Genomic DNA, 144,179 nt, shown 5'->3' with positions numbered 1-144,179 from the left:
ACCCCTCTCGATGGTCCCCGGCACCCCTCCCGGCACTCCCGGTACACTACCGATGAGCCCGAAACTTTTCCGGTAATGCACGGAAACCTTCCGGTAACCAAATGAGGTCATCCTATATATCAATCTTCGTTTCCGGACCATTCCGGAAACCCTCGTGACGTCCGTGATCTCATCCGGGACTCCGAACAACATTCGGTAACCAACCATATAACTCAAATACGCATAAAACAACGTCGAACCTTAAGTGTGCAGACCCTGCGGGTTCGAGAACTATGTAGACATGACCCGAGAGACTCCTCGGTCAATATCCAATAGCGGGACCTGGATGCCCATATTGGATCCTACATATTCTACGAAGATCTTATCGTTTGAACCTCAGTGCCAAGGATTCATATAATCCCGTATGTCATTCCCTTTGTCCTTCGGTATGTTACTTGCCCGAGATTCGATCGTTAGTATCCGCATACCTATTTCAATCTCGTTTACCGGCAAGTCTCTTTACTCGTTCCGTAATACAAGATCCCGTAACTTACACTAAGTTACATTGCTTGCAAGGCTTGTGTGTGATGTTGTATTACCGAGTGGGCCCCGAGATACCTCTCCGTCACACGGAGTGACAAATCCCAGTCTTGATCCATACTAACTCAACTAACACCTTCGGAGATACCTGTAGAGCATCTTTATAGTCACCCAGTTACGTTGCGACATTTGATACACACAAAGCATTCCTCCGGTGTTAGTGAGTTATATGATCTCATGGTCATAGGAATAAATACTTGGCACGCAGAAAACAGTAGCAACAAAATGACACGATCAACATGCTACGTCTATTAGTTTGGGTCTAGTCCATCACATGATTCTCCTAATGATGTGATCCCGTTATCAAGTGACAACACTTGCCTATGGCCAGGAAACCTTGACCATCTTTGATCAACGAGCTAGTCAACTAGAGGCTTACTAGGGACAGTGTTTTGTCTATGTATCCACACAAGTATTGTGTTTCCAATCAATACAATTATAGCATGGATAATAAACGATTATCATGAACAAAGAAATATAATAATAACTAATTTATTATTGCCTCTAGGGCATATTTCCAACAATTTTTTGTTTCCCATGCGACGTTCCCCAACAGGGGGCGCCCAAGCCCAAGCCCGAGTCTTGATCCGTTCCAGGAATCCCGTCGTCAGGAATCCCCGTCGCCAGGAATCCCGTCGCCGGTAGGTTACTCCACCCGTTCCTCCCAGGTTGTTTGGTGCTTATGTGGGTTGTCTAGGTGCTTGATTTGCGTTCTTGACAGCTTGTCACGGCGGGCAGGGACCGGAGCATGGATCAAATAATGAGGAAAGTAGGCGGGTACTGGTTCTCTTTTGCACCAAGTTTAAGTGGAATACATTTTTGTGTATATAGTCCAGTTGTTTATCTTTTGATATCGAATCTGAAGCCTGTTAGGATGCTTCTTTTCTTTTGAACCAAGAGCTTTTACTATGTGTTAAAAAAACTTGCTGAATTAATTTGCTTTATCTAGCGAGGAGGAGCTTCCTGGACAAGAAGATCTGTGTATTCTTCTCGACGGGGCAAAGTTGAGGTGTTCTCAAATCTCCATGACCTATTTGATTTTACTATTGACTCTTGAACATTCTCTTTTTTCTGATTAGTTTTATCTAGCAAGGATTTACTTACTTCTCTTGCATTTTTCTCAGACCCAATGCAAGAATGTAGCAATTAGTGTGGAACCAAAAGTGTCTTTTTTTATGTTGTATTTAGAAATAGAGTTTAAGATATTCCTCATATATGTAAACATAGAATTCTCACTCTTACTAATTGTAGTTATTCTAGAACCTGAGGCGACAAAGGATGACATTCTTACAACATATGTCTTAATATTAATGGTTCAGATATGCTGAAGGAGAAGGAGGTACCGAAAGGGGATGGGAGCAACAAGTTTGGTTCGAAAGAGGTATACCCATCTGTCTGCAGACTGCTCTTAATACATTCTTCCCTTGGCCATGATGTAATGTTTACGTCTTTCCACTTATCAAATTTTAGTTCCATGTGAAGTGATGCATATTGGAATACATTTTCCAGTCCTTCGAGTTGTTGCATGAATAAATGACAACGCATTAGCATCACAACCGAAGAATAACATAAATCGTCTTATCAAAAGATGGTGCAGTGGAACTAATAACTAACCATAGCGATGAGGTCTTTGCGGTTCATTCGTGGGCCTAGGGAGTCGAGCACCTGGATACGTCGCACCCCGGTATTTATAACTGCTAGGTACCAATGAAAGTCTTTAATGTTTAGTGGAACATATATCTGAAAATAGAGTTTTTGTTAGTTTAGGTCCCATCTGTACAAACATTCATCCATGATTGAATTCATAGTAATATGTAAGGAACTGAGACTCACCATATCATGTTCCAAATAAGTTATAGCTCTGTCTAACACCCATCTTGGTACGTCATCACGTATAAACTTAAATTCCTTTATCAACTTAGAGATGCATGCATTCTCTAAGAACACACTTCCACCTGTCCTCATCTTTAGATGCTCTTTAGAACTTATGCAATGTATGTATGCATCTATGATCTGCAATATGAAGTGCACACCTTGGTTATAGGACATAATAGAAACTCATGTTCAAATAGCATCGTCTCGTCATAAAGCTACATATACTTATTTCGTCGCCAAGAAATTCTACGGGGATTAAAAGACGTTCCAAGTGTCTTCTTTGGAGATTTGAGTCGTCAATGCTCACTAAATTTCTTTTATCATTTGGTTCAGACATGATATTTTCAATCACGGACCAATCATCGTCGGTGCAGGCATAATCTATCATGATGCAAGTAATAACATTTATTAATAACGAAGAAAACAAATGTAGCAAAACCAGGGAATAGAAATATTAGTCCGTGCCTTCTGGAGCCACCATGTAGTCTTGTGCCTTCTTAGGCTTGTTATGCAGTCGGATAGGCTTCCCTGTCTGCGCAGGCATTGCCAGCTTGTCCCCTATAATTTCTGCCCCTTCCCTGCCGGACGTTTGTTCTAATTCTTCATCCCCGCCTGCCTCTGTCACTTCGGAGACTTCGCAATCAGTGGATTGCGTGCTCGTCATGTTCTCCACTTCATCGTTCTCATATATTCCATTTGATTCTGCCAGCTTGTCCCATATAGTTTCTGCCCCTTCGGTGACGAATGTTTGTGCTAATTCCTCGTTCTGAGCTGGCTGCATCTCTTCACTTGTACCAGCAAAGTTTAATTCCTGAGAGCAACATTACAAAGAATAATTCGTATGCAGGACCTAAAATAATTAGAAATAAAACAATTTGGGACATAGTTGGAAAAGAAAAGATGTGTCTGTCACCTCGGAATCAGTGGACTGCATGTTATTTTTTTTCTCCACTTCATCTGTGTCGGCTATTCCATTAGATTCCGCCAGCCTGTCCCCTATAGTTTTTGTCCCTTTGGTGTCATCATCTTGAGCTAATTCATCATCTTGAGCTGGCTGCAGTTGTTCACTTGTTTCCTGGAAGGCTAATTCCTCGTTCCGAGTTGGCTGCATCTCTTCACTTGTTTCGTTGAAGTTTAATTCCTGAGAGCAACATTACAAAGAATAATTTGTATGTAGGATATAATATAATTGGAATTAAAACAATTTAGGACTTAGTTGGAAAAGAAAAGATGCGTCTGTCACCTCGGAATCAGTGGACTGCATGCTATTTGTTTTCTCCACTTCATCTGTGTCGGCTATTCCATTAGATTCTGCCAGCCTGTCCCCTATAGTTTTTGTCCCTTTGGTGTCATCATCTTGAGCTAATTCATCATCTTGAGCTGGCTGCAGTTGTTCACTTGTTTCATGGAAGGCTAATTCCTCGTTCCGAGTTGGTTGCATCTCTTCACTTGTTTCGTTAAAGTTTAATTCCTGAAAGCAACATTACAAAGAATAATTTGTATGCAGGATATAATATAATTAGAATTAAAACAATTTAGGACTTAGTTGGAAAAGAAAAGATGCGTCTGTCACCTCGGAATTTGTGGGTTGTGTTCTCTCTTTTTTATCCACTTCATCTTTGTCGGCTATTCCATTAGATTCTGCGTCCTTGGCTCCCTTGCCGATGCTTTCCTGAAAACCCAAGCTTATCTTCTTATGTTCGTCCTTGCCTTGTAGATCTGGAATCGTGAATAGGATGTAACTACAGAGAGACATCATTACCACGATGATAGCAGATTGAACCGCAGAGGCCACCGAGGATTGTGCCTGATACATGTAGGACGATGGTTCACCATAGACAGATGTATACAGCAAGATGGAAGCCGGTGCGGTGGAGGGGTGTGAGGATGTGGCGGCAAGATCGGGAGAGAGGATGAAGGAGAGGTGGAAGAAAACCCTAGGGTGGAAAAACTGTTGGTTATTGGGCTCTTGATCGAGAGATCGTTAGTTATAGGTATTGTCCCTCCCGGAAATCATGGGAAGGACTTCCATAACGTGAGGATGAAAGGGAATCATGATCTTTATCTCAGGCCCCACGCTTTTATTTTTATTTATCTCAGACCCCATCCTTTTTTTATACCCCACGCACCCAAAATTAATGGAGTTATTTTCGTAATACATTTTATACAGTAATACTGGGTTATGCACATCTTGGACAAGCAGATCTGATGGTGCTTTTTGCACAGCTTGGCTTTTAGTTGTTGTTGCGCCTTTCGTTCACTGTGTAGAACTGTGTCGATATGCTTGGTATTAACAAATTTACTGTTTAGATTGGGCTGGATATTTTGTTCTCCTTTTCTTTTAACCTGAGAAGTTCTACCAGCTTGGCAAGTTAGCCTTCATTCTCACTATGGAAGTAATTGCTGGCTAACCCAGTATCTTTTTGCAACTGTTTAAAATAGGTCCCGACGTCTGCGGAGAAATCATAACCGGGCGTAACGATTTATTGATCCCAGTCTCCTACTCTTTCAACCATTTCATGGTATTTACTTGTCCTTTCTTTGTGCCTTCCTTTTTATGGGTTCTGGGATACACCACATTTCCTTTACAGGGAAATGGAAATATGTTCTTTTACAACCACACCGTCACTATATTATGTTCTAACAACAAAGCGTATATAAACCCCTTTGCCCATGCTATATCAGGAAACTTATGTAAAAGATAATAGCAGAGATGTGCAGAAACTTGCAAAAATTTGCACAGGGGATCTCAGTTGCTTCTTCAAACCCCTTGCCCATGCTATGTCAGGAAAAAGCTAGTGCGTGTAAAAAGAATATCACTTATGCTAGTGTTGCTGGTATTGCCCCCGGAATAATAATTTAGGCTAGTTCATAAAAATTAGATATGATAAAACCATATTATACCTATGTGCCACCATAACGTGTGTCATTGCATCGAACTACCTAAGTATTTACGCTTTTAGTATATTCAATGATTATTGATCTAAGTACTCAGTTCACAGCGGGAGCTGTGGATTCTTCTCATCTTGTGTTGATGTTCTGTTTTGGCAGGTGGATGGACTACCCACCCTAGCCGAGACCTGGGAACATGTGCAATGTAGAGGCCGTAAGAAGATAGCAGTTTTAATACAGGAAGGTTGTACAGTTACAGAACAACCAACAATTCTCGAAGATTCAGTCGCAGCATCTTTCGTGGTTGTTCTCAAACAATTCTCCAGATTCAGCGATGTAACCTCGTTGATTCATATATTTATTGGCTTAATTTACTGTTGACTGAAGATGAGCATTCTATGCTTAGCATCCACCATTTACATCAGAGGTGTTTCTTCTGTTTATTTCTACTGTGGGTTTTGTTTAGCTATTTTTCTTACTGTCAACACTGGTGGTCGATTGGTCATGACTGATTTTCAATTCTATTACTAATGTATTATCCTACGAACAAGCATAGATGATTCTTTGAGATATTAAACAGATGATATTTGTAAATTGGTCCAGTTACTCAAACAATAAAATTAGCCAAGTATTAAAAACAATGGTATTTGTGGATGTGCTCTCTGTCCGCTCTTGGTTTAGTGGTCCCTGTGCTAGTTCTGCTTGCATACAAGGCATGTCCCTGTGCTAGACTTTAGTAATGAATGGATGGTGCTTTCTTCGGCTCTGCATGCATATGCATGTTTTTGCACATAAAACTTGTTTGGAGTAAGACTGGCTGATAGTGCACACAAGTCATTTAATTGTTCTGGTCCTCTAATATGTACATGTTCATTTATTTATTTTTTGCACTGTTTTTCAGCTGATGGAGGTTATCTTCTCGCTGCTGAAGCATCTCTCTGTCACATTTCATTCTAATGTTTCTTTGATTTTGTGTCTATTAAAATCAAGGTGAGTTTCATACTCCTGTTTCTTATATTCCTGGTCATGTGTTAAATAAAAAGTTGCATTGAGAAGTAACCATAACATATGTCCCAAATTTGTGTCTACTAAAATCAAGGTAATTCCAACCATCTTAAATCTGCAATATATTTCATTATTTGTCACAGTGATCCCACCCAGCTTAAATTTTGCTGGTATAGGGATCTTCAGGTCTGGAATTGACCAAATAAATGGAAATTTGTATGTTCCCCAAATGATGATACAAGTAATCATAACATAAGGTGAGATGTGAACGCCTTTTCATTTTAGGACAGTTCATATGTGAACGCCTTTTTATTTTAGGACAGTTCCCCACCTGCACGGTGAGGCCCTCCAGTATTGACCAACCGAGAAACTAAAAATGTCCAAAAAATGCACTGCATGTTGTGTGAAAGAAAACCAGATCAGAATAGTTATAGGTACAAAAGCAAAGGTGCAAAGAAAACACGAAAGATTGCACATACATCACCCCTCTAAAATATCTTTGTAGACAATGTTTTTGGTGCTTGTCCCAGCTTTATCAATCTCCTTGTTAGGCTTGGCTAAAATCCGCGTCGTCTTTCTTGACACACCCCTTGACAATGCAACATATAGTTGGCCGTGTGAGAAAACAGGTTCTGGAAGGTAAATACCGACATTTGGAATGGTTTGACCCTATGCCTTGTTAATGGTCATCGCAAAACTCAGGCGGATGGGGAACTGTTTTCTCTTAAGCTTGAAGGGAAGTGAGGTGTCCTCCGAGGGCGACATAGGGATCCTAGGTATGAACACCCTCTTTCCAGCATGCTCGCCACCAATAATCTCTGCATCGATTGCATTATCCTGGAAGGCCCTGATCATAAGCCGTGTTCCATTACATAGCCCATTATGAGGGTCGAGGTTCCGTAGCAAGATGACCGGGCAGTTGATTTTTACCTTCAAGACATGCGGGGGCAACCCATTTGGTGTGATCGAGTTCAGAAAGTCAATCGTGTAATTGTTCTGGAAATCATCCTCGATAGAGTCAAAGCTATGGTAAACCTTTTCTTCCCCCGGAAACCTCGAGATCATCTTGTCATTCAGGTCATCCACATGCTCGTTTTTTGTTGAGAGAATTGCACGTGTGCTCATGTACTCTCTCGACGTAGCATTGGTGTGCAGGGATGGGAAGACATCTTCAATAAGCTTGTTAACTTGTTTTTCATCCTCGGTATAAGTTATCACAATGTCTTCAGGGAGACACACATAGTCGTCACCAATTGTTTTTTCCGTTCCATTGCCTATCCTTAGGAGGTATTCAGAGGACCAAGGGTCTGTCTGTGCCCACATATTGCGCGTGAGGCGTATCTTGCAGATCTTCTCCCACAGATAGGATCTCAACAATGTAGCATCAGTGATCTGTGCTCTTGTCCCTCGGGTCACAACGGGGAGGACCTGCCTGAAATCCCCACTAAAGACGACAACCTTCCTCCAAACGGTAAAGCACATTCCATTATATCCTGTAGTGATCTATCGAGTGTCTCTACTGCTTGACGCTTTGTCATAGAAACTTCATCCCAAATTAGCAAGGAGGCCTGTTTAAGCAACTCTGTCGTACCACTCTGCTTTGTGAAACTACACATGCTGTTGTGAGTGAGCTTGATTGGAATTTTGAATCCAGAGTGTGCAGTCCGGCCTCCAGGCATTATCGACGTTGCGATACCTGATGTAGCAGTTGCGATCGCTATTAGACCCATTGAACGGACCTTTGAAAGCAATGCCTTGTATAGGTAGGTCTTCCCAGTGCCTCATGGACCATCAACAAAGAATATCTGGCTTTTTTGGTTCGTCACATGATCCATTATGTCATTGAAACCAGCTAGTTGCTCAGTGTTCAAACGGCTGAATATGTCTAGATGTTCTTGGTCCACTTTGACTTGTCTCTCCTCTGTTACCTCTTTATACTCAACGTCAGAATCACCATATATGTCAACCAGAACCGGAAGTCCATAGCTTTTAATATCCTTTCCCATGGATTGCAACAGATCCCTGATATCCCTAAGGACCATCTGCTCAAGTGCTACCTCATTCGACTGAGTACGGCGATAATCTTCACACATTGATGCTAGATGTTTGTCCCACAACTGACGGATTTGTGTTGCCTCACAGAATACCAGTATAGTCGCAAACAAACGTCTAAGAGCACAAGGCATTTGAAATGTTGCTGCCTCCGTCATGCAATCATCAAGTGTCCTATCGTGCTCAATGAGGCCTAAGTGCTCACACGCCTCTCTGAAGGAACCACATAGCTTGCCATTTACTGTTTTCAAATCATCAAATGAAGTGGCACCTCTGAGATGACTTAGGAGCACACGCAAGTAGTACCTCTCTCCTTCAGCAGGGTGTGCATGCACCAGCCTTCCAATCTTTGATTTCTTATTTTTTCTCGTCTGCCACTTCTTACCACCGGCTATCCACCTATAATGTTCTGGGAACTCTCTATACAACAATTTCCGTGCGTGCGGATATTTCTGGTTCATCTCAAAGTACTCGGTAAGCATGGATTTGGAAGAAGATGGCCGAGCAACAACATCTTCTAGATTATCATGTGCCTTAAATGCGACTGTATGCATGCTTGGCAAATGAAGCTGGAGCTGCAATACAGATGGACTGACACCAAACATTTTGAAGCCGAAAATCCTGTAAATAGCTTCGGGAGGAGATATATATCGTGCATCCCTATATTGCCGAATTTCATTGATGATTCCCACATCATTGATAATATCCTGCTCAAACGCAAAAGACGCCTTATCATGCCCTTTGTAGATGTACTTGAACAAGTACTTGACTGCCTTGATGCTCGAGCATGCTTCGACATTAATGTGACAATTGTATGTCATCAGCAGAAAGGGGTTGTAAGGGACCACCCATCTATTGTCCAATTCTGCTCCTCTGATCCTAACTCGCACCCCATCATCCCTCCTTCTATAGATGGGATATGAGTCTTTCCCTTGTAATGTAGCATCACAGAAATCTCGCGGGTAATGAAACCGACATTGTCCATCTATCATGCAGGGGCAACTTTTCTTGAGTGCACCACATGGTCCGTGCAACATGTGTTTGACTACCAGATCATGGAGAACAGGATATTTCTTTTTGTCGGGTATCTCTGCAGATATCACCCCATCATAATCATCCGGGGTCCTTATCTTGCTTTTTGCTTTCATGATCAAAAGTATATGCTCATGAGGGAGACCTCTTTTCTGAAACTCAGTGACATGTACATAAGCCGGGACTTCTCCAAAATGCTTACCCTTAGTCAGTAAGTCCATCATACTTCGTTGTTTAGCTCTGTATACTCTTGCGACAAGGTCTGGACGGTCTTGTGGCAGCTGTCCAGGCAACAATTCCTGAGTTATCTCCTCCCAGTAGGGATTGCATGTCATCGTGATAAAATAATCCGGTTTACCCCATCACTGAACTATTGCCATCGCATCTAGGAACCTGCGCTGCATGTCACGATCACCACTAGGAAATGTACGTGGAAGCACGATTCGCTTTCCAATCCGGTCACCGCGTGACTCGCCAGCGATGACGGTGTCAACAAGACCCTATAATAAATTAATATTTGGCGCCAATTAGTATACATGGTCCAAGCAAAGAGTGTGGCATCTATAATGTAATTTTTAGGTATAAACACAAGTACATTACCTGGTAGAGGTCAGCGCGTATAACCTTTTGATTCACTGGCTTTGAGTACCAGTCAAGCCTCATTGTCTCAATCTTGATGTACATGTCAACAACCCACTGTTGGAAAAGGCTCCCCCAAACAAGATGATATTAAGAAGCTTCTTACAGACCTGCAGCTTGAAGCAATAATACTCCCTCGCGCTAACAAATTTCCTTGAGTTTGTGGCATTCATCTCAGTGTCACCAAAATCCTCATCCGGGTTATCCTCGTTGTCATCTAATTTTTTTTTAACATCATTAAATTTGGTATAACAGAATCATAAGAATATAAAAACAACAATCTGGTCACATACCTGCAGGTAAATCAGTGGCCTGGTCATCCTGGTGTGCGGTATGACCAACTTGTTCTGTTATATTGTCATTATCGTCTGAAATCTGGATTAGTGAGTAAGGCTGACTTTTACTAAAATGGAAAAACCAATAATGAACATTATACCTGAAGGAAAAACACAGACTTGGTTCTCTTGACGTGTAGAATAATCCACTGAATCCTGGTTTGTGTCAGCGGCCGGCCCAATATACGGCATCTCACGATTCCAACCAATCTCCCCATGTGGGAAGAATAGTGGATATGACAATGGGTCGTAGCACCCATAGTATGCTCTAATATACAGGGGCGGTCTCCTTTGGCATACACGATAACACTTCTATCAAAAGTTTTTTGTGGGTCGCTCCCTTCAACCCAGATTGCTGCTACCTGAGAGGTAGTTGGCGCATCGTACCTTCTTTGATCAAGGTTGATATCTGTATTTAATGAGATTCGGTATTCATCTAGATTCGGAACAGTACCAAGGCTTTTTAAAACTTGAGCATAAGGGTTGTGCTTTAGTATTTTCAAAATCTTTTGGATGAGATCTAACCTAAGATTCGAAGACCTCTTAACCCTGTGAAACAAGTTTTCATCTGTATCATAAATATATAGCTGCAAATGTCGAGGGCCATTACCAGAAGACAATAGATCGTCAAGAGCGTGGTACAACCCCCCACATGCACGAAATGTATATACACCGGTTCCTGCTGCGGTGCTGACTCGATGATCAAGTGTGACTCCAAGACTTGTGAAAGAGAAATGAGAGTTGAAATACCGTATATTTTCTCTCAAATATTTAGCATCCTCATCATCCTGACTTGTAAACAACCTTTTCAACTCTTCAAGAACATCTGGAGTAAATATATCCACTTTCCCCTTTCTGCAACAAAACGCAGGCCCCTCGTATTGAATCCTCAAAGCTCCACAGTGGCGGCAATCACTAACTTTCCTAAGCACATGGTGCTTTTTGGGCAGGTTCATGTAAACCCTGTCATAAATATCAGTACTGGGAGTCGCATGACCATCCTGTTGATCCACTCGGTAGGATTCAAAAGCAACTTCTGGATAAGATTAGACACTTGCATTAATCAAACTCCATGTAGAAACCATAGTATCATATGTTATAGTTTACTGATAACTCATGATAGCAACAATATACCTCGTTCCGCGAAGATCCTAGCTTCTTCATCATGGTTAACGTCTGTAGTTTCTATCTGGTTCCTATCTCCATCGCTTTCTAGTACCGAAGATATGAATAATTCATTAAGGGTTAGAAATCATGTTAAGTTCATGTTCAACAACAATGAGGAGATGAAACACAAAAGGACATAATGCACACCATCAATGTTGACGGTGTGGACATCGGGCTCCAGTATTCCGTATGCATGTTCTTCATGGTCGTTGCCTGAAAACATTTTGTGTCCCAATGAGTAAGTACCTTTGGTTGTAACCCTTTGTCATGTACCCGTTTTAGAAAAAAACACACAACACCTTGATTATGAGTGGTTTGCCCTGCAGCTGGTGTAGGCTGCATCACTGGACCATTATCATCAGAATGCGCTATACCTGAAACTATAGGAGAGGGCCAAAATAAAGAAGAAAGTCAAACCTGATAATTTAGCACCATTAATAAGTCACAGAAGTAACCTCTTTTTTTAAAAGAATCTTCTTGGATACGTAGGTTGAGTTGTGGGTTCTCTACCACTTCCATTTGTGTGACTCTTACTTGTCCAGACTTTCGTTGAATCTGGTATGCATCATTTCTGTGCAACCAATCGGATTCGTCGCCGCCATAAATATTCTCGTTTTCGTCTAGAAGCTCTCTGGAATTTGGTACTGCACCACCCGCACATGTTATGTTAGCCAGTTGTGTGACTGCTGATTGTCCGGTAGCCATGACTTGTGTTACAAGGTTACTGCCATCAAGGACGACAACATTATGCTTTTTCTGGTCACGGGCCTATCGCTGTCGCTTTAATATTTCCTCTCTATTCTGTGCATACCGCTCACGTTCAATGCGGTTCTTAATATCACTACGGTCTGAATAGACAAAGAATAGATCGTTAAATAACAATACGTATGGGCCTTATATCATTTAGTTGATGGTCATTACCTTGTGATATAGTCAGCTGTGCGTTTGCCCCACTGATCTCGGGAGCGGCAATCTTCTTCTGTTTATAGGCCTCACGCCGTCTCTTAGTAATCTCATCCCTATTTTGTGCATACCGCTCTCTATCCCTCTGCCTTTTTACTTCTTTAGGGTCTGTAATAAATGAGACAATTTAGCAGTCGAGCAACAAAACAAAAATTTACTGATTAGGTACTGATCATCACCTAACGATTGGGAGTTGCTTATATCCTGGAACGGGGTGCGCGTCCCGTTGGGAGTGGTTGGTGTCATGTGAAAAATGTCATCATACCATTATACATGAAGGTATAGAGTTTCATGTTCAACTACATCCTACCATTTACCATCATAGTTTTCTTGTTCTGCGTATGGAACCATTTGAATTCAGTGTGCATTAATTTTTTAGAACAATGGATCATGATGTAGTTGTTATGATAATTTGCAGAAAGACAGATCAAGCAAAGCAATCGATGGATCAGAACGCAGAGAGAAGGCAACACCTTATACGGCGTATAGCTTATCGTCGCGACCGGGGGACGGCGTATAGCTTGTCGTCGCTGCAGCTCTATTGGTGAAGACCTCGTCGTCGCGGCCGTTGGTGGATGCGTCGACGGCTGCGTAGGGCAACGACGACGCACGAACTGCTGGACGTCTGGACGACAACGTTGAACGGGGGCAGATTGATATGATTTCCCTTATTTGTTGTTTGTTTCCGTATAAGGTGCTGGACGTGAACGGGGAAGATTGATATGACTTCCCCTAATTTAGCACATCTGGTTTTTGTTTTTTTTGTTATTTTGTTTAGCACTTCCCCTAATTTTTCCAAAGAAGGTGTTTTTTTTGTTTGCACGTGAACTGGCAGAGTTTTCGTCCGTGCAACTAATATGCTAAACATACTGTTAAGGTGGGCCTGGCACAATCTTGATGGTTAGATGTAATTAGAAGATCTGATCGTAAGGTTATAATTCCTGTGCGGGAAATTGTGTAGCTTTGGTTGGGGTGACGTAGCGATGAATACGTTGGACTGTTTATTAGTAATATAGATAAACCATCCCAAGAGCCAGACGCTCTGCAACCGTAGAACCGAGCAACTCCTACCACATGCCCCCACACAACACCTCCCATGGCAGCATTGCTCGCTGGAGCTTCAACGACCCAGCGATGCCTCACGGCAGCTCCGGCAACGCTTCATTGCAACCCTCGTCGGAGTTTCAACGGCCCCGGCGATGCTCCACTGTAGCTCCGGCGATGTTTCACTGCAACCCTTGTTGAAGCTTCATTGATCCCGACGATGCTTGAACGCAGCTCCGGTGACACCTCACGGCAACTTCGGCGACGCTTCACTGCAACCCTCGCCGAAGCTTCAACGACCCTGACGGCGCGCACTACGAATCCAGGGACACCGCACTGCAACGCCTGAACTCCGGCGACGCTTCACTACAGCTTCGCGGGCGCTTCATTGCGACCTTGACAGCACCCCGACGGTCGTCGACGAAACTTCGTTGTAGCGCCATCATTGTGCAGCGATGCTCCATAGCAGCATCTGCCCCGTCGAAGCTCCACCTGACCACCCGATGGCCGCCGACAAAGCTTCACTACAGCCCAACACAGTCGCGAGGAGGTGTTGCGACGAAACATGCGGCGACGATCCGTGGATCCTACGACGCAACACGACGACGACGAATATGCTGCGCGCTGGTGGCGACAGGTGGATCTTGCAGCAGCAAGACAAGCCCCCGAGCTTGTATGCAATGGCTAGGATTAATGGTCCGCGATTTGTCTTCCAACAACCATGAGGTCGGGCTTGCAGCGTCGTCCCATAGCGGCGGTAGCCCGTCGGTGATGATGGATGGAAAATGAGAAAGGGGAATCCAAGGAAGAGGATAACGCAGAGCGAAAGGATAAGGAAGAAGAACCCGGATGGTGCGGTGGGTGGGTCCCATGTTAGATGTGTGTCACGCGAGGTATACGCGAACGAGCGCCGCACGATTCCAGGTGGATCGGATGCCTTGCAGGGCGGTTGATGCCATCTAAAATCAGCCGGCTTAAAATAAACCTTTTTCTATAAAAAAGGCTTGGAATTTGAAAATTGCGTTCGAGTTATTCCGACCATGTTTCCTTAAAAAAAATAGATTTGAAATCTCCAGAAAAAATATCATTTACAAAAAACCATACTGCGGGTAATTGTTCCGGCGCTGCAGCAGTATGTGTACGTGGCTTCAATGGGGGCGGCCAGGATACCACTGTGCGGTTCGCTACTGTTTGGACGCAGCAGGCGTCATATAGGAGGTCCAGCTCAATTGCCAACACACGTAGAATCAGCAAATATTATTTCAAAATTATTAACATTTTTCTGAATTCGTGAACATGTTTAAAATTATATAAAATTGGCCAACATTTCTCTAAATTCACGAACATTTTTGGTATTTATAAATATTATTTTGAATTCATGAACATTTTCTGAATTCAATAATATTTGTTAATTTCTATAAAGCCCGCAGAAAATTCTCTAAATTCACGAATATTTTTTGGTATTTACAAACACTTTTAAATTCATGAACATTTTTGTGAATTCAAGAACATTTTTAATTTTTTCTAAAGGCCGCAAAAATTTCTCTAAATTCAGAAATATTTTTGGTATTTACAAACAATTTTTCAAATTCATGAAACATTTTTCTGTATTCATGAATATTTGTAAATACTTCTAAAGTCCGAAACAATTCTCTAAATTCACGAATATTTTTGGAATTTACAAACTCTTTTTATAATTCATGAACAAATTTCTGAATTCAACAACATTTTTAAATTTTGTAAAATTCTCATTGTTTATATTGATTCACAAATAGTTTTAGTATTTTCAAACATCTTTTCAAATACGAATTTTTGGTCAAATTAGTAGGATGAATATGAATAAACCTACTCTAAACAAGCGGAAATTTCACCATCCTGTTTTCTTCCTCTTCTTCTCCTTTCCATCCTTATGCCACCTCTCTTAGCCCACATCGCCTCTGCTCATTCCAACCTTTATTCTTCCAAGCTTCATCATCATGTGCCTCCACACGATGGTCAGACTCAACATCATCGGCCATTGCATTATTCTCCTTCGGCATAGTCAAGAGCCATCCTTTTTCCCCAACTCCTGTCCAAAAGTGTATAAGAAAATGTTCTCTTGAACCTCCTTGCATTCCAAGCCCTTGATCGGGCACCATATCTTGTCCAAGGCATCAGTCGTTGCTTCTGAAAACACCGGCTTCTGTGAAAGTAACTTGGCGAGGGCTTATGGCTCTACCATACTCACCTTCCGAGATCCTGTCGAGACAATCTTGATGCCCTTCTTCTCCTTGTCCGGCGGCTTCAACTTTTGCACCAGACCCTCTCCGCCTCCACAGACGCATGCAACGGAACGAGGTCACGTTGTAGGGTTGGTGGTGGTGTACGATCACGATCCCTAGCACCCGCGAAAGGCCTATGGTGGATGGTCTAAACACGAAGGGGAAGTGGAGTCCAACTGTTCAGGTCGGAGAGGGGTCTCAGGTGGGCGAACGACGGCAGGGATCTGGGACGAGACGGATGAATGGGGGTAGTGAACGAGGAAACCCTAGATCGCCTTGAGCGTTGCGACACGAAAACAAACCGTCACTCTAGGGATGGAGCAAGAAACGAGCAGCGTGGTTTGTTTCTTAGAAGGTTTTTGAGAAGCTTAATGCTTCAGTTCGAGTTAATAAAATCCACGCTTTTGTCAAAAAGGCTTTTTTTAGAATCAAATAAATACTATATACTCCCTCCGTTCCTTAATATAATAAGACCTTTTAAATATTTCATTATGGACTATATACAGATTTATGTAGTCATATTTTAGAGTATAAATTCATTTATTTTATTGCGTATCTAAGCTATAGTGATTTATTTAAAAAAGTTTTATATTTAGGAATAGAGGGAGCAGTATAAAAATATAGGCCGCGGGGCACACCGAGTCCGGTTGGGCCTGGGCTGTATTACATATATGTCGGCTCCCCGCCCATTGAAATCTAGCTTCTGTCCTGACCCAACTCTCCGTCCCTGTTACACCTCAAATCTAGCTTCTGTCCCGACTGCCGACACGCCGGCGCCACCGCTGCCGCTGCCGCTTGCGATGGCGTCAACGGAGAAGCGATTCTGCCGTGGATCGGGGGAAACAGTGGGTTCGTTTCACGCCGCCAACTCCCACATCTCTTGCACGGAGGAGGACCATGATCTGCTGTGTTAGAATAAATCCGAGGCACACCGTCTATCATCCGAGGATCAAGCAATCACACGAGCACGACACCGAGATTTGTTAACGAGGTTCACCGATATGGCTACATCCCCGGGGCATGACTACGGGCGCTCCTCCCCGTGACACCGTCACAATACCGCACCTTGGCCGCCCTGGACGCCGGCACACGCCGCCGGCTCCCCCTGCACGCCTGAGCTACTATGTTGGCATATGTTACATTGTGTGTCTACTGCCGCTATATATGTGAGGCCTAGGATACAAGTGTCCTATCAGGACACGACCCCATATCCTGTCCGTGTACACAATATTCGACACAACTGTACATCAGCCCGCGATCATGGTCAATGGTTCGTATGCTCCTTCAATTCTCTCCATCGGGAAAGGTTTCGGTTGGATTTGGTTTCACTTGTTCAATTACTGTCTTGTGTTGTATGCAACTGCACATATTCAGATCCTGGTCAGATTGCCTGGCGCGCCTTGGACCTCAAGTTCCCACGGGAGGAGACCGAATCAGACTGGAGCGACGGCGATGCCCAAGTGCTTCACGTGGAGGACAAAGATTCTTCAGTTGTTGATGGCGGTGATGATGACGAGGAGTGCAATGGCCAAATGGTTGACGAGGACAAGAATACAAACACCAAGATAATCTCTGCCCAGGTATCTAATTCTCTATTCAGTTTAAAAACAAAAGAAACTCGTAATTATCCACCCAGAGTATGTAGGAATAATCCAAACCGAGTCATGTCCAGCTAGGACTAACTTAGGTCGTGTCCCGGTATAGTAGTATGTAGTAGTGCTAGTTCAGGCTAGTCCATGTACGACTAGTTTTAGTATCGTAGTCAGATCAGTTTTGGTAATTGTGATCAAGTCAAGCTGCCGGCTGATTAGATTAGGAAAGGTTGGACAGATCTTTGTATTTGAGTTGGTTTAGTTTACGAGTCAGCTTTTGGGTTGGGAGTCATTGCTGAATCTATATAAGCAGCGGTAGACGTGAGTTTTGTAACACCAGAAAAACGAGAAAAGCAATAAAGAGATTATTACGAGGCACGACACGTGCCTCTGGCCATCTTCGTGTTGCTGCGTTCGTGTGCGTGTGTTCTGGTCCCGGTGTTTGCGTAAGCGCCGGTGAGATATCGAGTGCTACAACTAGTTCGTATACGTTGAGCTGAGTTGCACGTACACGACTAGTCGAGCTGCAGGGTGATCGTGTGTTCGATCATGAGGACGAAAAGCCAACAGAGTAGACATCAACTGCCGATCCATGATACATTACATTACATACAACGATTCTCCCTCCACTCCAGGAAAGCTCTATCCCGCGAGCAAATCAAAGGAAATCGACCGGGAATGGATTCATAGGCACGCCGATCAGCTGGGACAATACTGGGACATGTGTGATGACATTCTGGACCGGGAGGACGACGATGATACCCCCTTACCTCCTCTTCCTCTGAAATTGTTCCCTCCCACAACAGCTCTATGCGCCCTCGATGCAAAATGCTACCACCGCGTTTACAAGACCCACGACACTTCTACCAGTAAGTGCACGCCGCTCCATTGTCCCCAGCAAATCCATTCTTGTGCCATATGTTCAATTAACAACTCACTTTGTTTTTTGTTCCTAATGTTTATATATTTGCAGCTCCATCAATTCTGGGATATCGCGAGCCACTAGAGATGCTACAGTTCTTTTCTATGAGGTTATCAAGCTCTGCGCTCTCCTATCCTCTTAGTGTGTATGGAATATTTGCCGTTCGGGATGACTTGGACCAGCGACGCAACTATGTCTTTAACTGTCCTAGAGATGCTGCTGTAGAGATTCTGAAGCAGGTAAATAAGCCATTTGTTTACAAAATGGCTGGCTGCTGACCAATGATGTGATATTTATGTTTACTTTAAATCACTGTCAGCCATCTAACTTGGTTTGTTTTGAATCAGTCTATTATTTGCTTGGGTCCATTAAAAGATCTGTGAAATCAGCTGCATTTAGTTTTTCATTTTCAAGGGCGTGTGTTGTTAAAAGCAATTTTGTTGATTCCATCAACTGATTATACCTTAGGTATTTATATGATTGCGCTTCTACATGTACATACAAATTGTGATCTGCTTAACATACTTTCAATTATAGCATTTTACCTATTTCCTTTCACAAGGCTTTCAACTGCAGCTTGGCTGACAGGCTTAAGTTGTCCTCTGTTGTTCTAGTCTTGGTTGTACTTGGGAGCATTGTATATTATTGTTAATGTGAAGTTTAACCGCTGTAAACCTGAACATGCTCTTTGCATGCATAATCTCTGCTTGCTTGCTATTTCATGGATCAACTTCTGGAGACTTACTTTTGGCATGTTAGTCTTAACAACATGTTTTCACAACTTGTTTTGTCAGAGTGCAGTTTATTATGCCGAGCTCAATTTAGCTTGTCAGAAACAGTGTACATTTCTAGCTTTCGTTTGCGAGGAGCCGGTGGAACTTCTTCAGTCTCCACACATTGGTCAAATGCCATCAGATAACTCCGCGCATGAATTTAAATCACTATGATCGCAAATTTGAATCATAGTGGCTTCCCTCTGATGGTACTCCCTCCGTCCGAAAATACTTGTCCTAAAAATAAATAAAATGGATGTACTTCTCTCCCTTATTTTTTTAATAATAATAAAGCAAATTCGGTTTCTGGTCATCTGTTTTGGAAATTACCCCTAACGTTTGCATAAATTACCCACCATGCCACCGGTAAATAATAGAAAACGTTTCACAAATCGAAAAAATCTTGGACTGGGCCGGCCCATGTAAAAACCTCCTATATTACGCTCTGCATGCTGAGAGAATATCCAGCACACCGTATGGACCGGCCCATGCACAGGCGACTGCTATTATTTCCGTTTATTTATTTATTTTCAATTCCGTTTTATTTTTTATTTTAACTAATTTACAACTTCAAATAATCTTTAAAATTTTAATAAACTGAAAATTATAAATCAACATATTAAAAAACTAAAATGTCTGTGACTTGAAAAACTGCTCGCATATACAATAAAATGTTTGCAATTTTCGAAAAATGTCTGTACAATAAGAAAAGTCCATGATCTCAAATACAATTCCATGTATTAAAAATTACTAAAAGCATTTAACAAAATGCTTTATAATTCAAAATATGTTAATGCATTTAAAAAATGTCCTAAAATTTTAAAAATAGCTAATGCCTGTTTTGATATTTTCTTTTTTTATTTCAAATTTTCCGTTCCATTTTTGTTTATTTACTATTTAAATAATTTAGAATTACAAAATTTTTTGCAAATAAAAAAATAGGAATTTTGACTTAAAATGCTGACGAATTTTTATTTGGAATTAAAAATAGGATTCTAAAAAGCGCCGGATTTTTTTTTTCGCAAATTCCAAAACAATGTCCATGAATTTAATAAATATATTACTGATTTATAAAAATGTTTGTTTATTCAGAAAAACTTCATGCGTTTCAAAAAATGTTTGTGAATTTAAAATAACATCCTCCAACATAAAAAATGTAAAGATTGTTTCAGCTTGTGAATAAATTTAAAAGAATAAACATTTTCTTGCATTTGTGCACAAAATTTCTAAATCAAACGATGATATGTGAACATAATATGGTCATCATCATTGAAGATTATGTTTTTTTTCCGTGGCAACCCACGGGCCATTTTGCTAGTATAACTAAAATAAGTTGAGATACATCAATTTTTAGGACAAATATTTTTAGACGGAGAGAGTATAAATTTGGGATTAGTGCCAAAGCCCGTCGGATTTTCTGGACAAGACCACATGAGATGAAGCTGAAGTTCAACTTTTCTTCTTATAAATAGGACAATGCGGGCATTAAGATGATCTAGTACAAGCTTCGGCAGCGATAATAATAATAATAATAATAATAATATTAATAATGATGATGATGATGATGATGATGGTGATGATGATGATGATGACGATGATATACAAAATAGGACAACACACACATTTGAAGCTCGATAGTGCCCTAATCCGGTGGAGGTTCCTTGGCTCATCTTCTTTCCCAAAGTTCAGCACGGTGGTGGACAGTGAGGGGAGAAGAAGTGGGTAGAAGGAAATCGTGAATAGGGTTGAAGCTCATAAACAATGCTCTAGGCGGAGCTATATCGCCCATGGCAGCGGTCGAATGCCGGTCTCCCCGAGATGTATCTGGTGCACCGGGTCGAGTGGTGCTACCGGTACATCGGTTTCCTCTTACACATTTAAAAATATTCGAAAAAGACTTGAAAAAATATAGAGCATTGTTATAATATCAATGTATGTTTTCATAAAAAAATCAAATCAAAATTCAAAACATTGCTCGAAATACAAAAATGACACTAGATCAATGTATGTTTTCATTAAGTGGGCCATGTCCCGTGTCCATCTGTCATTTTCTTAGAATAAAATAAAACTTCCAGCGTCTGACCTCGTGCGACGCGACATAGTGATAGGAGGCGTGCGTCGCCCGTCGGCTCACTGGCCCGCACAACCAGTTTTTTCCTGATTATTTACAGCTTTGTTTTATTTTGGTTGGTTTTGTTCAAAATTTATAAATGTCCCTGAAATGAAATTTTGTTTGTGAATTCAAAAAAAAATTCAATCAAAAAAATGTTGACATATTCAAAAAATGATGATGAGTTCAAAAACATGTTCGCAAAATCGAAACAATTCAAAATTTTCAAAAACTCTTGTCCAATTCAAATAAAAAGTCACAAATCCAAAGAAATGTTAAAAATTCAAGAATATATTGCAAATTAATAAAATAATCAGTGGATTAACAAAAATGTTCATGAATCCAAAATATGTTTGTGAACGGATGTGTAATATTCTGAACATATTTTCAAACACAAAAATATTTTAAAGTTGAAAATAAGCTTAAAAAAAAAAAATTGAGGCACAATTTTTGGAAGTTTGCAATATGCGTACTAAACCTGCAAACAGAAACATTTTTTGAAAATCCTAACAAAATTTGGAATTCGAAGTTGTTTTGAAAAAAACTAATGTTTTTGAAAATTCTGATTTTCTAAAAATTCCATAAATTTTCTTAAAACTAAAATATTCAAGTAGTTTTAAAACGGAAAAACATTTTTTGAGGCACAATTTTAGAAAGTTTGAGATATGTGTACTAAACCTGAAAACAGAAACGTTTTTTGGAAATCCTAAGAAAATTTGGAATTTCGTTTTATTTTTTGAAAAACACTATTTTTTTGAAAATTCCCATTGTTTTGAAATTTCATAAATTTTCTTAAAACTAAAATATTCAAGTATTTTTAACAAATTTTAAAATTTATGGCTTTTTGGAAAAAACACAAGAATCAGGAAAACAAAAATGAAAACTCTGTTCATGAATTTTCTGGAAGGTTCCCCAAACCGGTAAAAATTGTCTGAGAACCTTATAGGAAACTTCCAGGGTTGAGAAGCCTCACAGGAACCCGTCACGCAAAACTTTATTTGGCCGGCCCAAAGTCATGGCCCGCTGCGATTACTGCATGAAAAGAGCGACTCATATCATTTGTGTGGTACTGGCAAGACATAGTTCTAGCGGCACACCCTGACAAGTCCCCTCAGTAGCCTGCCTCATCAAAGTAGGGGCCAAAATTTCGAGAAGTGCAAATGGAGGTAAATTTTTATGTTTTGACCTTTTGGACAAAGAAAACCCAGATTTGACCTCTGTTTGATTTTTTTATTCCAGATCTAACCTTTTTTACGTGACGCCACGGACCCTGGCGTCTTCGTTGCACGGGAGACGCCAGGGTCCATGGCGTCTGTGTGTGTGGTCAGAAGGGCCAGACGCCATGGTCCCTGGTGTCTCCCATGCAACCTAGACGTCAGGGACATTGGTGTCACATAAAGAGGTTAGATCTGAATTTTTTTCAAACATAAATCAAATCTGGATTTTATTTCGAGTTTAGGTCAAAACACAAAAATTTCTCACAAATGGAGCCCGGGCACCAGGGTGGACTTAAAAAAAACATATTTCCACATCACAAAAAAAGTCAAAAAAAATTATACATATGCAAATACATGTATAACATGTTGAACAAAAAGTCCGTAACAATATAATTTCATACGTGGCGTATACATACAGACAAAAACACAAATGAAAATGGGCCCTTTTTTGTTGTTCTTGGGCCAGAATTTTGTTATTTTTGTGCAGTTTGTAAAAAATATTTTTTTTGAATTAAATTTTACAGATCCACTGCAAATATGTATAGGTCTTCACATATTTATTTTCAATTTTTTTTGAAACATAGAAATATCAGTTTTGATTCTTTTGAAATAAAGTTCTCCAATGCCCCCGTTCACCAAACTTGACACTCCCAAATTTTGGAGTACTAACTTTACAAGTTACAATGCTAACAGGCTACCTTTTTTTTGAGACAATCTCGTAAAGCTTTTATTCAACCGTCACAAGGTTTACAGGGACGAAAGAAAGATCTCCGGGGTGGCCTAACCAAACATAGCGGCCAACTCCCAAATTTAAAGCATGCTTTGCTAGATTGTGAGCCTCGATATTGGAGCTCCTAAATTCATGAATGAAATTACATCTATTAAAACAACTACCATACTCTATAATTGCAAGGGACCGGTGCAATCCATCCTGCTAGGGTTGGATTCGATCCCAAAAAAATGCAGAACGGCTTGAAAGAAAAAATAGATGTTTTTTTTTCTTCATTCACAAATAAACGATAGGTGGTTTTTACGAGTCGAACGCGCACCTTACTTATTCCGCTTGTGTTGCCTTGTGATAGCTGGGCCGCACCAAGAGCCGGCCCAGTCTAAATTGTGGCCCGTTTGGACCATCGATTCGACACGCATCTCTCGTTGCATTGCTTCTCTTCATCAGTTAGAAAAAAGAAACCTGCCTGAAAAACAAAAGAAGTAAAAGCAGCCACAAGAACGCACATGAGATGAGATTTCTCAAAAATCAATAACTCTATATATACACTGGACCTGGACGAGAATTAATAGACTGTAGAAGAATAATTTACCTGAACATTGACTGATTCCAGTTTAACTTGCAAGGAGTCGCTACTGTTAGCTACTCCAGCTGCTGCCTCTGCCTCCGCCAGCTCGTGGGATGGTGAGAGTCTTCGGGATCGTGGCACCGGAGTAGGATCTACTAGGCCATCTCTTTTTTTTTTGACAACTTCCTCCCAATTTATTCTGAAACTAGAGTAATCATATCATTTACAATAGCTGGGATAACCTCAGGTGGAGTTGAGTCCATCCAGCAGTTAGGGGGGGGGGAAACTTTACTAACTTAGCTAGTTCATGCACCACTTGATTACTTTCTCTAACACATTGTTCAAATAAAACATGATTAAATTCCGAGCCCAAGAAGAAGCAGTCATCGATGATTGCCAAAGCTGCCGAGGAAGAGTATCCCTTCTTTAGATCCTCCACTATCTCCAAATTATCAGAGTTGACCACGATTTTGCTGCACCCGATATTTTTGCAAGATTCAGTCCAAATCTTACCGCCAAAGCTTCTGCCGTGTTCGGATCATAACATATATCAATCCTATCATTTGCCGCCGCAATGAGCTGACCCTTTTGATCCCTGATGATTGCTCCAACCGATCCTTGGAGAAGATCCTGATCAAATCCTGCATCAACATTTAGTTTAACATATCCCTGCGGCGGCTTGTTCCATCCCCCAGTTCGGACTCTTGCTGTATGAGCACATGCAATACTAAAATTAGCCGACAGTCCATGTATAGCTAGGGCTATTTGAGACGCTATTTGGATTTCATCCCCATGATAGACCTTCCGGTGCTAAAACCACAAGTACCAAGCATCAGTAGCGACTACCTCTCGCAGCTTAGGGCACCCCAATATAATGATTTCTGAAGCGTCCATATGCAATAGCTCAAAGATCACCTCCTCACCTGAACTGTATTTTGTGCATTTTCTTTTAACAATATCATATAGACCTAACTGTTTCCAAACTTCTGATGATCTTGGGCATTCAAACAGGAAATGGCGGATGCTATCCGGCCCCTTCTTGCACTCTGGGCATTGGACTTTAACCTTCATATGCTTATATGCTAGGACTGCCCGACAAGGGATAGCTGATTGTAGAACTTGCCATATGAAAATTCTGATTTTAGCTGGGCATTCCAAGCTCCATACCAGTTTCCATTTGTCAATAGGTGATTAAGAACCTGTACTGACCTGTATTAGGGCGCCAAACCTGGAATTCCATTCTGTTTGGTATGCTGATCGAACTGAGAAGACGCCATTCTTCAACGGGCTCCAAGCAATAAAATCATTCATATCGTAAACCGGCAGGGGGATCGCTAGGATACGATGAGCATCCACCGGCCAGAACGTTTGGTTCACAAGCTGGGTATCCCAGTCCCTCGTCACGGGATCAATCAAATCAGAATTTTTAGATATGAAGTTGCTCCCTCTGATCGTTATCACTTTTTTGTTCGGTGATTGTGGAATCCATGAGTCCTCCTAGATGTTAACGTTTTGCCCATCATCAATCCTCCAGATGTATCCCTTTTTGAGTGTTTCTATCCCTGTCAGAATACTTTGCCATGTATACGATGATCCTAGTTTGTGAGTCGCGGCCAACAGATCATCATTGGGGTAGTATTTCACCTTGAGGATGGTCGCGCATAGCGATTCTGGCGCATCAATAAGATGCCATGCCTGTTTAGCTAGGAGAGCAAGATTGAAAAGTGGATATCCCTAAAACCCATACCTCCAAACTTCTTTGGGATACACATCTTTCTCCATGAGAACCAATGCATCTTTCTGTTCGTTGCATCATCGCCCCACCAAAATCTAGATATCGCGTCGGTAATTCCTTTGCAGATTTTTTTAGGAATTTTAAAGACTGACATCGCATAAGTTGGTATGGCCTGTGCAACTGATTTCAAAAGCACCTCTTTCCCCCGAGTAGATAGGCATCTCTCTTTCCACCCCATCAACTTTTGAACCAATCAATCAATAAGGTATTGAAAATCATCGCTTTTATCGACCCCCAGATTAGATGGGAGGCCCAAGTATCTGTCGTTCAATGCTTCTGTCATGATCTCCAGGATTGTGCAAACATCAAATTTAACATTGGCATCCGTACTCGGACTGAAAAATATGCTCGCTTTCTGAACACTTACTAGTTGCCCTGATGCCGAACAGTAGCGATCCAGTACTGCTTTTAAACAGGAGGCGTTAGTTGCATTTGCCATCATTAGAATCAATGAATCATCCGCGAATAGCAGGTTTGTTACTGCCGGTGCATCCCGACATACTTTAACTCCCACAAGTTCACCTTCGGCCTCCGCTTGTGCCAATAGCGCCGTGAGCCCTTCAGTACAGAGGAGAAAAAGATACGGCGATAACAGATCCCCCTGTCGAAGGCCTCTAGTTGGTTTAAAGGAGTCTGTTTCCGTTGTGTTGTATCTCACCCTGTACTCAACCGAAGAAATGCACACCATGATCATCTTCACCCAATCTTCATGGAAACCGAGCTTCAAAAGGATCGCCTCCAAGAACACCCACTCTACTCGGTCGTATGCTTTCTGCATATCCAGTTTGACCGCACACCATCTATCCTTGCCTGTTTTCTTTTGCTTGATAGTGTGCAAGCTTTCATAAGCAATAAGCATGTTGTCAGTGATCAATCTCCCTGGGACAAAGGCACTTTGGGTTGGGCTAATTATCTCTGGCAAGAACGGTTTTAATCTTGTGGCGATCATCTTTGAGATAACTTTATACACAACGTTGCATAAACTAATAGGCCGAAACTGGGATACCTTTTCTGGAGCATTCAGCTTGGGGATCATAACTATTGTTGTTTCATTCCATCCTTGAGGCATGGTCTACACATTTACTGCATTTAACACCTCAGAAACCAGATCATCCCCTAGCATAGACCAAAACCTCTTGTAGAAGATTGCATGTAATCCATCTGGCCCCGGGGCTTTGAGATCACCAATAGAGAACAACGCCTTCTTAATCTCTTCTGCCGTGTATGGAGCCATGAGAACTTCATTCATATTCGGTGTAACTTTGGATGGCACCTGATTCAAGACATCAACATCTGGCACTGAAACTTGGGACGTCAAGAGCTCACTGAAATATCCTGTGATGATCGAATTGATCTCATGTGTATCATCTCTACATACCCCCGCATCATCCATCAACCTCCTAATACAATTTTTCTTCTTTCGGGCTGATGCAGCTTTATGAAAGAAAGAGGTGTTCCTATCACCGTGCATCAACCAGTTTGCTCTTGCTCTCTGTAGCCAAATTATCTCCTCTTGGTCCAACAAGCTCTCTATCAGGACTTGAATTTCCTTGATTCTTTGTCTGGATTCACTAGTTAATTGTCCCCTTCTTACCCTTTCAAGTTCTTTTTCCAACTTTTGGATCCGACGTTTAGGTCCCTTCAAAGTCTGACGGTCCCATTGCACCAGATCCATTTTAACAGCTCGAGTATGATCCGCCAGTGACGGCCCGACTCCTGCTAAATGTGCTCGCTGCCATGCTGTGTTAACAATCTCATTCACTGTCTCTTCGCTCAACCATCTTGCTTCGAATCTTCTTTCACCTTTCGGTTGCATTGACAATGCATTAGCATAGTATTGTGTATCCAACACTAGTGGCCGGTGGTTTGAGTGTGTGTGGTGTTCATGCACAACTGCTGCATATGGGAATTTTTCTGCCCATGCCTCGTTACATAGAGCTCTGTCAAGCCGTTCCTTAATCACCCCCCTGCTCCATGTAAATTGGTCTCCAATGTGCATTACTTCCTGGAGTCCACATTCCTCCACGCAGTCTCTGAAGTGTTGCATACAGTGTGATGGTCTTATGTTTCCCCTCCTTCTCGCTTGCTATTAAGATCTCATTGAAATCTTCGATAATCATCCATGGTCCCTCCATATTGCTATGTAATGTTCTCATATGATTCCATGATAGGTGTTTTAGATCCTACCTAGGTTCTCCGTAGAATCCAGTCAGACGCCATGCTACTCCATCGCCATCTTTGACAAGCCCATCAATAAAATTTGGTGATGAGAAGTTCAACACCACTTCATTTGCATTATTGTAGAAGAGTGCAAGTCCTCCCTCTCGTCCATCACTTTCTACTACATGCACGTGATCGAACCCCAGCTTAATCCTGACCTCATTTGCCTTTGCTTTATTCAGATGTGATTCAGACAAAAAAACCACATCCGCTCTCACACGCCCTTGCAACGACAAGAGCTCTCGAACCGCCGTGGACGAGAGCATTCCACGACAGTTCCAGGCTAGGGTTTTCATTACTCCCGGCGGTCCTCCACCAGGGAGGCCGCCGATCCATTCTCAGACAATTTTGCCACCGCTTCACCATCAACACCCTTCAACTTCTTCTTGTTTGCATTTTTCTGTGGGGTCCCCATCGGTGTAGAGCTTCCATTTTCTCCTCCCACAAAGATGTACACTTTATTTGCTGTGTTACTCGCCGGCACCATGACTCCTCCAGCCACTTGTGGTATATTATCTTTGTTACAAATAGCTGCCAAACCCGAGTCCGCTGCATACCTCTTCCCTAGCACATTGGTATCCATCTCCACAATCAGCTTGGATCTAGTTACATCCAATCCCAGGGTTCCATCAGCTTGGACCTCCCTGGTCCGCTGAGCCAAATTCCCAGAGCTTTTTCACTTTTTAGCACGCCATCAGGTAGCTTATGAATTTGAGCCCACGTCTCAATCTTATCTAGTCTGACCTTCTCTGGGTTGGTAAAACCATCATATTCAGCCAAGATCAATGCATAACCTTTAAAGTCCCAAGGACCCTGGTGTATCGCCTTATTCCAGTCGCCAAGACATGCAATTGAATTGAACAGAGAACAAGTTTGCATCAATCCTTCTCCAAGTCACCTTAAGTGCTGGGTTCCATGCGGCCTTCATATTTGCGATCAAGGCGCTAAGACTGTAGGTTTTTGCTGTGAGCAAGCGCCCTAGGGCTAGCCACTTAGGCTTAATTTCCTCTGCATCCAATTCTTCCTCCCAGATCGGATCAGCAGCCTCATCCTCTTGCAGAGTTAATCTCTCCAGCAATTTGTTTGATAGTCCAATATCTCCATCTTGCCTTCCCAAGTTCCCCTGCGATCCCGCCATGATCAGGCAACCGGATCTAGGCAGACCGTAAAACCCTAAACCCTCGCTTTTGATCTCTTTCTCCTCGAGAGCAGTCACCCCGTGGGATCCCTGGTAACGAGAGGAGGAGACTAGGGCAGAGGGAAGAGGGGACAGTAGGGCGTCGAAGAGAACGCCGGCAGCAAACTCACGACGGCGGCCCGTCGGAGGACTAGAGAACCCTAGTCGCGAGAGACTAGGGGAAAACAACAAATGTTGGTTCGCGCGTCTCCTTAGTTACTGCTTGGAGGTTGGAACTCGCTCGCCCATGTCGAGTCTTACTGGGCCATCTCCTTTATTCTCTGTACTGAATAAGTAGCGATGAAAGAAACCAGAAAAGTCACAGGTTGTCACGAGGTTGTCCGTGACGCAAAACCCTCGTCTACACCTGATCGAGCGAAGCGACTACCGAGAGCTACCAACTCCAACAACTACCATTATCATCTCACCAGCACTAGCAGGATTTGTATTGACCTGAACATAGATAGATAGATAGATAGATAGATAGATAGATAGATAGATAGATAAGGACTCATGAAACAGGAAATTGGTCTGTATTTCGCATACGCAGGACAAAGATGCAACCGCGATCGGGTTACTTCTTTTATTATTGAAACAATAACAGAAGAAGAAGAAGAGGCTGAGATCTCCACCAGGGGCGCCGATGGTGTAGGGTCGATGTATGTTTTTTTTTTACGTGCTGCGAAGCTATGTTTTCCTTCTTCTCCTTTTTTTGGGTTATGTTTTCCTTGTTCTCCATTTACCCGTAGCGCGAGGTTTCCTTGTGTTTATGTTGCTTTTCATAGTCAGATTTTGGTGTATTGTAGCCTTGTAGGAGTAGAGGACGATCAGCTCTGATGGGGGGAGATGAAATGCTGACATCGCTAGGGTTGTGTTATCAGCTTTCGTTTGGATGAGTTCAGGCTAAAAAACAGGGCCAAACTGTCCGTAGCAAGGAAAGAAGGATCTCTGTCCAAAATCAAAAGTACGAACAGGATGAAGAAGAAGAAGAAGAAACAAGAGTGATAAGACAAAAAAAAACGAGAAACTGACTGCAGCTCCAACGAGTTAATAGCAGCATAAAATCATCTAAATGAACCCCAGAGGAATGATGCGAACATGGCAGCCCTGTCTGCGCCGTCTATCTCTCCGTGTAAAACAAGGTGGAGGTTCTTGACGCTAGCTGTGAACCATGCACGCCCCCGGCTGGCCATGGTATGTATGTCGCCGGCGATGGGTCCGCTCTAGCCTAGCACGTGCACCGCCGTACCCGTAGCAGTAGACGACCGCGCCGTGCTCATATGTAAGCAGCCTGTCACTGACCATTATTATGCTATTCGTATATTTATCTCCGATCTTGATGCCAGCCGGACAAGGAAGCGGCCGGCCGGGAATAAATTACACTGCGATACTCTCCGGCGATGCCACCGAGAGCTGGCACATCACATGTGCGCGCGTCCATTCCATTAGTTCTTGATGCCAGCCAAGAGCATCCGGCTGGCATGTGTGCGTCCACCTCGGTTATGCTGGTGCTCTCCAATAATCCATTCCACATTTCAAATCAATTTTTCAATTGATATATTCATAAAATTTAAACATTACATTTGGTCTCTACATAACTAAGATACGCATGGCCACACCATAACAAACATTATTCTCTCACATGTCAATCAATGGCCACACCATAACAACATTATTCTCGGTTATGCTTGTTCATTGTTGAATTTATGTTTTTCATATCCACTAATGACTCTACTAAAAGATCTGTTCAATAAGGGAGACGCATGTGCATAGAAGAGCAGCCCATGTGGGAGCAAAGTCATAAATATTAGTTCAGTTCATCGCATACAAATTCCTATCTCAGTAACATGCATAGGAGCAAAGTAGGCATTTACTAGTACCACAAGTTTAACATTGGTCAATCCCAAGCTAGCTATCAAGAAGAGCAGTGCTCTCTGCCTTCGGCCGGCCGCGCGCAGGCCGCACGATCCACCAACCCCCGCACGTCCGCACCGTTGGATGTTCATGCAACATTTTTTCTCCGATGCAGCAAAAATTCGATGCCATGCAGCAATTTTTTCAACGGTTACAATAAAAAACAAAATTTATAGGAAAAAATATCTATGTGATCGTAGCAAAAAAAGAAGCTGATGGTGCGTGGTAGCAAAAGTCAAACGCCGGTTGTAACAAATATCTACGTGAACGTGTATGCAACTTTTTTTAGTAAACGGCTACAGCAAAAAATGATGACGGTTGTAGCAAAAATTAACACGGTTGTAGCAAAAGTAAAAAAAACATCGATTGTAACGAAAAATTCGACGAACTGGAGTTGCAACCAAACGTATATACAGCTTTTTTACTGGACAAATATAGAAAAAAACGTTTGCAGCAAATATGACACTGGTTGCAACAAATTTACACGAGAAAAAAAGCTGCATGAAAAATGTGTGTATCAAAAAACACACGGTTGCAGAAAATTTGGCGGAAAAATGTTGCAAGCATCTGCCAGCGAGGCGCACGGCCCGCGCACGACCGGCCGATTCGGTCGGCGCGCCGGGTGAAAGCGTTTACCTATCAAGAAAGCTTACAAGTGCAAGAATACAAAAACATGGAGGCCCAAGGGCTTGCTAAATGACACCATATAGCAACTTTAGTATTAGCATATTTTAAAGATGTTTGAGTAAACGGAATAGCCCCACGGATAAAGGATAAGTCGAGGGATTAAACTTATAAAGACTAAGGCGTTCCTAAGAACACACAACAGAGATAGTCAAGTGCTTTCGCCATACTCTGTCTAGTACTATGCTTTGTATTGATACGTGTTATGTGGGTGTATCTTAACTAGTGCATCGTCTAGGTTAAGACAAGTATACTCTTATGATTAATCCCTCTTGCAAACATCCGCAAATAAAAGAGAGAAATAAAGGCAAAGCCTAACCATAGCAATAAGCTTTAGGATCCAATACTCCCTCATGCAAAAGTATGCGAACTGGGGTTCAGGTTTCTGTCACTCCAGCAACCCACCATAAGAATTCTTTATACACGATGCATTCCCCTAGGTCCTTAAAAAGGCGAAGTGTTATGTAGTCGACGTTCACATAACACTACTAGAAGAATAACACCATAACTTAAATATGAATCAACACATATTACTTCAACATCATATGACTACTAGCACCTAGACTTTTCCCATGTCCTCAAGAACTAATGGAACTACTCACAAGACATAAAAGAGATTATGATCAGAGGTGATAAAAATATGATTAAGAATCTGGTCACAACAATAATCCTCCAACAAAACTCAATAGCATTCACCACAAAAGAGTAATCAACATCGGTAGAGTAGAGGGGGTGAATAGTGCAAGGTACAATTCCGATTGCAATGGTGAAGTAGATGGGATGAAGGTGGAGATGATGCTGGTGTTGGTGATGATGGTGATGATGATCTCGATGATGCCCGTGACGATGGTGATGACGATGAGGACGATCTCCCTTTCCGGGAGGAATTCTCCCCGGCGGAATCTGCCCGCCGGAAAGGTCATTTCTTCTCTATAGGTTTCCGCCACGGAGCGGCGACGGAATCGCGAAAAATCTTCTGTCCCCGGAACTTTTAGGTCAAAAGGAACATATAGGCCAAAGGAGAGCACCGGAGGCGGGGCCCATCACCCAGGAGGCCTCCTGGCACGGCCTAGGGGGGGAGGGCGCTAGCAGGTCGCCTGGGTGATCTGTGCCCCCCTCTCCGGCCCTTCTTTGGCCCGTCTTCGGGATCTGTTCGAAAACTTCTTCCCTCAAAATTTCAGCGCAATTGGAGATGTTCTGATATTGCAACTCTTCGTGCTATTTTCTTCGCTGAATCCTGCGTCTGTTGTTTCGGCACCGGAAAGTTGTAAACTGTGTAAAATAAGCCAAAACACTATAAGTACACCATCATAAAGTGAAATATATCAATGAGAGACAAATTATGATACAAAATAGTGATGCATTTTGGACGTATCAGCTTGTCAAGCAGCTATCAACGCAAATGTACAAACTCCATACCTGATACATGAAGGAAGCAAAACTCGGGCGTACGTCCCTCATGGTGAAAGTCAAGGAAGAGCATTTCTTCACTGCAAAAGATTTGTGGATTGACTTTCCAGAATTATGGCAGTTATACAATCAAGACACACTCGACAAATCTATCGTAAGTTGCTATTGTCTGTAAGTAATTTCTTTCTGTAATTCAAGTCCCTAGCTCATCTGCTCATTCATTTGCCTTTAATTATCCTTACTATATTCTTTTGTGTGTGGTGTTATGCAGAATCAAGATGTTTGAAATGAAAAAAGATGGAGCATATGACATTGGCTTCATTGACCCAAATTGCATTTATGACAAGGCGGTACTAGAATTCCCAAAAGATACAAGATCACTTGTTCCGGTTTTTGGAGATACTAAGTCACAATGAAAAAAATATTATTTTCTTACAACTTCAAGTGACTGTTACTGTCTTGTACTATAAATTCTATTTTGCTTACCCGATCGATGTTAAGTTTACGTATAGTGCTTGATGAGTTGCATGCATGCCTGCCCGCTTATACAACGCAGATTCCACTGGATCCTACTAATCATTACGGTTGACAAGGGAACCGTTCACGTAATGGACTCACTAAGAAAAGACGAGGACGAGTACATGTCCCTGAAATTCACGCTTGACCGGTAATTTCAATCATTATTGCACTATGTCGGCCTCTTTAGTTTATTTCCTGATATCAATTAATCAATGACTCCTTTTATTCTTTTTCTTTGTCGGGCGGGGTTTGAAGCCGGTTCATCAAGAATGTTCGCGGTGAATGGAAACCAAAGCTGAGGGTGGACAATGTCCAGGGTAATTAAGTAGTACTTCCTCCGTCTCAAAATTCTTGTCTTAGATTTGTTTAGATATGAATGTATCTAGTCAACTTTTAGTATTTAGATACTTCCATTTTTAAACAAAGCTAAGACAAGAATTTTGGAATGGAGGGAGTACTAGCTACGTCCGCGCATATCTTTAGTTCTAGTTTCAGTACCATTATAATGCTTGATTATTATCTTACTGAATTCTATTCTTGTAAAGCATTGCATGCGACAACAATTCGGGAATAATCTATGTGCATATTATGTTTGCGGGAACATTCGCATTATAAATTAAACGACGGATCAAAAATCCAGGAACTCTTGAGGTACGTAAATAGTATTCAAAATTTTTATATCATGGTCTAATATATATACACACATATAAAATATTCATATTGGTCTCCTCCTTTACAAGATATTGGAGAAGTGGGAGGAACTCCTCCGAACGAAACGCATACGAGCACTTCAAGAGAAAATTTCGTGATTTTTGCTGGAGCAGGTCATAGATCTCAACGGAGAATACCACTTCACCTACTAATGCATGCATGTAATTGGTCCGTAAGTTGTAGGAGAAATTGTATATACCATATTGTATATATATGTGTGTGTTATATAATATGTGCATGCATATATATGGTCCCTCTTGAAATTTTATGATATGTGATTGGTCCTACGAGATATCCTATGATATATGCATAACGTGTATGGTATGTACTAGCGTAAGATATATTCTAAATGAAAAAGAATTAAATGAAAAACAGAAAATGAAAAGCAAAAATAAAAAATAAACCCTAAAACCACAAAACGTCAAAACCCCAAATCACCAAAGCATGTAGTCCCGGTTGGAACACCAACCGGGACTAAAGATCCCGACCACGCCATACACGCAACCAGCCACATGAAAAGGTATTAGTCCCGATTCGTAGCAAACCGGGACTAGGGAGGGGGGGTCTTTAGTCCCAAGTTAATAGTCCCTGTTGGTAAACCGGGACTATAGGCCCTTACCAACCGGGACTATACCCCCGTTTTCCACTAGTGTTCTAGATCTTATTGCCAGAGAATGGAATAAAGACGTAGGAGGAAGATCGAGTATGGACAAATGACAATCTAAAATCGCACATCTAAGACAGTTCTTGCGAGGATGGGCTAAAAATCAGAGTGGCATTTATAAGGCAGAGAAGGACATACTCATAGATCTTATAAATGAACTTGATCTCAAGGCCGGATCTGCCCATTTAGGTGCGGCAGAACAGGATACCAAAATGAACGCCGAGTTGAAGTTGAGAGATCTTCTCAGAGGAGAAGAGTTGAAGTGGGCACTTAGAGCTAAAGTGCGAACAGTCATCAAGGGGGATGACAACAATCAATTCTTCCATCCGAGCGCAAATTGAAAGCACAGAAAATGAAAATTTTCCAACTGGAGCAAGATGAGAGTACAATCGTAGGACATGAAAAATCTGAAGTTGTACATCTCTGAATATTACAAATGTCTGTTTGGGGCTCGAGAGGAAAATTTTGTGTCTATGGATGAGAATATAGTTGGAGACTTTCCACAACTTGGGCCTAATGGGAATGGGATCTTAACCGAGCGATTCACGGAGAAAGAGGTGTTTGATGCTATAGGACAATTGAAGAATAATAAGACACCAGGCCCAGATGGGTTCCTGGCGGATTTTTATAAGAAATGTTGGCATATTATTAAGGATGACATTATGCCAATGTTTAATGATCTTTTTAATGGAAACCTGCAGCTATTCCGCCTTAAATTTGGAACCATAACGTTGCTGCCAAAGAAGGAGGGGCAGTGCGCATTGGACATTTTTGGCCTATTTGTCTTCTGAATGTTAGTTTCAATTTTTTTACTAAGGTTGGCACTAACCATATGACGAGGATAACACATGATGTGGTGCTTCCAACTCAGTCATCTTTCATGCGAGACAGAAACATACTAGAAGGGGTAGTGGTCTTGCATGAAACATTGCACGAAATTCATTCAAAGAAACTAGATGGGGTAATCTTTAAAGTGGATTTCGAGAAAGCATATGACAAAGTTAAGTGGCCATTTATTCAACAGGCCTTGCGCATGAAGGGGTTTGACGAAACTTGGAGAAAACATGTCGATTCCTTTGTTCAGAAGGGAAGCGTTGGAATTAAAGTGAACGACGACATAGGTCACTATTCAAAACGCATAAGGGGCTGAGACAGGGTGATCCTATGTCCCCAATCTTGTTCAACATAGTGGCCGGTATGTTAGCCATTATGATTGGGCGGGCGAAAGCGGAAGGCCAAGTAGGGGGACTAGTTCCACATTTGGTTGATGATGGTGTCTCTCTACTCTAATATGATGATGATACAATTATATTCATGGAACATGACTTTGTCAAGGCAAGAAACATGAAACTTGTGCTATGTCTCTTCGAACAATTCTCGGGATTGAAAATAAACTTTCTAAAAGTGAGTTATTCTGTTTTGGAAGAGACAAAGAGGAACAAGATGCATACAAACAATTGTTCGGATGTGAATTGGGGTCATTACCTTTTAGTTATCTGGGTATACCAATTCACCATCGCAAACTAACTAACGCAGAGTGGAAATGTATAGAGGACCGGTTCGAAAAAACTAAGTTGCTGGAAGGGTAAGCTTATGTCCTATGGAGGTAGACTGATTTTGATTAACTCAGTACTTACAAGTATGTCGATGTTCCTCCTGTCCTTCTTTGAGGTGTCTGTTGGGGTACGCAAAAGGTTGGACTTTTACCAATCCAGGTTTCTCTGGCAGAGTGGTGATGATAAAATTAAATGTCGTCTGGCTAGATGGGATATTATTTGTAGTCCCAAGGACCAAGGGGAGCTTGGTATTGAAAGTCTAGAGGTAAAGAACAGAAGCCTACTCAGCAAGTGGTTGTTTAGACTTTTTGTGGAGAATGAAGGCATGTGGGTACAAATCTTGAGGAATAAGTACCTACACTCTAAGACCTTGGCCCAGGTGACCGTCAGACCCAATGATTCACCTTTCTGGAAGGGTTTAATGAGAACGAAAGGAGTCTTCTTCAATAGAACGAAGTTTATTATTGGGAACGGACGATCGACGAGATTCTAGGAGGATACTGTTGGAAATATGCCCTAGAGGCAATAATAAATTAGTTATTATTATATTTCTTAGTTCATGATAATCGTTTATTATCCATGCTATAATTGTATTGATTGGAAACACAATACTTGTGTGGATACATAGACAAAACACTGTCTCTAGTAAGCCTCTAGTTGACTAGCTCATTGATCAAAGATGGTCAAGGTTTCCTGGCCATAGGCAAGTGTTGTCACTTGATAACGGGATCACATCATTAGGAGAATCATGTGATGGACTAGACCCAAACTAATAGACGTAGCATGTTGATCGTGTCATTTTGTTGCTACTGTTTTCTGCGTGTCAAGTATTTGTTCCTATGACCATGAGATCATATAACTCACGGACACCGGAGGAATGCTTTGTGTGTACCAAACGTCGCAACGTAACTGGGTGACTATAAAGATGCTCTACAGGTATCTCCGAAGGTGTTCGTTGAGTTAGTATAGATCGACACTGGGATTTGTCACTCCGTGTGACGGAGAGGTATCTCGGGGCCCACTCGGTAATACAACATCACACACAAGCCTTGCAAGCAATGTAACTTAATGTAAGTTGGGGGATATTGTATTACGGAACGAGTAAAGAGACTTGCCGGTAAACGAGATTGAAATAGGTATGCGGATACTAACGATCGAATCTCGGGCAAGTAACATACCGAAGGACAAAGGGAATGACATACGGGATTATATGAATCCTTGGCACTGAGGTTCAAACGATAAGATCTTCGTAGAATATGTAGGATCCAATATGGGCATCCAGGTCCCGCTATTGGATATTGACCGAGGAGTCTCTCGGCTCATGTCTACATAGTTCTCGAACCCGCAGGGTCTGCACACTTAAGCTTCGACGTTGTTTTATGCGTATTTGAGTTATATGGTTGGTTACCGATGTTGTTCGGAGTCCCGGATGAGATCATGAACGTCACGAGGGTTTCCGGAATGGTCCGAAAACGAAGATTGATATATAGGATGACCTCATTTGGTTACCGGATGGTTTTCGTGCATTACCGGAAAAGTTTCGGGCTCATCGGTAGTGTACCGGGAGTGCCGGGAGGGGTGCCGGGGACCATCGGGAGGGGTGTCACGCCCCAAGGGGTCTCATGGGCTATGGGAAGAGATAAACCAGCCCCTAGTGGGCTGGAATAAGTTCCCACTAAGGCAAATAAGGTTTGAGAAGGAAAAAACACAAGGTGGAAAGAGTTTCCAAGTGGGAAGGTGGAATCCTACTCCAAGTAGGATTGGAGTAGGACTCCTCCACCTCCAATTTCGGCCAAACCTTGAGGGTTTGAGGCTGCCTCTTCCCTCCCCCTCCCTCCTATATATACTGAGGTATTAGGGCTGATTTGAGACAACTTTTGCCACGGCAGCCCGACCACATACCTCCACGGTTTTTCCTCTAGATCGCGTTTCTGCGGAGCTCGGGCGGAGCCCTGCTGAGATTAGATCACCACCAACCTCCGGAGCACCGTCATGCTGCCGGAGAACTCTTCTACTTCTCCGTCTCTCTTGCTGGATCAAGAAGGCCGAGATCATCGTCGAGCTGTACGTGTGCTGAACGCGGAGGTGCCGTCCGTTCGGTACTAGATCGTGGGACTGATCGCGGGATTGTTCGCGGGGCGGATCGAGGGACGTGAGGACGTTCCACTACATCAACCGCGTTCACTAACACTTCTGCTGTACGATCTACAAGGGTACGTAGATCACTCATCCCCTCTCGTAGATGGACATCACCATGATAGGTCTTCGTGCGCGTAGGAAAATTTTTGTTTCCCATGCGACGTTCCCCAACAGATACATGGTTAGGGGAGACGTCACTAGCTATTCAATATCCATCTCTCCATAATATTGTGCAGCGAAAGGAGGCTTTTGTTGCCATGGTATTACAGTCTACTCCTCTAAATATCGTATTCCGAAGATCTTTGGTAGGACATAGATGGGAAGAGTGGTTACATCTCGTTCGAAGATTGATGGATATCAACCTTTCTAATGAAGATGATGACATACATTGGAAACTGAATAAAAATGGTATTTTTTCAGTAAAATCCATGTATCAAGACTTGATAGACTGAGGCCCAATTCACAAGTCATCATATATTTGGAAAGTCAAAGTCTCTCTACGAATCAAAGTGTTCATGTGGTTTGTCCATAAAGGGATCACTCTCACGAAGGATAATTTGACAAAGTGTCGATGGGAGGGGAACCAAAGATGTACCTTTTGTGATCACAATGAAACTATCAAACACCTCTTTCTTTTTTGCCCAATGGCTAGGATACTATGGCGTTCGATTAATATAGCCTTTAACATTAACCCTCCGGATAGCATAAACACATTATTTGGGACGTGGCTAAATGGGGTTGAGGATTTTATTGCTAAACATATTCGGATAGGAGTATGTGCATTGTTATGAGCTATATTGAATTGCAGAAATGACATGGTTTTTAACAGACAAACTCGTATAACTTTTTTGCACGTCATCTTGAGGGCCACGTATTTAATCCGTTTATGGTCGTTACTCACTCATGCGGAAGCTAGGGAGCCTTTGGTTACCGGGTCTGCCCGATGGGATATGGTAGCGCAGGATATATACAACCGGTTTGGATGGCGAGCCACTAATAGGATAGCCTAATCTCACCATCCTATGTGAGCCGGCTGTGGCTTCACTAGTAGAAAATGACCCATTTGTCCCGGTTCCAGAGGCCCATTAGCCCCGGTTCCGGAACCGAGACTAAAGGGTCGGGTCTAAAGCCCAAAACCTTTAGTCTCGGTTCCTTAACCAACCGGGACAGAAGGGCCTCCACGTGACCTCTGCGGGGAGCCCAGGCAGGAGGGCCTATAGTCCCGGTTGGTAATGCCATCCAGGACGAGGAGGTGGGTTTTTTTTGAATGGGGGGTGTGTCTTGGGTTTTTTGAAGGGTTAGTTTAAGGGTTTCATATTGTGTTAGCTAGCTAATAGAGAGAAGTGTCCTCTCTTTCTCCGTGATGTAGAAGTAATGACTTTAGCAAGTTATCCTCGGTCTCTGAGGTATTATGGCGTACCGACCATTCATTTACAACATCTAGGCTAATGAACCCAACGTCGAAGATTCATCCACACATGAATCTAATCCGCTTTCCTTCCCCCAATGATATAATAACCAATCATGATCATAATAACAAATCATCATAATAATCATGACCAACATCATCATCATATTAATATAAAAACTCTTGCATCACTATAGCTAATAATCATCATAGTCATTACCACCAACACTATTTAATCATCATTTTCGTCAATGAGACATCATATATATAACAAAAGTTGGTCACTAGTCGTAATCACAACTCCTCCTCCTCATCATCAACTATAACACATTGTAGCACATAATAACACATTGTACGTAGGACCTACTCCTCTCTCATAGGACCTACTCTACCCTCTCTTAGGTAGAATATCATAAAACAAGATAGGCCCTCACACTTCATTATGGAGAATGGAGATCATCTTGTCTCCCATTCTTAGCCTACGCACAATGTTGCTTCGAAGTAGCTCTCTACGATTGACCATACATTTTTTCCAATCTTTGGTTGTCATTTCATCGGTTTTAGAAATCCGGTATCGACAGTAGTGATGCAGATACCTAGGCTGACTTGGCCGTGCTAATCGTATGCTCATAACATCAACGCGACCTCTTGGAAACATCAGATGAGGCACACAATCTTGCGGGATTTTCTGTTGAAAAGATAGTATTAACTTTGTAGCTAGCAATGTAGTTTAGTTTTACAAGAATTTATGCAAAAGATGCACGGATGTCGTAATAGTGGAAAATCTTACCATGCAATCTCCATGCATGTTACCGTAGTTCACCACGTGTGCACGTATTGACCATAATGTGGGGGAGTTTGCTGATAGGTATTGTAATTCTCAAGATCATTGATAAATGTGACAAGATGATATTTCTCCTTACAAGTTAATTCCGCTTCATCGTTATAGTAATAGGTTCTGTCTACCATCTTCCGTATATTTTTTGAAGAACGAAAATAAGCTGTCAATGTAAATAAGTTGTCAACTATTTTTAAATAAACAATATAAATTACTTAATAAATATGGTTGATAAACTCACATAATGATAGAACTAGAGGCGTCTGCACATCGACCTAGATGTCGATATTATCTTAAAATTCATCTTCCAGACGAATATCAAAGGTGATAAGCATATTAGGCTCAAATACATAAGCCTTGCATAGTGCTTGCCAATTTGTGCATTCAAAATAGGAGTAGGTGTCTGCATTGTACAACTTTACGACAAAAGTATAAGCATGCTCTGTCCTCAAGTGAACTCTCTTTACCTCCATAGTTTTTTCAGTATTGAAACCAATCTTATCGAAGATATAAATTCTTGTATGGCAGGAGATACACTAGTAGAATAGTAAAAAATAAAAATTATGAGTCGAAGCAAAAGAAGTCATGTTTAATTACGAAAAAAGACTTATCGTTGTGACTTACTGTATCCACTTCGAAGTCCTCATCCAGCATGATGCTGAAGCGCCTATCATCAACTAGGTGAGGCATGTCACACAGGCCGCGCTCGTCTTGGCAGTATTCGCACATAGCGAATTTCCTTTCGTCGTCAGACATTTCCTTCCTAAAACTAGTCAATACACATATCACTATTACTCAATATGCAACGGGTTGACTTTAGGTCTGTCGAGTCTTTCCTTCCTAAACTCTCATCTCACATATATGGTGGAGACTCCCTCTGATATTTCGACCGTCGGTGATGGTCGCTACTCCTTCTTTCCCTAATGCATTACAAATATCTAGCACAAGGAAAAGAAGGAGAAGCGACCCCCACGACAACAGTCGGGATTCTTCCTCTATCTAGCACACGAGGAAAAGAAGGAGAAGTGACCCCACGACACCTAAAGTCAACCCGTTCCATACATCAAATAAATGACATATAACTCATCATCATCTTACTCATTTAACAACTCATGAAAGTCATACAAGGAGCAACGACAAACCGAAACATAACTGATATTATCACTAATACATCTCGGATATTATCATACAATATCACTGATAAAAACCCAGTTGACGACTCACGGTGCAGGCGGTGGCAACCCAAAGATAAGGAACCATCACCGGATCATAGCTCGGGTGATGTCCCTGGAGAACCTGCCAGGTATTGGAGAACCTGGCATCCAACGCAGCCATGTAGCGACCGACGTGCTCGTCCTCCTCCCTGACACGGCGACGTACCACCTCCGTGGGGGCCAGCTCCCTCGGCACTGATAATGGCCCACGCGACCGCCACCAAAGAAGCTCCAGGTCAACGATGAGACCCCGATTCCTCACCAAGGTGCGCCCCCCAGAAGGTAGCACCTCCCAGTGCCAGCCTGGCGGAGCCCAGTCCCGGACATGCTGGCGCCTATCAAGCAGGCTCTCGATAACCACTCGATGACGAGGATGCGGGCCGGGCATCGTCAACGTCGAGACAAATTCCTCTGAGAAAATTTTCTTATTGTTTAATGTTTTACTTTCTAGTTATCATCTATACAATAATCATCTGGTTTGAATTTAGTTAGCGTCCACTACCTATTTTTCTCAACATGCAAGTATGACACCAAATATACAAGAATAAAACACAATATATATATTTTTTGCAAATATTTCGGCAACAACATTTGGGGCTTGAGCAAATATTTTGCAAATATGCAAGAATCATATCCTAGCAAGAACCCTAGGCATGGGGATATGGGGATGTCTCCCCAGAGGTTTGGGTCGGTGTCGGTGTTGAGGTCGGGGTCGAGGCCGGGGTCGAGGTCGACAACGGGCTCGGGGCGGGGGCGGCGACGACGAGGGGCTCGGGCGGGGGCGGCGACGACGACGGGCTCGGGGGCGGCGACGACGACATGCTCGGTGCGGGGGCGGCGACGGCGATGGGCTCGGGGCGGGGGCAGTGACGGCGACGATGACGGGCTCGGGGCGGGGGCGGCGATGGCGACTGGCTCGGGGTGGGGGCGGCGACGATGACGGGCTCAGGGCGGGGGCGGCAACGGCGACGGGCTCGGGGGCGGCGACGACGACGGGCTCGGGGGCGGCGGCGACGAGGAGGAGGAATGGATTGACGGAGGCGGCACGGGGCAATTGGGAGAGGTTGGGGAAAATTCGACAACTCCCGCCTTATATGCGAAAACTTCTTGTCCCGGTTCGAGGAACAAACCGTGACTAAAGGTCAATTTTCAGCAGCCTAACGGGCGGGAAGAAGAGACCTTTAGTCCCGGTTTTTGCCGCAAACCGACTCTAAAGGGGGTCTTTGGTCCTGATTTGTACCACCAACCAACACGAAAGGATGTCTTTGGTCCCGGTTAGTGCCACAAACCGACACTAATGTCCTGTGCCTACCACGTCCGAAGTGTTTGGTGAAGTACCACCAAAAATAAGATCTATTCTTCACATGATTCGGCGAAACCATAGCGCAGCCAACCCTATATAATCTCCTCCCCAACCACGCTAGCAGCTTTCCCCCGCCCACAGCCTCCAACCCCTCCCCCAACCCGAAACCCATCGGCGGCAGCGCAGCGCGAGAAGAGGAGAAGGAAGATGGTGAACTTCCTGAAGCCGGGCAAGGCGGTGATCCTGCTGCAAGGCAGGCACGCTGGGAAGAAGGCGGTGATCGTGCGCGTGTTCGAGGAGGGCACCAACGACCGCCCCTACGGGCACTACTTGGTCATCGGCGTGGCCAAATACCCGAAGAAGGTGATCCGCAAGGACTCGGCCAAGAATACGGCCAAGAAGTCCCGCATCAAGGTCTTTCTCAAGCTCGAGGATAGGTTCAAGACCGGCAAGAGCAGGTGGTTCTTCACCAAGCTCCGCATGATTCGACATGATTCAAGAAATGCCACCAAGATCTATTCTTCACATGATTCAACATGATTCAAGAAATACCAACAAGATCTATTATTCTTCACATGATTCGACATGATTCGACATGATTCGATATGATTCGACATGATTCAAGAAATTCCAACAAGATATATTCTTCACATGATTCGACATGATTCGACATGAATCAAGAAATTCCAACAAGATCTATTCTTCACATGATTCGACATGATTCAAGAAATGCCAACAAGATCTATTCTTCACATGATTCGACATGATACCACATGGTTCGACATGATTCAAGAAATTCCAGCAAGATTTGTTATTCACATGATTCGACACATGAAACATAACATCTCATACGGAAACTCATCTGTTAGAAAAGGCATTTCATTTTTTGAACTTATTTGAACTCCACACTTTTTGTGTGTTCAAAATGAACCATTCAAGGCCACATCATCTATTTTCAACACTTTCTGACTTCATTTGGTATTTTTCATGCTTTTACTGATTTTTTGGAGCTAAATGACCCGGAAAATGAAAAGCACTACAATGAACTCTTAATAGGTTGAAAGTTGGCATGGTATCATCATTTCATCCACATAGCATGTGCTAAAAAGTTGAGAGGGTTGCCGCAAAAACTGGATGCACTTCGTGTACAAATCGGACAATGCCTTTCGAAGTATGAGGATTTCATACGAAAACTCATCTGTTACAAAAGACATTTCATTTTTTCGAACTTATTTGAACTCCAGACTTTGTGTGTGTTCAAAATGAACCATTCAAGGCCACATCATTAATTTTCAACACTTTCTGACTTCATTTGGTATTTTTCATGCTTTTACTGATTTTTTGGAGCTAAATGACCCAGAAAATGAAAAGCACTACAAATGAACTCTTAATAGATTGAAAGTTGGCATGGTATCATCATTTCACCCACATAGCATGTGCTAAAAAGTTGAGAGGGTTGCCGCAAAAACTGAATGCACTTCGTGTATAAATCGGACAATCTCTTTCGAAGTATGAGGGTTTCATACGAAAACTTATCTGTTACAAAAGGCATTTCATTTTTTCGAACTTATTTCATTTTTTCCACATGGGTGCGTGTATTAAAAACCATTATAACATGTCATGAATAGAGAAGTGATCAAATTAATAGAAATTCATCATCACATTAAAGCCAAAGTACAATAGTGACCAAAATAGATACATAACGTTCTTACATAGTTCTCATTATTGAACAACATATAGCTCTCTAGCGCATCTAATTACAACATATATTGAAACTACTAAATTTAAATGCAACAACAAATGTGATCATAACCGCAACTAAGGTACAAATTGATCCAACGGCATAATGATACCAAGCCTCAGTATGAATGGCATATTTTCTAATGTTTCTAATCTTCAAGCGCATTGCATTCATCTTGATCTTGTAATCGTCACGCACCTTGGCAACATCCAACTCCAATATCATCTTCTCCTCTTCAACTCTTTGTAATTTTCTTTCAAGTAACTGTTTTCTTTTTGAACCAAATTTAACTTCTCGACAAGAATTTTTATGTGGGTTGGAATTTCCGGTTCACATACCTCCTAGATTAAAAAATATATGTCACGTTGGTCGTCATAATTGTCATAAACACTAAATAAAATAAATAGTTATAAAAGATAATATATACCACATCCGAATCATAGTCAGGAGTCAGGACCAGGGCCGACGGAGGCGGATACCAAAACCATCGCATTATATAATAACAAACAAGAATAAAAATAAGAAAATTACACAAGTATCTATCTAAATCATACAAGTAAGAACTTTTTTCTTTTAGAAAGAAGATAAGAAGAAGAGACTAACCACGGTAGTGCCGACGTCGAGATGGGCGCGGGCGATCGACGACGGTGAGGACGGGGACGGGACACAGACGGACCGCCAAAGCTACATAAAACTAGAGGAAAATGGAGCTTGGACAAGAAGCTTCGAGAGGAGAAAGCTTAAGTGTGGCTTGGGCATTTCACCGAACACCTCATGTGCATAGAAGGTGAGCTAGAGCAGCACAAAGCTCTCGCACGGCCGGCCAAAAAAATAGAGCAGTGCACTGCTCTGCTCGCGGTCGGATGATATATATATAGGCCAAGCATTGGTCCCGGTTTGTGGACGGAACCGGAAGTGAAGGACAACATTTAGTCCCGGTTCCAGCGAAAAACCAGGACCAATTGTTGTGGGCCAGGAGCGAGGCACATTCGTCCCGGTTCGTGTCTGGAACCGGGACCAAAGGGGTCAGATGAACCGAGACCAATGGCCCACGAGGCCCGGCCGGCGCCTTGGCCTCACGAACCGAGATCGATGCCCCCATTGGTCCTGGTTCATAAGTGAACCGGGACTAATGGGATTTCATTAGGTGGACCAAAGCCCTCTTTTCTACTAGTGCTTTACTTTCTTTTGTTCGTTGTTTATTTAGCTGCTCAATGAGAGATTTTGTGGATCTAAGATCTTTGTTGGATTTTTCTATTAAGCAATAAAATGGCTGCATGCATCATCATGATGCAGAGGCCGGGGCGAACCTCCTTTTCTAAAAAAAAGCTCCAAGGTCTTCCGAGAGCCTTTCCAGACTCTCATAAAAAAGGGCTTTTGCCCTGTTTTATATATAAAGCAATGATCAACAATATTCCGGTACAAATATCCGTCACCGTCACCACAACACATGCACACAATCAAGGCAGGATACATAAACACTGATCGCAACAACACCATCCAAACATTACAAAAGCAACTGGGGGCGCAACCAGGGGCACACCATCGTGAAGAAATGAAGTCGCATATGATGAACCGTGGGCTATAAGGCGGTGCCTTCAAGAAGGATACGACACCGGAACGCCGTCACCGTCCGATCCGAGGATCAGAGTTTCCCCTGGAGCAATACGACGAACAATGACATCCGCGACGACGCCTTCAAGAAGGGAACAAGCTTCGCCGCCGCCGGTCCGTTCGAAAATAAAACATGTTTTCATCCCAACCAACACTCACCGTCACTGATCGTCACACTATGGGTACCATATCGTCCACACGACCATGGCCACCGGACAATACCAAGCCACGTGCTCTACCCACGAGCACTGTGGAACCATCTCCAGGACCGCCGTCTCGGGATCCAAGACCTAGACACCACCTCATCTGAGATCCGCCACTACCCCAACCAACGAGACGAGCAGAAATGCCTTGCCTTTCCCACCCCTGGGCAAACCCCAGCACCGACCTCCATCGACTCGTCCTGCAACACCGGGCACGAGACAAGCGCGGTCTTACGGCACTGTATAGCGCACACCACCGGGAGGCCACCGCCCACGCCAGACCTTCCCGTGCCGCCACCCACGGCCGGAGCAACACACCCCATTATCGACGCCAGATCCAGGACGAGGCACGCGACCACCCGAAGCCCCCTGCTCCGCATCAACCATCCGCCCAGAAATCTCATTCCAGCCCACGAGTCAACGCACGCATCGGCATCGCACGTCCCTCCACACACGCCACATAAAGATACGCCTCCTTCTCCTTCCTTCCTTCCTTCCTTCCACTTGCATTTTGCTCCTCCTTCCTTCCGTATTGTATTGTTGAGCGCTCATATTTCCGAGCTGCAGGTTAGTGCTCCCCGTTGACTCTACTACTTTTCCTCCCCGATCTGTTGTCTGTGTAATTGCTTTGTGCAAAGCTTGATTGGTTGACTCTCGGAGAACCAAGCTAGATTGCTCATAAATATGTGCTAACATCTCTACGTATAAACATGCCTTTTGTTCTTCTGCTTCTACATCCAGGTGAAGCAATAGCATGGCTGATGGGCCAAGACGTGTGCCATTCCATTTACTGGAAATTATGACAGATAATTTCTCTCCACACCTCGTAATTGGCCACGGTTCGTATGGAAAAGTTTACCTGGTATGATTAATCATTCACAATTTCATAAGCATATGGTTAGAAATGCCACCGTTTTTGTTGGCTTTTGAAACGTCAATACATCCACAAACACCACGTATGTGTACGTGCCCAACCAAGCAAGCAAGTAGCTTGATGGATTGCTTTAGCAGCGCAGCACACGCGTATACGTGGATAGCTTGCTGGGCTTAGTTCCTTTGGACTACAGCGTCGTCTACGGAATAGCTAGCTGGGTTTAGCTGGGTTTAGCGTCGTCGTCGGCGGCGACTATGTATACTACTAAGCTGGACCTAACCCAAATCGAGTAGGAATTGATATCCTATATGGATACCAATACACACACAAACACGGAATTAACTCACATTCACTCCCTAATCACGATGTCCTTACTTTACGATTTGGACGTCGATCTTTTCTCGCATCTTCAAGAACTTCTGTCGTTCAAGAGACTTCGTGAGAATATTGGTAAGCTGGTCTTTCGTGTTCACATGTTAAACCTCGATCATCCCTTTTTCAATGCACTCCCGGATGTGGTGGAGCCGGGTGTTTATGTGCTTGCTTCTTTCGTAATGAACCGGATTTTTGCACAATGAGATTGCAACTTGATTGTCGATCTTCAATGACAACTTCTGCACCTCCTGCTTTAAAAGAATAGCTAGGAGTCTTTTCAGCCATACTGTTTGACAAGCCGCCGTGTTTGCCGCTATGTATTCTGTCTCGCATGAAGACAATGTCACCACATTTTGCTTCTGAGAATTCCAGCTAATCGGATTCGGACCAAGGTAGAAAACCATGCCCGTCGGCTCTTTCGGTCATCAACATCACCTGCCATGTCGCTATCTGAATATCCACAAAGGATCAATCCTTCATTTCTCTTTTTGTACGTGCAACCAAGATTAATGGTGCCTTTCACATAGCGTAATATTTGATTGACCGCGCTCATGTGCTCGGTTGTCGGATTCTCCATGAAACAACTTACGATCCCGACTGAATAAGCCAAGTCAGGTCAGGTATGCACCAGGTATCTTAGGCTGACCACAACACTTCGATACATTGTGGAGTCCACGGAGGATTTGAGCTACGCTTGCTCAACTATGACGCTGGTCCATTGGAACTTGTGTCTCTTAGCAATCTGACATGCCACACTTGTCCAATAACTTGACCGCGTAGGCCGATTGACATAGAGAAATCTCTCCAGAGCTTTGCTTCACTTCGATGCCCAAGTAATAGCTGAGTAATTCGAGATCACTCATGCTAAACTTGTTCTTCATTTGTGCCTTGAAATGTTCAATTTTTTGTACGCTATCTCTGGTGATAATCAGATTATCGACATAAACTCCAACTAGCAGGTTTGAGCCTTTGGAGTTCTCTGTATAGACTGCATGATCGAGGGGACATCTTTTGAACCCAAGCGAGACCAAACTTCGGTCTAACTTTAAGTTCCAAGCTCTTGGCGCTTGCTTCAACCCGTAAAGTGCCTTCTTGAGCTTGTAAACTTTCCCGTCTTCGCCTTTCTTCTCTTAGCCGAGGGGTTGTTCCACGTACACTTTTTCTGTGAGATCACCGTTGAGGAAAGCGGATTTAACATCCATATGATGAACCTTCCAATCCTCTTGTTCTGCCAAAGTTAGGAGCACTCTCACCGTCTCGAGTCGAGCAACCGGTGCAAACATCTCATCATAGTCAACTCCTTGACGTTGTACATAGCCCTTTGCAACGAGTCTTGCCTTGTACTTCACAATGGCACCCTTCATGTCCTTCTTTAACTTGTAAACCCACTTCAAACCTATCGCCTTCTGGTTTGAAGGTCGGGTTACCAAAGTCCACGTGCCATTCTCTCAATCGCCTTCATCTCCTCATCCATGGCGTGCGTCGAGCTAGAACTTTTGCTCGCCTCTACGAAGTTCACCGTCTCCTCAACTCCGAACATACATAGTCCGGAGTACTTGAGCGTAACTGGCTTTGTGTACTTGTAGACTTTCTTGAACATCTTGTAGCGACGAGGCCCTGAGGAGTCCGTTGTGTCTTGCGAAGGAGGAGACACAAATTGTGTCGGTGTTGATGCACTTGAGGAAGACAGCTAAGTCCCGGGTGTGTCATCGACATTCGCGTCGTCGGCATAGTCGTCGTGACCGTGACCATCATCTTGATTGTCATCGTCACTATGCGCCTCGTTGTTGATGTTGTCGTCGAGATCTCCGCCCGTGCCGTGCGCGTCGTTGTCACTGTCTCCTTGCGACTTATGCGCGTTGTCGTCGGTGTCGGCACCATGATGATCACTACCATGGTGGTCACCTTTGTCGGGCGTCTTGCCAACCACCTGGACGTCCTCTTCTGCATCATTGTCAGTTGGAAATTGAACTTTGAATATGTTACCATTTGGAGCATCGTTGGCTGCTGCGCTTCAATTCCATGCTTTGTTTTCTTCACACATGATGTCGCGTGAAATCCGTAGATGCTTGATTTGTGGATCGTAGAAGCGGTATGCCTTGGTGCCGGAACTCCTCTAGTATCTGATGAACACCATCTTGGTGCTACGATCAGCCAGCTTTGAGGGATGCGGCTCCGCCGTCTTCACATGTGCCACGCACCCGAACGTCCGTAAATGAGACACATTTTGGCTTACGTCCGTAAATTGCTTCATACGGAGTCTTGTCAATCACCGCCTTCGTTGGAACCCGGTTGAGAAGATAGACCGTCGTCGAGACAACTTCTTCCTAAAAAGTTCCCGGTAGGTTCTTGCTCTTGAGTAAACTCCTTGTCATGTCAACGATAGTTCGATTGCGCCTTTCAATGACCCCGTTCTACCGCGGCGTGTAAGGTGCCATGAGGAACCTTTTTATGCGAATCTTCTCGCAGTAGTCGTTGAACTCGTTTGTCGTAAACTCTCCGCCGCGATCTGTCCGTAGAGCGCGAAACTTCAACTTGTGTTCCATCTCCGTTGCAGCCTTCGGCTTCTTGAACGCTTCAAACGCCTCATCTTTAGATCGTAGGAGAACGACCCACATATATCTCGAGTAATCATCTACCACAAGGAAGAAGTACTTCTTTCCTGCGTGAGTTGCCGGGGTGATAGGGCCACATAGATCACCATGGAGCAGCTCAAGTGCATCACTTGCACGATAGGTAGACTGAGCAGGGAACGGCATGCGGTGCTATTTTTCAACCAAGCACCCGTCACATACTCGATCAACATGGTAGATAAATGGCATCCCGGATACCATATTCATCTTTGACATATTCTTCAAGGCGTAGAAGTTAACATGTCCAAATCTAGCATGCCATAACCACAAATCATGATCACTCTTGGCGAGCCAACACCACGATTGATATTGATCAAGGTTGAGGATATAAAGCCTGTTCCGTGTGCGATTAACACGAGCTAGCACGTTTCGGAGGTTGTCGAAGATCGTCATCACTCCGTTCTTGATATTCACCTTGCATCCATTCTCGTCAAGCTTCCCAATAGAGATGATGTTGTTGCGAAACCATGGGATGTAGTACACTTCGGTGAGTATGTGATGTTTGCCTGTGAGATCCTCAAAGAGGACAGATCCTTGCCCGCAAATCTCCACAGCTGAACCATCACCGAACTTGACCGAGCCTTCAACATCATATTTCAGCTCGAGGAATTTCTCCTTGCACCCCGTCATATGGTTACTAGCACCCGTGTCGAGATACCACGACACGTTCAGATCACCGGAAAACTTTGGTGTCACTTTCTTCTCGTGAAGTATCACCTTCCGGCTTGGTTTCACAACCACCGTTTCAGCGAGATCACAAACTTCGGCCATCAGAAGACCTGGACCTTCGCCTTCCTGATTTGCCAAATTTGCCTTATCTCCCGCTTGTTAGGCTTCGGACAATTCTTCGCAAAGTGATCCATCTTATTGCAGTTATAGCACTTGACCTCGGACAAGTCCAAGTTCCGTGGCTTCTGCTCTTTAGATTGGTCAGCCTTAACTTGACCTTGTGGTTTGCCTTTTTCTTTGCCTTTTCCTGTTTGTCCGTCGTCCTTCGTGTTGCTTGAGCCTTCGCCACCATCACGCTAATTGGGGCCTCCCAATCTGCGCGAGAGTACATGAGTTGGTCACTACCTCCTCCTTTGCCTTTTCGACAGCCACGAGCATTCTCTTCCCATGTCCGCAAGCGTCCGATCACATCTGTTGTGGTCATGTCGTCGATGTCGTAGAGCTGCTCGAGCGTGCCAATGATGTACGTAAATTTATCAGTCACCAAACTGAAAAATTTCTCCACAATCTCGGTCTCATCGAGCTTTGCACCAAGCGTGCGGATCTCTCCCACCAAAGTAGTAAGAAGCATGGCATAGTCGTTCATCGATTCAGCTTCCTCCGTCTACAACTTGTGAAATTGGTGCTCCAGCACTTGTGCCCGAGCCTTGGTGACGCGATCTTCTCCGATCCTCATCTCCTTGAGAGTGTTCCACGCCTCTCTTGCCGTCTCGAACTCCACCAATGTCATTAGCACGGAATCCGTTACGGGCTGGGCTATGGCGGCCATGGCACCTTCGTCGCGCTCCTCGTCGACGTCGTCGTCCGTGATGGCCTCCCACACTCGAAGGGATCAGAGAATAATCTTCATCTTCACCGCCCACACGCCGTAGTTGGCGTCGGTGATCATCGGGTACCGGATGAGGATGTTGCCATGCTCCTGGACGTTGGCGCCGCTCGTTCCCCCACCACTGAGTACTGACTTGCCTCCCTTCTTCACCTTGTCGCCGTTCTTGTTCGCCTTGACACCGTCCTTGTCGGACTTGACCGACTCAGCGTCGCTGTCCGTCATCGTAGATCATAAATCGTCGAGGCTCTAGATATCAATTGTTGGCTTTTAAACTGTCAATACCACCAGAAACACCATGTATGTGTACGTACAAAGCTAGCCAACCAAGCAAGCAAGTAGCTTGATGGATTGCTTTAGCAGCGCAGCACAGGCGTATACATGGATAGCTTGCTAGGCTTAGTTCCTTTGGACTACAGCGTCGTCGACGGAATAGCTAGCTGGGCTTAGCGAACGAAATTGATCGGAAAGACTACAGTGTCGCTCCTGAGCTTTTTATTGTTTTTTTTTTCTGTTGTAAAGATTACAGGGGGCACAAGTATATATATACTACTAAGCTGGACCTAACCTAAATCGAGTAGAAATTGATATCCTACATGGATACCCATACACAGACGGACACAGGATTAACTCATAGTTTTCTCATACTCATATTCGTTTCCTATCAATCTGCTTGAGGAACAACTTTTTTTTTTTTGAAAAGGAGGAAACGATCCCCGGCCTCTGCATCAATCGATGCATGCAATCATATTATTAATAATAAATGAACATATAATTTTCTAAAAACCTACGCCTATTCAAGGATCAGTATATTTGAGTAATATTTTCTGCTTTATGGATGCCATATATATATATCCCTGCAAACAAAAAACTAAACCATTTATTTCCTATAGGGGACGCGGGATGGTCAAAAAATTGCTGTAAAGATTCTTCGCGACGTGCCAGGACATGACGATACGGAATTTGATAAGGAATTTGACATCCTTGTAAAACTGCAACACCAGAACATCGTGCAGTTAGTTGGTTATTGCCATGAAACCGGACGAGAATACTCGTCGTACGAGGAAACGAAGGTTCTTGCTGATGACAGAAAGAGGGCGCTTTGCTTTGAGTTTATGGAAAAGGGAAGCCTTAGCCGCCATCTTTCCGGTAAATCTATGATGATGCTTCACTTGTATATGTAGGATGTTAACTTCTCCATTTTTGTATATTTGTTTTGAATTGTAATATTGTCTTTATTTATATAGCCGAGTCAACTGGACATGATTGGCACACGCGCTACGCTATGATTAAGGGTATTTGCAATGGTTTAAAGTACCTTCACGAGGGGGTGAAGCCTCCTATTTTTCATTTGGATCTAAAACCAGCCAACATATTGCTGGATCAGAACATGATCCCGAAAATCGCAGATTTTGGATTGTCGAGATTCTTCAATGAAGAAAAATCTTATAGCACTAATGATCTTATAGGAACACTGTAAGCTTATTTTCATGTTAAGTGTTTTATTTCCTAAGCAGATAGTTCTTATTTGCGTTGGGCACAGGGAATGTCAGTAACATACCCGTTGTGTCATGCTTGCAGTGGGTACTTGCCACCGGAGTGTATACCTCATGGAATAATCTCAAATAAATTTGACATATTCAGCCTGGGTGTTGTGGTTATAAAGATAATTGCAGGACCTGAAGGCTACTCCAGAAGTGCTGAAACGACCTCCGATCAATTCACTGAGACTGTAAGAATTGCGTCTACTAATTAAGATAGCACTTTTGTATATTGTCACTGGTACTTGTCTGTTTTCTTCTATCTAATACACTAATCACTCGGTGTGTTCTGAATTGCCAGGTGCATGATAATTGGAGGGATAGGCTACAATTAACGGCGTCAGGGGATTTGTTGGAATCGTATTCTGAGCAAGTAAAGACATGTATCGAAATTGCTCTAAGCTGTTTGAAGGCCGATCGGCAGGAAAGGCCAACTATAGGGGATATTGTTAATAAGCTTACTGGGACAGAGACACCAGAAAACTATCATGAGGCATTAATTGACGAGGTACGATCAACAATTGCTCTAAGCTGTTTGGAGGACGATCGGCAGAAAAGGCCAACTAGAGGGGATATTGTTAATAAGCTTACTGGGACAGGGACACTAGAAAACTATGATGAAGCCAAGTGGCAGAAAAGGCTATTAATTGATAATAAGTTTACTGGGAGAGAGACAATAAAAAACTATCTTGAGGCATTAATTGATGAGGTACGATCAACAATGCCACAATTTTTTTTTTTTCGAGTATGTTTGTAGTCGTTTTTCTTGTTTTCCCATCCTAGAAAAACAAGTGCCAAGCTTCAACATATATAACTGATGCTTCCGGCCTGAAAATATTATGCCAACGGCTATTAATTTTGTTAAGTTGGATGATCGATCGTGGCATAGAAGGCCGGGTTGCCATTGCATGCGCATTGCGCCAAAGACATTGCTAATTTTTTTGTGGTTAACCTTGTGGCTTCCTTGTTGCATGCAGATGAGCACTAACTTGATAGATGTCCATCCCCTCCAGCTCCACTTCTCTTTCCGGCCAAACAAGTGTATCTCCTGCGTATTTCACGTAACTAACAACATGAATGATCAGCATCTGTCTGTGAGGTGTGTGCCGAAACACGAGGAGGCAACACCTCGCTACTACGCCTGTCGGAGCCGCATCGCCTGTGTTGTGCCACCAAGGTCCACGCACACCTTCGTTGTAACGATGGTACAACAAGAGCAGCCGCCGGCCATCATGGACGTGCTTGACATGGTCGTAGAGACTATCCTGGGGGAAGTAAAGCTGCGTTCGTTGTCTGATTCGTTTGACAAGCATTTTGAGGATGCTAGAGAAGAAAAGAGCTGTGGTTTTCGTGAGGTGACCCTAAAGGCTGTCTGTGCAACAACGAGCAAGACCACGACATCTGAGGTCAGTTATTTTTTTCTTGATGGATGGATTTCAACTTGATCAAAGAGACGCTAGCTAGGATATTCTATTATACTACTCCCTCCGTCCTAAAATAACTGTCTCAACTTTGTACTAGCTCTAGTACAAAATTATACTAAGCTCAAGATACTTATTTTGGAACGAAGGGAGTAGTTTTTTTTTTTCCGCTATATTTCACCTTCTGTTTTCGCGCGCATGTTTTCATCAACCATGATTACTTCAGGTCTTGATGGGTGATGATCGACTATGGTCAATGGATGTGCACCCCACAGAGCCTTGGTGAGTTCAAGCTTCTAGAGATATTTTTTGTTTGGTGGTGTGGGTACAAAGTACGTGACGTACAGTTAATCACTTCAGAAACCACAACCAACCAAAGATCCATAAAAAAGTACTACAAATTAAAGGTAAAGGAAGTCTGCTAGCTGGGACAAAATCAAACAAGCCCAAAAAGACATATATATATATATATATATATATATATACGAGATGACATACCTTAAGTTAAGTTTAGGGTTAACTTGCCTGAGCTGCGCCGCCAGATTCAAAGACTAAGGATCAATCCGTCGTGGACGAGGAAGACCCCGGCCCTGCTTGCCTCTTCTTGTCTCCGTCCTGCTTATGATCTCATATCTAACTCCTAAGCCGTATGATAAAAAACTTTAAGATCCATGTTGTTTTAAGACATGCAGTGCTTTGTTTTTTTTTCGTGCGTGCTTCCGTAAGATTGTTTTGTAGGCTACTTTTCTTTAGGGAATTTCATACTTTACCTAAGGTTTTTCTTTTTTGAGCGACCGCCACCTTTTTCTTTCTCTTCACCTTTAGGCAACTAGGTAGCTCCACTCGGCTCGTAGATTCTTCCTATGGGTTGTTTATATCGGATGATGCGTTCCTTTTTGTTGTTGTTTCTTTTTTCCTTTTTTTCCTGTTTCATTATTTATTTTAAATTATGTAGTATTCTAGTTCCACTTTTTTATTATTTAATGTTCTATTTTCTCCCATTCCTTTTTCCTTTTTTATTCTCTGTTTTTTGTATATTTGTTTAATATCATATAGAAATTCATATTGTCATCTGTTAGGTTTAAATGTATTGCAAATCTTGTTCGCGGATTATTTTGTCGGCGGTCCTGTATCGCGTCATGCGTACCGTGTTTACTTATTGATATGCTTGCACGTGGGTCTTTTGTTGGGTAGTTTTTACGACACGGTCTAGGGGTTTCATTTTGGATTGATTTTGCAAATTTTCATTTAAATGAGGGTTAACAATGTCTCATCTAACTCATATACCGTTAGATATACATGCTTCTGAGTCACATTCGGTGTCATTGTGTCATATTTTCTGTTCGTCTCTCCTGAAGCAGCAAGGCCTGACATAACTTTTTTTAGTGGGGCGTTTTTATGCTTTGGGTATTAGCTTTATTTTGTGGGTTGTAGCTTTTATGTGGAGGGTCGCCTGTTTTGTATTTCTTTATTTTTGGTGGACTATGTAGTAGATGAGAGAGTAACTAGATTTTTGTATTTGGATTTGCTAAGATTTGGTGACATCTCATCTAAATCTTTAATCATGTGATTTGTTTGATTTTCGCATAGACTCGATTGCCCACTTCAGCTCATTCTTTTTTTGTCGCCAGTCTTCTTTTCAGTCGAGTCTAACCCTTTTTTTTCGAGTTGCAAGTCTACACTTGACTCTGAACTAGGGCCCGACTTTTTTTGTCATAGTTGCAAGCGCAAGGTGCGCTTGCAACTAGGCTCAATATTTTTTTGTCCTAGTTGCAAGTTCACATTCGATTCGCAACTCGGGTCCGATTTTCACACCCTAGTTGCAAGTTCATATTCGGATCGTAACTCGGATCCAATCTTGCAACTGGGTTTTGTAGTTGCAAGTCCATATTCGAATCGCAACTCGGGTCCGACATTTTTTTGTCCAAGTTACAAGTCCACCCTTGACTCGTAATTAGGGCCTGACCTTCTGGTCCCAGTTGCAAGTACACCCTTGACTCGCAATTAGGGTCCATATTTTTTCCAGTTTCAAGTCCACACTCGACTCGCAACTAGAGCCTGACCTTTTTTGTCTCAGTTACAAGTCCACCCTCAACTAGTAACTGGGGCTTGATCTTTCTTTTGTCCCAGTTGCAATCTCATCCTCGATTGGCATCTGGGTCTTAATATTTTTTTAATCAAAGTTGCAAGTCGATCTTCGACCCGCAACTGTGGCCTGAGCTTTTTTTTTGTCCCAATTGCAAGTCCATCCCTGATTCACAACCGGGGCCAACCTTTTTACTGCCACTAGCAGCTCCACCATATACCTGCAACCGGGGATTACACCATCCCTGATTTCATTTTCTTTAAATGGATCTAGAAAAAAAAAACACCCAGGATTTTCTATGCCTAAGGAGTATGTTTCTTGGTGTGACGCAGGATTTTGGCAGGCTATGCGAGACGACTTGTGATTTGGAACTACAAAACCCAGGTATATACGATGTAGGATGCAGCCGTATTCTTGTTGGGATGGATGCATTGATGGGCTGGGCCCTCACATAGTATATTATACACCGATTCCTAATTGTATACATATATCTTTTGTGCGATGCAGACAAGAATGATGGAGTGTGGATTCTTTCCTGGGCGGGCAGATGCCTCCTACAGTGTGGTTGTTAACACCGTTAGGTTTATAGCAAAGTCGAAGGAGCAATTGTTCGTGGTGGGTGATGACTATGGGTACATCTACGTGCATGACTCTATGACAATGAAGGAACTCAAGAAATTCAAAGCTCACGGCAGTAGTGTCACATCATTCGCCGTTCATCCGACTCAACCATTTGTGCTGTCGGCATCTTGGGACAAACTGATCAAGCTCTGGGACTATGACAAGGGGTGGGAGTGCATCCAGACATTCACTGGGCACTCGCACTGGGTGTGGCAAGTCAAGTTTAATCCGCATGACGCCGCCAACACTTTTGCCAGTGCTTCAGGTGACGGCACGGTCAAGGTGGTCAATTACGTATTCACCTTTTTATACTCGTCCTCGTGCATAGCTACAAATGAATATAATTTGTTTATTTATTTATCTCTCGTTCAAACAGATCTGGAGTATCTCTTCTCCCATGCATGTCACCAGCCTCGACTGCGAAGGTGGACAGGGATGTGTTGATTACTATCCCACGGCCGCGGGTGGTGATCAGCAGCACTACATGGTTGCAGGATCAATCTATTCCGGGAAGACATCGGTATGGCTTCTAGATCATCTTTATTTTTTTTAAATGGAGGTTGCATCAATTGATGCATTTGTCCATGTTTATCAATTATTTAATAAAAGTATGATAAGAACATACATCAAGCCATCTAAAGCCATCACTCACCCTTATAAACTCGATTATATGAAGTGCTCTCATTTTTCATATCTAAAGCCGATATCATCGTCGATCAATTCATATAACGTATTGAAACCAACCATCGATGCAGCAAACCTAAACCGTACACCACATGCACACGTTCGAAAAGACGCCATCATCATCAAACCCGTGTCTCATCTTCACGAGAGATATCCGCATCATCCTTGTCAGTCCGACCATCCGTCGATGCCACCAAGACGTCCAACGGCATCACCGCCCCGCTCGTCCATCCCGACGCGGAGACTCTGAAAGATCTGTCGTGTGTAGCACCTGTCGAACAGGCATGACACAGCGTAGCACCTTTCCGCTACGCATGACTTGACATCTTCATCGAAGCTTCGTTCAAGACGAAGCCGCTCCGCCTCCTGCTCTGCCTTCCAACGCTGCTTCACAAACGATGCTTTCAAGATAAAAACTACACCGTAGTGCCATAATAGTCTGAAATGAAACCAGATCCTAGGGTTTCCCCCGAAACAGCACGAGTGAGGCGACAATAGTTAAACGATGATGCCTTCATCAAGGTAGCAACATCGAACACCGCCATCGCCTACCGTCAGCATGGTTTTCACCGGAATCTATGTCTCCCCAAATTGCAACGGGGACATGATGATGGATCTCGAGATCGGGCCACCCATCCTTAGGCCGACCATCTCCGTTATCAGATAAACAAATGATATCAGATGTTGTAGTGCGTGGTTGCATGTATATATGCCGCACATCTTAAATTAACAACGTCTCTCCTTCATTTTCTGTTGGATTTAGAACGCTGATTAAATCCTCCAGCACAGCTTTCGTGCAAGCTAGCTAAGCTAGCAAGTGCGTGGATGATTGATTGATCAACAGAAGCCACACACATGCACGTACAGGTGTGTACGTAGACGTGAAGATCGATCTCGGCGGAACGGCTTGGCTACGGAACTTGCGTAACTAGCGATACGAATAAAACTGATCGATGGATTTGATGGCTAAAGGCCCGTGTCGAGCCTTTGCTTTGTATTGTTTTTTGTTTTTCTGATGTGGTGTTACAAGCACCACCCCTAGGGTGCCTTTTATACACATCCACAAGGGACTATGAAAATAGACTAGGACTAGGTATCCTAATACTGCTAGGACTCGGTTTGGTTTTTTTTCCTAGTCCTATGTGTACAAGGCAACGTGATTAACTCATATTCACCCCCTAATCACAATGTCCTTACATTCTGACCTGGGTCCCAAACACGATCATTGCTTCTCATAACCGTTATCATCGGCAAGGCCTTTGTTGTCCCTTGCAGCATTTTATGCACCATCTTTACTGTCGCCGGCTCGTCCGTAGCTCGATGACAACCCTCCTTTTTGGTCGTGTCTTCAATCTTCACCTCTTCTTCGGTGCTTTGTAGACTGTCCTTAGGATCATCGAGGGCACATCTTTTGAACCAGAGTGTGACCATACTTTGGTCTAACTTTGAATTCCAAGCTCTTGGCGCTTGCATCAGCTCGTAAAGTGCCTTTTTGAGCTTGTCAACTTCCGCTTGTTAGTCTTTTCTCTCATAGTTGGGGGGTTGTTCCATGTACACTTCTTCTGTGAGATCGCCGTTGAGGAAAACAGATTTATCATCCATATGATGAACCTTCCAATCCTTTTGTGCTACCAAAGCTAGGAGCACTCTCACTGTCTCGAGTCGAGCAACCGGTGCAAACACCTCATCATAGTCAACTCCTTGACGTTGTACATAGCCCTTTGCAACGAGTCTTCCCTTGTACTTCACAATGACACCCTCCGTGTCCTTCTTTAACTTGAAAACCCACTTTAAACCTATCGCATTTTGGTTTGTAGGTTGGGTTACCAAAGTCCACGTGCCATTGCTCTCAATCGCTTTCATCTCCTCATCCATGGCGTGCGTCCAGCTAGGACTTTTGCTCGCCTCTACGAAGTTCGTCGGCTCCTCAACTCCGAACAGACATAGCCCGGAGTACTCGAGCGTAAGTGGCTTTGTGTACTTGTAGACTTTCTTGAGGGTCTTGTAGCGACGAGGCCCTGAGGAGTCCGTGTGTCTTGCGAAGGAGGCGACACAAATTGTGTCGGTGTTGATGCACTTGAGGAAGATGGCTGAATCCCAGGCGTGTCATCGACATCCACGTCGTCGGCGTAGTCGTCGTGACCGTGACCATCATCTTGATTGTCGTCGTCACTATGCGCCTCGTTGTCGATGTTGTCGTCGAGATCTCCGCCTGTCTCGTGCGCGGCGTTGTCGCTATCTCCTTGCGACCTATGCGCGTCGTCGTCGATGTTGGCACCATGATGATCACTACCATTGTGGTCACCTTGGTTGGGCGTCTTACCAACCACCTGGACATCCTCCCCTGCATCATTATCAGTTGGAAATTCAACCGTGAATCTGTTACGGTTTGGAGCATCGTCGGTTGCGGTGCTCCAATTCCACGCTTGGTTTTCTTCAAACACGACGTCGCGTGAAACCCGTAGACGCTTGGTTTGTGGATCGTAGAAGCGGTATGCCTTGGTGCCGGAACTCCTCTCGTATCCGATGAACACCATCTTGGTGCTACGATCGGCAAGCTTTGAGAGGCGCGGCTCCGCCGTCTTCACATGTGCGACGCACCCGAACGTCCGTAGATGAGACACATTCGGCTTACATCCGTAAATTGCTTCATGCGGGGTCTTGCCGATCACCGTCTTCGTTGGAGCCCGGTTGAGAAGATAGACCGCCGTTGAGACAGCTTCTCCCCCAAAAGTCCCCGGCAGGTTCTTGCTCTTGAGTAAACTCCTTGCCATGTCAACGACGGTTCGATTACGCCTTTCAACGACCCTGTTATGTTGTGGCGTGTAAGGTGCCGCGAGGAACCTTTTTATGCCAATCTTCTCGCAGTAATCGTTGAATTCGTTCGACGTAAACTCTCTGCCGCGATCTGTCCGTAGAGCGCGAACCTTGAACTTGTGTTTCATCTCCGTTGCAGCCTTCAGCTTCTTGAACGCATTAAACGCCTCATCTTTAGATTGTAGGAGAACGATCCACGTATATCTCGAGTAATCATCTACCACAAGGAAGAAGTACTTCTTTCCTGCGTGAGTTGCCGGGGTGATAGGGCCACATAGATCACCATGGAGTAGCTCGAGTGCATCACTCGCTCGATAGGTAGAATGCGCAGGGAATGGCCTGCGGTGCTGTTTTCCAACCAAGCACCCGTCACATACTTGATCAACATGGTCGATAACTGGCATCCCAGATACCATCTCCATTTTTGACATCTTCTTCAAGGCGTAGAAGTTCACGTGTCCAAATCTAGCATGCCATAACCACGAATCATCATCACTCTTGGCAAGCCAACACTCCGGTTGAGATAGATCAAGGTTGAGGATATAGAGCCTATTCCGTGTGCGATTAACACGAGCTAGCACGTTTCAAAGGTTGTCGAAGATCGTCATCACTCCGTTCTCGATATTCACCTTGCATCCATTCTCGTCAAGCTTCCTAATAGAGATGATGTTGTTGCGAAGACGTGGGATGCAGTACACTCCGGTTAGTATGTGATGTTCGCCTGTGAGACCCTCGAAGAGGACAGATCCTTGCCCGCAAATCTCCACAGCTGAACCATCACCGAACTTGACCGAGTCTTCAACATCGTATTCCAGCTCGAGGAATTTCTCCTTGTACCCCGTCATGTGGTTACTGGCACCCGTGTCGAGATACCACGACACGTTCTGATCACTGGATAACTTCGGTGTCACTTTCTTCTCATGAAGTAGCACCTTCCGGCTTGGTTTCAGAACCACCATTTCAGCGAGAGCACAAACTTCGGCCATCAGAAGACCTGGACCTTCGTCTTCCTGCTTTGCCAAATTTGCATTGATCTCCCGCTTGTTAGGCTTCAGACAATCCTTTGCAAAGTGACCCATCTCGTTGCAGTTATAGCACTTAACCTCGGATAAATCCAAGTTCCGTGGCTTCCGCCCTTTTGATTGGTCCGCCTTACCACGACCTTGTGGCTTGCCTTTTCCTTTGCCTTTTCCAGTTTGTCCGTCGCGCTTCACGTTGCTTGAGCCTTCGTCATCATCACGCCTTCCTTTGCTACCTGGGGCCGCCCAATCTGCGCGCGAGTACATGAGTTGGTCACTACCTTCTCCTTTGCCTTTCTGACAGCCACGAGCATTCTCTTCCCACGTCTGCAAGCGTCCGATTGCCTCCGTTATGGTCATGTCGTCGATGTCGTAAAGCTGCTCGCGTGCCGATGATGTACGTGAATTTGTCAGTCACCGAACTGAAAAATTTCTCCACAATCTCGGTCTCCTCGAGCTTTGCACCAAGCGCGCGGATCTCTCCCACCAAAGTAGTAAGACGCATGGCGTAGTCGTTCACCGATTCAGTTTCCTCCATCTGCAACTTGTGAAATTGGCGCTTCAGCACTTGTGCGCGAGCCTTGGTGACGTGATCTTCTTCGATCCTCATTTCCTTGAGTGCGTTCCACGCCTCTCTTGCCGTCTCGAACTCCGCCAATGTCATCAGCACGGAATCCGGCATGGACTGGGCCATGGCGGCCATGGCACCTTCGCCGGACTCGTCATCGACGTCGTCGTCCGTGATTGCCTACCACATTCGGAGGGTTCGGAGAATAATCTTCATCTTCACCGCCCACACGCCATAGTTGGCGTCGGTGAGCATCGAGTACTGGATGGTATGTTGCGATGCGCCTGAACGTTGGCGCCGCCCGTTCCCCCACCACTGGTCGCTGACTTACCGCTCTTTTCACCTTGTCGCCGTTCTTGTTCGCCTTGGGACCGCATTTGCCGGACTTGGCCGACTCAGCGTCGCTGTCCGTCATCGTAGATCGTAGATCGTCGAGGCTCTAGATACCAATTATTGGATTTAGAACCCTGATTAAATCCTCCAGCACAACGTTCGTGCAAGCTAGCTAAGCTAGCAAGCACGTGGATGGTTGATTGATGAACAGAAGCCACACACATGCACGTACAGCCGTGTACGTAGACGTGAAGATCGAACTCAACGGAACGGCTTGGCTACTCGACGGAACTTGCGTAACTAGTGATATGAATAAAACTGATCGATGAATTTGATGGCTAAAAGCCCGTGTCGAGCCTTTGCTTTGTATTGTTTTTCGTTTTTCTAGTGTGGTGTTACAAACACCACTCCTAGGATGCATTTTATACACATCCACAAGGGACTATGAAAATAGATTAGGATTAAGTATCCTAATACTACTATGACTCGGTTTGGCCTTTTTCCTAATCCTATATGTACAGAGCAACGTGATTAACTCACATTTTCTAATATCAATCAGATCTGGGATTTGCGAACACAGACATGTATCCGTGAAATCAAGGGGCTCCAATCATTATGCGAAGTTGGTGTGATCGATTGCCACCCGGATCGTCCAACATTGTTGCTTACCGCATCAGAGGACTATGGTGTTTCTCTCGTCGACTCCACAACCTACAGGTATACTCTCCGGCAGCCCCTGCTATACTATACATTGTGGCTTCATATATACTCCCTCCGTACCTAAATATAAGTCTTTTAAGATATTTCACTAAATGTCTACATACGAAGTAAAATGAATGAATCTATACTCTAAAGTATGTCTATATACATTCGTATGTAGTCCATTAGTGAAACCCCTAAAAAGACTTATATTTAGGAACGGAGGGAGTATATATGACTCTCCTTGGGCATAGTGGTTATTTTCTAATTTTCAGGGTCCCTCCTGTACTAAAGAAACGTTCCACGCGATGGTCATTATAATAAAATAAATGTCCGTGTTAGATCTCCTTTCAACAACAATCACATAGTACCACTTGAAAGTTTAAATTTGGGTCAGAATCCATCCCGTGGAAAGCAAACAATCCAAAAATAACACTCTAACTACACAAGCTTGCTTTTCAATTCAAAAACTTAATTATATGCAAACCAGAGGACCAGAGCAGGGCTACACCATTCCCCTTCTCTTCTTCTGCTTTTCTCTGTTTTATGACATTGTAGAGTACACGTCGTTAAATTATGTAACAAGTTTGGAAATTAATAGTAGGATTCATAATTTCGCAGGTGTGAGAAAACGATCCATTTCGGTCTCGACGAGGTTAGATGTTTTGCATACATCAAGAGCATAAGAAGGTAACAAAGAAAGTCCCTATAGCTCTTGTACTTTACCCCCCACATCTTCTTTTCAACTTTTTAGTGGGAGAATATCATCGCCACAAGAATAGATAACGTGCTAACAAACTAAAGCCATCTCCTCCACATGGAGAATCCTAGTGTACCTAGCCAAATGTGCCAACATCCAAGCTTAGTCAGACCTTTAAGGGGAAAGAAAAGTACTACTAACATAGTGAACGACTGCTGGTTGCTTGCACACATTTAAGAAGGATGAAATGGGGTATGGAAACACTGCTCTTACATTGGTATAAACATCTTGGGAAATGTTTCTAAAAATAGTTAGTGGTTTGTAAATTTAGGCCTCTTCCAATGCAAATATGTTTAGATAAGATGTTTAGAAATGGGTTAGCAACTAAACTTCCCAATGGAGAGGTGCTTAGCTTTTTAGTGCTAAGCTTGTTTCATTTAACTAGTTATAGGGTATAAATTGTGTCTTCGTTTATAGATCATCTGTAAACCGGAAAAAATCATTAAACCTACATGCCTGCGTGTTGTTTGAATACCGTGTTTCCAAAGAACCTTTTTAAGAAAAGCTGATCTTGCACCGGATTTAGTGGAAACTCTGTTTGGATACCGTAACCAATCCATGGATTACCAAACCTGGTATCGCTTACACGCATAATTTCGCATCTTGGACATATGATTAATAATCATTTTTATCAAAAAAAATTTTTTGACCGGTGAGCCAACTCCATCATCGTTTCCCCAAAGCCAGTCCTAGATATGTGATCAGGCTCTTGCGGTGACAGTGGCGTCGCTGCCGCAGCCTGTAGCACCGACCTTGAAAGATCCTGTTGGAAATATGCCCTAGAGGCAATAATAAATTAGTTATTATTATATTTCCTTATTCATGATAATCGTTTATTATCCATGCTAGAATTGTATTGATTGAAAACTCAAATACATGTGTGGATACATAGACAACACACTGTCCCTAGTGAGCCTTTAGTTGACTAGCTCGTTGATCAAAGATGGTCAAGGTTTTCTGGCCATAGACAAGTGTTGTCACTTGATAACGGGTTCTAATGATGTGATGGACAAGACCCAAACTCTGAACGTAGCATATGATCGTGTCAGTTTATTGCTACTGTTTTCGGCTTGTCAATATATCTGTTCCTATGACTATGAGATCATGCAACTCCCGGACACCGGAGGAATACCTTGTGTGTATCAAACATCGCAAAGTTACTGGTTGACTATAAAGGTGCTCTACAGGTATCTCCAAAGGTGTCTGTTGGGTTGGCATGGATCAAGACTGGGATTTGTCACTCCGTGTGATGGAGATGTATATCAGGGCCCACTCCGAAATACAACATCACAATAAGTCTTGCAAGCAATGTGACTAAGGAGTTAGTCACGTGATCTTGTATTACGGAACGAGTAAAGAGACTTGTCGGTAACGGGATTGAACTAGGTATGGAGATACCGACGATCGAATCTCGGGCAAGTAACATACCGAAGGACAAACGGAACAACATACGGGATTAACTGAATCCTTGACATAGAGGTTCAACCGATAGAGATCTTCGTAGAATATGTGGGAGCCAATACGGACATCCAGGTCCCACTATTGGTTATTGACCGGGGAGTGTCTCAGGTCATGTCTGCATAGTTCTCGAACCCGCAGGGTCTGCATACTTAAGGTACGTTGACGTTTCGGTATAGTTGAGTTATAGGTGTTGGTAACCGAAGGTTGTTTGTAGTCCCGGATGAGATCCTGGACGTCACGAGGAGCTTCGGAATGGTCCAGAGGTAAAGATTGATATATAGAAGTCATGTTTTGATCACTGGAAAATTTTCGGGTACTTCGATAGTGTACAGGGAGTGCCGGAAGGGTACCGGGGACCATCGAGAGGGGTGTCACGCCCCGAGGGGCCTCATGGGCTGTGGGAGAAGACAAACCAGCCCCTAGTGGGCTGACCTAAGCCCCCACTAAGACCCAGGAGGTTTGAGGAAAAAAACCCAAAGGTGAAAGAGGAGGAAAGGGTTTTTAAGTGGAGAGGAGGAATCCTACTCCTAGTAGGATTGGAGTAGGACTCCTCCACCTCCAATTTCGGTCAAACTTTGAGGGTTTGAGGCTGCCTCCTCTCCTCCCTCCCTCCTATATATACTAGAGGATTAGAGGCAGCCCTAACCCTAATTGCCACATGCTTCCTCTACTTTTCTCTAGATTTGTTTCTCCTCTGCTCTAGTTCGGCGGTGCTTAGGCGAATCCCTGCTAGATTAGTTCACCACCACCACCACCACGCCGCCATGCTGGAGAACTCATCTACCTCTCCGTCCCTCTTGCTGGATCAAGAAGGCAGGGATCGTCATCGAGCTGTACGTGTGCTGAATGCGGAGGTGCCGTCCGTTTGGCACTAGATCGGGATGGATCGTGATTGGATCGCGGGACGGATCGTGATGATATCGCGGGACGGGCTGCGATTTGGATCGCGAAGATGTTCCACTACATTAACCGCGTTATATTCGCTTCCGCTTAGCGATCTAAAACGGTATGTAGATTCACTCTCCCCTCTCATAGATGATCATCATCATGGATAGGTATTGCGTGTGCGTAGAATTTTTTTCTTTCCGATGCGACGTTCCCCAACAGATCCTGCCACTGTTGGCCCTTGTGTGTCATTGTTGCCGCTGTTTTCCACCCCCCAAGTAGTCCGCCACTGCCGTCCCTTGACCATGGTCGCTGCAACTTGCCAAAGCGGATGACCGAAGAAGAGGAGGAAGATGTTGACATAGCCGGCGGCGTCTCACATTGGAACCAACACTCGTGGAAGAGGAGGATGGGTACATGGACGTATACGGTAAAGACTCACTTGTGAAGAATCTTGATGAAGATGCAATCATCATCAACAGCCCTATCTCAAGCAGATGTGATTCCAATTCAAACTCTGCATGTGTTTGCAGCAGCGGTGGTTCTCATTCAAATTCCAGCAATGATTGCAGCAGCTCGTATTCAGATGAGAGCATCGACAATACTACTCCAGGGGAGCGTAGACGACTGATCTCCCATGGTAAGGAATCTTTGGTAAGGCAGCAGAAGGAGATGAGGTCTAGGGTCACGGCCCGTAAGACGTGCTGGAGACAAAGAGGACAGTGTTGCCTAGCGAGAAGATACACTGGGTTGTTCTGAAAGGCAGCTTGGGCTCTTCCTCGAGGTTCACGATCATTCGAATTAGTGGCAGCATCAGAGCTCGGTAGTGATCTTGAGTCCGATATGAAAGTTCATCTAATACAGATGTCTCCTATTTGAAGTTATTGAGACAAAGAAAGTATTCCATAAACCAATTTTAAGAAAGCCACAACTTAAAACTTGTTTTCCCGAAATCCTCTTTAAGCAGATTTTGCAAAAAGTTATTCCATATAGCAGTAATCCAAACAACTACTAAAGTATAGGGCCGCAAAGTAGGACGGTTTTGTAATTCAGCTTGGGTGTTTTCGTTGACAATGTTATTCCACAGTTCAAACTTCTGACCAGGGTATCATATGTTTGTACTAGCCTCGCCATTGCACATCACTTCGGCATTGCAATCGTGGGTATCGATGAATTTTCCAAGGACGGACTGCCTCCTGCAAGGTAATTGAGGAATGGAGCAAAATAAAGCATGAACGACGGAGCATGAATTGCGTGTTTCAGTTATGCCAATGCAAAGTTGGTGCGGAGATTGTTCTTAGTGGGGTTATTCAGTTAGGTGATAAGCATTTTTTATTTGTAGTACAGAAGTACATAATTTTGCTGTGTGCACTGGAGTATCTTCCGATCTGTGAAACGTGGGTTCCCACAAAATTTACATTTCTTATGAGTTGATCATTTTAAATTTGCTATGAACTTTGCGCATTTCTTTATGTGTTTCTGATTTTTACTTTATTATGAACCAGATATCTCCCACACACCTTTAGCTGCTGAAATGCACAAATAAAGGCTGCATTACCAACTCTCCTGATAAGACCTTTTTAAGTGCATTCCTACATGTTAAACGAGATATATTCTAACCACATGAGATATTAAACCGAAGGAGATATAGATAGATACTCTTGTAACTCCTTTATATTTCTATCTCCTAGTTTTCTTCACTTGCAAGATTGTATCTCAAACATCTATCCTATACGCATATTGGGGTTTGCAACCTCTTATATAATCACGCAACACGTCGGGCATTGTCGCACATGGTAATCAGAGCTACCTTCCTCCACTAAACCTAGCGATCTCATCTCCATCAAAAGCGCACAATCGACATGTCTTCCTCCACCTCCCATCAGCCGATGCTCAGCGGCGGGGTCCCGGAGAAACTCCCCGCACCAACTACATCCTGTGGCGGACACAGATCACGCCGCAGCTGCGGGGCGCCGGCGTCTTCCACTACATCGACGACACGGCTCTCGAACCGGCCAAAGTCCTGACCACCAAGGACACAGCCGGGAAGGAACACTCTGAGTCGAATCCCCTTCACTCATCCTGGGCGAGGGAGGACCAGCAGGTCCTTGGTTACCTGCTCCAAAACCTCTCCAAAGAGGTGCTCGTCACGGTGACCATGATCACCACGGCGCGCGATCTATGGGTGGCCTTGGCGAACATGTTTTCGTCACAATCACCCAGCCGCGTCAACAACATAAGAACTGCGTTGATCAACACGCAGAAGGGGAACCAACCGGTGGCCTCATACTTCGCCACCATGCGGGGCTTTGCAGACGAACTTGCAGCAGCCGACAAAGCCATCCAAGACGACGAGCTCATGTCCTACATTATTCACGGCTTGATCAAGACTACCAGCCTCTGATCTCTGCCTTGGACGCTCGCGTCACATCTCTACCAGCTTATCTCCGATCACGCTTATGACTGCTCCAAGGAATAGGACGGTGGCCTCCGCGAACATCTTCTCCTGTTCAGGAGAGATCGTTCCCGTTGGAGTGACACCGGCTACCCAGAACATGTTCATAGCCGTGAGCCATAAGGTGTTTCTCGTTTTCCAATGCTTGAAATAAGTACCGGTAAACTTGTCCAGTTTCAATGCAGCAGCAAAACCATTGCTCGAAAAATTCCTACACACATTAGGTTTTTGGATTGTTGAGTAAATAGGCAATTTTCCGAGTGTATTAATCCACGAGATAATAATTAGCATGGCATTGACTAGACTAATGATGTACTGATCTTGAACTAACCTAGCACATACTACGCATATGGTTGATATATCTATGCATGCAAGTAGTACTGCTAGGATAAATACGTACATGAGGATAAACAAGTCATACCCTCCAATAGGCCGGTTGGCCGTAGCAGCAGCGTTGGCGTTGGAGGCGGCCGTAGCAGCAGCAGCATCCTCTGCCCTCTTCTTCTCAGCTTCAAGGGCGAGACGATCGGCCTCGGATGGTGAAGACATGGCGATGACAAGGACGACGCGGATGTAGACGAAGCAGGCGGACGGAGGCGAGCAGTCGCGTGATCGCTCCCCAAAAACCTAATCGCCCCTCTCCCGTACAGGAACCGGAGAGGCGGGGTTTCGGAGGCCTGCTGTCCCGTCGACCGTGTACGCGGTAAACGGGACGGAGTCGCCGGCGGCAGCAGCAGCAAAGGGAACGAACGCGTGAGGCAGATGTGATCTGATTCTCGTGACGGCTAGGGTAGGCGTTAGCCTGCTTATAAAGGCGGCTGAGCGGAGAGACGTGGGCCGAACCCACGTCCGAGTCGGTAACAGCCCACGATTCCCGTGTCCGTTACGTATTCTCCGTTCCTGACCGACAAAAATAAGCACGTAGGTATGAGCTCGGCTCGGCTCATTCCCGCGTCGAGGCATGGCGAGGCGGGCGGCGCAGGAGGAGTGCGCGAGGGCACCTTCTCTTCTCATTCTCCAATAACATGTGGAAGAGAGACCCTTATAAAGGGATCCAACTTATCCTCTACTAGCGGGGTGGGACTAAACTTCCCAACACCACCTTGTCATGGCACCACCTACATGGGCCCTTGGAGATTTTCTGAAATTCTCTTATGGGCCTAAGGCCCACTACTAATTTCAACAATCCCCCACCACTAGTAGAAAACAGGGCTATCGTTCCGCCCTGGCCAGCCCATTAGTCCCGGTTCTTCAAGAACCGGGACCAATGGGGGTATTAGACCCGGTTCGTGAGCCCAGGGGGCCGGCCGGGGCCTCGTGGGCATTGGTCCCGGTTCGTGTAGAACCACTTGTCCCGGTTCGAGCCACGAACCGGGACCAATGGTCCTCGTTGCTGGCCCACAACCATTGGTCCCGGTTCGTGGCATGAACCGGGACAGAAGGGGTGGCTTTAGTCCCAGTTCATGCCACGAACCGGGACAAATAACTTGCTTATATATACCCACCGCCGCGGCAGAGCACTCCATAGTGCTCTGTTTTTTCAATCCGGCGAGGTTTCTAGTTCACCTCCTATGCACATGAGGTGTTCGATGAAATGCCCGAGCCACACTAGTTAAGCTTTCTCCTCTCGAAGCTCGACCTAGGAGCTCCATTTTTTCGAGATTTGTCTAGATTTAGGGGTCCGTCACGCCCCGTCCCCGTTGTCACCGTCGTTGATCGCCCGCGCCGATCTCGTCGCCGGCACCACCGTGGTGAGCCTCTTGTTCTTATCTTATTTATGATACTTGTCTGATTTTCTTACTTTAGATAGATATTTATCTGATTTTCTTAATTTTGACACACATAATTATATGTAATGCACGCAGATGAACCGGCAATGGATGTATAGTGACAGACACACCTCCGAGTACATTAAGGGCGTGCATATTTTTCTCGAAGTGGCTGAGGCAAACAAGCAGAATGGTTTTATGTGTTGTCCATGCAGTAAATGTGGGAATACGAAGTCTTACTCTGACCGGAAAATCCTTCACACCCACCTGCTTTACAAGGGTTTCATGCCACACTATAATGTTTGGATGAGGAACGGAGAAATAGGGGTTATGATGGAAGACGGCGAAGAAGAAGAGGACGAGGACAACTATGTGCCCCCTGAATACGGTGATACTGCAACGGGAGGAGCTGCTGAAGATCAAGAGGAACCAGATGATGTGCCCGATGATGCTGCAACGGGGGAAGCTGCTGAAGATCAAGAGAAACCAGACGATGTGCCCGATGATGATCTCCGCCGGGTCATTGTCGATGCAAGGACGCAATGCAGAAGTCAAAAGGAGAAGCTGAAGTTCGATCGCATGTTAGAGGATCACAAAAAAAAGTTGTACCCCAATTGTGAAGATGGCAACACAAAGCTGGGTACCGTACTGGAATTGCTGCAGTGGAAGGCAGAGAATGTTGTGCCTCACAAAGGATTTGAGAAGCTACTGAAAATATTGAAGAAGAAGCTTCCAAAGGATAATGAATTGCCCGACAGTACGTACGCAACAAAGAAGGTCGTATGCCCTCTCGGATTGGAGGTGCAGAAGATACATGCATGCCCTAATGACTGCATCCTCTACCGCGGTGCATACGAGGATTTGAACGCATGCCCGGTATGCGGTGCATTGCGGTATAAGATCAGACGAGATGACCCTGGTGATGTTGACGGCGAGCCACGCAAGAAGAGAGTTCCTGCGAAGATGATGTGGTATGCTCCTATAATACCACAGTTGAAACGACTGTTTAGAAACAAAGAGCATGCCAAGTTGATGCGATGGCACAGTGAGGACCGTAAGAAAGACAGGAAGTTGAGAGCACCCGCTGGCGGGTCGAAGTGGAGAAAAATCAAGAGAGAGTACTGGGCTGAGTTTGCACGTGACCCAAGGAACGTATGGTTTGGTTTAAGCGCGGATGGCATTAATCCTTTCGGGGTGCACAGCAGCAATCACAGCACCTGGCCCGTGACTCTATGTATGTATAACCTTCCTCCTTGGATGTGCATGAAGCGGAAGTTCATTATGATGCCAGTTCTCATCCAAGGCCCTAAGCAACCCGGCAACGACATTGATGTGTACCTAAGGCCATTAGTTGAAGAACTTTTACAACTGTGGAATGGAAACAGTGTACGTGTGTGGGATGAGCACAAACAGGAGGAATTTAACATGCACGCGTTGCTGTTTGTAACCATCAACGATTGGCCCGCTCTCAGTAACCTTTCAGGACAGACAAACAAGGGATACCACGCATGCACGCACTGTTTAGCTGACACCAAAAGTATATACCTGGGAAGCTGCAGGAAGAATGTGTACGTGGGCCATCGTCGATTTCTTCCGACCAACCATCAATGTCGAAAGAAAGGCAAGCATTTCAAAGGCGAGGCAGATCACCGGAAGAAGCCCGCCATGCGTACCGGTGATCACGTACTTGCTATGGTCAATAATTTACACGTAATCTTTGGAAAGGGTCCCGGCGGACTAGCTGTTCCGTGTGACGCTGGGGAACACGCACCCATGTGGAAGAAGAAATCTATATTTTGGGACCTACCCTACTGGAAAGACCTAGAGGTCCGCTCTTCGATAGACGTGATGCACGTGACAAAGAACCTTTGCGACAACCTGCTAGGCTTCTTGGGTGTGCGTGGGAAGACAAAAGATACAGCTGAGGCACGGGAGGACCTGCAACGTTTGCACAAAAAAGACGGCATGCCTCCAAAGAAGTATGAAGGTCCTGCCGGCTACGCTCTTGCCAAAGAAGAGAAGGAAATCTTCTTTGAATGCCTGCTTAGTATGAAGGTCCTGACTGGCTTCTCGTCGAATATAAAGAGAATAATAAATATGGCAGAGAAAAAGTTTTAGAACCTAAAGTCTCATGACTGCTACGTGATTATGACGCAACTGCTTCCGGTTGCATTGAGGGGGCTTCTACCGAAAAACGTACGATTAGCCATTGTGAAGCTATGTGCATTCCTCAATGCAATCTCTTAGAAGGTGATCGATCCAGAAATCATACCAAGGCTAAGGAGTGATGTGGTGCAATGTCTTGTCAGTTTCGAGCTGGTGTTCCCACCATCCTTCTTCAATATCATGACATACGTCCTAGTTCATCTAGTTGACGAGATTGTCATTCTGGGCCCCGTATTTCTACACAATATGTACCCCTTTGAGAGGTTCATGGGAGTCCTAAAAAAATATGTCTATAACCGCGCTAGGCCAGAAGGAAGCATCTCCATGGGACATCAAACACAGGATGTCATTGGGTTTTGTGTTGACTTCATTCCTGACCTTAAGAATGTTGGAAATATGCCCTAGAGGCAATAATAAATTAGTTATTATTATATTTCTTTGTTCATGATAATCGTTTATTATCCATGCTATAATTGTATTGATTGGAAACAAAGTGCATGTGTGGATACATAGACAAAACACTGTCCCTAGTAACCCTCTAGTTGACTAGCTCGTTGATCAAAGATGGTCAAGGTTTCCTGACCATAGGCAAGTGTTGTCACTTGATAACGGGATCACATCATTAGGAGAATCATGTGATGGACTAGACCCAAACTAATATACGTAGCATGTTGATCGTGTCATTTTGTTGCTACTGTTTTCTGCGTGTCAAGTATTTGTTCCTATGACCATGAGATCATATAACTCACTGACACCGGAGGAATGCTTTGTGTGTATCAAACGTCGCAACGTAACTGGGTGACTATAAAGATGCTCTACAGGTATCTCCGAAGATGTTCGTTGAGTTAGTATGGATCGAGACTGGGATTTGTCACTCCGTGTGACGGAGAGGTATCTCGGGGCCCACTCGGTAATACAACATCACACACAAGCCTTGCAAGCAATGTGACTTAGTGTAAGTCACGGGATCTTGTATTACAGAACGAGTAAAGAGACTTGCCGGTAAACGAGATTGAAATAGGTATGCGGATACCGACGATCGAATCTCGCGCAAGTAACATACCGAAGGACAAAGGGAATGACATACGGGATTATATGAATCCTTGGCACTGAGGTTCAACCAATAAAGATCTTCGGAATATGTAGGATCCAATATGGGCATCCAGGTCCCGTTATTGGACATTGACCGAGGAGTCCCTCGGGTCATGTCTACATAGTTCTGGAACCCGCACGGTCTGCACACTTAAGGTTCGACGATGTTTTATGCGTATTTGAGTTATATGGTTGGTTATCGAATGTTGTTCGGAGTCCCGGATGGGATGAAGGACGTTACGAGGGTTTCCGGAATGGCCCGGAGACGAAGATTGATATATAGGATGACCTCATTTGGTTACCGGAAAGTTTTCGGGCATTACCGGAAAAGTTTCGGGCTCATCGGTAGTGTACCGGGAGTGCCGGGAGGGGTGACGGGGACCATCGAGAGGGGTGTCATGCCCGAAGGGGTCTCATGGGCTATGAGAAGAGATAAACCAGCCCCTAGTGGGCTGGAATAAGTTCCCACTAAGGCCCATAAGGTTTGAGAAGGGAAAAACACAAGGTGGAAAGAGTTTCCAAGTGGGAAGGTGGAATCCTACTCCAAGTAGGATTGGAGTAGGACTCCTCCACCTCAAATTTCGGCCAAACCTTGAGGGTTTGAGGCTGCCTCCTCCCCTCCCTCCCTCCTATATATACTGAGGTATTAGGGTTGATTTGTGACAACTTTGCCACAACAGCCCGACCACATACCTGCACGGATTTTCCTCTAGATCGTGTTTCTGCGGAGCTCGGGCGGAGCCCTGCTGAGATTAGATCACCACCAACCTCCGGAGCGCCGTCACGCTGCCGGAGAACTCATCTACCTCTTCGTCTCTCTTGCTGGATCAAGAAGGCCGAGATCATTGTCGAGCTGTACGTGTGTTGAACGCGGAGGTGCCGTCCGTTCGACACTAGATCGGAGCGGGTCGTGGGACGGATCGCGGGACGGTTCGTGGGACGGTTCGCGGGGCGGATCGAGGGACGTGAGGACGTTCCACTACATCAACCGCGTTTCTTAACACTTCTGCTGTGCGATCTACAAGGGTACGTAGATCGGAAATCCCCTCTCGTAGATGGACATCACCATGATAGGACTTCGTGCGCGTAGGAAATTTTTTGTTTCCCATGCGACGTTCCCCAACAGTGGCATCATGAGCTAGGTTCATTCGTAGATGTCTTATCGAGTAGAAAACAAAAGTTTTTTGTGGGCGGTGATGTGCGTTTTGCTGCCCTCCTTAGTCTTTTCTTGATTCCGCGGTATTGTTGGATTGAAGCGGCTCGGACCGACATTACTCGTACGCTTACGAGAGACTGGTTTCATCGCTACGAGTAACTCCGTTGCTCAAAGATGACCGGCAAGTGTCGGTTTCTCCAACTTTAGTTGAATTGGATTTGACCGAGGAGGTCCTTGGATGAGGTTAAATAGCAATTCATATATCTCCGTTGTGGTGTTTGCGTAAGTAAGATGCGATCCTACTAGATACCCATGGTCACCACGTAAAACATGCAACAACAATTAGAGGACGTCTAACTTGTTTTTGCAGGGTATGCTTGTGATGTGATATGGCCAACGATGTGATGTGATATATTGGATGTATGAGATGATCATGTTGTAATAGTTAATATCGACTTGCACGTCGATGGTACGGCAACCGGCAGGAGCCATAGGGTTGTCTTTAAACTAACATTTGTGCTTGCAGATGCGTTTACTATATTGCTAGGACGTAGCTTTAGTAGTAATAGCATGAGTAGCATGACAACCCCGATGGCGACACGTTGATGGAGATCATGATGATGGAGATCATGGTGTGACGCCGGTGACAAGAAGATCGTGCCGGTGCTTTGGTGATGGAGATCAAGAAGCACATGATGATGGCCATATCATGTCACTTATGAATTGCATGTGATGTTAATCCCTTATGCACCTTATCTTGCTTAGAAAGACGGTAGCATTATGAGGTAATCTCTCACTAAAATTTCAAGACGGAATTGTGTTCTCCCCGACTGTGCACCATTGTGACAGTTCTTCGTTTCGAGACACCACGTGATGATCGGGTGTGATAGACTCAACGTTCACATACAACGGGTGCAAAACTGTTGCACACGCGGAACACTCGGGTTAAGCTTGACGAGCCTAGCATGTGCAGACATGGCCTCGGAACACATGAGACCAAAAGGTCAAGCATGAATCATATAGTTAATATGATTAGCATAGAGATGCTTACCACTGAAACTATTCTCGACTCACGTGATGATCGGACTTGAGATAGTGGATTTGGATCATGTACCACTCAAATGACTAAAGAGATGTACTTTTTGAGTGGGAGTTCTTAAGTAATATGATTAATTGAACTAATTGTCATGAACATAGTCTAATGGTCTTTGCGAATTACGATGTAGCTTGCGCTATAGCTCTACTGTTTTTATATGCTCCTAGAGAAAATTTAGTTGAAAGTTGATAGTAGCAAACTTTGCAGACTGAGTATGTAAAACCGAGGACTGTCCTTGTTGCTGCGCAGAAGGCTTATGTCCTTAATGCACCACTCGGTGTGCTGCACCTCGAGCGTCGTCTGTAGATGTTGTGAACATCCGACATACACGTTTCTGATGACTGCACGATAGTTCAGTACAAAATACTTAATGTCTTAGAAGCAAGGCGCCGAAGACGTTTTGAAACGTCACGGAACATAAGAGATGTTCTAAAGAGATGAAATTGTGATTTCATGCTTGTTCCCTTGTTAAGAGGTATGAGACCTCCGACTAGATTCTTTGTCCACGAAGTAAAGGAGAAAAGCTCAATCGTTGAGCGCGTGCTCAGATTATCTGAGTACGACAATCGCTTGAATTAAGTGGGAGTTGATCTTCCAGATAAGATAGTGATGGTTCTCCAAAGTCACTGCCACCAAGCTGTGAGAGCTTCGTGATGAACTATAACATATCAAGGATAGATACAATGATCCTTGAGAGATTCGCGATGTTTGACACTTGAAAGTAGAAATCAAGAAGAAGCATCAATAGTTGATGCTTAGTAAAACCACTAAGTTTCGAGAAAGGCGAGGGCTAGAAGGGATACTTCGTGAAACGGCAAAGCAGTTGTTGCACTAGTGAAGAGACCCCAGATTAAACCCAATCCCGGGACTAAGTGCTTCTGTTATGAGGGGAACGGTCAGTGAGGCGGAGCAACTCTAGATACTTGGTAGATAAGAAGGCTGGCAAAAGTCGAAAGAAGTATATTTGATATACATGATGTTGATGTGTACTTTACTAGTATTCCTAGTAGCACGAGGGTATTGGATACCGGTTCGGTTGCTAAGTGATTAGTAGCACGAAATGAAAGCTACGGCATAAACGGAGACTAGCTAAAGGCGAGGTGACGATACGTGTTGGAAGTGTTTCCAAGGTTGATATGATCAAACGTCGCACGCTCCCTCTACCATCGGGATTGGTGTTAAACCGAAATAATTGTTATTTGGTGCTTGTGTTAAGCATGGACATGATTGGATCGTGTTTATAGCAATACGATTATTCATTTAAAGAGAATAATGGTTACTCTATTTGCTTGAATAATCACCTTCAATGGTTTATTGAATCTCGATCGTAGTGTTACACATGTTCATGATATTGGTGCCAAAAGATACGAGGTAATGATGATAGTACCACTTACTTGTGGCACTGCCGCTTGAGTCATGTTGGTATAAATTGCATGAAGAGGTTCCATGCTGATGGATCTTTATACTCACTTGATTTTGAATCACTACTCACATGCAAATCATACCACATGAGCAAGGCCTTGTTTTCATTGAGATGAAACAAGATAGTAACTTGTTGGAAGTGATACATTTTGATGTATGCAGTTCAATGGGTGCTGAGGCACGCAGTGGATATCATTATGTTCTTACTTCAATGACGATTTGAGTAGATACAAGAGTATTTACTTAATGAATCACAAGTCTGAAATATTGAAAAGTTCAATTCTGTTTCGGAGTGAAGTTCGTCGTAACAAGAGGATAAACTGTCTACGATATGATCATAGAAATGAATATCTGAGTTACGAGTTTTGGTACGCAGTTAAGACAATGTGGAAATTGTTTCACAGTTCATGCCACCTGGAACATCATAGTGTGATGATGTGTCTGAACGTCATAGCCACGCACTATTTGGTATGGTGCATGCTATGATGTCTCTTATCGAATTACCACTATCGTTTATGGGTTATGCATTAGAGACAACCGCATTCACTTTAAATAGGGCACCGCGTGTTTCCTTGAGATGACACAGTATAGACTGAGGTTTAGAGAAATCTAAAGTGTCGTTTCTTGAAAGTTTGGGGCTTCGACACTTATGTGAAAAAGTTTCAGTCTGATAAGCTCGAACCCAAAGCGGATAAATGCATCTTCATAGGATATCCAAAACAGTTGGGTACATCTCCTATCTCAGATCCGAAAGCAAAGTGTTTGTTTCTAGAAACGGATCCTTTCTCGAGGAAAGGTTTCTCTCGAAAGAATTGAGTGGGAGGGTGGTAGAACTTGATGAGGTTATTGAACCATCACTTCAACCAGTGTGTTGCAGGGCGCAGGAAGTTGTTCCTGTGGCGCCTACACCAATTGAAGTGAAAGCTGATGATGGTGATCATCGAGCATCGGATCAAGTTACTACAAACCTCGTAGGTTGACAAGGTCGCGTACTACTGCAGAGTGGTATGGTAACCCTGTCTTGGAGGTCATGTTGTTGAGCAACAGTGAACCTACGAGTTATGGAGAAAGCAATGGTGGGCCCGGATTCCGACAAATGGCTGGAGGCCATGAAATCCGAGAGAGGATCCATGTATGAAAACAAAGTGTAGACTTTGGAAGAACTACTTGATGGTCATAGGACTATTGAGTAAAGATGGATCTTTAAAAGGAAGACAGACGATGCTGGTGATAAGTCACTATTAAGAAAAGCTCGACTTGTCGCAAAGATGTTTCCGACAAGATCAAACAGTTGACTCTGATGAGACTTTCTCACTCGTAGCGATGCTAAAAGTCTGTTAGAATTATGTTAGTAGTTGCTGCATTATTTATGAAATATTGCACATAGGATGTCAAAACATTGTTTCCTCGACGGTTTCCTTGAGCAAACATTGTATGTGATACAACCAGGAGGTTTTGTCGATCCTAAAGATACTAGCAAGTATGCAAGCTCCAGCGATCCTTCAATGGACTGGTGCAAGCATCTCGGAGTTGGAATATACACTTTGATGAGATGATCAAAGATTTTGGGTTTGTACAAGGTTTATGAGAAACTTGTATTTCCAAAGAAGTGAGTGGGAGCACTATAGAATTTCTGATAAGTATATGTGGTTGACATATTGTGGATCAGAAGTAATGTAGAATTTCTGTAAAGCATACAAGGTTGTTTGAAATGAGTTTTTCAAAGGAATACCTGGATTGCGCTACTTGAACGTTGAGCATCAAAGATCTATGGAGATAGATCAAAAGCTCTTAATAGAAGTTTCAACAAGATGCATGCCTTGACAAGTTTTTGAAGGAGTTCAAAATAGATCAGCAAAGAAGGAGTTCTTGGTTGCGTTGTAAGGTGTGAATTTGAGTAAGACTCAAAACCCGACCCCGGCAGAATAAAGAGAATAGACGAAGGTCGTCTTTTATACCTTGGCCGTAGAATCTGAAGTATGCCATGCTGGGTACCGCACCTGATGTGTGCCTTGACTCTCAAAGTCTGTTGAGAGGTACAGAGAGTGATCCATGATTGAATCACTAGCAGCGGTCAAAATTTATCCTTAGTAACTGATGGACTAAGGAATTTTTCTCGATTATGGAGGTGGTTAAAGAGTTCGTCGTAAAGGGTTACGTCGATGCAAGCTTTGACACTAATCCGAATAACTATGAGTAGTGAAATGAATTCGTATAGTAGAGTAGATATTTGGAGTATTTCCGAATAGCACATAGTAGCAACATCTATAAGATGACATAAAGATTTGTAAAGAATGCACGAATCTGAAAGTTTCAGAACCGTTGACTAAAACCTCTCTCACGAGCAAGACGTGATCAGACCCCATAACTATATGGGTGTTGGATTCGTTGGAATCACATGGTGATGTGAACTAGATTATTGACTCTAGTGCAAGTGGGAGACTGTTGGAAATATGCCCTAGAGGCAATAATAAATTAATTATTATTATATTTCTTTGTTCATGATAATCGTTTATTATCCATGCTATAATTGTATTGATTGGAAACACAGTGCATGTGTGGATACATAGACAAAACACTGTCCCTAGTAAGCCTCTAGTTGACTAGCTCGTTGATCAAAGATGGTCAAGTTTTCCTCACCATAGGCAAGTGTTGTCACTTGATAACGGGATCACATCATTAGGAGAATCATGTGATGGACTAGACCCAAACTAATAGACGTAGCATGTTGATCGTGTCATTTTGTTGCTACTGTTTTCTGCGTGTCAAGTATTTGTTCCTATGACCATGAGATCATATAACTCACTGACACCGGAGGAATGCTTTGTGTATCAAACGTCACAACGTAACTGGGTGACTATAAAGATGCTCTACAGGTATCTCCGAAGGTGTTCATTGAGTTAGTATGGATCAAGACTGGGATTTGTCACTCCGTGTGACGGAGAGGTATCTCGGGGCCCACTCGGTAATACAACATCACACACAAGCCTTGCTAGCAATGTGACTTAGTGTAAGTCACGGGATCTTGTATTACGGAACGAGTAAAGAGACTTGCCGGTAAACGAGATTGAAATAGGTATGCGGATACCGACGATCGAATCTCGCGCAAGTAACATACCAAAGGACAAAGGGAATGACATACGGGATTATATGAATCCTTGGCACTGAGGTTCAACCGATAAAGATCTTCGGAATATGTAGGATCCAATATGGGCATCCAGGTCCCGCTATTGGATATTGACCGAGGAGTCACTCGGGTCATGTCTACATAGTTCTCGAACCCGCAGGGTCTGCACACTTAAGGTTCAACGATGTTTTATGCGTATTTGAGTTATATGGTTGGTTACCGAATGTTGTTCAGAGTCCCGGATGGGATCACGGACGTCACGAGGGTTTCCGGAATGGTCCGGAGACGAAGATTGATATATAGGATGACCTCATTTGGTTACCGGAAAGTTTTCGGGCATAACCGGAAAAGTTTCGGGCTCATCAGTAGTGTACCGGGAGTGCCGGGAGGGGTGACGGGGACCATCGAGAGGGGTGTCACGCCCCAAGGGTCTCATGGGCTATGGGAAGAGATAAACCAGCCCCTAGTGGGCTGGAATAAGTTCCCACTAAGGCCCATAAGGTTTGAGAAGGGAAAAACACAAGGTGGAAAGAGTTTCCAAGTGGGAAGGTGGAATCCTACTCCAAGTAGGATTGGAGTAGGACTCCTCCACCTCAAATTTCGGCCAAACCTTGAGGGTTTGAGGCTGCCTCCTCCCCTCCCTCCCTCCTATATATACTGAGGTATTAGGGCTGATTTCTGACAACTTTGCCACAGCAGCCCGACCACATACCTCCACGGTTTTTCCTCTAGATCGCGTTTCTGCGGAGCTCAGGCGGAGCCCTGCTGGGATTAGATCACCACTAACCTCCGGAGCGCCGTCACGCTGTCGGAGAACTCATCTACCTCTCCGTCTCTCTTGCTGGATCAAGAAGGCCGAGATCATCGTCGAGCTGCACGTGTGCTGAACGCGGAGGTGTCGTCCGTTCGACACTAGATCAGAGCGGATCGTGGGACGGTTCGCGGAGCGGATCGAGGGACGTGAGGACGTTCCACTACATCAACCGCGTTTCTTAACGCTTCTGCTGTGCGATCTACAAGGGTACGTAGATCGGAAATCCCCTCTCGTAGATGGACATCACCATGATAGGACTTCGTGCGCGTAGGAAAATTTTTGTTTCCCATGCGACGTTCCCCAACAAAGAAGATAGGTCTCCCTAAATCGCGGTATGAGGGGAGACTGACTGGAAAAGGCACGCTTGGAGGGGAGACAATAATATGCAGGGACAGATATTCTCAGTCTCAAGCACACTGCACAGTTCTACAGAACTCTACCTTGGTGACCCCTTATGTCGATGAACACAAGAACAGTCTGTGCTCCAAACACCCGGAGCAGTGCGACGACTGGATTACATGTGAACACATCAGGACTTTCAGCAGTTGGTTGGAAACACGTCTCAGAGATGAAAACACTGTTTGTGATGAGTTGTACTCGTTGTCCAGGGGACCATCTTCGACTGTTACGATTTGGAAAGGATACGAGATAAATGGGAATACATTTTACACGATCGCCCAAGATCAAAAGAGCACCAACCAAAACATCGGTGTCCGCTTTGATGCAGCCACCGAGAGGGGAAAGGACACATATTATGGTTACATAGTGGACATATGTGAACTTGACTACGGAGTAGATTTTAAGGTCCCTTTGTTTAAGTGCAAATGGGTCAATCTGTCAGGAGGCGGGGTACAGGTACACCCACAGTACGGAATGACAAGAGTGGATCTGAACAATCTTGGATACACTGACGAACCGTTCGTCCTAGCCAATGATGTGGCACAGGTTATCTATGTGAAGGACATGTCTACTAAACCGAGAAAAATAAAAAATAAGGAAGCGAATACATCATACGATGAGCCAAAGCGCCACATAGTTCTTTCAGGAAAAAGGGACATCGTGGGAGTGGAGGGCAAGATAGACATGTCTGAAGATTATGAAAAGTTTCATGAAATTCCTCCCTTCAAAGTCAAGGCTGACCCAAGTATCCTGATAAATGATGAAGATTATCCATGGTTACGGCGCAATAAGGAAAGGACACAAGCGAAGAAAAAGTGAAGACTTTCTCCACAACTGTTATGATGATACCATCCCAACTTTCAACCTTTTTGTAGTTCATTTGAAATGCATGTTGTAACAGTCAAGTTTCCGTATGAAATCCTGATACTTCGAAAGAGATTGTCCGTTTTGTACACGAAGTGCATCCAGTTTTTGCCGTAACCCTCTCAACTTTCTTGCATATGCTATGTGGATGAAATGATGATACCATGCCAAAATAAAAGAGAGGCGCAATGCTCACCTGCACGTTGCTTAGCTTCAGGCCAACGTGCAGGTGAGCATTGTGCTTCTCCCTTTATCGTCTCTACAATCAGGGCTTATAAACCGCTGCGAGTGCCTCTCGCTTGGCGAGGTGGGACTAAAAAACAGCTGCAGAAAGAATCAACTAAAAAACTCTTTTACCGGTGCATGCCACAAACCGGTACTAAAAGGTGCTCGTGGGGCCCCAGCCTTAAAACCTGTACCAAATAAAATGCCTTTGTAACAGCCTTAGAACTGGTACTAAAGGAATCAACTAAAAAGGTTTTATAAACCTCTAGTATTATTGAAACTAAAATTATATAGAATTTTGTTACAAACTTTAATAGCAAAAAGAATTATCATAAAAGAAAATAAATAAGTAATTAGAATTTTGTTCAAAACATTAAAAGCAAAAAGAATTATCATAAAAGAAAATAAATAAGTAATTAGAATTTTGTTACAAACTTTAATAGCAAAAAGAATTATTGTAAAAGATAATAAATAAGTAATTAGAAACAAAAAAGAAAGCAAAAAAACTGGGAAAAATTAAAATAAAGGAATCAACTAAAAAGCTTTTATAAACCTCTAGTATTATTGAAACTAAAATTATATAGAATTTTGTTACAAACTTTAATAGCAAAAAGAATTATCATAAAAGAAAATAAATAAGTAATTAGAATTTTGTTCAAAACATTAAAAGCAAAAAGAATTATCATAAAAGAAAATAAATAAGTAATTAGAATTTTGTTACAAACTTTAATAGCAAAAAGAATTATCGTAAAAGAAAATAAATAAGTAATTAGAAACAAAAAAGAAAGGAAAAAACATGATTTTTTTTTAAAAAAAGTGCCACCTACAGGGCCACCACGGCCTGCATACGACTAGAAACCCATTACTAGGGCCAGGATGCAGGCCCGTAGTAGGCCCAATAGGCCCACAAGCACAGAGAGTGATTTTAGGCCCGTAAGCCTGCAGTAGAGAGGAGCTCAAAGTGGTTGATTCGGCAGGGCTTATAAACCACTCCGAGCCCCTCTCGGCTAGCGAGGTGGGACTAAACATAGCACCGCACCACGCAAGGCCTTTGGTCCCGGTTGGTGGCACCACCCGGGACTAAAGGGGGGCATTGGTACCTGTTGGTGCAACCAACCGGGACCAAAGGCCTCTGCTTCCTAGATCGTGGCTGGAAGCAGTTCGTCCGTGCCTACGACCTGCGGCACGGGTACTTCCTTGTCTTCAGGTACGATGGCAACGCCACGTTCGCCGTGAAGGTGTTCGACACGACTATGTGTCGGAGGCGCTACCAGGACGACGACGATGCGAGTATGCTCTGGTCTCTTCTTCCTCTCCATTAGGCTATGTCTCACACCCATTTAAAAAAACTTTTTTGCATTTGGCAAGGCTATGGGAGCAGGAGCAGCCAGTACTGACAATGTTGTAAAGGGTAGTAATTGGTCTCTTCTGTTGCTTTTCAGAGATGGAGTTCTTCACGATTATACTTGAGAAATCCTCCAGCAGGCAGGTGCTGCCGGACAATTTTGTGAAGATGTTGGACGGTCATCGGCCACAGAACATGAAGCTGAGGCAGGCCGGCAACGGGCTTCGCAAGCTGTGGGACGTGGAGGTGGCGTTCGACACCGATGGAAGCATGTACCTAGATCGTGGCTGGAAGCAGTTCGTCCGTGCCTACGACCTACGGCACGGGTACTTCCTTGTCTTCAGGTACGACGACAACGCCACATTCGTCGTGAAGGTGTTCGACACAACTACGTGTAGGAGGCGCTACCAGGACGACGACGATGCCAGTACGCTCTGTCTCTTCTTCCTATCCAGTAGGCTATGTCTCACACCCATTTTTAAAATACTTTTTTGCATTTGGCAAGGCAATGGGAGCAGGAGCAGCGAGTACTGCGACAGGTGCTATGTCTACGGCAGCAGGGACTCTGGCTATAGCAAAAGTAGCAGTGACTCTCGCTACAACAAAAGTAGCAGCGACGATGGCCTCGCGATGGTGATCCCACAGCTGGGCGACAGGGCCATGCCAATTCTGATAGAGGAGTACATCCCACAGCCTGGCCTGGGGCTTCGCCGCTCTAAGCGCATCAGGATGATGAAGGAGAAGGTGAAGAAGCAGGAGTGAAGATCTTAAGAACCTGATGGAGCTTTAATCTTTATAGTGTAAACCTTTTAAGTACGATAGTGTTGAACTGCTACTGCACTTTTAAGTATGATGGTGGTGTGTCTGATGAAATTTTGTGCATGCTCATGGATGCTTATTGATGAAAGATAAAATTATTTTTTTATGCTTGCTCATGAATGCTCCTTGGTTGGTGTATATAACAACCTAAATTAACCCTTAAACCAGCCCCTTTCAAAAAAAACTTAGCTTCAGCCAGGTGATGACACGTGGATGCCTTTTGATCCTGGTTGGTGTCACCAACCGAGACTAAAGGCCCCCCTGCCTGGCCTGGCCGCAGCGGCCACGTGGAGGCCCATCTGTCCCGGTTGGTGTAAGAACCGGGACTAAAGTTCGAGGGCATTAGTAACGACCTTTTAGTCCCGGTTTTAAAACCGGGACAGAAGACCCTTACGGACCGGGACAAAAGACATTTTTTCTACTAGTGCACCAAGTCTTCCTAGTCAGCGACATGCAAGTGGAGAAGGCGGCTTCCCAGTCAGGCTCTCATCCCAGCCGTGAAATGAAGGGTCTGCACCTCTGAGCGGGGTATGCAAAATGCAAGTGGGGCAGGGAGGATTTTTTCACTGTTCCAACCTTTACAGGTAAACATAAGCATAAAATGAACTTATTTTAAAAGTATTTTCGGATCTGATCCTTTTTAAAAATGCCAGAGTCCGTAAAATTGCAGCTACACGTAAAACCGCCTGTGTAACATGGCGTTTCTGATCCACATTCAAGCGTGTGTCTAACTCGGGTTGCAGCCCAGGCCAAAACGCCAGGCGTTTCTATCCAGACGCGAAACGCCATGAACCACGGGCGTTTCCACCCATCATGTCTGTCATTGACAGCGCTTGTGTCAGGGGTGGGCATGCCTCCTGGCATGCACCACGAGGGAGGGATGTGCATATGCATGATGATGCAACCAGCGCACAGCGGCGGCCAGCCGGCCAGCAGCAGACGACCAAATCTTTTATTGCTGTACAGGTAGTAGCTGGTGTGTTCATTTACCGCACGCGTGTGAGAGAGAAATTTGCAGCGCAAAGCTGAGTAGGAGTACTAGGAGAACGTCAGTAATGAAAGTACTCCTTGATTCCTTACTAGTTGGGAGTAGTAGTAGTCCTTGATTCCTCACTAGTTGGGCGACAAAAACAAAAGGGAGCTATACGTACTAGCAAGTTCTAGCCCATCTCTCCCCTCTCTATCTCTCCACCAACCCCAACCCAACACAAGGCTGCACCGTGCAGGAGAGGACGAGGGCGAGCTCGTCCCTCACTAGTTGGGCGCTGCAACGCCATTGTCAATGGCGTTTGCTACGTGGATAGCAACGCCAGCACCACTGGCGTTGCTAAGTTTGACTACAAAGACTGGCGTTTGAATGTGGATTAGACTGGCGTTTTTACTTACAGCAACAACGTCACGGGCTCTTGCGTTTTTAAAAGGGTCAGATTCAGAAATACTTTCAAATCGAGTTCATTTTGTTAATTATTTACGTCTTATGGGTTAAAACTGTAAAAAAGTCCGTGCAGGGAAGGCTCTGCACCTCAAGTCCGTCCAGTCCACTCACCACCACACACCCACTTACGGATAAGACGTGAGGTTGCTCCTCGTTTTCCTTCCTTCCTTTCACTTGGATTTTGCTCTTCGTTTTCATTTTTCCTTGGATTCCTTCTACTTCCGTATTGTTGAGTGATCATACTTCCTTCCTTGCAGCTCCAGGTTCGTTCTCTCCGTTGAGTCTTAAACTGCTCATATATCTGAACTGACGCTTATTATCTTATCTGTATAAACATGTAGCTGCTTCTTTTACTATTACATCAGGGGGAAGCAATATCATGGCCAATGGGCCGAGCCGTATGCCACTCCATTTATTGAAAATCATAAAAAGTTTTGAATTCTGCAAACATTTTATGATTTCCTGATCCTTCTTTTGAATTCCTAGAAATTTTATGATTTCATGAACATTTTTTTTATGTTTTGAATACATGATCATTTTCAAATCATGAACATTTTATATTTTCTGAATATATTTTTGAAAATTGTGAATTCTTTTATAATATGCGAAAAGTTTCTTAGAATCATCGACATTTTTGAATCCGTGGACAATTTATGATCTTCTGAACCTTTTTTAATTTCCCAAACATTTTATGATTTTATGAGGATTTTTTCTTAAACTCGAAAGTTTCTTAGAATCATCACATTTTTGAATCCATGAACATTTTTATGATTTCCTGAACCTTTTTTGAATTCCCAAACATTTTATGATTTTATGAGGATTTTTTTAAAACTCGAAAGCTTTTTAAAATCATCAACAATTTTTGAATCCATGAACATTTTTATGATTTCCTGAACCTTTTTTGAATTCCCAAACATTTTATGATTTTATGAGGATTTTTTTAAAACTCGAAAGCTTTTTAAAATCATCAACAATTTTTGAATCCATGAACATTTTTATGATTTCCTGAACCTTTTTTGAATTCCCAAACATTTTATGATTTTATGAGGATTTTTTTTAAACTCGAAAGCTTTTTAAAATCATCAACAATTTTTGAATCCATGAACATTTTTATGATTTCCTGATCCTTTTTTGAATTCCCAAACATTTTATGATTTCATGAGCATTTTCTCTCAAAAAAATTATATTTGGAATTTGATACGGTGCAGTTGCTCACATTTGTAACTCAAAACATGAGCTGTGGAATAAGCGGAGACAGGGAAAGGACGAGGTGACGATGCGCGTCGGGAATGGTTCCATGGTCGATGTGATCGCCGTCGGCACGCTACCTCTACATCAATCTTCGGGGTTAGTTTTAAACCTTAATAATTGTTATTTAGTATCATCTTTGTGCACAAACATTGTATCTGGATCTCGTTTGATGTGAGATGGCTACTCATTTAAATCTGAGAATAATAGTTGTTTTATTTATATAAGAGATATGTTTTATGATCATGCCCCGCTGGTCAATGGTTTATTCTTAATGAATCTCGAACGTGATGTTACACATATTCATAGTGTGAGTACCAAAATATGTAAGGTTGATAATGATAGTCCCACATACTTGTTGCACTGCCGTCTTGGTCATATCGGTGTCAAACGCATGAAGAAACTCCATACAGATGGACTTTTGGAGTCTCTTGATTTTGAATCATTTGACACGTGCGAACCATGCCTCATGGGCAAGATGACCAAGACTCCGTTCTCCGGAATAATGGAGCGAGCACCTAACTTGTTGGAAATAATACATACCGATGTATGCGGTCCAATGAAAGTTGAGGCTCGCGGAGGCTATCGTTATGTTCTCACCCTCACTGATGACTTAAGCACATATGAGTATGTCTACTTAATGAAACACAAGTCTGGGACCTTTGAAAGGTTCAAAGAATTTCAGAGTGAGGTAGAGAATCAACGTGACAAGAAAATAAAGTTTCTACGATCTGATCGTGGAGAAGAATATTTGAGTCACAGTTTGGCATGCACTTAAGTAAATGTGGAATTGTTTCACAACTCACGCCACCTGGCACACCTCAGTGTAACGATGTGTCTGAACATCGTAATCGCACTCTATTGGATATGGTGCGATCTATGATGTCTCTTACTGATTTACCGCTATCATTTTGGGGATATGCATTGGAGACTGCCGCATTCACTTTAAATAGGGCACGGTCTAAGTCCGTTGAGACGACACAGTATTAATTATGGTTCGGGAAGAAACCTAAGTTTTCGTTTCTGAAAGTTTGGGGTTGCGATGCTTATGTCAAGAAACTTCAACCTGAAAAGCTCGAACCCAGAGCGGAGAAGTGCGTCTTCATAGGATACCCTAAGGAAACTATTGGGTATACCTTCTATCTTATATCCGAAGGCAAAATCTTTGTTGACAAGAATGAATCCTTTCTAGAGAAAGAGTTTCTCTCGAAAGATGTAAGTGGGAAGGAAGTAGAACTTGATGAGCTAATTGTACATCCTCTCGAACCGGAGAGTAGCGCGGCGCAGGAAAATGTTTCTGTGGAGCCTACAACGACTAGAGAGGAAGTTAATGATAATGATCATGAAACTTCAGATCAAGTTACTACTGAACTTCGTAGGTCCACGAGACACTTTACGCACCAGAGTGGTACGGCAACCTTGTCCTGGAAATCATGTTGTTAGACAACGGTGAACCCTCGAACTATGAAGAAGCCATGGCGGGCCCGGATCCCAACAAAGGGCTTGAAGCCATGAAATCTAAGATAGGATCCATGTACGAGAACAAAGTATGGACTTTGGTGGACTTGCGCGATGATCGGCAAGCCATAGAAAATAAATGGATCTTGAAGAAGAAGACTGACGTGGATGGTAATGTGACCATCTAAAAGGCTCGGCTTGTCGCTAAGGGTTATCGATAAGTTCAAGGAGTTGACTACGATGAGACTTTCTCACCCGTAGCGATGCTGAAGTCCGCCCGAATCATGTTAGCAATTCCGCATTTTATGATTAGGAGATCTGGCAAATGGACGTCAAAACAACATTCTTTAATGGTTTTCTTTAGGAAGAATTGTATATGATGCAGACGGAAGGTTTTTTCGATCTTAAGAATGCTGACAAGGTATGCAAGCTCCAGCGCTCCATCTATGGGCTGGTGCAAGCATCTCGGAGTTGGAACATTCTCTTTAATGGGGTGATCAAAGCGTTTGGGTTTATACAGACTTATGAAGAAGCCTGTATTTACAAGAAAGTGAGTGGGAGCTCTGTAGCATTTCTCATTTTACATATATGTGGACGACATATTATTGAAGGAAAAAGATATAGAGCTTTTGGAAAGCATAAAGGCCTACTTGAATAAGTGTTTTTCAATGAAGGACCTTGGAGTAGCTGCTTACATATTAGGCATCAAGATCTATAGAGATAGATCGAGACACCTCATTGGTATTTCACAAATCACATACCTTGACAAGATATTGAATAAGTTCAATATGGATCATTTCAAGAACGGGTTCTTGCCTGTATTACAAGGTGTGAGATTGAGCAGAGCTCAATGCCTGACCACGACAGAAGATAGAGAAAAGATGAGTGTCGTCCCCTATGCATCAGCCATAGGCTTTATTATGTATGCCATGCTCTGTACTAGACCTGATGTGAACCTTGCCATAAGTTTGGCAGGGAGGTACCAATGTGATACCGGTATGGAACACTGGACAGCGGTCAAGAATATCCTTAAGTACCCAAAAATGACTAAAGATATGTTTCTCATTTATGGAGGTGCCGAAGAGCTCGTTGTAAAGGGCTACGCCGATGCTAGCTTGGACACATATCCGGATGACTCCAAGTCACAAACCGGATACGTGTATATTTTGAATGGAGGGGCGGTCAGCTGGTGCAGTTGCAAGCAATGCGTCGTGGCGACATCTACATGTGAAGCGGAGTACATAGCTGCCTCGAAAGCAGCACAAGAAGGGATCTGGATGAAGGAGTTCATCACCGACCAATGCGTCGGGCACGATGACTCTCTTCTGTGACAATACTGAAGCTATTGCCATTGCCAAGGAGCTCAGGTTTCACAGCAAGACCAAGCATATCAAGCGCCGCTTCAACTCCGTTTGTGATTACATTCAGGAAGGAGATATAGATATTTGTAAAGTACATACGAATCCGAATGTTGCAGATCCGTTGACTAGATCTCTTCCACGAAAGAAACATGATCAGCACCAGAACTCTATGGGTGTTCGATTCGTCACAAGGTAACTCAATTATGGACTCTAGTGCAAGTAGGAGACTGTTGGAAATATGCCCTAGAGGCAATAATAAAATGGTTATTATTATATTTTCTTGTTCATGATAATTGTCTATTGTTCATGATATAACCTTTGCTAATCACATGTTGTTGGCCTGAAACCCATCTTAGATTGAAGAAGAAGAAAAAAGTCCAAATCAAAAGCATGGCGCTCACGTTAAAGCATAGCATTACATATACGTGCAACTGTTGTTTTAGTGATCTATGAGCCACAGAAGCTCGACAATCTCATCTTCAAGGGTATCAAGACTATCAAAGCTTAATGAATGAGGTATCGTTAAGTGATGAGGGTGCAACAAGCACTAAGCATTTATTTGGGTGGCTAACTGATGGGGAACATTATATGTGAAATAAAAAAAATTCCTACACACACGAAGACCTATCATGATGATGTTCATCTATGAGAGGAGATTATATCTACGTATCCTTGTAGATCGCTAACTATTACGTTATTTTTTATTATATATATATATAAATAAATAATAAACGGGCCAGGCCGTGCCGGCCCGCGTGCCCAACCCTCAGGCCCAGGCACGGCCCAAGGCAGGCTGACCCTTCGTGTTCCGGGCTGACGTGTTTTCGGACCGGCCCAAAAAGCACCGCCGTTTGATCAACTTTGGAATGCAGTATTTTTTATCTTATTTATATATATATATATATATATATATATATATATATATATATATATGATAAACGGACCGGACCGTGCCCAGCCCTCAGACCCAGACACAGCCCAAGACAGACTGCACGCGTGGCACGGTCCGATTAGCCCGTGTCGTGCCTGACCCGTCGCGGTCCGGGCTGAGGTGCTTTCGGACCGGCCCAAAAAACACGTCCGTTTGGCCAGCTTTGGAGTGCGGTATGCAAATGCAAGTGGAGCCGCGTAGTCTTTACTTACCGCACGAGTCAACACACGCATCGGCATCGCATTAGCACGTCTGTCCACACACGTCCACATACAGATATGGATCGGAGAAGATACGCCTCCTTCTCCTTCCTTCCTTCCTTCCTTCCTTCCACTTGCATTTTGCTCCTCCTTCTTCCTTCCTTCCACTTATGTATTGTCGAGCTGCAAGTCGATCCTCCCCTGCAGGTTAGTGCTCCCGGCCGTTGACTCTACTACTTTTCCTCCCCGATCTGTTGTCTGTGTAATTGCTTTGTGCAAAGCTCGACTGTAGATCTGCTTTCTGCAAAGCTCGATTGGTTGACTCTCGGAGAACCAAGCTAGATTGCTCATAAATATGTGCTAACATCTCTACGTATAAACATGCCTTTTGTTCTTCTGCTTCTACATCCAGGTGAAGCAATAGCATGGCTGATGGGCCAAGACGTGTGCCATTCCATTCACTGGAAATTATGACAGATAATTTCTCTCCACACCTCGTAATTGGCCACGGTTCGTATGGAAAAGTTTACCTGGTATGATTAATCATTCACAATTTCATAAGTACTTCCTTTGTACCATAATACTTATTGTTGGGGATAATTAGTCTAATTTTCTCCAACACCAAGTATTTAGAAACAGAGGGAGTATATGATTAGAAATGCCACCGTTTTCTCATACTCGTTTCCTATCAATGTTGTTGAGGAACAACTTGCCTATAATTTTCCGAAAACATAAACTTATTCAAGGATGAGTATACTTGAGTAATATTATCTGCTTTCTGGATGCCACATATATCCCTGCAAACAGAAAACTAAACAGAGTATATATGTCCAATAGGGGAAGACGGAAGATGGTCAAAAAATTGCTGTAAAGATTCTTCATGACATGTCAGGACACGACGATGTGCAATTTGAAAAGGAGTTTTACAATCTTGTAAATCTGAAACACCAGAACATCGTGCGGTTAGTTGGTTATTGCCATGAAACCCGACGAGAATACTTGTCGTGCAATGGAGCAATGGTTTTTGCTGATGCTATAAAGAAAGCGCTTTGCTTTGAATTTATGGAAAATGGAAGCCTTAAAGACTGTCTTTTCGGTAAATTTATGATGATGCTTGACTTGTATATGTAGCATGTTAACTTCTCCTCTTTTTTTTTTGTAAATGAATTCTAATATTTTCTTTATTTATATAGACGAATTTAATGGACATGGTTGGCGCATGCGCTACGCTATGATCAAGGGTATTTGCAATGGTTTGAAGTACCTTCACGAGGAGGTGGAGCCTCCTATTTTTCATTTGGATCTAAAACCAGCCAACATATTGCTGGATCAGAACATGATCCCGAAAATTGCTGATTTCGGATTGTCCAGATTCTTCAAGGAAGAAAAATCTCATAGCACTAATAGTCCTATAGGAACACGGTAAGCTTATTCTTCATGTGAACTGTTTTATTCTTCTAAACAGAGGATTCCATACATATCGTTGCGATTGGTCACCGGGAATGTCAGTAACATACCCGTTGTGTCGTGCTTGCAGTGGGTACTTACCACCGGAGTTTATACATCATAGAATAATCTCAAATAAACTGGATATATTCAGCCTGGGTGTTGTGGTTATAAAGATAATTGCAGGACCTGAAGGCTACTCCAGAAGTGCTGAAACGACCTCCGATCAATTCACTAAGACTGTAAGAATTGCGTCTACTAATTAAGATAGCACTTTTGTATGTTGTCACTGGTACTTGTCTGTTTTATTCTGTCTAATACACTAATCACTCGGTGTGTTCTGAATTGGCAGGTGCATGATAATTGGAGGGATAGGCTACAATCAACGGCGTCAGGGGATTTGTTGGAGTCGTATTCTGAACAAGTAAAGATATGTATCAAAATTGCTTTGAGCTGTTTGGAGGCCGATCGGCGGAAAAGGCCAACTATAGGGGATATCGTTAATATACTAACTGAGACAGAGACACTAGACAAGGTACGATCAACGATGCCACAATCTTATTTTTTCGAGTATGATTGTAGTCGTTTTTCTTGTTTTCCCATCCTAGAAAAACAAGCGCCAAGCTTGAACATATATAGCTGATGCTTCCGGCCTGAAAATATTATGCTAACGGCTATTAATTTTCTTAAGTTGGATGATCGTGGCATCGACGGGTGGGATTATATATGCACCCGGTCAGCCATTGCGCATTGCGCCAAAGACATTTTTTTGTGGTTAACCTTGTGGCTTCCTTGTTGCATGCAGATGAGCACGTGCATGGTCGACGACACTAACTTGATAGATGTCCATCCCCTCCAGCTCCACTTCTCTTTTCGACCGAACAAGTGTATCTCCTGCCTATTTCACGTAACTAACAACATGAATGATCAGCATGTGTTAGTGAGGTGTGTCCCAAAACACGAGGAGGCAACACCTCGCTACTACGCCTGTCGGAGCCGCATCACCGGTGTTGTGCCACCAAGGTCCACGCACACCTTCGTTGTAACGATGGTAGAACAAGAGCAGCCGCCGGCCATCACAGACGTGCTTGACATGGTCGTAGAGACAATCCTAGGGGAAGTAAAGCTGCCTTCGTTGGGTGATTTGTATGACACGCATTTTGAGAATGCTAGGAAAGAAAACAGCTGTGGTTTTCGTGAGGTGACACTAAAGGCCGTCTGTGCAACAACGAGCAAGACGACGACATCTGAGGTCAGTTATTTTGTATTGATGGATGGATTTCAACTTGATCAAATAGGGTATTCTATGATACTTAGTTTTTTTTCGCTATATTTCACCTTCTGTTTTCGGTCTGATACGGCGCATGTTTTCATCAACCATGATTACTTCAGGTCTTGATAGGTGGTGATGGACTACGGTCAATGGATGTGCACCCCACAGAGCCTTGGTTAGTTCAAGCTTCTAGAGATATTTTTTGTTTTGTGTGGGTACAAAGTAACGTGCACTTTAATCACTTCAAGCACCAGGCCTTATCCTTGCATTATAAATAAAGCAACCAACCAAAGATCCACACAACAAGTATAAAGGTAAAGGAAGTCTGTCGGGACATTGTTATAGTTGTGTCAAATATTATGTACAAGATATGTTACAGTTGGACTCTGAGTTGTATTGTGTTTAGACAGGATATATATGGAGTCATGTCCTAATAGTACATTTGTATCTTTGATCTCTCATATATACTGATAGTAGACGCATGATGTGACCAATACCAACATAATAGCACGGACACGGAGGGGGAGCCGGAGGCGTGTGCCGACACTTAGAATGGTCGTGGTGCGGTATTGTGACAGTGTCACGGGGAGGAGCGCCGGTAGTCAGGCCTCCGCGAATGTAGACATATCGATGAACCTCGTTAACATATGTGTCGTGCTCGTGTGATTGTTTGTCCTCAGATAATCGACAGTGTATCTTAAATTTATTCTAACAAGTGATATCATGAGTAAGGTTTGAAAGAGGTCCCAGATCGTTGATTCAGAGGATGGATCGTCATCAATTTTCGACACAAAGACGATGTGCGGAAGTGACGTTCAACGAAGGCCTTTGGGTGTGCTATCGACGAGATTGGGATAAGCATCACACGGGACACGTGGAAGAAGCAGACAGAACTAGCGGTACAAGATCAGCTGCGCCTCAGTTCGTATCGGACACGAACCGGTGGCAGTGCGAGGCGTTGTTGCAGGTTGAAAGCGGAGAAGGTGCAGCAGCGGAGCGCGGAAGTGAATGGAATGGTTGATGAATGCGAACGCAGCGCAGCGCAGCAGCGGGTCGCCGCGCGGGGATGATCCAAACATGCACCGAGCTACACGTCTAGGAGCGGGATGTGCGGCGGCTATGGGAGGGGAAACCGATTCATTCGTGCGTGGGGACGGCCTCAGAACATGCCGTGAGGAACGGAAACGGACGAGCGACTCAAGTACTATTATACCCTTTTAGAAAGAAAAAAAAAACTTAAGATGACTTTCTCGGATCTAATGGCCAGGAATAATTAGTGGTGGAGTTACACGAAATTACAAATCGTAACTCTCCAATCACCGTAAAAGAGCTCAAGTTTTTTTATTGGGGCGTTTTTATGTTTTGTGTATTTGCTTTATTTTGTGGGTTGTAGCTTTTATGTGGAGGGTCACCTGTTTTTCTATTTCTCATTTTCTTTATTTTTGTTGAGCTATGTAGTAGATGATAGAGTAACTAGATTTTTGTATTTGGAATTGCTAAGATTTGGTGACGTCTCATCTAAATCTATAATCATGTGATTTGTTTAATGTTCGCACAAACTCGATTGCCCGCTTCAACTCATTCCTTTTTGTCGTGAGTCTATTTCTCAGTCAAGTGTAATCTTTTTTTCCAATTGCAAGTCTACACTTGACTCTTAACTAGGGCCTGACTTTTTTTCTCATAGTTGCAAGCGCACCTTGGACTAGCAACTGGGGCCAACATTTATTTCCTAGTTGCAAGTTCATATTTGAATTGCAACTCATGTCGGATCTTTTTTTGTCCTAGTTGCAAGTCCTTATTCGAATCGCAATTCGGGTCCCATTTTTTCCTCAAGTTACAAGTCCATCCTAGACTCGTACTTAGGGTCCGAGATTTTGGGCCTATTTGCAAGTCCATCCTTGACTCGCAATTGGGGTCCATATTTTTCCCAATTTCAAGTCCACACTCGACTCGCAATTAGAGCTTGACCTTTTGTTGTCTCAGCTACAAGTCCATCCTGAATCGCAACCGGGATATGACATATATTTGTCCTCTAGTCTGGATGCTCGGATATGTTCATATATGTCCGCTCTTCCTAAATATTAGTAATATCTATTGGTTGAAGTGGCAGGAGTGTGCACCCAAGTTCGAGATCTGTACGACGCATTTCATGAGTCGATTTTTTAGTCCACCGAAGGAAAAAAGGCAAATAAGAAAATGACATGAAAATAAAATAAATAAGAACTTGATGAGTCATATTATCAGACATCTGGATGTGATATAGTCAGAGCCTTTAATAATTAGTATTTTCTATGCCTAAGGAGTATGTTTCTTCGTGTCACGCAGGATTTTGGCAGGCTATTTTAGACGACTTGTGATTTGGAACTACAAGACCCAGGTACGTATATATATACGATGTAGGATGCAGCTGTATTCTTGTTGGGATGCATGCACTGATGGGTGACATAGTATATTGTACACTGATTTCCAATTGTATCCATATCATTTGTGCGATGCAGACAAAAATGATGGAGCATTCCCTCATAAGCGTTATCTCCCCTATTGCGTTTGTTAGCACCGTTAAGTTTATCATCAAGTCAACGGAGCAATTGTTCGTGGTGGGTGATGGCGACGGGTACGTCCACGTGCATGACTCTATGACAATGAAGATACTCAAGAAATTCAAAGCTCATGGCCGTAGGGTCAGATCATTCGCCGTTCATCCGACCCGACCATTTGTGCTGTCGGCATCTTGGGACAAACTGATCAAGCTCTGGGACTATGAGAACGGGTGGAGTTGCATCCGGACATTCACTGGGCACTCTGGCCCGGTGACGCGAGTCAAGTTTAATCCGCATGACGCCAACACTTTTGCCACTGCTTCCAGTGACCGCACAGTGAAGGTGGTCATATCAATTACGTATTCACTTTTTTATACACGTTCTCGTGCCTAGCTACAAATAAATATCGTTTATCCATCTGATATGATATACTCCCTCTATCCCAAAATAACTGTCTCAACTTTATACTAGCTTTAGTACAAAATTATACTAAGATTAAGACACTTATTTTGGGACGAAGGGAGTAGTAATTTATTTATTTATCTCTCCTTCACACAGATCTGGAGTATCTCTTCTCCCATCCATGTCACCAGCCTCAACTGCGAAGATGAACAGGCATGTGTTGATTACTATCACACCACGGCCACGGTTACAGGATCATACAGTCACGGGACGGCACGGGTATGGTTTCTAGATCATCTTCTTCTTAATTCAACAAAGAAACAAATGATACTGCCTGGCTGCACATCTCAAATTAATAACGTCTCCCCTTCATTTTCCAATAACAATTAATCAGATCTGGGATTTGCGAACACAGACATGTATCCGTGAAATCAAGGGGCTCCAGTCACCCTGCCAAGTTGGTGTGATCGATTGCCACCCAGAGTCAGATCGTCCAACATTGTTGATTACCGCGTCAGAGGACAATGGTGTTTCTCTCGTCGACTCCACAACCTACAGGTATATTATATATAACGCTCCGGCAGCAGCTACTATACTATATACTCCCTCCGTTCCTAAATATAAGATCTTTTAGGAGTACGGACGTTTGAAGCTCGGCCTCTATGGAGGCCTAAATTTTTGAATAATTCAAAATTCAAACTTTTTGATTTAAAAAAAATCTGGAAGTAAAGAAGAATGTTATGCGTATGTGTGCAAAAATTTAGGATGAAATACCTTAAAATACGATCTGCATAAAAAAGACAAATTCATGACCTGAAATGATGAATAGTGTCATGTGTAAAAAAGCTTCAGATTTGTCTTTTTTGCACAGCCCTCATTTCAATGTATTTTTTTCTGAAAATTTACACACATGTGTGTTACGCCTTCACTTATCCCTGTATTTTTTTCAGAATTTTTTGAAATGTAAAAATATGAATTTTCATGAAATTTGAGTTTCAAATTTAAAGGGCTCCATGGAGCTCGGGAGCCAAAAGCAATTTCCGATCTTTTAGAGATTGTACTATAAACTACATACGGATGTACATAGACATATTTTAGAGTATAATTCACTCATTTTGCTCCGTATGTAGTCTTCTAGTGAAATACCTAAAAGGTCTTATATTTTGGAACGGAGGGAGTACAATGTGGCTTCATATATATATATACTACTCTTCTCGGGCATAGTGGTTATTTTCTAATTTTCAGGGTCCCTCCTGTGCTAAAGAAACGTTCCACGCGATGGTCATTATAGTAAAATAAATGTCCGTGTTAGATCTCCTTTCAACAACAATCACATAGTAACACTTGAAAGTTTAAATTTGGGTCAGAATCCATCTGGTAGAAAGCAGACGATCCAAAAATAACACTCTAACCATACAAGTTTGCTTTTCAATTCAAAAATTTAATTATATACAAACCAGAGGACCAGAGAGTTTCTCTCCTTCCCTGGCCGCCGCTGCAGCCGGCTAGGGCCGCGGTGGCGGCGGGTCCTGCGCCTCAGTGCCAGGGCGGGTGGTCGCCGTGGAGTCCCAGCGAGGCGGAGGGGCCGTCGTGCGCGTGGATGACGGGGGCGGCGTCCCTGCTGCGCGGCGGCGTTTGTGGCCCTCATGGCCGGCCGTGGTCGGAGGTTGGATGGTGGCGGTGCAACGCTCCATCCAACAAGGGGCGGCGGCTACGTGCAAGGGCTACATCGAGGGCTGCGGATCTGGCATGTCCTACTCAGATCCGTCACGGCTTGATCTTGATCGGCCGGTGGCGCGAGGAGGATCGCTGAGGGGCGGCTGGAGGCCCCCTGCCGGCATGCCGACGGCGGCCTCGTCTACACGACGAGCCTTCCTCGGTTCCATCCAGCCACGAGATCGGGGGAACGCGACTTCCGGTGAAAACCGCGCCGACCTCGGTCAGGGCGGACGATGGCGGCGTCTAGGACGTCGTTACCATCTTGAGGCATCGTTGTTGCAGGTCGTGGAACCACACTGATGATGCTCCAAAGGAAACACTAGATCTGGATCTACCGGTCAGACGATGATGGCATCTACGATGTCATTTCCCTCCTGAGGGCATCGTTTTGGAGTACGTGCTGGGTGGACGGGACAAGAAGAGGAGCGGTGTTTGTTCTACCGCTAGCCCTGCGGTGGATCCCGACGGCATGGCGCTGCGGTGGTTTGGCGACAGGCACATGTAGACGGATACGTGCAGGATGGTGGCGCTGTCTGGCGCCGTGGTGGCGTCGACGGCAGACCTAGCAAGGAAGATGCGTCTGTTCTGGAGATGGAATGGTGGAAGATGGTAGAGGCAGCCTCTGAGAGTGCGTCGGACCAGTATGGGATCCAGTCCCAGTGGTGGCTGGGCTCGGGCATCCGGCTATAGATGTTAGGATTTGGTGTGATATTTGTTTGGTATTTGGCCCGGATATTCAGCACACCTTCACCAAGGGGTCATAGGAGTACCAACAGGTGTTGCCTAGACGGTGGCTTCAGGCTGACTGATGTATTACTTTGTATGGCTTCTGTGAATAATTAATAAAATGGTTGTATGCATCGTCCAGATGCAGATGCCGGGGGTATATCCTCCTTCTCTAAAAAAAACAGAGGACCAGAGCAGGGCTAGACCATTCCCCTTCTATTCTTCTGCTTTTCTCTGTTTTATGGCATTGTAGAGTATATGTGGCTAAATTATGTAACAAGTTTGGAAATTAATAGTAGGATTCATAAATTTGCAGGTCTGAGAGAACAATTCATTTTGGTCTCGGAGGTGTTTTATGTTTTGCATACATCAAGGGCGTAAGAAGGTAACAAAGAAAGTCCCTATAGCTCTTGTACTTTACCCCCCACATCTTATTTTCAACTTTTTAGTGGGAGAATATCATCGCCACAAGGGTAGATAACGTGCTAACAAATTAAAGCCATCTCCTCCACATGGAGAATCCTACAACTCCTAGCCTAATGTGCCAACATGCAAGCTTAATCAGCCCTTTGACGGCAAAGAAAAGTACTACTAACATAGTCAAAGACTGCTGGTTGCTTGCACACATTTAAGGCTGTCCATAATGATAGTATCATAGGTAGTATCATGCATGCCAACTAGACAATTTCAATAAGGTGACATAGAATTAAATGAAGAAAGATAGGGTTGAGTATCATATCATGATACCGTATCATATTAAATGATGTACTACTACTATGTGTCTTGCATGACGATAAATGAACTATCATATGATACTAACATATGATACTGTGCATTACGGATATGGTATCATGCACTAGTATCATATGCATGATACTAGTATATGATATTACCCATTAAAACCAGCATAAGAAGGACAAAATGGGGGTGCAGAGCACTGCTCTTTCGTTGGTATTAACATCTTGGGAAATGAGATCGAGTAGCTAAGGTGAATGGTTCCCAAAATTGTTAACGGTTTGTAAATTAGGCCTCTTCCAATGCAGAGATGCTTAGTTGTTAAGGTGCAAAGTGTATGAAATGTCTTAGCAACTAAACTGCTCAATGCGTAGGTGCTTACCTTTTGTTACTAAGTTTTCTTTATTTAATTAGTTATGCGTTGTAAATTATGTTTTCATTGTAGGTCACCCTTAAGATGTAAAATTTCATTAAACATACATGCATCTGTGTTGTATGGATACCTTGTTTCCAGGGAACCTATTTAAGAAAAGACGGTATCGCACTTGTTTTAACGTAGACTCTGTTTGGATATTGTAACCAATCCATGGATTACCAAACCCGTAATTTCGCATTTTTTGGAAAATAGTTATTTTATAAAAACTTGTTTGGTGAGCCAACTCCATCGTCGTTTCCACAAAGCTAGTCCTGGATATGTGAGGCTCTTGCATTGAGGGTAGTGATACAGCCGGAGCCTGTAGCGCCATCGTTGAAATATTCTACCACCCTTGGCCTGCTTTGTTATCATCGCCGTCGTTGCTTCCACCCTCAAAGCAGTCCTCCGCTTTCGGCCCTTGCCCATGGTCGCTGCAACTTGCCAAAGAGGATGACCAGATAGGAGGAAGATGTTTCCATAGTCGGCCGCGTATGCCTTTGGCAATCACATCGGCACCGGAACTCATGGACATATGTGGCAAAGCCTCACCGGTGAAAAATCTTGATGAAGATGCAATCATCATTAACAACCTTGTCTCAAGCAGAGGCTATTTCAACTCAAACTCGGCTCTGATTGAAATTCCTGTAGTGATTAGCAGCAGCTCGTATTCAGATGGCCTCGAGAATACAAATCAAACAGAGCACACATGAAATGATCGCCCGTGGTAGGGAATCTTTGAAAGGAAGCTGAAGGAGGCGAGGTCCAGGGCAAGGGAGAAGGCCCATTGGGACGTGCTAGAGATAAAGAGGACAGTAATGCCTACCAAGAAAATACACTGGGTGGTTTTGAAAGGCCTCATCATTGCTAAGGATAACATGGCGTGCCCCGACAACATCTTGTGGGATCTTGGGTTCTTCCTTGAGATCGACGGTCACCCGAAGTCCTGAATTAGTGGAAACATCAAAGATGGGTCGCGATGTTGCGTCAGATATGAAACTTCACGTAATACACATATCAAATATTTGAAGCTCTTATCTCCAAACAAAGTATTCCATAAACCAAGTCTAACAAAACAAGTTAAAACTGGTTTTATAAAAACCCTCTTTTAGCCGATTTCGCTAAAACTAGTTCCATATGTACCGGTTATCCAAACAACAGCTAAGGTGTAGGATAGCAAAGTAGGACGGTTTTGTAATTCAGCATGGGGATTTTTCTTCACAATGGTATTCCACAGTTCAAACTTCTGACCAGAGTATCATATGTATGTAGCGTCGCCATTGGACATGAGCACGGGATTGCAATCTTGGAAATCGATAGATTTTTTCCGAAGGTCCTGCCTCCTGTAAGGTAACCGTGGAACAGAGGAAAATAAAGCTTGAACGATGGAGCACTGATTGCACGATTGAGTTATGCCAATGCAAATTTGGTGCAGAGATTGTTCTCAATGGTGTTATTCAGTTATGTGATTAGCGTTGCCTATTTGTACTGTAGAAATATGTAATATGTGCATTGGAGTATATACATTCCTATTGATGAGACATGGGTTCCCTCACAATTTACTTTCCTTCGTGAGTTGTATGAACTTTGCACATTTCTTCATGTGTTTCTGATTTTTAATTTGTTATGAACTATGGGCTTTCTGCGGTACATATTCCTGTCATAACGCACGTAATATGTACCCAACACGGAAGCCATTTCACCTCTCTTGAGCCGCTTTGTGCTGGCCCATTCAGGGGTGAAAGCAGAGGGAACAGCTGATATGATAAAACCATACAACAATGTTCTGGGATGTCATAACGAAACTAGATATGTTTAATTGAGCAGCGGAAGAAGGAAAACAGCCACAGCTCCGCGGCAAAGAAGGAAATATAGGCAGTGTACCAGGGGATACAACTAAGCATCACATGCTTTGTCCATGTCGCACAAAATTACCGGACTGTGACTACCAAAATTAGCTGATAACACAATACAACAAGCAACATCATCAAAATCAACCCCATTTCCTGGGGCTTCTGCTGCCACGACCCTTTGCTATGGAGCAGAGGACGAACTAGGCGATGAGCCTGGCCAGGTCGATCTGTTTGCTCTCTGTCAGCAATGCCATGCTTCACTCCGGCCATGACAATGAAAAGAATCAGCATAGTAAAGTTTTACAAAGGTGTAAAAGGATTACTATGGTTTTTGCTCAACATTGCAACAAATGTTCTTTTCTTGAGATCTACTGATCTGCATCATAAGCCCTATGAACAGTTCGATTTTCTTATATGCATCAGTAAAAGTAATAGGCATCAGGTTGCAAAAATAAAGTTCTTTCATTTCTATGTTGCATTGTCCATGTGTTAAACAAGCAAATCCCCAAGACTGGAACACTGCATAAATTACTTGGTTTGAAATAGTACAGAATCCCACACCATCTACAGAATCCCACAAATAAAAATACTTGGATCGAATCCCACAAATAAAAATACTTGGATCGAATCCCACACCATCTACAGGATCCCATCCATACGGTTCAACAATGAAGGATCGAATCCCACAAATAAAAATGAATGACTCAAGTTGATGGTTTAAAGCACCAGCATGTATTATACTCCCTCCGTCTCAAAATTCTTGTCTTAGAAGGCATCTAGTCACATTTTAGTATTTAGATACATTCATCTCTAGACAAAGCTAAGACAAGAATTTTGAGACGGAGGGAGTACATAATAAGGGAGGAAAACTTAAATACATTATGAGTCTGTCCACCATAGTACACAAGTTATACTTGATAATATTGTCTCATTATGAGCAGATGGTTGAAACCCATGCGAAGATTTATTCTACTGTTGCATCTACTGGCGCATGCAGATGATGACAAATGCAATTCAGATGTTCAGCGCAATACACGCAGGCGTAGCAGCAACATGCCGATTCAGATCAATTGTACTTGAACACAAAACATTGGTCTTAAAGTCAAGAAACAGTTACCCTTACAGGACCAGTTTTTAACTAAAATAAACATCAGGTCTTGCGCAAGACTAGGCCACAAAACCCTGTGACAAGATGACTAGGCAGAACCATAAATTAGACTGGGGAACACCCAGAGGCTACTTAGTAAACTGTAGTCGCAAGGGTATGCACGACCATAGAATAGGTACTGAACTGTTTTTTCTTGCACTGGCTGACCAAGCTCAACCGCAACCCAAGATTCATAAGGTTCTTCAAGTAGCTTGGCAACCCTAGATTCAGCAGGGTCTTCAAGTAGCTTGGCAGCATAAATGCAGTTACTCTTTCCTCCCCATCTTTCCGGGCTCATGCAGGAGAATGTAGGATTCCTCTTATCAAGGCTAATAAACAGGGCATAATTTTCCAACTTGTCCATCTTCACAAACTTAGCTGGCTCGACAGCAAGGTCAAGGCGGAAGACATCGAAGGTGTGACTATATGTGCCGTGCCAATGAAAAGAGGTTACTGAGAGGTCAACCATGAGAAGCATGTCAGCACAGGACACGAACCATGGGTTAATAGGAAAAAAGGGTTCCCACATAAATTCTAATTCTTGCACGCTGAACTGAGGTGTAAAGTGTACAGTGTGGATCCTCATACGATAATCGATGACAAAGATATCACCTTTGAAGATCACAATCTGACGAATATCTTCATGACCGAGAGCAAGAGGGTGCTCTGACCAGCAGTCTGTTCCAACCTGCCACTCAAGCATGGAAGATTCCGAGCAAAGGAGTAGGCGAGAGTTGGGTGAATTGAGTGGGGCCGTAAGGACATCTATGCCATGAAAGCACCAAAGATTGTTGTTGCGTGGGATTTTGGGGGGCTTCACCTTGGTACCGGTGTAAACATCAATGAGGAAGCAGTGCTCCGCGTATGAGAAGATAAGATATCCATATGAGCAGCCCAAATATCGCATTGTATCTGGAGTATTTTGAGGCACCGAACACGCAAGAGATGAGTTTTTCTTGCTTGGATCACTGAGCTGCCACTTCCAATTAGATAAAAGGGTGGGCTTGATACCGTTGCAATGTGGACTAACATGAGGACCATCTGGTTTGAAGTGGAGTGGTGGGAAGCCCAAGGTATACACAGAGGGAACTGTAGAGACCGCAGCGCGCCAAGAATGGCAGGTGCCGATGAAAGCAAGGAAGTCATGGAATGAGTTGAAGAGAGCAATAATTTCATGAAGCAGGTTGTCCAGGAGATCTGCACAAACATAAGGTCCAGACAAAGGCGAGGAGGTAGAGGTGGAGGCACGGCAGATGTTCTTAGAGTACCTCTCCACAGCGGCAGCTTCCCTGGCACATAGAAATTCAACAACAATGAATCTAAATAAAGGACTGAAAAAATAATAGATTTAATATTTCACGAGTTAATACAGTAGAAGAAACGCCGTAGGCTCTAACTGAACAATAAGGCAAACAGCAGTGTCAACTGGTACATGCAAAATTCAACCAGAACAAGCTATGTGAGAAGCACCCACGGCTTGATTGTTTTCCACAATAGCACAACTAGAATCCTTTTGGTGTCCCATCCGTATGTACAATTTTTTTTTTCACTTTAAAGTCATGCCATCCGTATGCACATCCGCCCGGTAAACTAAATCACACAATGCGGCGAATAAAAATTTCCATTACATTAAAAGTGACATAATCCCCTCCCCTCCCCTCCCCTGTTCATGTGGAAAACTCTAGAAAAAAAAGTTTTTTCCTTGCCAACAACCAGGATGGCCACAAAAGCGTCCATCTAAATCACATTTGACATAAAGTTTCACTTAATCAGTAAACAAAGTAGAGGTGTGCTTCGGTAGACCAACCCTCCCCCCCAAAAAAAAACCGTAGAAGGGGAAACGTATACCCAACTCATATTGTACATTACAAGCCACTAATGGTCGATTGATTGATGCGCGGGAGGATCTGGTCAACTCTCTTCTTATGGTAGCTTTGGATCCGTCCCCGTCCGCTCAGGATATAAACAAGAAGTGGGTAAAAAAGAGAGAGGAGCAAGTTTAGGGTGCAGACCTGGAGCTGAGGTGGCTTCTGCCGGCGGCGAGCCCGCTCTAACGTCGCGGCGGCGGCGGCTTCCGGCCATGTCAGCGCAGCAGAGCCAGTCTACCCTAGTACCAGTTCTCGGCGTGGGGAGTGGGGAGGATGGCTCGGCCTGCAGGAAAATGAAAATAAGGTTGGTAGGGCCGTGCGCCCACTGCCCGCGTCGGCCCACTTTCTGACTATGGAAATGCAACACCTCTCTCTCAAAAAAGAAAATAGACTATAGAAATGCATAACTTTCTTTTATGCCTAAAAGAAGTACATACATTTTTTTTCTTCTAAAATACTACTCCCTCAGTCTCCAAATAAGCGACATGGTTTTAGTTCAAATTTGAAGTAGCCACGCCGTTTTTTGGTATGGAGGGAGCAGTGCATAATTTTTTAAAATAAAATAAACATAAAAATGGTTGTTGCAGCGTACACAGGGGTTGTTCAGACAAATAGTCTGGAAGGGCAAAAATGTCGATTTTTTGCACGGACTAGGCTTTCGTGAACGGGTGCATGTAAAAACTATCAGGATTAGTTGTGATCTGGCGCTATGAGCACCCTACTTTAATTTTCTCATATTAGTATGCATAAAAGTTAAAATGAATTTGACTGGACTTAGTGGGACGTTTAGAGCATGTTTGGGACTGCTCTGCTCCAGAAAATTCAGCTCCGCTCTAGAAAACGTAAGCCAAACGGGGTAACTCCACGATATACCGCTCCGCAAAAAACTAGAATCTGGGGTCCAACTCCTTGTTTTTTGTGAAGCTCTCTAGGAGGTGCTCCATAAAATTATAGAAGTTGGAGTTGGAAGAAAATTACCCACCACTGTCATCAGTAAGTGGATACCCCTTCGTTTCTTACCTCTCATCCAATCAAATAGATCCTTTTCACCAAATTTTCCATTCGTGAAGCTAGAGCTAAATGAGAGCCAAACATTCTCTTGAAATGGTTGTAACTCCTATATGAAACTGCTCTAAAGTGAATTTGGTGAAGCGGAGCTGATTTTGATGGAGCAAAGCAGTCCCAAACAGGCCCTTAGTGGGTGTGGTTTGATGGCCGGCTCCCGCATTCCTGTCCGCATACTGGTTCGGATTAGTTCGTTGACAAAGAATGTATCCATCGTTTCTCAAAAAAAAAGTATCCATCGTAGTGAATGACATTGGAAATGCTCTTAATTGAGTAATTGACAACAACTCATGGAATGGTAGATATACTGTAGGCAATGGACATAACAAAGACTTATGCGCTATGCTACAAGCTCAACTAAGTTTTTTGGCAGATCGCCCGTTAAAAGAACGATGTATTTTTATTTTCGATGGGTTGTGCTCAAAAGTTGTAGCCATGGAATTTCCTAGTCATAGGAACGATGAGGTCCAGAAGGTTATTAGCGAGAAGAAGGACTGTTTCAGATGCCTATATCTGGACAGGAGTGCAGCTAACATGAAAAAGTATAAGATGGCGAAGAAGGCAGCAAAGCGGGCGGTGAGTGAAGTGAGAGGTCGGGCGTATGAGGACCTCTACCAATGTTTAAACACTAAGGAAGACGAAAGGGACATCTATAAGATGGCCAAGATTAGGGAGAGGAAGACGAGGGATGTCGGCGAAGTCAAATGCATCAAGGACGGAGATGATCAACTTCTTGTGAAGGATGAGGCGATCAAGCGTAGATGGCGGGACTACTTTGACAACCTTTACAATGGAGAGGTTGATAGCTCTACCATTGAGCTAGACGACTCCTTTGATGATACCAGCATGTGCTTTGTGCGACGTATCCAGGAGTGTGAGGTTAAGGAGGCGTTAAAAATGATGAAAGTAGGCAAAGCGATGGGTCCTGATGGTATCCCCATCGAGGTGTGGAGAGGCCTTGGAGACATAGCGACAGTATGGCTAACTAAGCTTTTCAACCTCATTTTTCGGTCAAACAAGATGCCCGAAGAATGGAGGCGGAGTATTTTAGTACCAATCTTTAAGAACAAGGGGGATGTTCAAAGTTGTACTAATTACCGCGGAATCAAGCTGATGAACCATACTATGAAGCTATGGGAGAGAGTCATTGAACACCGCTTAAGAAGGTTAACAAGCGTGACCAAAAACCAAATTTGGTTTCATGCCTGGGAGGTCTACCATGGAAGCCATCTTCTTGGTACAACAGCTGATGGAGAGATATAGGGAGGAAAAGAAGGACCTTCATATGGTGTTCATTGATTTGGAGAAGGCCTATGATAAGATACCTCGGAATGTCATGTGGTGGGCCTTGGAGAAACACAAAGTCTCAATAAAGTACATTACCCTCATCAAGGATATGTATGATAATGTTGTGACAAGTGTTCGAACAAGTGATGGCGACACCGATGACTTTCCGATTAGAATAGGGCTACACCAAGGATCAGCTTTGAGCCCTTATCTTTTTGATTTGGTGATGGATGAGGTCACAAGGGATATACAAAGAGATATCCCATGGTGTATGCTCTTTGCGGATGATGTGGTGCTAGTCGATGATAGCCGAACGGGGGTTAATAGAAAGTTTGAGTTATGGAGGCGGACTCTAGAATCGAAAGGTTTTAGGCTTAGTAGAACTAAAACTGAATACATGAGGTGCAGTTTTAGTGCTACTAGGCACGAGGATGGAGAGGTTAGCCTTGGTGGGCAGGTGGTACCGGAGAGAGACACGTTTCGATATTTGGGGTCCATGTTGCAGAAGGATGGCGATATCGATGGAGACGTGGGCCACCGAATCAAGGCTGGGTGGATGAAGTGGCGCCAAGCTTCTGGCGTACTCTGTGACAAGAGAGTGCCACAAAAGCTAAAAGGCAGGTTTTATAGGACAGCTATCCGACCTGCGATGTTGTATGGCGCGGAGTGTTGGCCAACCAAGAGGCGACATATCCAACAGTTAGGTGTAGCAGAGATGCGCATGTTGAGATGGATATGTGGCCACACAAGGAAGGATCGGGTACGGAATGATGATATACGAGAGAGACTTGGGGTAGCACCGATTGAAGAGAAGCTGGTCCAACATCGTCTCAGATGGTTTGGACATATTCAACGGAGGCCACCGGAAGCGCCGATGCATAGCGGACGGATAAAGCGTGCTAAGAATGTTAAGAGGGGTCGTGGTAGACCAAACTTGAGATGGAAGGAGTCTGTTAAGAGAGACCTGAAGGTTTAGAATATCGACAAAGACTTAGCCATGGACAGGGGTGCGTGGAAGTTAGCTATCCACGTTCCAGAGCCATGACTTGGCTTCGAGATCTTATGGGTTTCAACTCTAGCCTACCCCAACTTGTTTGGGACTGAAAGGCTTGGTTGTTGTTGTTTCTGCTTACAAATTGACCTAAAACTTCTCTATAACTATGGAGGAACACTTTCAGTTTTACAGCATGGCCAATGTTGGTCAAAATTTGGTGCTAAGAATCGTACTCCACTTTTTGTTGTGGAGTAGTACCCACTTTTTCTTGGTGCTAAACATTGTGGAGTGAGGTGCTAAGAATTTTTTTTCCACTAGAACCAAATCTCACCAAGTCTAAGGTGTCTTTGAACCTTATTTGGGCCCACCTCACAGCCAAAATACAATAGAAACACTAGCTTCAGGACGTGCACTTTCCACCTGGTATGTTTATCTGACCAGAAGAGAACACTACCAATGGAGCCAGCCACCGGCAACTCCATGTCACAGAAAGAAACATAAGCATAAATGTTAAGGCAATTTACAGGGGGGGTACAACTAAGCGTCGCATGCTCTGTCTATGTTCCACAAATTTACCCGGACTGCGACAGCCAAAAATAACCGACAAGAAAATACAACAACAGCACCAAAATCAACAGCATCCCTGGGGCTTTAGTTAGTTCCCCACTGCGCCTTCTGCTGCTGCTGCCGCAACGGCCGGTCCTTTGCTCTGCCAGTACTGATAGGCATAGTAAACGGAGGACACTGCTAGGACGCCGAGGACGATGTAGGTGACGATCCTCACCAGGCCGATCTGAGTAGGGCCCTTCTTCTGTTTGCTCTGTGCCAGCAATGCCTTTGGCTTGATCTTCGCCATGGTTCAGTTCTGGTAATGCCAAGAAAAGAATGATCAGCATAGAGAAGTTTTACAAGGTATATTAAAGCTTTGAAATGGTTTTTTTTTTTTTTGCTGAACATTGTGTTTTTGCTTGGCGTGTAATAAACTGCGCAGTATGCTTATGAACTGTTGGCTTCTTATATCAGTCAGGAATAACTACAAGCATTAGGTTGCGCAAAAATGTTCTCACAGTTAATTGCATCGTCCATGTGTCAGATGAACAAAGCAAATGCTAGTAATGTATGAAATCAAAGGTTTGGCTTGAAAAAGATGCCAGCAATGCATGAATCCAAAGGTTGTACAGATGTACCACACATAGATAGCAGAGGCACACCCAGTGTCATAACATAAATATAACGACAGACTAGAGAAGATGATATGATCAGAATTCAGATTGCAGGTGATGTTTGCGGCTTCACATCATAAAAATGAGGTCTCATAGATTTGATACTGAATTCCATGTTGATTGACTTAATTAGTTAACGTTCATGACAGATGGCATTCACAAATCATGGTCCCTAAGATACAAACTGTGAACAAGTAGTAAGATTATATAGCTGTACAGCACATAGGTAACAGAGGCATACGGCATACCTATTGTTACAGCATAAAGAAAATGACAGACTAGAGAAGATGGAATGTTCAGAATGCAGATTGCAGGTGGTGTATGTGGCTTCAAATAAAAAATATAAATGGGGCCTTGTAGCTGTAGGTTTCATGCTGAATTCCATGTTGATTGACTTAACTAGTTAACTTACATGACATAGGAGGATGGCCTTTTACAAATTATTATGGTTTTTAAGATAGAAAACTGTAAACCAGTAGTAAGAGTGATTGGGGTTAAAGCTGGCCATTACTTTGGTGCTCGAAGTAATGTCCTGCGCACAGCCAAGCGATGTGACTCACAATTTTCTTATATATTTTCCGTCCTTTTAACATTTTCCCAAATGAAGAGCTAGCAAAATTGGTGCTTTCGCTATAGAAACCAGAATCTGAGAGTATACAAGAAAATTCAGATAACATTATTCGCTTATAACACTTGGGCACAGGAACAGCTCTGATATGGACTCGCAGAAGCGAGGGGGTTCATTATCCTTGTATCAGGTTTCATTGTCTGAACGCCCCTACCTAGCAAGATAGGAAACACCACAAATGACAAGGCACCGATAAGCAACTGCACCCTTAGGACCGAGCTTGAGATGCCTTACTGGCTTAATTTAGAAAGAAATTTGTTGCAGTGGCTAGTTATACCATACAAAGCTATTCTCACAGACCACAGAATAGCTAACAGAAATTTGACCAGCATAGGATAAGATAATTCAATCGGAAAGTGTAGATGATGGATCGAATGACCGCAATCACAGACCACAGTGCTGAATGGACCGCAATAACCCAGAGCTCCACGGAAGCAAAGAAAGTTGGACTCGAGGACGCACCCTGACCCGTGATCTGGGTTCTCGGCGGGACCAGATCGGGGGCCGCACGGCACGAAACCAGGCGGGATTGGAGCCAACACCGACGAAAATCATACTCTACGAATTCACCTCGATTCCGCGGGAGATTTCGGGCGCGGCGATCCGGATCTAGCAACGACGGGCACGGATCGAAGCTAGATCGCGCGATTAGGGCCACGTACCTTCGATTGGCGGCGGAGGAGGACGGGGTTGGTCGACGGGGAAGGGAGGGGGAGGAAGAAGACCAAGACCAAGACCAAGAGCGGGGGTCGGCCAAGAGTTGTACAGTATGTAGTTGGCCAAGAGTGCCACGCGGGCGGCTTACCTGGCATGCGTGCTGAGGTGGCCGCGTTGTCCGATGCTGAGCTGGCTTCCACATTGGCTAGCGACTGTTTTTTTTGTGTGTGTGCGCGCGTGCAAAACACACCTTTCAACATTGGTCCCGGTTCCAGTGTGAGCTTTAGTCCCGGTTCACCTTTGAACAATGTGAGCTGACTTCCACATTGGTCCCGATACGTATGATCCCTTTGGTCCCGGTTTCAGACATGAGTCGGGACCAATGTGCCTCGCTCCTGCCTCACAACCATCACTTCCGGTTTGTGAGTGGAACCGAGACCAAATGTTGAACTTTACTCTCGGTTTCAGCCACAAACCAGGACAAATGGTTGGCCTATATATACCCCCTGCTCGCGAGCAGAGCGGTGCACTGCTCTGTTTTTTTGGCCTTTCGTGGGAAAGCTTTGTGGTGCTCTAGCTCACCTCCTATGCACATGAGGTGTTTGATGAAATGTTCGAGCTACACTTAAGTTTTCTACTCTCGAATCTCCTTGTCGAAGCTCCATTTTCCTCAAGTTTTGTGTAGCTTTGGCGGTCCGTCCTGTGCCGTCCCCGTCCTCACCGCCGTCGATCGCCCGCGCCCATCTCGGCGGCGACACCACCGTGGCTAGTCTCTTCTTCTTATCTTCTTTCTAAAAGAAAAAGTTCTTACTTCTATGATTTAGATAGATACTTATGTAATTTTCTTACTTTTATTATTGTTTGTTATTATATAGTGCGATGGTTTTGGTATCCGCCTCCGTCGGTCCTCGTCCTGTCTATGATTCGGATGTGGTATATAGTTCTTTCAAGAAAAAAGAGATCGTGGGATTGGAAGGCAAGACAGATATGTCTGAAAATTATGAAAAGTTTCATGAAATTCCTTCCTTCAAAGTCAAGTCTGACCCAAGCACCCTATTATACCAACAAGATTATCCGTGGATACGACGCAATAAGCAAAGGACACAAGCGAAGAAAAAAAATGAAGAAATGAAATGCCTTTTGTAACAGATGAGTTTTCGTATGAAACCCTGATACTTTGAAAGAGATTGTGCGTTTTATACACGAAGTGCATCCAGTTTTTGCCGGAACCCTCTCAACTTTTTAGCACATGCTATGTGGGTGAAATGATGATACCATGCCAACTTTCAACCTTTTCAGAGTTCATTTGTAGTGCTTTTCAATTTAAGGGTCATTTAGCTGGAAAAAAATCAGTAAATGCATGCCAAATACCAAATGACGTCAGAAATTATTGAAAATTGATGATGTGGCTTTGAATGATGCATTTTGAACACACAAAAAGCCTGGAGTTCAAATAAGTGCACAAAAATAAATCACAAAACTGGTCGGAATAGGCCAAAACTGTGAGTTTTGACGATTTCCCCGTAACCGGACCCCGAGGTTCCCGAAATGTTCAGATCACAGCGGGACACAAAATTAGTGACTAATAGCATACAAAACTGGTCAGAATAGGCCAAAACTACGAGTTTTGACGAGTTCCTCGTAACCGGACCCAAGGGTTTGCGAAACATTCGGATCACATCGGGACCCAAAATCAGTGACTAATAGCATACAAAACTGACCGGAATAGGCCAAAACTGCGAGTTTTGACGAGTTCCCCGGAATGTCCGGGTCGTAGCGAGACCCAAAATCAATGAGTAATTGCATACAAAACTGGCCAGACTAGGCCAAAACTGCGAGTTTTGACGAGTTCTATGTAACCGGACCCTGGGTTTTCCGAAACGTTTGTATCGCAGGAAAACCCAAAATCAGTGAGTAATAGCATATAAAACTGGCCAGAACAGGCCAACATTGTGAGTTTTAACGAGTTCCCCGTAACCGGAACCCGAGGTAACCGAAATGTTCGGATCATAGCGGGACACAAAATCAGTGAGTAATAGCATACAGAACTGGCCGGAATAGGCCAAAACTTTGAGTTTTGACGAGTTCCCCGTAACCAGACCCCGGGGTTCCCGAAACGTTCGGATCGCAGCAGGACCCAAAATCAGTGAGTAATAGAATACAAAACTAGCTAGAATAGGCCAAAACTACAAGTTTTGAGGAGTTCCCCGTAACCGGACCCCGAGGTATCCGAAATGTTCGAATCACAGCGGGACACAAAACAAGTGACTAATAGCATACAAAATTGTCCGCAATAGGCCTAAACTGCGAGTTTTGATGAGCTCCCCGTAACCGGACCCGAGGGTTCCCAAAACATTCGGATTGCGGCGGGACCCAAAATGAGTGACTAATAGCATACAAAAGGGACCGGAATAGGCCAAAACTGTGAGTTTTGACGAGTTCCCCGCAACCGGACCGTGGGGTTCACCCAACATTCGGATCACATCGGGACCTAAAATCAGTGACTAATAGCATACAAAACTGAACGGAATAGGCCAAAACTGCGAGTTTTGACAAGTTCTCTGTAACTGGACCCCGGGGTTCCCGAAACATTCAGATCACAGCGGGACCCAAAATCATTGACACTAGTAGAAATAAGGGCTTTCGTCCCAGCTCGAAAAACACATTAGTCCCGGTTCTTTTACGAACTGGGACTAATGTTAGTATTAGTCCCGGTTCAAGCGGCAAAGGCGCCGGTCGGGCATTAGTCCCGGTTCAAATGGGACCTTTAGTCCCGGTTCGTGTCTCGAACCGGGACTAAAGGGTTTGGAGGATTTAGTCCCGGTTCGTGTCTTGGACCTTTAGTCCCGGTTCGTGTCTCGAACCGGGACTAAAGGGTTTGGAGGCTTTAGTCCCGGTTCGTGTCTTGAACCGAGACTAAAGGGTAGACCTTTAGTCCCGGTTCGTGACACGAACCGGGACTAAAGGTGTTCAGATTTTTTTCTGTTTTTAAATTCTTGTTTGTAGTTTCTGTTTTAAATTGCTTATATCTTTTAGGATATTTGATGTTTTTGATTGATTCTTTTTGCATCAAATTCAAAATTTTGGCTAGTTTCTGTTTGTGCCATTAGTTTTCAAATTTGAATGGTTTAAATTTGAATTTGTTTAAATTTGCTTCAAACCTAGTTTTTGAATAACTTGAGTTTACAAATAGTTTTTAAATATCCTTTGGTCCCGGCTTGGAACAGGGCCGGGACTAAAGGTTAGGCCTTTAGTCCCGCCTCTTTGGTCCCGGTTGGTGAACCGGGACTAAAGCCCCTTACGGGCCGGGACTATATGCCCTGTCCCCACTAGAGCAAAGCGCCACATAGTTCTTTCAGGAAAAAGGGACATCGTGGGAGTGGAGGGCAAGACAGACATGTCCGAAGATTATGAAAAGTTTCATGAAATTCCTCCCTTCAAAGTCAAGGCTGACCCAAGCATCCTGATAAATGATGAAGATTATCCATGGTTACGGCGCAATAAGGAAAGGACACAAGCGAAGAAAAAGTGAAGACTTTCTCCACAACTATTATGATGATACCATGCCAACTTTCAACCCTTTTGTAGTTCATTTGAAATGCATGTTGTAACAGACAAGTTTCCGTATGAAATCCTGATACTTCGAAATAGCAAAAAGAATTATCATAAAAGAAAATAAATAAGTAATTAGAATTTTGTTCAAAACATTAAAAGCAAAAAGAATTATCATAAAAGAAAATAAATAAGTAATTAGAATTTTGTTACAAACTTTAATAGCAAAACGAATTATCGTAAAAGAAAATAAATAAGTAATTAGAAACAAAAAAGAAAGCAAAAAAATGGGAAAAATTAAAATAAAGGAATCAACTAAAAAGCTTTTATAAACCTCTAGTATTATTGAAACTAAAATTATATATAATTTTTTTACAAACTTTAATAGCAAAAAGAATTATCATAAAAGAAAATAAATAAGTAATTAGAATTTTGCTCAAAATATTAAAAGCAAAAAGAATTATCATAAAATAAAATAAATAAGTAATTAGAATTTTGTTACAAACTTTAATAGCAAAAAGAATTATCGTAAAAGAAAATAAATAAGTAATTAGACCAAAAAAAAGCAAAAACAGGAAAAAAATAAAAAAAAGTGCCACCTACAGGGCCACCACGGCCTGCATACGACTAGAAACCCATTACTAGGGCCAGGATGCAGGCCCGTAGTAGGCCCAATAGGCCCACAAGCACAAAGAGTGATTTTAGGCCCGTAAGCCTGCAGTAGAGAGGAGCTCGAAGTGGTTGGTTCGGCAGGGCTTATAAACCACTCCGAGCCCCTCTCGGCTAGCGAGGTGGGACTAAACATAGCAACGCACCGCGCAAGGCCTTTGGTCCCGGTTGGTGGCACCAACCGGGACCAAAGGCCTCTGCTTCCCGCCCTTCGGGCTGCTGAAAAGAGACCTTTAGTCCCGGTTTGTGCCACCAACCGGTACCAATGCCTCTGCTTCCCGCCCGTTGGGCTGCTGAAAAGAGACCTTTGGTCCCGGTTTGTGACACCAACCGGTACCAATGCCACCCCTTCCCGCCCGTCGGGCTGCTGAAAAGAGACCTTTGGTCCTGGTTGGTGCCACCAACTAGGACTAAAGGTGGGGCTATATAAGCGGCAGTTTAGAAATTTTGATCTCTCCCCCTCTCTCCATTCGATCCCGACGCCGACGCCGTCCCTGCCCCCCGCCGACGCCGACGCCGATGCTGCCAGGCTGCCGGAAACGCTGCCGCCCGCGAAGCCGTCCTCGTCGTCGCCACCACCTACGCCGGCCGCCTGCGCCTCCTCCATCTGCCCGCCGACGAGCAGCCCGGCCCTCCTCTGCTTCCCACAGTGAGATCCGCCGCCACTCCTCCCTCTCCTCCTCTAGCTCCGGCCTCCTCCCGTCGGCAGGCGCCCCTCCTCTCCCCACACCGCGCTCAGCGCCCCCATCCTCTCCCCTCGCCGGCAGGGCCGGTCCTACATATCTCTTTTTCACTCTGATTTCTTCTCTTGGTTAGGATTAGAACAGACGAGCTCGGATTTTTATTCATAACTAATACACAACAACAATATCTTGTAATTTCTAAATTTGTAGTCATCCAGATCTTTGTTCGAAACCTTTTAAAAAAATTAAACTAACAATGTTTTTAATTTCCTGTACCATATGTTTGTGTTCTAGTTTGCAAGATGTTATCTAGATAGTATGCATCTGGTAATAACTAAAGAAAATAAATTCGCGTATTAGTTGATTAAGATCAAGGAAGGAGATATTGACATTTTTCCATAACAGGTACAAGTACTTATGTTAGAAATTCCATGAAATAATGCCTACTGTTGAAAAAGAAGTGACAATTATAGGATAAAAATAATTATTGTAGGCACGAACGTAGAAGAAACATATAGCATTATTTTGGTAGTCCTACGAATCTGATACTTGTGCATCTCGACCTATTTTGATAGTCCTGCATATCGGATACTTGTGCATTTCGGATACTTGTGCATTTCGGATACTCTAGGAACATCATTTCCTTTGGTATGCTTATCCTATGTTGTCGTGCATGAGCAATGGGATTAGATATGCAATTTTTGCTCAATGGAATAAACATTTCTGCCACTTTGGGACTGGGCTCAAAGGGGCCATGTCCGGGACTGGGCTTCGCCCGGCTGGTATTGGGAGGTGCTACCTTCCGGGGAGCGTAGGTCGGTGAGGAGGCAGCCCGTTGTTGACCCGATCCTTGTTTGGTGGCAGTCGCGTGGGACAGTCACGGTGCCGAGGCTTCCGGACACCGCAGAGGTGGTACGTCACCGTGTCAGCAAGGAGGATTATCTATGAAAAAAAAATCTACCTTTTTTGGGTCAAACAAAAAAAACAGACGGATCCTTTAGTCCCGGTTCGTAAGTAGAACCGGGACTAAAGGTACTCCCTTCGAGGCGGCCACGTGGAGCACCTTTGGTCCCGGCTTGGAACAGGGCCGGGACTAAAGGTTAGGCCTTTAGTCCCGCCCCTTTAGTCCCGGTTGGTGAACCCGGACTAAAGCCCCTTACGGGCCGGGACTATAGGCCCTGTCTCCACGAGTGTGAATAATAGCATACAAATCTGACCGGAATAGGCCAACATTATGAGTTTTGACGAGTTCCCCGTAACCGCACCTCGGGGTTCTCGGAACGTTCACATCACAGGAAAACCCAAAATCAGTGACTAATAGCATAGAAAACAGGCGAGAATAGGCCTAAACTGCGAGTTTTGACGAATTCCTCGTAACCGGACCTTGGGGTTCCCAAAATGTTCGGATCGCAGGGGGGCCCAAAATCAATGAGTAATAGTATACAAAACTGGCCAAGTAGGCCAAAACTGCAAGTTTTGAGGAGTTCCCCATAATCGGACCCCGGGGTTCCCGAATCGTTCAGATCGCATCGGGACCCTAAGTAAGTGACTAGTAGGATAGAGAACTGGACGAAAAACTACGAGTTTTGACGAGTTCCTGGTAACCGGACCCCAAGGTTCCCGAAATCTTTGGATCACAGCGGGACACAAAATCAGTGACTAATAGCATACAAAAACTGGCCGGAATAGGGCAAAACTGTGAATTTTGACGAGTTCCCCGTAACCGGAACCCGGGGTTCCCGGAACGTTCGGATCACAGCGGGACCCAAAATCAATGACTATAATAGCATACAAAACTGTCCGGAAGAGGCCAAAACTTCGAGTTTTGACGAGTTCACCGCAACCGGACCCTCGGGTTCCCGAAACATTCGGATCAAAGCGGGACCCAAAATCAGTGACTAATAGCATACAAAACTGACCGGAATAGGCCAAAACTGCGAGTTTTGACGAGTTCCCCGCAACCGGACCCTGGTGTTCCGAAACATTCGGATCACAGTCGGACCCAAAATCAGTGACTAATAGCATTCAAAATTGGGCACAATAGGCCAAAAACTGCGAGTTTCGACGAGTTCTACGTAACCGGACCCCGGGCTCCCTGAAAGGTCCAGATCGCAGCGGGACCCAAACCAATGAGTAATTGCATATAAAACTGGCCAGAATAGGCCAAAACTGCGAGTTTTGACCAGTTCTCTGTAACTGGACCCCGGGGTTCCCGAGACGTTTGTCTCGCAGGAAAACCCAAAATCAGTGACTAATAGCATAGAAAACTGACAACAACAGGCCAACATTGTGAGTTTTGACGAGTTCGCCGTAACTGCACCTCGGGGTTCCCGTAACGTTCGGATCACAGCGGGACCCAAAATCAGTGACTAATAGTATACAAAACTGACCGGAATAGGCCAAAACTATGAGTTTTGACGAGTTCCCCGCTACCAGACCCTGGGGTTCGCGGAACATTCAGATCACATTGAGACCCAAAATGAGTGACTAATAGCATACAAAACTGACCGAAATAGGCCAAAACTGCGAGTTTTGACGAGTTCCCCGCAACCGGACCCTGGGGTTCCCGAAACATTCGGATCACAGCGGGACCCAAAATCAGTGATCAATAACATACAAATCTGGCCACAATAGGCCATAAACTATGAGTTTTGACGAGTTCCACGTAACCGGATGATACGTCTAAAACGTATCTATAATTTTTGACGGTTTCATGCTGTTATCTTGTCAAATTTGGATGTTTTATATACCTTTTATATCTTTTTTGGGACAAACTTATTAATTCAGTGCCAAGTGCCAGTTTCTGTTTTTCCTGTGTTTTTGACTCTTTTCAGATCTGATTTTGGAACGGAGTCCAAACGGAATAAAATCCCTAAAATAACTTTTTCCAGAATAGAAGAAGATCGGGGGACTTGAGGGCCAAGGCAGGAGGCCCACAGGGGGCCCACAAGCCCTGTAGCCGCGGCCTGGGGGGTCCGCAGCTACCAAGCTTGTGGCCCCCCTAGAGCTCCCCTTCCCTAGCTCTTTGGCCTATATATTCCCTAAAATCCCAGAAAAAATAGGAGCATCCATGAAACCACTTTTCCGCCGCTGCAAGCTTCCGTTTCCGCGAGATCTCATCTGTAGACCCTTCCCGGTGCCCTGCCGAAGGGAACTTTGGAGCTGGAGGGCTTCTACATCAACTTCATTGCCTCTCCAATGACTCGTGAGTAGTCTACTTCAGACCTACGGGTCCATAGTTAGTAGTTAGATGGCTTCTTCTCTCTCTTGGATCTTCAATACAAAGTTCTCCATGATCTTCATGGAGATCTATCCGATGTAATCCTCTTTGGCGGTGTGTTTGTCGAGATCCGATGAATTGTGGATTTGTGATCAGATTATCTATGAATTATATTTGAGTCTTTGCTGATTTCTTATATGCATGATTTGATATCCTTGTAAGTCTCTCCGAGTCTTGGGTTTTGTTTGGCCAACTAGATCTATGATTCTTGCAATGGGAGAAGTGCTTGGTTTTGGGTTCATACCGTGCGGTGACCTTTCCCAGTGACAGAAGGGGCAGCAAGGCACGCATCATGTTGTTGCCATCAAGGGTAACAAGATGGGTTTTCTTCATAGATTTGAGATTGTCCATCTACATCATGTCATCTTGCTTAAGGCGTTACTCTGTTCTTATGAACTCAATACACTTGATGCATGCTGGATAGCGGTCGACATGTGGAGTAATAGTAGTACATGCAAAAAGTATCGGTCTACTTGTTTTGGACGTGATGCCTATATGTATGATCATTGCCATAGATAACGTCATGACTTTGCGCGGTTCTATCAATTGCTCGACAGTAATTCGTTCACCCACCGTCTACTTGCTTTCATGAGAGAAGCCACTAGTGAACACTACGGCCCCCGGGTCTATTCAAAATTATCATCTCCGCTTTTACTTTTACTTCGCTTTGTTTACTTTTTGCTTTCAGTTCTCACTTTTCAAACAATCTATAAGGGATTGACAACCCCTTCATAGCGTTGGGTGCAAGCTCTTTGTGTTTGTGCAGGTACTTGTGACTTGACGCGATCCTCCTACTGGATTGATACCTTGGTTCTCAAAATGAGGGAAATACTTACCGCCGCTGTGCTACATCACCCTTTCCTCTTCAAGGGAACACCAACGCAAGGCTCCAAGGCCGCGGGGGAACCCTTTGCATATTTGCCAAGGAAATCCCTATAGGCGTAGCCAGCAGCACCGGACCCCGGGGTTCCCGAAACGTCCGGATCGCAGCGGGACCCAAAATCAATGAGTAATTGCATACAAAACTGGACAACGGGGTTCCCAAAACGTTCGTATCGCAGGAAAACCCAAAATCATGACTAATAGCATAGAAAACTGACCAAAACATGCCAACATACTGAGTTTTTACGAGTTCCCCGTAACCGCATCTCGGGGTTCCCGAAACATTCGGATCGCAGCGGGACCCAAAATCAGTGAGTAATAACATATAAAACTGGCCAAAATAAGCCAAAACAGCGAGTTTTAACGAGTTCCCCGTAACCGAACCCCGAGGTGTTCGGATCACAGCGGGACACAAAATCAATGAGTAATAGCATAAAAAACTGGCCGGAATAGGCCAAAACTGTGAGTTTTGACGAGTTCCCCGCAACCGGACCCCGGGGTTTCCCGAAACATTTGGATCACAACAGGATCCAAAATCAGTGAGTAATATCATACAAATCTAGCCAGAATAGGCCAAAACTACAAGTTTTGAGGACTTCCCCGTAACCGGACCGCGAGTTTCCCTAAATGTTCGGATCACAGCGGGACACAAAACAAGTGACTAATAGCATACAAAAATGTCCGCAATAGGCCTAAACTGCGAGTTTTGACGAGTTCCCCGTAACCGGACCCCGGGGTTCCCGAAACATCCGGATCGCAGAGGGACCCAAAATCAGTTACTAATAGCATACAAAACTGACCGGAATAGGCCAAAACTACGAGTTTTTACGAGTTCCCCGCAACCGTACCCCGGGGTTCGCGAAACATTCGGATCACATCGGGACCTAAAATCAGTGACTAATCAAACTGACCGGAATAGGCTAAAATTGCGAGTTTTGACGAGTTCCCCGCAACCGGACCCTGGCGTTCCCGAAACATTCGGCTCACAGCGGGACCCAAAATCAGTGACTAATAGCATACAAAACTGACCGGAATATGCCAAAACTATGAGTTTTGACGAGTTCCCAGCAACCTGATCCTTGGGTTCCGAAACATTCAGATCACAGCGGGACCAAAAATCACTGACTAATAGCATACAAAACTAGCCACAATAGGCCGAAAACTTCGAGTTTTGACGAGTTGCATGTAACCGGACCCCGGGGTTCCCGAAACGTCCGGATCGCAGCGGCACCCAAAATCAAGATTAATTGCATACAAAACTGACCGCCTAGGCCAAGACAGCTACCTCCTCCTGACCGCCTAGGCCAAGCCAGCCGGCTAGGGGCGAGGCGGCCGAGCCTAGGCCGGCTAGTCAAGCGACTAGCCGGCTAGGGAGCACAAGTCACATTAGACCGTAGGTCATGACGAGACCCTATGGTTAAAGGTGGCTACGCGCCAGCAAAGGTACTAGATCGGGGTGCATGGTAGGTACATGCGTCGGCGGCCACGCCGCTGACCTCCTCCTGCTTCGATCCATCACCCTGCATAGTGTCGGCCCGTCAAACTCCCACTCCATTACTGCACTCGGCGTGGGAACAGTGGAGACGGTCGTACTGCCTGCCCATGAGGATCCTCGCTAGACGACACCGGACGTACCACACGTGTCCCGCGTCAACCTTACGCGAGAGCCTTATTGGCTAGCCGGCGGGTCCCACAGCCAGACGGGACCTTGCAGCCGGCGGGCCCCTCCAGCGACAAGACAAGACCCCGTGGGCCACTGGGGGAGCCTGCAAGGCTACCAGCCGGGCCCCACTCTTGTACCTTTTATCCATATTGTAGGTCGGTGGGTTCGTCTATAAAACCCCCCGGCCCCCTCCATGCAGAGGGTCGGTCAACTCAGCACACACACACACCACATAGGAGAGGCAGACGCGAGCCGGCAGCTCCTTCTTCCTCCTCCGCAATACAGCTGCAGGAGCACTTTGTAGTCCCATTCATACATCATACACTCCGGCAGGATTAGGGGTGTTATCTCTACCAAGAGCCCTGAACCTGGGTAGATCGTGCATTCCATGCTTGTACCATCCTCGTTCCCAGTGCCCTCCGGTGCCACTTCGGTTCCACCATCTTTATCCTACCCATGGCTTATGTTGTGAGTAAACACCGACATTTGACACCCACCATGGGGCCGTCCGCAACATCGGCTGGCTTCACGCGCTGGGCGGGGCCCTGCTCTTACACCGCCGGATGCATCGCGTTCGAACCGATCTACGTGCCCGTGGAGCCTGCTTTCGATGAGGCTTCAGCGATGATGATCAACGTCCCAGTCCGTCATGCGGACTTGGATGGGGATTCTAACGATGAGTCACTCCCCAGCATCATCGTCCCCGCTATGGAGAACCATAGCGTTCTCTTTAGCGACTTACATCTTGGCGACGGTCCTCGCTACCCTGGTGAGGACTTCGATGTCGAGGCATTATGCGCCAGCTTCAGTAGGCTCTCTATCACTGAGACGCCTACATCCGACATATACCCCAGCAACGTACTCGTCTTCGACGGTCCTTCATCGTCTGCGGGCTTCTTTACCCCGTATCACGTCGCCACTATCTCCAGTGTTGTGGAGGTGATGGTTATCGCTGCCGGCACAAGCAAGGCTCATGGCAAGGCGTCAGCAGACGCTGGTGAGCCTGTTGCTAACTCTGCCGATACGCTTCAGGCCGCTCTTATCGGCTTGAAGACACCCATCGCTACCTCCACGAACCCCACCGACGTGCGGGCCCCACTGGAGGAGGCTCGCAGGGAGATCTTGGAGGAGGGCATCGCCATTGCCGCGGCTAAACACCGGATGGAGGCCATGCAACGCGAGTATAACTCCACCTATGGCCTCACTCCGGTTTCCGAGGGCCCTAGTCGGCTTGGCGCGGTCCGCAGCCGCGGCCGTGCCATTGCCGAGATCCTAGGTGGCAAGCAGCCCATCTACGAGACTCATGCGGCCAACCTACGGGCGGCCCAGGCGGCCATGGCGGAAATGCCAGGCTTGGAGGGCGAGGAGCGCATCCTTCAAGAGAAGCAGGTCAAGGATCTCCTTGACGCCGCCAACGAGCAGCAGACATGGCTTGACCCCAGTCAAGATCGGTCGGAGTCTCCGAGACCCAATCCCGGAGCGCGCCGCAACCCCAGCGGTCATCATCAAGCCGAGGGATCTTCCTCACATTGCACTTCTAGCCGGAAGGGCGAGGGAAGCCACGACAGGCGTTCTCAGCGCCAGAGCGATCCAACTTCGAGCCGGCGTCGTAGGGATGATGAGAGTGATTTGGTGTATGAGGTTCCTCGTTCGGGGAGGACCCATGCTGCCGGCTCACACGGCACCCTTCCGATCACGGCTCAGATCGGCGCTCGCGTCCCACATGGCGAGGAAGACGGTCGCAGGTGTCTCAACGCCCTGGCGCAATTAGCTCTTCTAGAGGAAGACGGTCCCATCAGTCCGGCGTGCATCGGCCCCCGGATCCGAGGGGAGCCGTTTCCCCGAGGCTTCACTCTTCCTCGGGACACCCCCAAGTACAACAACACAGCCAAGCCAGAAGACTGGCTGATCGACTACACCACTGCCGTTGGCATCGCCAGGGGCTACAAGCGCGTAGCCATCCGCTACGTGCCACTCATGCTAGCCGGCTCGGCTCGGGCATGGCTTAACAGCCTTCCAGCCGGCAGTGTCAACTCGTGGGTCGACTTCGAGGAGGCGTCCATCCGCAACTTCACTGGCACCTACAAGCGCCCTGGCCGGCCTCGCGAGCTGGCCATGTGCGTCCATAGGCCCGACGAACCCCTTCGCGACTATGTCACACATTGGACGGAGCTTCACAACTCCTGTGAGGGAGTGCATGAGGTTCAGGCCATCCAGTACTTCATCAACGGTTGCCGAGACGGCACTCTCCTCAAGCACAAGCTCATGTGCTCCGAGCCCACCTCTCTGGCGATGCTCATGGCCAAGGTGGACAAGTACGCCACGACCGACTCCGTGATGCGGGTCAAGGTGACCGCCTCGGAAAAAGTTGTCCCCACGCCGACTACTCCCAAGCCGGCTGGCGTCAATCGAGGCGGCCAGAACAACAACAAGCGCAAGGCGGATCAACTTGATTCGCACTCCAACAACAAGCTATTAGCCAACATGAAGGGCGAGGCGCCGACTACTCAGGCCGACTCTCAACAGAGGCAGACCAGCAAGAATGATTGGCAGCCCAAGTTCAGCTTCGAGCAGATGCTAGACGTGCCCTGCAAGATGCACTCTGGGGCGAAGCCCTCTACCCATACCCTTCGACAGTGCAACTTTGCACGACGACTGTCGCAAGGGGAGGGCCTGCCGGGCGCCCCAGGTGCAGCTGCGGCGCCTCACGCTCCGGCTCCCGGTCCAGCTCAATCTCCGCTACCGCTGCCTCACAACGACGGCCGTCTCCACGATGACTACCCCCATCAAAACAGAGCATTCGTGGTCTTCACCAGTGAAGACGACGACACGCACAGCCAGCGCCAACGTCGGCGCGAGGTGAATGCCACGGTCCCCCCGGTTCCCCAATACATGCATTGGTCTGAAAAGCCCATCACATGGAGCTGGGTTGACAATCCTGCGGTGATGCCAAACCCTGGCTCATACGCGCTCGTCCTCGACCCCACTTTCGCCTCCCAGAGGCTCACCTGCCGGTTCTCCCGGGTGTTGGTCGACGGCGGCAGCAGTATCAACATCCTCTACCTCGACACCCTCCTCAAGCTTGGGCTCAAGGAGAAGGACATCCTGCCGACCAGCACTGTCTTCCACGGCATCGTGCCGGGACAGTCCTGATCGCCGATCGGCAAAATCCAGCTTGACGTCCTGTTCGGTGACAAGGCTCACTTCCGCCGTTAGTCCATATGGTTCGAGGTGGTGGATCTCAGCAGCCCGTATCACGCATTGCTGGGCAGGCCGGCTCTGGCCAAATTCATGGCTATCCCCCACTACGCCTACCTCAAGATGAAGATGCTGGGTCCGAAGGGCATCATCACCATCGCTGGCGACTACAAGAAGTCGCTCGAGTGTGCACAGGACAGTAGCCGCCTGACCGACGCCATGGTGATTGCTAAGGAGAAAAGGCAGATCGACCGGCTCGTGGCTCCGGCTACCGAGGAGCCGGCGATCCCTACTCCTCCATCCCAATCGGCCGGCGAAGGCTCCTTCAAGCCGGCCAAAGAAACCAAGCAAGTGCCACTCGACCCTGCGAACCCCAAGCAATACGTCACTATCGAGGCTAACCTTAGCCCTAAATAGGAAGGCGAACTCGTCAACTTCCTCCTTGAGAATCGGGACATCTTTGCATGGTCTCCCAAAGACATGCATGGTGTTCCGAGGAAGTATGCCGAGCACAAACTTGACGTGCGACCGGATGCAAAGCTGGTGAAACAACCTTTGCACCGCTTCGCCGAGGGGAAGGGGCACACGATCGGAGAAGAGATTTCCCGACTCCTTGCAGCCGGCTTCATCATGGAGGTTTTCCACCCGGACTGGTTAGCCAATCCAGTCCTTGTGCTGAAGAAGAACAACACCTGGCGCATGTGTATCGATTACACGAGCCTGAATAAGGCATGCCCGAAAGACCCTTTCGCCTTGCCTAGGATAGATCAAGTGATCGACTCCACAGCCGGCTGCGAACTGCTGTCATTTCTAGATGCTTATTCTGGCTACCATCAAATCAAGCTGGATCCAGCTGATCGCCTGAAGACCTCCTTCATCACGCCCTTCGGGGCCTACTGCTACACCACCATGACGTATGGTCTGAAGAACGCTGGTGCGACATTCCAATGCTGCATGCAACAGTCCCTACTGCCACAGATTGGCAGGAACATCCACGTCTATGTGGATGATATCGTTGTCAAGACCAAGCATCACTTCAACCTCCTCGACGACTTGCGGGAGACGTTCGCCAAATTGCGCGAATACAAGATCCGGCTCAACCCAGAGAAGTGCGTCAAAACTAGCCGGAATATGCCAAAACTGCGACTTTTGACGAGTTCCCTGCAACCGGACCCTGGGGTTCCTGAATGTTGGTAAACGTAGCATAAATTCAAAATTTTCCTACGCATATTCAGATCTTCCTATGGAGAGACCAGCAACGAGAGAGGGTTAAGTGCATCTTCATACCTTTGAAGATCGCTAAGCGGAAGCGTTGCTAGAACGCGGTTGATGGAGTCGTACTCGCAGCGATTCCGATCTAGTGCCGAACTACGGCACCTCCGCGTTCAACACACGTGTAGCCCGGTGACGTCTCTCGCACCTTGATCCAGCAAGGAGGAGGGAGAGGTTGGGGGAAGAACTCCAGCAGCACCGGCGTGGTGTCGATGGAGAGACGAGGTCTCCCGGCAGGGCTTCGCCAAGCACCGGCAGAGAGGAGGAGGAAGAAGGGCAGGGCTGCGCCGAGGGAGAGGCAAAAGTCTGATACGGTATCCGAGAGTTGCACAATCTCACGGTCGAAGGAAAAGATACTTGACATTAGAAAAGCTTTAGCATACGAACAATATGATCTAGTGCTATGCTTAGGATTGGGTCTTGTCCATCATATCATTCTCCCAATGATGTGATCCCGTTCTCAATGACATCTAATGCCCATGATCAGGAAACCATGATCATCTATTGACTAACGAGCTAGCCAACTAGAGGCTTGCTAGGGACACATTGTGATCTATTTATTCACACATGTATTACTGTTTCCTGTTAATACAATTATAGCATGAACAATAGACGATTATCATGAACAAGGAAATATGATAATAACCATTTTATTATTGCCTCTAGGGCATATTTCCAATAGTCTCCCACTTGCACTAGAGTCAATAATCTAGTTACATTGTGATGTATCGAACACCCATAGCATTATGGTGTTGATCATGTTTTGCTTGTGGAAGAGGTTTAGTCAACGGGTCTGCAATATACAGATCCGTGTGTACTTTACAAATATCTATCACTCCACTTTGGACATGGTCTTGGATGGAGTTGTAGCGGCGTTTGATGTGCTTCGTATTCCGGTGAAACCTGGGCTCCTTGGCTATGGCAATGGCTCCAGTGTTATCACAGAAGAGTGTCATTGGACCCGACGCGCTTGGAACCACTCCAAGGTCGGTGATGAGCTCCTTCATCAAAATTCCTTCATGAGCTGCTTCTGAAGCAGCTATGTACTCCGCTTCACATGTAGATGCTGCCACGAGTTCTTGCTTGCTGCTGCACCAACTCACTGCCCCACCATTCAACACATATACGTATCCGGTCTGTGACTTAGAGTCATCCGGATCTGTGTCGAAGCTAGCGTCGACGTAACCCTTTACGACGAGCTCTTCGTCACCTCCATAAACGAGAAACATTTCCTTAGTCCTTTTCAGGTACTTAAGGATATTCTTGACCGCTGTCCAGTGTTCCATACCGGGCACTTTGGTACCTCCCTACCAAACTTATGGCAAGGTTCATATCAGGTCTGGTACACAACATGGCATACATTAGAGAGCCCACGACTGAAGCATAGGGGACATAACTCATCTTCTCTCTATCTGCTGTCGTGGTCGACGACTGAGTCTTACTCAATCTCATACCTTGCAAAACTGGCAAGAACCCTTTCTTTGAGTTTTCCATATTGAACTTCTTCAATATCTTGTCAAGGTACGTACTTTGCGAAAGACCTATGAGGCGTCTCGATCTATCTCTATAGATCTTGATGCCTAATATGTATGCAGCTTCTCCAAGGTCCTTCATTGAAAAACTCTTGTTCAAATAGGCCTTTATGCTCTCCAACATCTCTATATTATTCCCCATCAATAATATGTCATCCACATACAGTATGAGGAAAGCTACAGAGCTCCCACTCACTTTCTTGTACAGACAGGCTTCTCCACAAACCTGTATGAACCCAAACGCTTTAATCACCTCATTAAAGCGAATGTTCCAACTCCGAGATGCTTGCACCAGCCCATAGATGGAGCGCTGGAGCTTGCACACTTTGTTAGCACCCTTAGGGTCGACAAAACCTTCTGGTTGCATCATATACAACTCTTCCTTAAGGTTCCCGTTAAGGAACGCTGTTTGGACGTCCATTTGCCAAATTTCATAATCATAAAAGGCGGCAATTGCTAACATGATTCAGACTGATTTCAGCTTCGCTACGGGAGAGAAAGTCTCTTCGTAGTCAACTCCTTGAATTTGTCGAAAACCCTTTGCGACAAGTCGAGCTTTGTAAACGGTTACATTACCGTTTGCATCAGTCTTCTTCTTGAAGATCCATTTTTTTCTATGGCTCGCCAGTCATCGGGCAAGTCCACCAAAGTCCATACTTTGTTCTCATACATGGATCCTATCTCGGATTTCAGAGCCTCAAGCCATTTGTTGGAATCCAGGCCCGCCATCGCTTCTTCATAGTTCGAAGGTTCACCTTTGTCTAACAACATGATTTCCATCACAGGGTTGCCGTACCACTCTGGTGCGGAGCGTGCCCTTGTGGACCTTCACGGTTCAGTAGTAACTTGATCCGAAGCTTCTTGATCATCATCATTAACTTCCTCTTCAGTCGGTGTAGGCGCCACAGGAACAACTTCACGCGCTGCGCTACTATCCTGTTCGAGAGGGGGTGTAATTACCTCATCAAGTTCTACCTTCCTCCCACTTACTTCTTTCGAGAGAAACTCTTTCTCTAGAAAGGATCTGTTCTTGGCAACAAAGGTTTTACCTTCGAGCTTTTCTGGTTGAAGTTTCTTCACATAAGCATCGCATCCCCAAACTTTAAGAAACGACAACTTAGGTTTCTTGCCAAACCATAGTTCATATGGTGTCGTCTCAACGGATTTAGACGGTGCCCTATTTAAAGTGAATGCTGCAGTTTCTAATGCGTATCCCCAAAATGATAGCGATAAGTCGGTAAGAGACATCATAGATCGTACCATATCTAATAAAGTGCGATTACGACGTTCAGACACTCCGTTGCGTTGCGGTGTGCCAGGCGGCGTCAGTTGTGAAACGGTTCCACACTTCCTTAGGTGTGTGCCAAACTCGTGACTCAAATATTCTCCTCCACGATCAGATCATAGACATTTAATTTTTCTGTCACGTTGATTCTCAACCTCACTCTGAAATTCCTTGAACTTTTCAAACGTCTCAGATTTGTGCTTCATCAAGTAGATATACCCATACCTACTCAAATCATCGGTGAGAGTGAGAACATAACGATAACCACCGCGAGCTTCAACGTTTATTGGACCACACACATCAGTATGTATTATTTCCAATAAGTCGGTTGCTCTCTCCATTATTGCTGAGAATGGAGTCTTAGTCATCTTGCCCATGAGGCACGGTTCGCATGTGTCAAATGATTCAAAGTCAAGAGACTCTAATAGCCCATCAGTATGGAGCTTCTTCATGCGCTTAACGCCGATATGACCAAGGCGGCAGTGCCACAAGTATGTGGGACTATCATTATCAACTTTACATCTTTTGGTACTCACACTATGAATATGTGTAACATCATGATCGAGATTCATCAAGAATAAACCATTCACCAGCGGAGCATGACCATAAAACATATCACGCATATAAATAGAATAACCATTATTCTCTGACTTAAATGAGTAGCCGTCTCGCATTAAGCAAGACCCTGATACAATGTTCATGCTTAAAGCTGGTACTAAATAAACTAATCCCGATGGTAGACGTAGAGGTAGCGTGCCGACGGCAATCACATCGACCTTTGAACCATTCCCGACGCGCATCGTCACCTCGTCCTTGGCCAGTCTCCGCTTATTCCGCAGTTCCTGCTTTGAGTTGCAAATGTGAGCAACAACACCGGTATCAAATACCCAGGAGCTACTACGAGCGCTGGTAAGGTACACATCAATAACATGTATATCACATATACCTTTAACGTTGCCGGCCTTCTTGTCCGCTAAGTATTTGGGGCAGTTCCGCTTCCAGTGACCCTTTCCCTTGCAATAGAAGCACCCAGTCTCAGGCTTGGGTCCATTCTTTTTCTTCTTCCCGGCATCTGGCTTACCGGGCGCGGCAACAGCTTTGCCATCTTTCTTGAAGTTCTTCTTAGCCTTGCCTTTCTTGAAACTAGTGGTCTTGTTGACCATCAACACTTGATGCTCTTTCTTGATTTCTACTTCTGCAGACTTGAGCATCGAGTACAACTCGGGAATGGTCTTCTCCATCCCTTGCATGTTGTAGTTAAGCACAAAGCCTTTGTAGCTTGGTGGGAGAGATTGGAGGATTCTGTCAATTATAGCATCATCCGGAAGTTTGACTCCAAGTGAAGTCAAACGACCATGTAACCCAGACATTTTGAGTATGTGCTCACTGACAGAACTGTTCTCCTCCATCTTACAGCTAAAGAACTTGTCGGAGACTTCATATCTCTCGACACGGGCATGAGCTTGAAAAACTAGCTTCAGCTCCTGGAACATCTCATATGCCCCGTGTTGCTCAAAACGCCTTTGGAGCCCCGTTTCTAAACTGTATAACATGCCACACCTAACCAGAGAGTAGTCATCACTCCGCGTTTGCCAGACGTTCAGAATGTCCTGGGCTGCTGCGGGAGCGGGAGGGTCACCTAGCGGCGCATCAAGGACATAAGCCTTTTTAGCTGCTTCAAGGATGAGCTGCAAGTTGCGAACCTAGTCCGCATAGTTGCTACCATCATCTTTCAGCTTGTTTTTCTCTAGGAATGCGTTGAAATTGAGGTTGACGTTGGCCATCTACAATATTTATAAAGACAACTTTTAGAGTAAGTTCATGGCAATTAAGTTCATTTAATCAAATTAAGTATGAAATCCCACTTAAATCGACATCCCTCTAGTCATCTAAGTGATACATGATCCATGTTGACTAACCCGTGTCCGATCATCACGTGAGACGGACTAGTCATCATGGTGAGCAACTCCATGCTGATCGTATTCAACCATATGACTCATGTTCGACCTTTCGGTCTCTTGTATTCGAGGTCATGTTTGTACATGCTAAGCTCGTTGAGTCAACCTAGGTGTTTTGCGTGTGTAAATCTGGCTTACACCCGTTGTATGCGAACGTTAGAATCTATCACACCCGATCATCACGTGGTGCTTCGAGACAACGAACCTTCGCAACGGTGCACACTTAGGGGAATACGTTCTCGAAATTTTAAGAGGGATCATCTTATTATGCTACCGTCGTTCTAAGCAATAAGATGTAAAACATGATAAACATCACAATGCAATCATATAGTGACATGATATGGCCATTATCATCTTTGCTCTTTCGATCTCCATCTTCAGGCATCGCATGATCATCATCGTCACCGGCGTGACACCATGATCTCCATCATCATGATCTCCATCATCGTGTCTCCGTGAAGTCGTCACGCCAACTACTACTATCACTACTACTATAGCTAACCGTTAGCAATGAAGTAAAAGTAGTAAGCACATGGCGTTGCATCTCATACAATAAATTAAGACAACTCCTATGGCTCCTGCCGGTTGTCATACTCATCGACATGCAAGTCGTGAAACCTATTACAATAACATGATCATCTCATACATCATACATGCAACATCACAACTTTGGCCATATCACATCACATGTGAAACCCTACAAAAACAAGTTAGACGTCCTCTAATTGTTGTTGCAAGTTTTACGTGGCTGATTTGGGTTTCTAGCAAGAACGCCTTCTTACCTACGTGACAGACACAACGATGATATGCCAAAGCTATTTACCCTTCATAAGGACCCTTTTCATCAAATCCAATCCGACTAGAGTAGGAGAGACAGACAACCGCTAGCCACCTTTATGCACGGTGTGCATGTCTGTCGGTGGAACCAGTCTCACGTAAGAGTACGTGTAAAGTCGGTCCGGGCCGCTTCATCCCACAATACCGCCAGAAAAGAATAAGACTAGTAGCGGCAAGAAAATTTACAAATCATCGCCCACAACTTTTCTGTTCTACTCGTGCATAGAATCTACGCATAGAAAACCTGGCTCGGATGCCACTGTTGGTAAACGTAGCATAAATTCAAAATTTTCCTACGCATATTCAGATCTTCCTATGGAGAGACCAGCAACGAGAGAGGGTTAAGAGCATATTCATACCTTTGAAGATCGCTAAGCGGAAGCGTTGCTAGAACGCGGTTGATGGAGTCGTACTTGCAGCGATTCCGATCTAGTGCCGAACTACGGCACCTCCGCGCTCAACACACGTGCCGCCCGATGACGTCTCCCGCACCTTGATCCAGCAAGGAGGAGGGAGAGGTTGGGGAAGAACTCCAGCAGCACGACGGCATGGTGTCGATGGAGAGACGAGGTCTCCCGGCAGGGCTTCGCCAAGCACCGGCAGAGAGGAGGAGGAAGAAGGGCAGGGCTGCGCCGAGGGAGAGGCAAAAGTCTGATTCCCAATGGCCAAAAGTGCCCAATATATATAGGGGGAGGGGAGATGGGGTGCCACCCCTAGGGTTCCCACCCTAGGGGGTGCGGCAGCCCCCCAGATGGGAGGTGCGGCAGCCAGAGGGGGGAGGAGGGGGTGGCGCACCACCTGGTGGGCCTTAGGCCCACCTGGCTTACGGTTTGCCCCCCTTTTCTCTCCCCTGCGCATTGGGCTGAGTGGGGAGGCGCACCAGCCCACCTAGGGGCTGGTTCCCACCCCCACTTGGCCCACCTTACCTCCCGGGGTTGTTGCCCCCTTTCGGTGGTCCCCCGGGGCCCCCTCCGGTGGTCCCGGTGGTCCCGGTACGTTACCGGTGATGCCCGAAACACTTCTAGTATCCGAAACCATCCGTCCTATATATCAATCTTTACCTTCGGACCATTCCGGAGCTCCTCATGACGTCCGGGATCTCATCCGGGACTCCGAACAACTTTTGGTAACCTCGTATAACAATTCCCTATAACCCTAGTGTCACCGAACCTTAAGTGTGTAGACCCTACGGGTTCGGGAGACAGGCAGACATGACCGAGACACCTCTCTGGCCAATAACCATCAGCGGGGTCTGGACACCCATGGCGGCTCCCACTTTCTCCACGATGATCTCATCGGATGAACCACGATGTCAAGGATTCAATCAATCCCGTATACGATTCCCTTTGTCTGTCGGTATAGAACTTGCCCGAGATTCGATCGTCGGTATACCTATACCTTGTTCAATCTCGTTACCGGTAAGTCTCTTTACTCGTTCTGTAGCACGTCATCGTGTGACTAACTCCTTAGTCACATTGAGCTCATGATGATGTTCTACTGAGTGGGCCCAGAGATACCTCTCCGTCACACGGAGTGAAAAATCCCGATCTCGATTCGTACCAACCCAACAAACACTTTCAGAGGTACCCGTAGTGCACCTTTATAGTCACCCAGTTACGTTGTGATGTTTGGTACACCCAAAGCACTCCTACGGTATCCGGGAGTTGCACAATCTCACGGTCGAAGGAAAAGATACTTGACATTAGAAAAGCTTTAGCATACGAACAATACGATCTAGTGCTATGCTTAGGATTGGGTCTTGTCCATCACATCATTCTCTCAATGATGTGATCCCGTTATCAATGACATCTAATGCCCATGATCAGGAAACCATGATCATCTATTGACTAACGAGCTAGCCAACTAGAGGCTTGCTAGGGACACATTGTGATCTATTTATTCACACATGTATTACTGTTTCCTGTTAATACAATTATAGCATGAACAATAGACGATTATCATGAACAAGGAAATATGATAATAACCATTTTATTATTGCCTCTAGGACATATTTCCAACACTGAAACGTTCACCGCGCATCGGTACCCAAAATCAGTGACTAATAGCATACAAAACTGGCCAGAATAGGCCAAAAGTGCGATTTTTGACGACTTCTCCGTAACCGGACCCCAGGGTTCCCGAAACATTCGTATCGCAAACTGGACAGAACAAGCCAACACTGTGAGTTTTGACGAGTTTCCCGTAACCGCGCCTCGGGTTCCCGAAACATTCGGATCGGAGCAGGACCCAAAATAAGTGAGTAATGGCATACAAATCTAGCCAAAATAGGCCAAAACTACGAGTATTTAGGAGTTCCCCGTAACCGGACCCAGGGTTCCCGAAATGTTCGGATCACAGCGGGACCCAAAATCAGTGAGTAATAGCATACAGAACTGGCCGGAATAGGCCAAAACTTGGAGTTTTGACGAGTTCCCCGTAACCGGGCCCCGGGGTTCCCAAAACGTCCGGATCAAAGCGGGACCCAATATCAGTGACTGATAGCATATAAAACCAGAAACAATAGGACAAAACTACAAGTTTTGACGAGTTCCCTGTAACCGCACCGAGGGGTTCCCGAAACATTTAGATTGCAGGAGGACTCAAAATCAGTGACTAATAGCATACAAATCTGGCCAAAATAGGCCAAAATTACAAGTTTTAATGAGTTCCCCGTAACCGGACCCCAAGGTTCCTAAAATGTTCGGATCACTGTGGGATACAAGATCAGAGACTAATAACATACAAAACTGGCCGGAATAGGCCAAAACTATGAGTTTTGACGAGTTCCCCGTAACCGGACCTCGGGGTTCTCGAAACGTTCGGATCGCACCGGGCCCAAAATCAGTGAACAATTGCATATAAAGCTGGCCAGAATAGGCCAAAACTTCGAGATTTAACGAGTTCCCCGTAACCGGACCCCAAGGTTCCCGAAATGTTCGGATCACAGCGGGACCCAAAATCAGTGACTAATAGCATACAAAGCTGACCGGAATAGGCCAAAAGTGCGAGTTTTAACGAATACCCCGCAACCGGACCTTGGGGTTCCCGAAACATTCGGATCACAGCGAGATCCAAAATCAGTGACTAATAGCATACAAAACTGACCGGAATAGGCCGAAAGTGCGAGTTTTGACGAGTTCCCTGCAACCGGACCCCGGGGTTCCCGAAATGTTCGGATCACAGCGGGACCCAAAATCAGTGACTAAAAGCATACAAAAATAGCCACAATAGGCCAAAACTACGAGTTTTTACGAGTTCCACGTAACCGGACTCAGGGGTTCCCGAAACATTCGGATCGCGAAAGGACCCAAAATCAGTGAGTAATAGCATACAAATCTGGCCAAAATAGGCCAAAATTACAAGTTTTAACGAGTTTCCCGTAACCGGACCCCAAGGTTCCCTAAATGTTCGGATCAAAGTGGGACACAAAATCAGAGACTAATAGCATAGAAAACTACCCGAAATATGCCAAAACTATGAGTTTTGAGCAGTTCCCCGTAACCGGACCCCGGGGTTCCCGAAACGTTTGGATCACGACGGGACCCAAAATCAGTGAATAATAGCATACAAAATTGTCCACAATAGGCGAAATCTGCGAGTTTTGACGAGTTCTCCGTAACCGGACCCAAGGGTTTGCTAAACAGTCGGATCACAGCGGGACCTAAAATCAGTGACTAATAACATGCAAAACTTTCCACAATAGGCGAAACCAGCGAGTTTTGAGGAGTTCCCCGTAACTAGACCCAAGGGTTCGCGAAACAGTCGGATCACATCGGGACCCAATACAACTGACTAATGGCATAGAAAACTGGCCGGAATAGGCCAAAACTGTGAGTTTTGGCGAGTTCCCCGTAACCGCACCTCGGGGTTCCCGAAATGTTCAAATCGCAACGGGCCCCAAAATGAGTGAGTAATAACATATAAAACTGGCCAGAATAGGCCAAAACTGCGAATTTTAACGAGTTCCCCGTAACCGGACCCCGAGGTTCCCGAAATGTTCGGATCAGAGCGGGACACAAAATGAGTGAGTTGCAAACAAAACTTACCGAATAGGAAAAAAGTCTTAGTTTTGACGAGTTCCAAGTAACCGGCCCCCGGGTTCCCGAAACGTCCGGATCGCAGGACAACCCAAAAACATTGCGTAATAGCATACAAAACTTGCCGGAACAGGCCAAAATTGGGACTTTTGACGAGTTTCCTGCAACCGGACTCTGGGTTCCCGAAACGTTCGCCGTGCATCGGTACCCAAAATCAGTGAGTAATAGCATACAAAACTGGCCAGAATAGGCCAAAAGTGAGAGTTTTGACGAGTTCTCCGTAACCGGACCTCAGGGTTCCCGAAACATTCGTATCGCAGGAAAACCCCAAAACAGTGACTAATTGCATAGAAAACTGGACAGAACAAGCCAACAATATGAGTTTTGACGAGTTCCCCGTAACCGCACCTCGGGGTTCCCGAAACGTTCGGATCGCAGTGGGAACCAAAATCAGTGAGTAAAAGCATGTAAAACTGGCCATAATAGGCTAAAACTACGAGTATTTAGGAGTTCCCCGTAACCGGACCCCGGGGTTCCCGAAATGTTCGGATCATAGCGGGACCCAAAATCAGTGAGTAATAGCATACAAAACTAGCCGGAATAAGCCAAAACTGTGATTTTTGACGAGTTCCCCGTAACCGGGCCCCGGGGTTCCAAAACATTTGGATCGCAGTAGGACCCAAAATAAGTGAGTAATAGCATACAAATCTAGCCAAAATAGGCCAAAACTACAAGTTTTGACGAGTTCCCCGTAACCGGACCCTGAAGTTCCCGAAATGTTCGGATCACAGCGGGACACAAAGTCAATAACTAATAGCATACAAAACTGTCCGCAGTAGGCCTAAACTGCAAGTTTTGACTTGTTCCCTGTAACCGGACCCCGGGGTTCCCGAAACGTTCGGATCACAGCGGGACCCAATATCAGTGACTAATAGCATATAAAACCGGACACAATAGGCCCAAACTACAAGTTTTGACGAGTTCCCCGTAACCGGACCCAGGGGTTCCCGAAACATTCGGATCACAGCGAGATCCAAAATCAGTGACTAATAGCATCCAAAACTGACCGGAATAGGCCGAAAGTGCGAGTTTTGACGAGTTCCCCGCAACCGGACCCCGGGGTTCGCGTCGGATCACAGCGGGACCCAAAATCAGTGACTAATAGCATACAAAACTAGCCACAATAGGCCAAAACTACGAGTTTTTACGAGTTCCACGTAACCGGACCCAGGGGTTCCCGAAACATTCGGATCGCAAAAGGACCCAAAATGAGTGAGTAAAAGCATACTAATCTGGCCAAAATAGGCCAAAATTACAAGTTTTAACGAGTTCCCAGTAACCGGACCCCGAGGTTCCCTAAATGTTCGGATCGAAGCGGGAAACAAAATCAGAGACTAATAGCATAGAAAACTGGCCGGAATATCCCAAAACTATGGGTTTTGAGGAGTTCCCTGTAACCGGACCCCGGGGTTCCCGAAACGTTTGAATCACGGTGATTCGTCCATTTTGCATCATGCTTTCATATTGATATTTATCGCTTTTTGGGCTGTTATTACACTTCACGGTACAATACTTATGCATTTTCTCTCTTATTTTGCAAGGTTTACATGAAGAGGGAGAATACCGGCAGCTGGAATTCTGGCCTGAAAAGGGAGCAAGTTTGAGATACCTAATCCGCGCAACTCCAAAAGCCGTGAAAGTGAACGAGGATTTTTTAGGGATGTATAAAAAATACTGGGCCGAAGAAGTACTAGAGGGGCGCCAGCAGGGGGCCACAAGCCTGCTATGCGCGGCCACCCCCTGGCCACGCCTAGGGGGCTTGTGGGCTCCCTGCTGGCTCTCTAGCACCCCTCTTTTGCTACAAGAAGGGTTTCGTTCCAGAAAAAATCAAGAGGAGGCTTTTCGGAGGATTCGCCGCCGCCACGAGGCGGAACTTCAGCAGAACCAATCTATAGCTCCGGCAGGACGATCCTGCCGGGGAAACTTCCCTCCCGGAGGGGGAAATCGTCGCCATCGTCATCACCAACACTCCTCTCATCGGAGGGGACTCATCACCATCAACATCTTCATCAACATCATCTCATCTCCAAATCTCTAGTTCATCTCTTGTAACCAATCTCCGTCTCGCGACTCCGATTGGTACTTGTAAGGTTGCTAGTAGTGTTAATTACTCTTTGTAGTTGATGCTAGTTGGATTACTTGGTGGAAGATTATATGTTCAGATCCTTGATGCTACTTATTACCTCTCTGGTCATGAATATGATTATGCCTTGTGAGTAGTTACTTTTATTCCTGAGGACATGGGATAAGTCTTGTGATAAGTAGTCATGTGAATTTGGTATTCGTTCGATAATTTGATGTGTTGTATGTTGTTTTTCCTCTAGTGGTGTTATGTGAACATCGACTACATAACACTTCACCATTATTAGGACCTAGAGGAAGGCATTGGGAAGTAGTAAGTAGATGATGGGTTGCTAGAGTGACATAAGCTTAAACCCTAGTTTATGCGTTGCTTCGTAAGGGGCTGATTTGGATCCACTAGTTTAATGCTATGGTTAGACTTTGTCTTAATTCTTATTTCGTAGTTGCGGATGCTTGCGAGAGGGGTTAATCATAAGTGGGATGCTTGTCCAAGTAAGGGTAGTACCCAAGCGCCGGTCCACCCACATATCAAACTATCAAAGTAGCGAACGCAAATCATATGAACATGATGAAAACTAGCTTGACATAAATTCCCATGTGTCCTCGGGAGTGTTTTACCTCCTATAAGACTTTGTCTAGGCTTGTCCCTTGCTACAAAAGGGATTGGGCCACCTTGCTGCACCGTTGTTACTTTTGTTACTTGTTGCTTCCTACAAATCATCTCACCACAAAACTACTTGTTACCGATAATTTAAGTGCTTGCAGATATTACCTTGCTGAAAACCACTTGTCAGATCCTTCTGCTCCTCGTTGGGTTCGACACTCTTACTTATCGAAAGGACTACGATAGATCCCCTATTCTTGTGGGTCATCACACAGCGGGAGCCAAAATCAATGACCAATAGCGTACAAAACTGTCCACAATAGGCGAAACATGCGAGTTTTGACGAGTTCCCCGTAACCGGACCCAAGGGTTCGCGAAATAGTCGGATCACATAGGGACCCAGAATCAGTGACTAATGGCATAGAAAACTGTCCACAATAGGTGAAACCTGCGAGTTTTGACGAAGTTCCCGTAACCGGACCCAAGGGTTCGCGAAACAGTTGGATCACATCGGGACCCAATATCAGTGACTAATGGCATAGAAAACTGGCCGGAATATGCCAAAACTGTGAGTTTTGACGAGTTCCCCGTAACTGTACCTCGGGGTTCCCGAAATGTTCGAGTCGCAGCGGGGCCCAAAATGAGTGAGTAATAGCATATAAAGCTGGCCAGAATAGGCCAAAACTGCGAGTTTTAACGAGTTCCCTGTAACCGGACCCCGAGGTTCCCGAAATGTTCGGATCACAACGGGACACAAAATCAATGAGTAATTGCATACAAAACTGGCCAGAATAGGCCAAAACTGCGAGTTTTGACGAGTTCTCCGTAACCGGACCCCGGGGTTCTTGAAACATTCGTATCGCAGGAAAACCCAAAAACAGTGACTAATAGCATAGAAAACTGGCAAGAACAAGCAAACACTGTGAGTTTTGAGGAGTTCCCCGTAACCGGACCCCGGGGTTCCCGAAACGTTCGGATCACAGCGGGACCCAAAATCAGTGACCATTAGCATACAAAACTATCCACATTAGGCGAAACCTGCGAGTTATGAGGTGTTCCCCGTAACCGGACCCCGAGATTCCCTAAATGTTTGGATCACAGCGGGACTCAAAATCAGTGACTAATAGCATATAAAATTGGTCACAATAGGCAAAAACTGCGAGTTCTGACGAGTTCCACGTAACCGGACCACGGGGTCCCCGAAACGTCTGGATCGCAGCGGGACCCAAAACCAACGAGTAATTGCATACAAAACTGGCCAGAATAGGCCAAAATTGTGAGTTTTGACGAGTTCTCCGTAACCGGACCCCGGGGTTCCCGAAACATTTGTATCGCAGGAAAACCCCAAAACAATGACTAATAGCATCGAAAACTGGCCAGAATAAGCCAACACTGTTAGTTTTGACGAGTTCCCCGTAACCGCACCTCGGGGTTCCCGAAACGTTTGGATCGCAACGGGACCCAAAATCAGTGAGTAAAAGCATATAAAACTGGCCAGAATAGGCTAAAACCGTGAGTTTTGAGGAGTTCCCGTAACCGGACCCCGAGGTCCCCGAAACATTCGGATGATAGCGGGACCGAAAATCAGTGACTATTAGCATACAAAACTGTCCACAATAGGCGAAACCTGCGAGTTTTGACGAGTTCCCGTTAACCGAACCCCGAGGTTCCCTAAATGTCCGGATCACAGTGGGACACAAAATCAGTGACTAATAGCATACAAAACTGACCAGAATAGGCCAAAAGTGCAAGTTTTGACGAGTTCCCCGCAACCGGACCCCGGGGTTCCCGAAATGTTCGGACCACAGCGGGACCCAAAATCAGTGACTAATAGCATACAAAACTGGCCACAATAGGCGAAAACTACGAGTTTTGACGAGTTCCACGTAACCGGACCCAGGGGTTACCGAAACATTCGGATCGCAAAAGGACCCAAAATCAGTGAGTAATGGCATACAAATCTGGCCAAAATAGGCCAAAATTACAAGTTTTAACGAGTTCCCCGTAACCTGTCCTCGAGGTTTCCGAAATGTTCGGATCACAGCGGGACACAAAATCAGAGACTAATAGCATAGAAATGTGGCCGGAATATGCCAAAACTATGAGTTTTGAGGAGTTCCTCGTAACCAGACCCCGGGGTTCCCGAAACGTTCGGATCACGGCGGGACCCAAAATCAATGAATAATAGCATACAAACTGTCCACAATAGGCGAAATCTCCGAGTTTTGACGAGTTCCCCTTAACCAGACCCAAGGGTTTGCGAAACAGTCGGATCACACTGGGACCCAAAATAAGTAACTAATAGCATACCAAATTGTCCACAATAGGCGAAACCTGCGAGTTTTGACAAGTTCCCCGTAACCGGACCCAACGGTTTGCGAAACAGTCGGATCACATCGGGACCCAATATCAGTGACTAATGGCATAGAAAACTGGCCGGAATAGGCCAAAACTGTGAGTTTTAACGAGTTCCCTGTAACCGACCCCGAGGTTTCCGAAATGTTCGGATCACAACGGGACACAAAATCAGTGAGTAATAGTAAACAAAAGACCGAAATAGGCAAAAAGTGCGAGTTTTGACAAATTCCCCACAACCGGACCTTGGGGTTCCCGAAACATTCGAAGCACCGCGGGACCCAAAATCAGTGACTAATAGTATACAAAACTAGCCACAATAGGCAAACACTTCGAGTTTTCACGAGTTCCACGTAACCGGACCCTGGGTTCCCAAAACGTCGGGATCGTAGCAGTACCCAAAATCAATGAGTAATTGCATACAGAACTGGCCAGAATAGTCCAAAATTTTGAGTTTTGACGAGTTCTACGTAACCGAACCGCGGGGTTCCCGAAACATTTGTATCGCAGGAAAACCCAAAAACAGTGACTAATAGCATAGAAATCTGGCCAAAACAAGCCAACACTGTGAGTTTTGACGAGTTCACCATAGCCGCACCTGGGGGTTCCCGAAACTTCGGATCACAGCGGGACCCAAAATCAGTGAGTAAAAGCATATAAAACTGGCTAGAATAGGCTAAAACTGCGAGTTTTGAGTAGTTCCCCATAACCGGACCCCGGGGTTCCCGAAACGTTCGGATCACAGTGGGACCCAAAATCAGTGACTAATAGCATACAAAATTGTTCACAATAGGTGAAACCTGCGAGTTTTGACAAGTTCCCCGTAACCGACCCAAGGGTTCGCGAAGCAGCCCAATAACAGCGGGACCCAAAATCAATGACTAATAGCGTACAAAACTGTCCACAATAGGCGAAACATGCGAGTTTTGATGAGTTCCCCGTAACCGGACCCAAGGGTTCCGAAACAGTTTGATCACATCGCGACCCAAAATCAGTGACTAATGGTATGGAAAACTGTCCACAATAGGCGAAACCTGCGAGTTTTGACGAGTTCCCCGTAACCGGACCCAAGGGTTCGCGAAACAGTCGGATCACATCGGGACCCAATATCAGTGACTAATGGCATAGAAACCTGGCCGGAATAGGCCAAAACTACGAGTTTTAACGAGTTCCCGTAACCGGACCCTGAGGTTCCCGAAATGTTCAGATCACAACGGGACACAAAATCAATGAGTAATTGCATACAAAATTGGCCAGAATAGGCCAAAACTGCGAGTTTTGACGAGTTCTCCATAACCGGACCCCGGGGTTCCAGAATCATTCGTATCGCAGGAAAACCCAAAAACAGTAACTAATAGTATAGAAAACTGGCCAGAACAAGCAAACAGTGTGAGTTTTGACGAGTTCCCCGTAACCGCACCTGGGGGTTCCCGAAATGTTCGGATCGCAGCGGAACCCAAAATCAGTGAGTAAAAGCATATAAAACTGGCCATAATAGGCTAAAACTGCGAGTTTTGAGGACTTCCCCGTAACTGGAACCCGGGGTTCCCAAAACATTCGGATCACAACGGGACCCAAAATCAGTGACTATTAGCATACAAAACCGCCGACAATAGGCGAAACCTGCGAGTTTTGACGAGTTCCCCGTAACCGGACCCCGAGGTTCCCAAAATGT

At 44.8% G+C, this 144,179-nt stretch overlaps 4 protein-coding genes across 9 annotated transcripts; 2 read left to right on the top strand and 2 right to left on the bottom strand.

Annotated features, from left to right (window-relative positions):
• Positions 1–47,513: 47,513 nt before the first annotated feature.
• LOC123442354 lies at positions 47,514–68,662 on the top strand. Its single transcript, XM_045118369.1, has 13 exons — positions 47,514–47,728; positions 53,197–53,452; positions 53,551–53,779; positions 53,885–54,035; positions 54,146–54,553; positions 54,822–55,250; positions 55,492–55,547; positions 57,684–57,735; positions 57,859–58,254; positions 58,349–58,492; positions 63,953–64,110; positions 64,714–64,782; positions 68,324–68,662. The coding sequence occupies exons 1-13, from the start codon at positions 47,621–47,623 to the stop codon at positions 68,403–68,405; spliced, it is 2,538 nt and encodes an 845-aa protein (XP_044974304.1). The 5' UTR covers positions 47,514–47,620; the 3' UTR covers positions 68,406–68,662.
• A 23,962-nt stretch (positions 68,663–92,624) lies between these two features.
• Positions 92,625–103,391, top strand: LOC123442352. Of its 5 annotated transcripts, none has more exons than XM_045118366.1 (14): positions 92,625–92,787; positions 92,993–93,113; positions 93,418–93,676; positions 93,774–94,002; positions 94,118–94,268; positions 94,379–94,561; positions 94,832–95,278; positions 95,419–95,474; positions 97,625–97,676; positions 97,798–98,181; positions 98,398–98,520; positions 98,657–98,799; positions 101,003–101,071; positions 103,106–103,391. In XM_045118366.1, the coding sequence occupies exons 2-14, from the start codon at positions 93,006–93,008 to the stop codon at positions 103,185–103,187; spliced, it is 2,286 nt and encodes a 761-aa protein (XP_044974301.1). In that variant the 5' UTR covers positions 92,625–92,787; positions 92,993–93,005; the 3' UTR covers positions 103,188–103,391. The 5 variants fall into 5 exon arrangements, with proteins under 5 accessions (XP_044974301.1, XP_044974299.1, XP_044974303.1 ...); XM_045118364.1 differs by having other exon boundaries at positions 98,636–98,799; XM_045118365.1 differs by lacking the exon at positions 92,625–92,787 and adding an exon at positions 92,794–92,897 and having other exon boundaries at positions 98,636–98,799.
• Positions 103,392–104,729: 1,338 nt separating this feature from the next.
• LOC123439065 lies at positions 104,730–106,915 on the bottom strand. Its single transcript, XM_045115825.1, has 3 exons — positions 106,846–106,915; positions 106,204–106,258; positions 104,730–106,122 (listed from the first exon to the last, which is right to left on the bottom strand). The coding sequence occupies exons 1-3, from the start codon at positions 106,913–106,915 to the stop codon at positions 104,883–104,885; spliced, it is 1,365 nt and encodes a 454-aa protein (XP_044971760.1). The 3' UTR covers positions 104,730–104,882.
• A 3,615-nt stretch (positions 106,916–110,530) lies between these two features.
• Positions 110,531–112,668, bottom strand: LOC123442351 (peptidyl-prolyl cis-trans isomerase CYP21-3, mitochondrial-like). Of its 2 annotated transcripts, none has more exons than XM_045118362.1 (2): positions 112,561–112,668; positions 110,531–110,912 (listed from the first exon to the last, which is right to left on the bottom strand). In XM_045118362.1, the coding sequence occupies exon 2, from the start codon at positions 110,901–110,903 to the stop codon at positions 110,703–110,705; it is 201 nt and encodes a 66-aa protein (XP_044974297.1). In that variant the 5' UTR covers positions 110,904–110,912; positions 112,561–112,668; the 3' UTR covers positions 110,531–110,702. The 2 variants fall into 2 exon arrangements, with proteins under 2 accessions (XP_044974297.1, XP_044974298.1); XM_045118363.1 differs by lacking the exon at positions 112,561–112,668 and adding an exon at positions 112,361–112,521.
• Between the last annotated feature and the right edge of the window lie 31,511 nt (positions 112,669–144,179).

This window comes from Hordeum vulgare, chromosome 3H (genome assembly GCF_904849725.1).
Source record: "Hordeum vulgare subsp. vulgare chromosome 3H, MorexV3_pseudomolecules_assembly, whole genome shotgun sequence".
In the NCBI taxonomy this organism is placed as follows: Eukaryota; Viridiplantae; Streptophyta; class Magnoliopsida; order Poales; family Poaceae; genus Hordeum; species Hordeum vulgare.
The sequence above is the reverse complement of the archived record's forward strand: the minus strand, read 5'-3'. Positions and strand labels throughout refer to the sequence as shown.

What these genes read in the sequence shown, in the direction of transcription:
- LOC123442354 (XM_045118369.1), top strand. Translation starts at nt 47,621, where the DNA reads ATGGCTGATGGGCCAAGACGTGTGCCATTCCATTTACTGGAAATTATG. An exon ending in GTGCACCCCACAGAGCCTTG is followed by an intron (nt 55,548 to 57,683) that starts GTGAGTTCAAGC and finishes GGTGTGACGCAG; the next exon opens with GATTTTGGCAGGCTATGCGA. An exon ending in TCTATTCCGGGAAGACATCG is followed by an intron (nt 58,493 to 63,952) that starts GTATGGCTTCTA and finishes AATATCAATCAG; the next exon opens with ATCTGGGATTTGCGAACACA.
- LOC123442352 (XM_045118364.1), top strand. Translation starts at nt 93,006, where the DNA reads ATGGCTGATGGGCCAAGACGTGTGCCATTCCATTCACTGGAAATTATG. An exon ending in TTTGGAACTACAAGACCCAG is followed by an intron (nt 97,677 to 97,797) that starts GTACGTATATAT and finishes TGTGCGATGCAG; the next exon opens with ACAAAAATGATGGAGCATTC. An exon ending in TACATCAAGGGCGTAAGAAG is followed by an intron (nt 101,072 to 103,105) that starts GTAACAAAGAAA and finishes ATATGTATGTAG; the next exon opens with CGTCGCCATTGGACATGAGC.
- LOC123439065 (XM_045115825.1), bottom strand. Translation starts at nt 106,915, where the DNA reads ATGGCCGGAAGCCGCCGCCGCCGCGACGTTAGAGCGGGCTCGCCGCCG. An exon ending in AGAAGCCACCTCAGCTCCAG is followed by an intron (nt 106,259 to 106,845) that starts GTCTGCACCCTA and finishes TGCATGTACCAG; the next exon opens with TTGACACTGCTGTTTGCCTT. An exon ending in CCTACGGCGTTTCTTCTACT is followed by an intron (nt 106,123 to 106,203) that starts GTATTAACTCGT and finishes TCTATGTGCCAG; the next exon opens with GGAAGCTGCCGCTGTGGAGA.
- LOC123442351 (XM_045118362.1), bottom strand. Translation starts at nt 110,903, where the DNA reads ATGGCGAAGATCAAGCCAAAGGCATTGCTGGCACAGAGCAAACAGAAG.